This window comes from Onychomys torridus, chromosome 13, assembly GCF_903995425.1.
Source record: "Onychomys torridus chromosome 13, mOncTor1.1, whole genome shotgun sequence".
Taxonomy (NCBI): Eukaryota; Metazoa; Chordata; class Mammalia; order Rodentia; family Cricetidae; genus Onychomys; species Onychomys torridus.
In genome coordinates this window covers 73,194,520-73,338,698 of record NC_050455.1, presented here as the reverse complement: position 1 = coordinate 73,338,698, position 144,179 = coordinate 73,194,520, and the positions used below count along the sequence as shown (strand labels likewise).

At 42.5% G+C, this 144,179-nt stretch overlaps 2 protein-coding genes across 6 annotated transcripts; one reads left to right on the top strand and one right to left on the bottom strand.

Annotated features, from left to right (window-relative positions):
• Positions 1-51,387: 51,387 nt before the first annotated feature.
• On the bottom strand, positions 51,388-108,214 carry Fbxo15 (F-box protein 15). 5 transcript variants are annotated; one of them, XM_036204320.1, is made up of 12 exons: positions 107,577-108,214; positions 100,845-100,955; positions 95,080-95,184; positions 92,476-92,718; positions 91,674-91,883; positions 91,236-91,287; positions 88,817-88,899; positions 88,505-88,631; positions 85,248-85,330; positions 84,198-84,340; positions 57,720-57,844; positions 51,388-52,684 (listed from the first exon to the last, which is right to left on the bottom strand). In XM_036204320.1, the coding sequence occupies exons 1-12, from the start codon at positions 107,900-107,902 to the stop codon at positions 52,415-52,417; spliced, it is 1,878 nt and encodes a 625-aa protein (XP_036060213.1). In that variant the 5' UTR covers positions 107,903-108,214; the 3' UTR covers positions 51,388-52,414. The 5 variants fall into 5 exon arrangements, with proteins under 5 accessions (XP_036060213.1, XP_036060216.1, XP_036060214.1 ...); XM_036204323.1 differs by having other exon boundaries at positions 107,730-108,213; XM_036204321.1 differs by lacking the exons at positions 88,817-88,899; positions 91,236-91,287 and having other exon boundaries at positions 107,577-108,213.
• Positions 107,544-115,040, top strand: Timm21 (translocase of inner mitochondrial membrane 21). Its single transcript, XM_036204326.1, has 6 exons — positions 107,544-108,921; positions 110,853-110,915; positions 111,001-111,098; positions 113,045-113,118; positions 113,201-113,306; positions 114,635-115,040. The coding sequence occupies exons 1-6, from the start codon at positions 108,627-108,629 to the stop codon at positions 114,731-114,733; spliced, it is 735 nt and encodes a 244-aa protein (XP_036060219.1). The 5' UTR covers positions 107,544-108,626; the 3' UTR covers positions 114,734-115,040.
• The last annotated feature ends 29,139 nt before the right edge of the window (positions 115,041-144,179 follow it).

Here is a 144,179-nt window from a genome sequence, read left to right as displayed (position 1 = left end):
GCCTCACCTTGCCAGTTCCTCAGCTGATCCTGTTTCCTCAGACTGGAAGCCTCTGAGTCCTCATTCAGAATGGGTCTCAGCTGAATTGCTGCTCAAAAGCCTGAATGCTTAACCAGCCAAATGCTTAACTAACTTAGTTCCTGGTCCTTACGCCTTATATACCTTTCTGCTTTCTGCCATCACTTCCTGTATTAAAGGCGTGAATCACCATGCCTGGCTGTATCCTTGAACAGATGGATTTCTGCCTCTTGAATGCTAGAATTAAAGACGTGTGCTACCATTGCCTATCCCCATGTTTAATATTATGGCTGTTCTGTCTCTGACCCCAGATAAGTTTATTAGGGTGCACAATATTTCAGGGAATACAATACCACCACATGCCATGCTGGTTTTTACTTACAGGTTCTAAACACAGAGGAAGAGTCCAATAATTTCGTCTCAAAGAAGCTTGAGTTACAAGTCAAAGTACTTCCTTTCTCCTCCTCCCACCCTCCCCACCCCGACGCCCTACCCCCTACTACAAAGGCTGCACTAAGCCTGCTTGGTTTTTTTCTACTGATTACTGCCTTGTTTCCTAGAAAGGGCCCAATGGCTCAGCTGTACATAAAACAATCAAGTACTTCAGAGACACTAGGGAATTTCCATTAAAGATACATTGAGGAAGAGGGGCATAATGACTATAAGACCATCGGCAGTGGGAAACAATACAAGGAAACAATGTCCTCCAGACAAAACAGGGTGACTGCATATACGGACTAGCAAACATCATGACAGTCATGACAGCAAGCTCGAGCCATACCGAATCTCCACATGGAAAGGGGAGGCAGGCATGTGGCTACCAGCAACTGATGGAGCTGCTGGGAGAAGGAAGGTCAGTTTCCTTTAAGAATGTCGCCCTTGGCATTTGCTCAGCTATGTTCATATCAGCATTGTTTGTAATAGCCAGAACCTGGAAACAACCTAGATGCCCTTCAACTGAAGAACGGATAAAGAAAATATGGTACATATACACAATGGAGTACTACTCAGCAGAGAAAAACAATGACATCATGAGGTTTGCAGGGAAATGGATGGATCTAGAAAAAATCATCCTGAGTGAGGTAACCCAGACTCAGAAGGACAAACAGGGTATGTACTCACTCATAGGGGGATACTAGATGTAAAACAAAGATGACTAGACTGCTACACAACTCCAGGGAGGCTACCTAGAAAATGGGACCCTAGGAAAGACCCAGGGATCACCCAATGACAGAGAAATGGATGAGATCTACATGAACAACCTGGACGACAGTGGGAGTAATGAAGGGCAAGATTTGAGGGAAAGAAAGCTTAGGGGAGCAGGGGATCCCAGCTGGATCAAGAACAGAAAGGGAGAACAAGGAATAACAGACCATGATAAATGAAGACCACATGAGAACAGGAATAGGCAGAGTGCTGGAGAGGTCCCCAGAAATCCACAATGATACATCCTCTGTAGACTACTGGCAATGGTCAAGAGAAAACCTGATCTGACCTAGTCTGGTGATCAGATGACTAAACACCCTAACAGTCGTCTTGGAACTCTCATCTAATAACTGATGGAAGTGGATGCAGAGATCCTCAGCCAGGCTCCAGGTGGAGCTCCATGTGTCCAACTGTCGAGAAAGAGGAGGGACTGCAAGAGTGTAAATTGTTGAATCCAAGATTGCAAAAAGCACAGGGACAAATAGCCAATCGAATGGAAGCACATGAATTATGTACCAATGTCTGTGGAGCCCCCAGCTAGATCAGGCCCTTTGGATAAGTGAGACAATTGAATAGCTTGATCTGTTTGGGAGCACCCAGTCTGTGGGACCCAGACCTGTCCTTAGTGCATGAGCTGGCTGTTTGGAACCTTGGGTTTACACAGGGACACATGATCAGCCTGGAAGGAGGGTACAGGTCCTGCCTGTACTGAATCCACCAGGTTTAAATGAATCCCCAGGGGAGTCTTGGCCCTGGAGGAGATGGGAATGGAGGGAAGGGGCTGGGGGGAAGGTGGGGGTGGGAGTGGGAGGGGGAGGACAGGGGAACTCATGGCTGATGTATAAAATTAAAACAAATAATAATAAAGGAAAAAAAAGAAAAGAAAAAAAAAAAAAGAATGTTACCCTTGGTAAACCAGCCATCAAGCGGTGCAAGGCCACGCATTACGAACACAGGGCAGCACAAACTGGATGGAAGAGAGAAAAAATTTTTAAATGCCATAAAGCTGGGAGATAGGAAAGCGTGGGTCTAGGGTGAGTTGGGGGAAGGGCAAATATGATCAAAACACATAATATAAAATTATCAAATAATCAATAAATAAGACAATAATTAATGAAAAGTTTAGTAAAAGCATAGATTTCATGTTGTGTCTTAATTACAATGTAATTTTTTAAGTAGAAATAGATGATCCAGGCATAATTATTGTAAGTAAAAACAGTCATCATGGAGCTCAGCCACAGGAAGACCGGCAACTTGATTTTCGACCACACCGTTCTGGGAGCTGTTGGCACAGCAGAGGCTATGGGCTCAAGATCAAGCTCAGATGTAGCCAGTGCTAGTGGGGCAGATCCAGTACCGGGAGAGTCCTCAGAGGACAGGGAGAGTCCTCAGAGGACAGGGAGAGTCCTCAGAGGACAGGCAGAGTACTCAGAGGACAGGGACAGTACTTGGAGGACAGGGACAGTACTCGGAGGACAGGGACAGTACTCAGAGGACAGGGACAGTACTTGGAGGACAGGGACAGTACTCAGCAGACAGGGGCAGTACTCAGAGGACAGGGAGAGTCCTCAGAGGACAGAGAGAGTACTCAGAGTACGGGGAGAGTACTCTGAGGACAGGGACAGTACTCAGAGGACAGGGACAGTACTCAGAGGACAAGGGACAGTACTCAGAGGACAGGCAGAGTACTCAGAGGACAGGGAGAGTACTTGGAGGACAGGGACAGTACTCAGAGGACAGGGACAGTACTCAGAGGACAGGGACAGTACTCAGAGGACAGGGACAGTACTTGGAGGACAAGGATAGTACTCAGCGGACAGGGACAGTACTCAGCGGACAGGGGCAGTACTCAGAGGACAGGGAGAGTCCTCAGAGGACAGGGAGAGTCCTCAGAGGACAGAGAGAGTACTCAGAGTACGGGGAGAGTACTCAGAGGACAGGGACAGTACTCAGAGGACAGAGACAGTACTCAGAGGACAGAGACAGTACTCAGAGGACAGGGACAGTACTCAGCAGACAGGGGCAGTACTCAGAGGACAGGGAGAGTCCTCAGAGGACAGAGATAGTACTCAGCGTACGGGGAGAGTACTCTGAGAACAGGGACAGTACTCAGAGGACAGGGACAGTACTCAGAGGACAGGGACAGTACTCAGAGGACAGGGACAGTACTTAGAGGACAGGGACAGTGCTTGGAGGACAGGGATAGTACTCGGAAAATACTTGATATTTGTACGGTCTTGAGTCAGAGTATGAGCCCAGCAGGGACAGGAGTTGAGTCCCAGAGCAAACTGGACATGACTCCCTGCTTTGTTTGGCTAGAAGAAACCAAATAATGAAGCTATGATGAGAGAGAGAGAGAGGACAGCTAAGGAACAGTGAGAAGACACTGAGGATCACTGTAAAGAGTAGAGGGTGGGCTGGGTGTCATCAGGACTGATGGCTTGGGCCCCCACCTCTAGAACCATTTGCACCAGGCCCCAACAGCTACCTGAGCCTGCCTGTAAGATTTGCATAAGGACCCCAAGTAAATGCTTGCTCCTCTCCTGATCTCCTGCAGCCTCCACCTCTCCAAACACAACCTGCCACGCGCCAAGACTCTGAAGAGTGAACTCATGCTATGTCCATTCACACTCTTGGCAAAATGACTGAGCAGTCGGCCCTCGCTGTCCTGTGCCTGCAGGGTTGTGCTAATTCTGCTCCTCGATACACACAGTCTCCCCAGTGGACCAATGCTGATTGTGAACTGGAGGTCTGCTGTAACACTTGGACCCATCTCCACCCTCCTTTATTATACGGCCGGAACTTAACTCAGAACGGGTTTGACAACTAATGAACTCAGGAACATTCTTGCCACTGACAGCTGATGTGGCATCCCACAGGCACATGTGTGCATTAACAGTGATCACACATCCAGGATAAGCAGGGTTTTAATGCATCCTGTCAGAGCTACAGGACCAGGGTGGGGCTCCCCAGCACTCTGCTATACCCTGCAAAGCTTGTCTCTGAAGCAGACAAGGGCTCACCCCATGAATCTCTGTTGCTGCTCAGATGAAATCCCACTTCCACTGTTTCCATGACAGGGATTTAACCCAAACTGCAATGATTGAACTTCTTAAGTGCACAAATCAGTTAGTCAGTGATATTTATTGACCACCCACTCTAAAAAGAAACTATCAGGCACAGTGTTTGTCAAGTAGACGGAACCCACCAGATGTGAAGATGTACAGCGATATGCCACACATCACCTCTGTTCTCTGACGAGAACATGTAACATTACAACATAAAGCAGCTAAATAACATATTTATCTTTCTTCCATGAGCAATTAAAAGGAAGCCGAGCATGCTGGAAAATGGAGGCCTTAAAATTGGAGGTAATTTATTCAGACTTCCTACTCTCTAAGGATAATAAAAGGTAGTAAATCCTAACTAAGCAGAGTCGGCAGCAGGGAGCCTTTCAGAATTTATTTTGTTCTAGATTAGCAATGATTAAATCATGCAGTGATTCACTTTCAAATACCATGGTTTTCTGCACTGCAGAAACTATGTTTAAAACATTAGTTTTCTCTTTCAGCTTAAAACAATGCTGTCATTTTTCCCCCACAATAGTTCTTAGATGTTTCTTCCCTTCCACAGCTGAGAAAGAGATTTCTTGTCCAAAACTCAATTTTCACATTCATAAAGTAAATTTATTCTCTGTTTTAGATGAGAATTTATGTGACTTACCACATTAGGGACTTTGCATGAATTAACCAGGGTCTTGTCCAAGAGTCACCTGCATACATAGCTAGAGCTTTCATTATTAAACCTAGCACACACACACACACACACACACACACACACACACACACACACACACACACACACACACAGATGCTTGGTACAGCCTTCCTCCCCTGCCCTCCTCCTCTTATTCTCCTTTTGTCTTTATTTCTCAGAGTTACCATTGTGGTGTCATTCCCCAGTTGATGGTCTAAAAGAGTAGACAAAAAGAACAACCAAGCTTGTGGTCAGCCTAGCTCACTCTGGAAGGACCCCAGCCCTGGGCCAAGGTCTGTGAGGGGATGTGTTCTCAGTCCACCCTAGAGGAGTTCATTCTATGTCTGATGCTACTACTCAAAGATCGTTTTACAGCTAGCAAGATTTCAAATACAGTCTCTTGATTAATGTTAATAGAATTAAATTTGTTTCAATTTGATAAACATGAGGATAAGCAAGTTCAATGCTATAAACTGAAACAATGTCCAAATGTGAAACACAGCCCATTTTGTGCATGTACATTAGACACGAGATGTGTGTCTATATGATGCTATCCACACACATTTGAAATCCTTGGCTCTGGCACACACAGGCCTTGGCTGCCACTCATTTTCTCCTCCGGTCCTGTGAGATCTGGCACACGCCTCGCTCTAAAACTAAATTCAGCTTTTTGCCCCACTAATGTAACTTCCTCTAACTTATGGCAATTAGGAGAGTGATACTCTACTTCCTCGAGACGGTGAGTTCTTCCCAGTCACCAGAGTGAGGCCAAAAGACTGGAGCTACAAGCCTATGGCTAGCTCTCTGTGACGGGAGCCTGACACAGTCTCCGCAGCCTCATTCAAGACAGCCAGGCATCAAGTAGAAGCCTCGCTGCCTTCTGCTTTTTCAAATGCTCTTTTCTGTCCCTTTGCCATGTTTTCTCTGCTTGATAAATTGGGCCTAAACGAGTGGGAATGGAAGATCCATTTCTCTATCATCCCTTTGTCCTCTCCATCATCCTTCATGCTCACAGGAAGGTCATTCATCATTACATTCTTCCTCCTGACCCACACACAGTCTTCTCTGTCACAGCAGTCTCAGGCTTCCTTTTCAGCTCCTCACCTCAGCACTGGGGGAGGGGAGTGGAAGAGCAGAGAACCACAGCCAGGCACACCAACATGTCCTTCCCATCTATTTCTCTTTCTTGTTATGCTGAATCTGCAAAAGGCTAAGGATGAAGGGAGACATATAGGCAGTAAGTGTTTAAATACATCTAGATAGACCCTGTAAATACATACACATACACACACACACACACACACACACACAACAACAACAACAACAACAACAGCAGCAGCAGCAGCAGCAGCAGCAGCAGGCATGAAAGTGTTGCCCTTCTTATCTATGCTAAGGTTATCTGCTCCCATTTGTATCACCTCCTTTTTCTTTAGGGTGGGGTCAGTATGACATTGATAGCCCAGTGCAGACACCTATCGGTGGACACTCAATACTACAGTGCACAGATTCCGCCTTCCAATATGGCGCCATCACTATTTCCTCTGGAATGATTAATTCTTTTCATTCACTAGAACAAGGACAAAGACTGAAGACATAAGACCCTGGTACCCCCTCTGTGACAGGAGGCACCTGGCACAGTCTCTGCAGGAGGACATTGTTTAAATTTTTTCAAGATGATCTTGTGACTTAGAGAATGACTCTAGGGAATGTTTCTTGATAGGACACAGATCTTCATGCAGTAGATGGAACTAGCTCTGAGCCCCTAATCAAGATGTTCCTCTTTCCATCAGCAGAAACCAACAGAACCTGCATAATAGTGAAAGGGTCAGACTGTGACAAGAGAGCACCATTCCATCCCCTTAATTAGTATTCTCATGACATCCTTAGAGAAAAGAATGCAAACGTGTATGTCAGAAGGCCATAGAAATATGCAGAGTGTTTTTAAGCTATGCTTTAATTGGGCTGGCAAGAAAACTCAGTAGCTGAAGAAGCTTGCTACCAGGCCAGACAACCTGAGTTCAGTCTGAAGAACCTGAATGGTAGAAGTAGAATCAACAACCACAAGTTGTCCTTTGGTCTAGTGTATATGTGCAGAAAATAACAATAATAATAATGATAATAATAATTAAAAATGCAAAAACTGTATTTAAATTAATATTCAATAAAGGGTAGTTATTTCTTAATTTAGATTATGGCTTTTATCATTCTCAAAAAATTTTTATGGCCTTTTATTATAAAGTCAATGTTGCCAGTAGTCAGGCACATGACTTGGCACACTCTAATCCAACAATGGCAGCTAAGACTCCAGTCTCTAGGGCAAGTGCCGTGGGTACGTGGTAAGGCTGACTCAGAAGAGTCCTAGTCCTTGGATTTGCTGTACATCATTGGAACTATGTTGCTGCAGACCAGCTCTGTTCAGAAGAATGAGGTAGGAAGATTGTATACCATATGTTAGTCCTACATTATCTTAAACATATCCTATGTGCAAAGCACACAATGAGAAGAGAATGTTATAAGATGAGTAGTGTTCAACCCCAGTGTTTATTAGAAGCTTTTCCAATATCATGCTCCTGATAGTCCTTAGATGTTTCTTTCCATCCAAAATTATCAGTTCAGAGCACATGCCACCATTACAGGCCATCCTGGACTGGGGATTTTATGGAAAATATGTAGTGTGTTAACAGTCCTAGCCTATAATAAGTATAATTTGGGGTCATTTTCATGGAAACTTTTAATAGTACTTCATTATAAAGTCATTATAGCCCTCATCATTTCTGGAAAATGTCATCATTTGGAAACAACCTCCTGTGGTAGGAGAAAAAATTGCCCTTTGAAACCTAAGGGAATTGAAGCATAGATAGGACTTAATTTCCTTCAGGCCAACCTGCAGGTCATTAGTAATGCTTAAACAAGCCACTGCATCCCTTCCCCATCCATCAGATGATGCCCCTTCCCTGGTAAGTATTAACCTACAGTTCTCTCTCAAAAGAAATGGAGCTCTTACCTACTTCATCTAGTCTTCTTGACAACATAAACCTATAGAATCAATGTTTTAGGGGATAAAGAAGCTTTAGAAATTACATCTTAAATATTCCAGAATTAAGCAGTGAAAACAGCATTCTTAATACACTATTTAACTACGGACGTCAAGTCAAAGCTGGTCTTCTGAGTCCCAGGTCAGGGTTCCTTCACACAACAATCTGAATTAACTCAAACTGTGTATTGATCAGCTCAACCTTACGCAATTACAACTTTTTTTTCCTCTTTAAGTTAGTTCATTAAGTTTCCTCTAAGCTCTCAGACCATCTTGAGTGATACAGAAAAGCTAAATTTTAGATATAGCCTGTCATACTCATAAATGTTGCTAGCCCTGGCTCACTGTTGGCTAAAATGAAGTAGAAAAAAAAATGATTCCAACTCTTAAAGAGCTGAATGTACCTCAGTAGTAGAGTATTTCATCTGGCTTCTGTCCTATGGTAGAAACAATATTTACTTCATGGGACTGAAAGACAGTTGTTTCTAAAGCAAAAAGCTGTTTCTAAAGTGCTTACTTTAACTATAGATGTGTTCGTTCAGTTTGTGAAGGATGTACAGGCTAGCATGTGGGAGGGGATTTAAAAAATAAATAAAAAGAAAGAAATATCTGCAGGAGAAAACCTGGTTCCCTGACTCAGTCTGCATAAACAGTACTCAGTATAAGGGGCTGAAGCCTTCCTTTCCAATAAAGATTAATATACAACCAAAGACATTTTTATCTGTGTGAGCAAGAAATCTAAGAAAGTTGGGCTACTGAGAGAATAATGTAAGTAAAATGCCATGTGATATTACAAAGGTCTAAATAATAACCATTGCGCTAGGCGATGCCAATTGTGTATCAAAGCTCTGAGGAAAGCTGTCATCACCAAGAAAAACCAAGTAGTATTTTGTGAACACTGCTGTGTAGTAGTAGCACTCATTGCCTCATAGACCTGGACTCTATGCCATTTTAGCCACCAATTGATGACCTGGCAAGTCCTTCCTTTTCCCAGGAGAAATTCACCTGCCTTGTAAGAAATATAACTGCACCAAGCCACTTGTTGCTGGGAAACCTCAGCTAGTCACATGAAGAGATTTTGTGAGAACCTACAGCTCCAGATCTGGAAGTGAGATCTTAGGACAGATGGTGGCTCAGTCCATCCACCTGCTGAACACTCTCCTAAGAAAAACTCCAGCCAAATCCCACAGGAGTGAGCTGCTTCTTCTATAACTACCAAAAAGGCCAATTTACAAAAATATAAGGAACAATAAATTCGTTTATGAGCTGTGCCGTGCAAGCATGAAGACCTGAGTTTGGATACCCAGAGTCTAGAAAAAGGCAAACATGGTGGTGCATGTCTGTTAGCTCATAGCTGGAGAGAAGAGACAGGACATTACCTAAAACTTACTAGTTAGTGAACCTCACCACAACTGTGAGCTTCAGGATCAGTGACAGCCCCTCTCTCCACTCATGATGATGATGGCGTGGAAAGCAACTGATGAAGATGCCCAATAACAACCTCTGGCTTCCACATATATGGTGCACACAAGCACAAGCACACCTGCATGCACACACGCACGCGTGAGCGCGCACACGCACACACACAAACACACTATGAAAAACAAGTAAAAATAAATACATTGGTTTGCTTCATTGCATTAGATTAGGTTTTAGATTTGTCTTAGTTAGGGTTTCTGTTGCTATGATGAAACACTTTGTCCAAAAACAACAAGTTGGGGAGGAAAGGGTTTATTTGGCTTACACTTTCATGCTATATAGTCAATCACTGAAGGAAGTCAGGACAGGAACTCAAAACAGGGCAGGATCCCAGAAACGGGAGTGGATGCAGAGGTTATGGAGCATGCTGCTTACTGGCTTGCTTCCCCTGGATTGCTCAGCCTGCTTTCTTATAGAACCCAGGACCACCAGCCCAAGGATGGCACCACCCACAATAGGCATGACCCTCCCCCATTAATTACTAATTAAGAAAATGCCCTACAGCTGGATCTTATGGAGGCATTTCCTCTCAACTGACATTCCCTCCTTTCAGACAACTCTAGCTTGTGGGTCAAGTGAACTTAAGACTAGCCAAGACTAGATTCCAGGATGTTTCTGTTTACTTGAGAATGTGCTTAAATGCACTTTAAAAATCATTTTGTACTCTGCTGGGTTGTTTGTTTTTGGTTTTTGGTTTTTGTTGGTTTTTGTTGTTGTTGTTGTTGTTAGAAGCACTCTTCGTTTTCATTAAATTGTTACATTCTCCTGCAATGTGATTTTTAAGTGGTCAGAGGGTATTTTATCTGGAGTCACCATACTTTATACAATGCCCCCCCCCCACTGTATCCATGTTCTCTGTCACCCATGACACCTATCAGGAACACACCTGTACACATACTTAAGGACTTCACTACCTCCACTGGATGAATTCTGAACATGCCATTATCAAGCATTAAATAATTTTGACCAAACCATTCTCAGCAAAAATTGTTCCTATTACCCTCGTATCACCTGCCAATGGGAACTCTATTCTCTACACATAATCAGGCAGGATTTTTTGTTTTTTTTTTAACTCTCTTCCAATTTTCAAGATGAAAAAAATGGTTTCTCATCTTGCTTTAATATTTCTCTCATGAATGAACATTAAACCTTTCCTGGGTTGAGAGATACCCTCCCACCTCTGTGGTCTCAACTGACAAGGTCTTCTAGAATACCACCTGACAGTCTGGGCTACATGGACAGGACTATTACCAAAAACACGTGATGGAAAGTGTATTTTCAATATATGGGCAATAGGGAGGATCTTTATAACAGAGCCTAAAGAGTCACAATCAATTTTTCTGACAGAAGATCTCACAATTCATTGACCTAAAAGCACAGGATAAATGCTGGCATTTCCAGAGTGGCTAAACCTGCCTCTCACAATTGTTACCTGTGTACACAGGAAAGACTAACCCACTTTTTGGGCAAACCACTAGTTATAAAAATAAATTTCAAACTGATAATTGCTGGAGCCATTGTTTTACATTGTAAGCCTTTAGTGACAGCAATATATGCTCAGATTTCTCCTCTGCATTAGTCAATTTTTATCCTTTTAAATTGTATTTATTTTTTGAGTGTGTATTGGGGGATACATGGGCCACAGCACATGTGGGTCCTCAGGTTGCCAGGCTTGAGAACGATCATCTCCACACACTGAGCAACCCAGCCAGTCAGAACCCTTTAAATTAAAACTCCATTAAGATATCTCTTTATTTTAGTCATTTGAAATTTAATAGAGCAGGGCAAATGAAAATTGCTTAAAAGATATTAATACTCAAATTCCCCCTCAATGTTATTATTTAGGAGAATATTACAAATATAAGTTTAGAATTAAGTTGCACTTTACAAATTACTTCTAAGAAGAAAAGCATCTAACTTTGGGCCAAACATCCTCCCATGTTTTTATTTCATTGCTTGAACACTCCCTACATGCACATTAATATTTCCTCTGGATTTGAACCTCTTCTTTCTGCTAGTTTTTATTTGTGTGCTCAGGACTAGATAATGGGCTAAGCCTTTGAAGACCTGTAATAACCACAGCCCAAGCCAAGTGTTATTCACCCCACCCGACACAAGAGAGAATGGAAAGTCAGAGAGGTCAAGGAACATCCCGAGTCATAACGGACTCTCCTCCAGCCTGGGAACCAAAATCACTCACTCCAGCCAGTTCAAGCAGGCAATGCAGGAAGGTCCCAGATCTGTATCTTTTTAGTCCCAAATTTATCCTGTGCTCCAGACCCGTGTATCAGTTGACCTCCCCTTTTCCACCTGCCACCCAGTTTCATGCTCATGGCTAACTGCTTTCACATTGAAACTTAGGCAGTATGCACATGCTGCATGCCAGCCCAGGTCCTGAGATCCAACTCTGAACAAGGACCTTTAAATACAGAGATTGTGTCTCCCAGGAGTGTCCTAAGTTACACCTATGAAGATTCACCAACACATCTGCCCAAACATGAGCTGAACAAGGACAACACTACACATGCCAAAGTGGATGGAGGAAAGCCCACAAGGCCTCAACCCTACTCAAAATACTACAGGCCACTAAGGAATGCTGAGAGTGGGAGAAATAGTCTTCCCCAGGGAAGAGCATGCCAACTAGTAATCCAATATCAAATGGTCAGCCTGAAAACATGTATACAAGTAACACTATATAGACTGAGCAGGCTATATTTATGCATTTAGGAATATATATACATATCATATATGTATGAAATCACAATTAATACAAAAGGAGACTATGAATTTGAAAGGGATCAAGAAGGACTCTCTGGGAAGGTTTGGAGGAAACAAAGGGGAAGGGAAGATAGACATAACTGTATAATAATCTTAAAAATAAAAAGGTATAATTTTGAGACAAGGGAAAAATAGACACAGACTCCATCGTGAGCTTGCATTATACTGGGGAAGAAAGAAAAAAGTCCACAAATGCCATCTTTGCAAAAGGGTAGTATGTAGTGTGGCAAGTGTGAAGTGCTGTGGAGAAGATCACTGGAAGGTCACAACTGGAGTGTGAAGATTGATAGAAAATCAGTACCAGTAGGTAGGGCAGCATGCTCCCAGATGCTAAAGAAGATAAAGTATGACAAGGGAGACCCTGAGCAGAGGAGAAGCAAGAAGGGAAATGTGAAGTGGAGGTTAGAGAGACACAGAAATCAGATTAAACAGTCTGAATCCTTCCTCTAAACATCTCCCAAACTATCTCTTCCCATCTAGAGGGGTTGAAGACACCATGAGAACATGACCCACAGAACCAACTAACCTGGGCTCAGAGGGGTTGACAGATTGAACTGACTATCAGGTAGCCTGTAGAGTCCAACCTAGGCCCTCTGCATATATGTTATGGTTGTATAGCTTGGAACTTCTGAAACTTCTACCTGTTGGAGTGGGAGCTGTCTTTGACTCTTTTGCCTGCTCTTGGGCCCCTTTTCCTCCAATTGGGTTGCCTAGTCCAGCCTAGTACTGTAATTTGTTATGCCATGTTCAGTTGATATCCCTGAGAGATCTGTTATTTTCTGAAGGAAAACAGAGAAGTGTGGATCTGGGAGAGTGAGGAAGTTGCAGAAAGGGAGGAGGTTGGGAGAGGGGGACAGCTGGGCAGAGTGGAGGGAAGGGAGACTGTGGTCAGGATGTAATGTATGAAAAATAAACTCTCGTGTGTGTGTGTGTGTGTGTGTGTGTGTACGTGTGTATGTGTGTGTGTGTGCGTGTGCATGTGTGTGTGTGTACGTGTGTGTGTGTGTGTGTGTACGTGTGTATGTGTGCGTGTGTGTGTGTGTGTGTGTGTGTGTGTGTGTGTGCGCGCGCGTGTGTGTGTGTATGTGTGTGTATGTGTGTGTATGTGTGTGTATGTGTGTGTGCATGTGTGTGTGTGTATGTGTGTGTGTGTATGTGTGTGTGTGTGTGCGCGCGTGTGTGTGTGTGTGTGTGTGTGTGTGTGTGTGTGTGTGTGTGTGTGTGTGTGTGTGTGTGTGTGTGTGTGTGTGTGTGTGTGTGTGTGTGTGTGTGTGTGTGTGTGTGTGTAATACTGGCAATAGTCTGCCAATTGGCTTCTCTTCCTCGTTCTCATTCTTTCTCCTTCTCACCTTGTCCACTGCTGTTGGCCTTTTCTCACACAAATCTGCTCACTTTGCATTCCTGTTAAGAGCTCTCATCTCTAAATTGCTTGCAGACTCTAGATTGGAGGGCCACTGTGCTGCTGCTCCAGGCAGACTAGCTCTTCTGAGCATCCCTCTGGACCTCTGATCCTGAGCCTCAGGGTGTCTTCCCTCAGCAATGATCTTGTGTGAGGTTTCCCTTTCTCTTTTCCACACAGTTTACCACATCGTCTGCGCAGACTTCCCTTCCTCTTCACTCTAAGACTCATGTCTTTCAGGTGAGTCATTTTGGCATTTGTCACTCCAGGTAAGAAAATGCCTAGAAACTCAGTTCTCAGAAAAGTCGGAGGCATTGATATGCCAAAGCCACCTTCTTTAGACCAATGACTCAGAGTTGAGAAGCCCAATGTCTGTGAGACTGAAGATTGGGCAGGATGATATGAACCTTGGCCTCATCTCTCTAGTGAGTAGAGGTGGCTTCATCCTGTGGAGTAAGTGCCTCAGCTTGACTCAGCCTGGCTGGGCAAAGGGCTCTGGAAATAATCACTGGATTAATAACCATGGTGGAAAGACATTATTCATAACAATTAGCTTTTTGGTGAATGAGAAGGTTTTTCCATTCCCTTCTGGGTGTGTATATATGTTGTTAACCAGTCTAAACACTTCTGTGTTGACCTTATATAACCACACACAGTGGGTTCACATCTTGGCAGACAAAGCCAAAACAAGTACAGCCAAGAAATGGGGAAAGAATTGACATATTACCTGCAGTGTGCACATAAAACACAGAAGTTACTTTCCAGTGCTCTCCCTGGACAAAGAAAACACAGATATTTTAGAGAGTTTAGAAACTGTCATGGAAGAAGATACTTTAGGGGCAGACACATTCATTCCTGGGCATGCTCAGTCTAAGAACATAAGGAAAAATAGTAGATACATTTGAGGCATGCTCAGTTTAGTTGTTATTGTTTTGACTGCCAATATGACTGACATAATCAAGAAAAACCCTGAGAGTATCAAGGAAGTATTGTTAAGACCAGGTTAGCCTGTAGGCATGCGTATGAGGGATTGTCTTGAAGATATTAACTGATGTGAGAATACCCAGTCTGGAAGTATGCAGCACTATCGCTGGTTTGGGTCTTAAGTGTGTAAGAGCAGATGAAATGGGCTAGAAGTAAGCATGTGTGTGTTCTCCCTCTGCTCCTGGATCTTGTGATGAGACTAGCTGCTTCAAGCTCCTGCCTTGATTTCTCCACAATGATGGACGATAAAGCCTAGAATTGTAAGCCAAGTAAACCCTTGCCTAAGTTACTTTATGTCAGGGAATTTGTTACAGCAACAGAAATGAAGCTTGACAAGAACCTCATGAAGCACATTTGAAAGGTTAAGATGGTGGACACAAGAACATTCTGAGCATGCCCAGTTAGTGTGATAGAGATGAGCTGGCATGCTTGGCTTTTTCCAACATGTTTTGGCCAAGAAAAGGGAAAAATGATTTGAAGGTGTGTTAATAAAGGACACTGCTCCTCTGAAGGCTGCCTTACTTGTTGGCTGACACACAACCACAGCTGGCCATCTCACAAGGCAATCAGCCCAGCTGAATTTCCCTGAGAAATTCTAGCTTTACCCTGTGCTTTCCTTATGAACTCTTCCAATTCAGGCCCCAACTTTCTTAGAGAATGCAGGTTGCACAAGGCAGGATCAAATAGCACATTGTAAATGCCCCTCATGATGGTCCAGGAGCATGCAGACAGCATCCTTTGGTTCCCACACTCAAGATAAGTGGCTCTCCTTCACATGCTCACATGAGGACACAGTGCTTGACCCCTGCCAGGAGCCTCCACAGTGGCTCCTCTGAAGGAAGCTTTTCTCAGCCCTCACCATCAGCTGGTACTCAAAAGCCAGGACTACCCAGGGGCTTCACCTGCCTGTGACCAGGCTGCTGTGGGACGAGGCTGCTTTGGGCACGGGCCTGGTACAATACACCAATGATTTCTCTTCTGCTTTCTCTAAGTGCTAGAGTCAGGTTAGCCAAAAGGACAGTGCTGTATTTTAAAGTTGCACAGTAATCCTCCGAAGCAAACTCCTATAAAAACTTTCTTTAAAAGATAAAGGGGCAGTTTTCACTCCCATATAATTTAAAACAGATTGGAGAGAAAAACAGGAAGATGCACATTTTCCAAAGGATGAACGTGTCAGAGAAAACACTGAATCTCATGCCTAGACGGCCAACTCAAGTGCAGTTTCTAACTGTTCTAATAACTCATTTTTACTGGAGATCAAATCACCAAAGGAAATGATATCCTCTTAATGTCTTATTAATAACAACTATAGTCTTTAGAAATTGATAATGAAGGCAGAATTCAATTGGGTCACATACAACTTCAACTGTATCATTGGGTGGAAGTGAGCTGCTCACAAAATGTCCATAATTACTGCAATTCAGCTTCTTGTTAAAGTCTGAAATTACATGGCTCACATCCCTTTTGTGACAAAAACATTTTTAAAGGCCAGAAAGTTTTAGACACTCTGGTGAGAATGCTTTTGATTGGAAGTTTCTTGGACGCAGCTGCAGCAGTTTCAAGTGAAGCTGTGCTTGTACGTTTTCCTTCTGCCCAGAACATTTCAGGATCTGTTGTTTTGATTGCAACATTGTCCAGCAGGCCAGACTGATGATTAATTTGTGTTATTAAGATGACTAAATGCTCCTTTCAGATGGTTGTTGAAAATCTATCCAAGGCACAGCCTTGAAAGTGACTTGATTGCAGATCTTGGGTGGTACAGAAGAGCTACGTGGTCCTTCCATTTAAGCAGTATGCACTGATGTCCTGTAAACTAGCAAGGCTCCTTGAGAACCCAGAAGGAGGTGGGAAGTAAAGTCACACCTGCTGTGTTCCCAGGGGTCATATGAACATAATGAATGGGTGGGAAGTCAGTCACTGACCAGACACCGGCATGGCTGTGAGGACACTCCCCTTCTCTACAACAAACACTCCATCCAGCACGGTAAGCTAAGAGGTCAGCTGACCAGCAGTGTGCCAGAGTGGGCATGGGACCCAATGTTCTAGTTAGCTTTCTGTTGTTATGATAAACACTGACCAAAACCAACATAGGAGAGGGAAGGGTTTAATTCCTCTTACAGGTTACAGTCCATCACCGAGGGAAAAGTGAGGACAAGAGTCACAATGGAGGATCACTGACCACTGCTCCCAAGCCCATGTTCAACTACCCTCCTGTACAGTCCAGGCCCAGTACTGCCGAAGAATAGTGCTTCCTGCTGTGGTCTGGGTCCTCCTATGTACAATAGCAATAAATGTCCCACAACACAAGTACTAAGGGCAGTTCTTCAGCTGAGGCTTTCTCCAGTAGACTATGGGAACTTCTTTTCCAGTAACTGTAGCAAATGCTTTATTTTTTAAAAATACAACCCCCAGCTTCTAGCACAGAGTGAGTGCTCTGAAGAGATGACTGCCTTTCAGATTGCCTCTGTGCCTGTTGGGGGGAATAACAAGGCATAACAGCCTGAAAGTCCTGTAAGAAGTTTCTTGCTTGTGAGGTGCTGTTCTTGTATTGCGGATGAACCATGTAGGTGAGGTCTCTAAGCTTCCATTCTAATGGGTGGGGTGAGACTTTAAACAAGTAATCCCATAAACAAATAAGTGGATACTCATGAATGCTGGGTACCGGGAAGTGGGGGGGCCTGCACCATCCTTCCAGTAATAAAGCCTCCTCTTTTGTTGTTTTGTTTTGTTTGCAGTGCTTGGCATGAAACTCAGGTCCTTGAGAACCCCAGGCAAATGCTCTCCCACTGAATTATAACCCCTGGCTATTCTGTGCTTTTCAGGTGTCCTCTGGGCTCCCTTTTAGTTTATCTACCTCAAGATGGGGCTTTAAGAAAACTCAGAATTCATTCAAATTAATTTTCCTAAAATGTAAATTTGATTACATTATTCTCTTACTTAAAAAACTGGGTTGGGTTCCCATTTTTGCATAAAGTGATGCCCAAATAACTTGCTGTTGCTGATGGTCCCACACAAATTGGCCAGACCATCTCCATCTCGTTCTCCAGCACGCCTACCCATTCACTCCCTCCACCACCCGATTCCTTTTCAGATTCCATTCCCTAAATTCGGTTTCCCCCTAAATCAACATTCTGGCTCCACTTGATCTTGGATGATTTAAAAGTCATTGCTGAGGACTGTCCAGATGGCTCAGCAGTTAAGGCCACTGGCTGCTCCTCCAGAGGTCCTGAGTTCAATTCCCAGCACCCACAAGGTGGCTCATAACCATCTGTAATGAGATCTGGCATCCTCTTCTGGCCTGCAGGCATACATGCAGACAGAACATTGTATACATAAATAATGAGTAAATCTTTAAAAGTAAATAAATAAAATAAACGTCATTGCTTTGGGGGTTGCAAAGCTCACCTAAAAAGGAGGATGTTGGCTTCCCTCTGCTTTACTGTAAGTGATGCCTCAGCTCAAAGCCACCTAGCTGGTTGAAACTGTTCTGTAAGGTTTCATTTCACTAGCTTGTCCCTGACAATTGTCTTTCAGTTACCTCCCCCGTCCTCCAAGGAAAAGGTCTTTATCTCTGTCTCTCTTGGTCCTCTGGGAAAGGTAGGCTTTGCCATCTTCTGTTTTCCCAAGAAAAGATAGCTTGGTTACCCTAATAACTAACTACACTAGTAACTACAAATGGGGAAAGGATCCAATAAGACATGAGTCATGTAGCTTTCTCAACAGTACCTTCTTTTTAGATTCACAGGAACCACAATATCCAGTGGCGCACAGAATATAGTAGCCCATGTGTCAGAACAGCAAGCCCCCATATTTACAATTGCCTGTGAGCTGCCTATCTGATATGCCTCCCACAGTTCTGTGTATCAACCTTATACTTGTTCCCTTAGGTCCTTGATGGTGACAGGCTTCTTACTCATTAGTTTTCTAGTTTTTCAAGTAAATGCCTTCCTTTGCTTCAACAATTTATTCTCAAGTAACTGTTCCTTCCTTGGATTTCCAGTTACATAATCTTAATATGTGCCCATCACCATAGGGTCTATCTCCCAAGACTGGGTTGGCATGGGTACTGTGTCTTTGCTCAATATTATCACTCAGTAAACATGAGCTTCTCTTTCCTGGCTGGAAGAACACATTTCTGATAACAAGTCTCCAAAAACTCCTTATGTTATTCTTGTGGCTCTGCCTTAGGTTATTATTTTTCAGAATTAAGCCCCATTGTGATGGTATTGTATTCCCCAAAAGACTGTGCACCCTAATAAACTTATCTGGGGTCAAAGAACAGAACATCCACTAGATACAAAGGCTAGAAAATGGTGGCACCTTTAATCCTAGCATTCCAGAGGCAGAAATCCCTCTGGATCTCTGTGAGTTCAAGACCACATTGGAAACAGCCAGGCATGGTGATACGTGCCTATAATCCTAAGAAGTGAGCCTTTCATTCCAGGGAGTGATGGCAGAAAGCAGAAAGATATATAAGGCATGAAGACCAGAAATAGAAGCATTTGGCTAGTTAAGCTTTTAGTCTTTCGAGAAGCAGTTCACCTGAGATTCATTTGGATAAGGACTCCGAGGCTTCCAGTCTGAGGAAACAAGATAAGCTGAGGAACTGGCAAGGTAAGGTAGCTGTGCCTTGTTCTGCTTCTCTGATCTTCCAGCATTCACCCCAATAACTGGCTTCAGGTTTGATTTTATTAATAAATACCTTTAAGATTCATGCTACACCCCATCTTTCCATCTAGATTTGTATTTAAGAAGAAACACTGGTTTATTCAACTATGTTTTCCCACAGTCCAGTACAAAGATGCTGAATAGATGAGTTAAACAAATGTCTCATCAAGTAAAGAATAAAGAAACCCAAAGGCCTTCATGGTCTGTGTCTACTGCTAATGTCATATTTATCATGTTCTGTGTCTACCACCAATGTCATATTTATCATAACTCTTGAACACATCTATTGGTCCTTGTAGAATCTGATAATAAACCATCATAGAAATGTTTAGAAAGTAAGGGTAAAGCCGGACAGTGGTGGCTCATGCCTTTAATCCCAACACTTGGGAGGCAGAGCCAAGAAGATCTCTGAGTTCAAGGCCAGCCTGATCTACAGAGCAAGATCTAGGACAGGCAGTAAAACTACATAGAGAAACTCTGTCTCAAACCACCAAAGAAGAAGAAGGAGGAGGAGGAGGAGGAGGAGGAGGAGGAGGAGGAAGAGGAGGAGGAGGAGGAGGAGAAAGAAAAGAAAAGAAAAGAAAAGAAAAGAAAAGAAAAGAAAAGAAAAGAAAAGAAAGGAAGGGTAATTACTTCTGATTTTGCTCATTCTTAGTAAAAAACTGTGTGTTGGCTATCTTCAAATGATAAAAGTTGATCAAGTTCTACTTTCCCCCAAATGCAAGGTTGGTTTAACATCCAAAAATCAAATACTTTAATAGATTACATTGATATACTATTCCAAAGAAAAATTACTTTGAGAGATACAAAAACAGCATTTGACAGAATCCCAAATTCATTTGTGATTTTTTGTTTTTGTTTTTGTCTTGTTTTTTTCAATACAGGGTTTTCTCTGTGTAGCTTTGGAGCCTGTCCTAGAGCTCCATCTGTAGCCCAGGCTGGCCTCAAACTCACAGAGATACGTGTGCCTCTGCCTCCCCAATGTTGGGATTAAAGGCACGCGCCAGTGCCGCTCAGCTTCATTCATGATTTTTAAGAAAAAGAAATTATCAAACAGGAAATAGGAAACCAGACATGGTGTGACACATCTGTAATCCCAGCATTTGGAAGGCAGAGGTGGAATGATCAGTAAAAATTTGAGGTAGCCTGGTCTACATAGCAAGTCCCAGGCAAGCCTGGGTTACATGGCAACACTACATCTCAAAACAACAACAGAAGGGAATGCCCTCAACCTGACCAAGGAGGGCTACAAAAATCCATTAACATAATAACAAAACAGCAAATGTTTCGTTCCCTGGTGTGCCGAGACCAGATATGTCTGTTCAGTATTGAAATGAATGGCCCTAGTCAATGCCGTAAGAGAAGCGCAAAACTAAGAGGAGAAGCAGGAGAGGGAGGAAGGGAGAATGGAAAACAAAAGGGACTAGACCCGAGAATGGTCCAGCTTGGAAACAAAGTAATTTGCAGCCTTCTACACGTTGACATCCAGTTATGCCAGCACCATTTGTTGAAGATGCTTTCTTTTTTCCATTGTACAGTTTTGGCTGCTTTGTCAAAAATTATATGTTCATAGGTGTGCAGGTTAATATCAGGGTCTTCAGTTCGATTCCATTGGTCCACATGTCGGTTTTTATGCCAGTACCAAGCTGTTTTTATTACACTAGCTCTATAGTAGAGCTTGAGGTAGGGGATCGTGATGCCTCCAGAGATTGTTTTATTGTACAGGATTCTTTTGGTTATCCTGGGTTTTTTGTTTTTCCATATGAAGTTGAGTATTATTCTTTCCAGATCTGTGAAGAATTGTGTTGGTAATTTGATGGGGATTGTGGTGATTCTGTAGATTGCTTTTGGAAGATCACCATTTCTACTATGTTAATCCTGCCTATCCATGAGCATGGGAGGTCTTTCCATTTTCTGACATCTTCAATTTCTTTTTTCAGAGACTTAAAGTTCTTGTCATATAGGTCCTTCACATTCTTGGTTGGAGTATTTTATACCATTTGTGGCTATTGTAAAGGGTGATATATCTCTGATTTCCTTCTCAGCCTGTTTGTCTATTGTATATAGAAGGGCTACTGATTTTTTTTTTTTGAGTTGATCTTGTATCCTGCTATGTTGCTGAAGGTGTATATTAGCTGTATCAGTTCCTTGGTTGAATTTTTGGGGTCACTTATGTATACTATCATGTCATCTGCAAATAGGGAAAGCTTGACTTCTTCCTTTCCAATTTGTATCCCCTTAATCTCTTTATGTTGTCTTATAGCTCTGGCTAGAACTCCAAGTACTATATTGAATAAGTATGGGGAGAGGGGACAGCCTTGCCTTGTTTCTGATTTTAGTGGTATTGCTTTGAGTTTCTCTCCATTAAATTTGATGTTGGCTGTTGGCTTGCTGTAGATTGCCTTTATTATGTTTAGGCATGTTCCCTGTATTCCTGATCACTCCAAGACCTTTATCATGAAGGGGTGTTGGATTTTGTTAAATGCCTTCTCTGCGTCTAGTGAGATGATCATGTGGTTTTTTTCTCCGAGTTTGTTTATATGGTGTATTACATTGACGGACTCTCGTATGTTGAGCCACCCTTGCATCCCTGGGTTGAAGCCTACTTGATCATAGTGGATAATTGTTTTGATGTGTTCTTGGAGTCTGTTTGCCAGTATTTTATTGAGTATTTTTGCATCAATGTTCATGAGGGAGATCAGTCTGTAGTTCTCTTTCTTTGTTGCATCTTTGTTTGGTTTAGGAATCAGGGTAATTGTAGCCTCATAGAAGGAGTTTGGTAATATTCCTTCTGCTTCCATTGTGTGGAACAATTTAAAGAGTATTGGTATTAAGTCTTCTTTGAAGATTTGGTAGAATTCTGCACTGAAACCATCTGGTCCTGGGCTTTTTTTTGGTTGGGAGACTTTTAATAACTGATTCTATTTCCTTAGGGGTTATTGGACTATTTAAATGGTTTATCTGGTCTTGATTTAACTTAGGTATGTGGTACCTATCCAGAAAATACTAGATGTAAAACAAAGATGACCAGACTGCTACTCACAACCAGGGAGGCTACCTAGGAAACAGGACCCTAAGAAAGACACAAAGATGGCCCAATGACAGAGAAATGGATAAGATCTACATGAACAACCTAGATGTGAGTGGGGGTAATGAAGGGCAAGGTTCAAGGGAAAGAGAGCTTAGGGGAGCAGGAGATCCCAGCTGGATCAAGAACAAAGAGGGAAAACAAGGAATAACAGACCATGATAAATGAAGACCACATGAGAACAGGAAGAAGCAAAGTGCTAGAGAGGTCCCCAGAAATCCACAAACATACCTCCAATGTAGACTACTGGCAATGGTCAAGAGAAAGCCTGAACTGACCTAGTCTGATGATCAGATGGCCAAACACCCTAACTGTCGTGCTGGAACTCTCATCCAATAACTGATGGAAGTGGATGCAGACATCCTCGCCCAGGCCCCAGGTGGAGCTGCAGGAGTCCAGTTGTCGAGAAAGAGGAGGGATTGGAAGAGCGTGAATTGTTGAGACCAAGATTGGAAAAAGCACAGGGACAAATAGCCAAACTAATGGAAACACATGAACTATGAACCAAAAGCTGTGGAGCCCCCAACTGGATCAGGCACTCTGGATAAGTGAGACAATAGAATAGCTTGAACTGTTTGGGAGGCACCCAGGCAGTGGGACCCAGACCTGTCCTTAGTGCATGAGCTGGCTGTTTGGAACCTTGGGCTTACACAGGGACACTTTGCTCAGCTTGGAAGGAGGGGACTGGACCTGCCTGTACTGAATCTACCAGGTTGAGCTGTGGTATTGTGTTCCCAAAAATATTGTGCAGGCTAATAAACTTATCTGGGGTCAGAGAGCAGGAGGCCACAATATTAAACATGAGGATAGGCAGTGGTAACACACGTCTTTAATCCTAGCATTTCAGAGACAGAAATACCTCTGGATCTCTGAGTTCAAGGTCACATTAGAAACTGCCAGGCATGGTGACACTCGCCTTTTATCCCAGAAATCCAGCCTCTAATCCCAGGGAGTGACGGCAGAAAGTAGAAAGGTATATAAGGCGTGAAGACCAGAAACTAGAAGCATTTGGCTGGTTAAGCTTTTAGGCTTTGGAGCAACACAATTCAGCTGAGATTAATTCTGGATAAGGACTCAGAGGCTTCCAGTCTGAGGAAACAAGACCAGCTGAGGAACTGGTGAGGTGAGGAAGCTGTGGCTTGTTTTGCTTCTCTGATCTTCCAGCATTCACCCCAATAACTGGCTGTAGCAGGAATTTAGATGATCTTATTAATGAAATCAAACCTGAGGCCAATTATTGGGGTGAATGCTGGAAGATCAGAGAAGCAAAATAAGCCACAGTTTCCCCTGTCCTCCCGGCTCCTGCCCCCGAACCCACCTTCTCCCAGCCCCCCCCCCCATTCCCATCTCCTCCAGGGCAAAGACTCCCCTGGGGATTCAGCTCAATGTAGCATGAATCTTAAAAGTCTTATTAATAAAATCAAACCCGAGGCCAGTTGTGGTATTCTGTTCCCCCAAAATATTGTGTGTTCCCCAAAATAAACTTATCTGTGGTCAGAGAACAAGATGACCACAATATTAAACATGAGGGTAGGCAATGGTAGCGCACGCCTTTAATCCCAGCACTCGGGAGGCAGAACCAGGTGGATCTCTGTGAGTTCAAGGCCACATGGCTGATATGTAAAATTAAAACACAAATATCCATATGAAAAAAAAAAATAAAATAAATATTAAAAAAAAAAGAACACAAAGTAAAACTATGTTATGGTATCAGGTGTCCTGTGTGAGTAAGTCTATAAAAGTCATGGAACCCATAATCAGCACACAAATTATATGTTTTAGTAATAAACAATTTGAAAATGAAATTTTAAAAAAAAAAACCTCTATTCACAAAGCACCCAAAAATGAAATAAAGTTAGTAAAATAAACAAAATATTATTCTGGAGCTATTAAAACTCCTGAGAGAAGTTAAAATAGCATAAATAAATGAAGGCACTTCATGTTCAAAGATTGAAACACCTAATACTGTCAGGATGGTATTGTCCCCATACTAATAGGTAAAGTAACCCTAAACCATACTGAAATGCCAGAATAAATTGGGAGGGGGGCAAGATCTGCAAACTAGTTCTAAAGTTCTTATAAAAATAGAAAAGAATAGCAAAAAGCAATTTTGACCCAGAATGAAGTCAGAGGACTTACACTTTCTGATTTCAGCGTTCACTATAAAGCTGCATTAATCAAGGAAGTAGCATTGGCACAGGATAGGCATATAAATCAGTGGAATAGAATTAAGGGTCCAGAAATAAACGCTTATGTAACAATCAGCTTAATTTTGACAAAGGTGCCAAGATAATTAATAGAGATGGAAAAGAGTCCTCTTAACAATCGGGGCTGGGGTAATCAGATACAAATATGCAAAACAGTGGCAAGAAAAATCTTAGACCCTCACCACACACCCAACAATCCATAGAGCTAAATGGAAGAGATTAATCCATGAAACTCTAGAAGAAAACACTGGAAAATATCTTCTGACCTTGAGGTGAGCAACAAATTCTTGGCAACCGTACCAAAAGCCTGACCCAAAGAGTAGTGGCAGCTTTTAAAACACAAGGATAAAAGGAGAAAGCTTTGAAGAGATCATTTAATGAAAAGAAACCTACGTGGGGGAACAGCCTAAAGACATGAGGGCAGAGTCAATGATACGGATAAGAAGAATAGAAAGCATCACTCAAACCAAAAACTGTTTACTTATAAAAGAAGAGAAAAATGTCCAGAACAATTAGTGGGTTTTTTTTTCAAAAATCAGAAGCTAAAAATGGGGAAAAAATAGACTAGAAGGGCAAGATAATCTGTGTGTGTGTGTGTGTGTGTGTGTGTGTGTGTGTGTGTGTGTGTATGTGTGTGTGTGTGTGTGTGTGTGTATAGAACACCAGGGTCTGAAAATAGAGATATAACAATAGATATCAAAGAAATTCAGAGAATTATGAGGACGTACTTTAAAAACCTGTACTCTGTGTTGAAACAGAAATATAAAACTAAAGTGGCTTGCTGAGTGTCTGGAAAGACACTTTGTATGAGTGCAGGAGCTGCTCCTCGCCAGCTAACAGCCCCGGCCCTCTTCTGTGTCAATATATCAACTTGCAGGTCCCAAATGTAGAACAAACTTAACCACCAAGGTGTGCATGGAGCAGCCAAGGAGTCTGCACTGTGGAGCAGGAAGATACAGCTATTCATGGAAGAGACTCCAGTGAGGAAGATATCTCAGGGAAGACACTGACTATGAAGACTGTGTGCATGCCTGTCTTGCCAACAGCTGCATATGGCTCATAGTTATCAGTGTGGCTCAGTCATCCTTGCCCTGACTTCCACCTGTCTCCTTACACATGCACACACACACTGAGTTATGCACTCCGTGAAGGTGTTCTTATGGGCATGTGTCTAACATGCTGCTTTGAACCCACAATTCAAATGGGATTGATTGAATTGAAACCTCACATAATGTTCACATCTAACCTTAAACACCTATGCAATCATGTTGAGGGGAGGTCCTAATGTTACTTCAGTACCACAAAGCTTATTTCTATACTTGAGTTCTTAAGTACCAAAAGTGGGGGTGGTTTAAATGGCATAGTACACATATATGTATCATTGATTGCCTCAGAAAACTGACTGGAGACCTTGTGAAGAAATGCACATGTTATATATTCCTGCTACCTGAATTTTCCAGCGTAATTTGATGGAATATTTTAAGTTTCAGTAAATCAAACAGTAAACAGACTTTTCAAAACAGACACACACACACACACACACACACACTTTACTGGATTGGAAAATACAAAAGAAATGGATAGTTTTTTGATATATATCACTTACCAAAGTTAAGCCAAGATGAGATAAGCAATATAAACAGACCTATGACCTCTAATGAAATAGAAGCAGTAATTATAAGTCCCTCCCAAAAAAAGGCCAGGGCTAGATGGTTGTAGTAATGAATTCTACCAGACTTTCAAAAAAGAGTTAATGCCAATACTCCTCAAATTATTCCACAAAATTGAAGCAGAAGGAACATTGCCCAATTCATTTTATGAAGCCATAGTTATCCTGATACCCAAACCACATAAAGATCCAACAAAGAAAGAGAATTTCAGACCAATTTTCCTTATGAACATAGATGCCAAAATTCTCAGTAAAATGCTTGCAAACCCAATATAAGAACATATAAAAAGGATCGTCCACTGGATCAAGTAGACTTCATCCCAAAGATGCAGGGATTGTTCAACATACATAAATCAATAAATATAATTTACCATATAAACAAACTGAAAGACAAAAAATATGATCATCTCAAAAGATGCAAAAAAGGCCTTTGACAAAATCCAACACCCCTTCATAATAAAAATCTTGGTGAGATTAGTGATACAAGGAAGCTACCTTAGCATAACAGAGGCAGTTTACAGCAAGCCAACAACCCACATCAACTCAAATGCACAGAAAAATCAAAGTAATTCCCCTAAAATCAGGAACAAGACAAGGTTGTCAACTCTTTCCAAACCCTTTCAATATAGGGCTTGATGTCTTAGCTAGAGCAAAAAGACAATAGGAGATCAAGGAGATACAAATTAGAAAGAAAGAAGTCAAAGTATCTTTATTTTCAGATGATACCATAGTATACTAAAGTGACCCTAACAAATCCTCTGAGAAACTTCCTATAGCTGCTAAGCATTTCAACAAAGTAGCTGGATACAAAATTAACTCACAAAACATAGTATCCTTTCTATATACAAATGATAAGTGAACTGAGAAAGAAATCAGGGAGATAACAACAGCTTCAAATAATATAAAATATCTTGAGGTAACTAAAACCAGGCAATTAAAAGACATGTATGATGAAAACTTTAAGACATGGAAGAAAAAAACTGAAGAAACTATCAGAAAATAGAAAGATCTCCTATGCTCCTAGATCAGTATGATTAACATAGTCAACATTGCCATCCTAACAAAAGAAGTCTACAGATTCAATGCAATCCCCATCAAAATTCCAACACAATTCTTCACATAACCTGAAAGAATAATTTCCAGCTTCATGTGGAAACACAAAAACACTAGAATATTTAAATCAATCCTGACAAATAAAAGAACTGCTAGAGGTATCACTGTCCCCAACCTGAACTGAACTACAGAACTTATAGTAACAAAAAACAATATGGGATAGGCACAAAACAGACACATCAACTAATGGAATCAAATTGAAAACTCAGACATAAATCCACACACCTACGAACACCTGATTTTATATAAAGAAGCCAGAAATACACACTGGAAGAGAAAGCATCTTCAACAAATGATACATAACACTGGATGGTTGCATGTAGAAGAAATGAAATAGATTCATACCTATCACCCTGCCCAAAACTCTACTGCAAATGGATCAAAGACATCAACATAAAACCAGATACATTGAACCTGATAGAAGAAAAAGTGGAGAATAGCCTTGGACTCGTTGACACAGGAAAAGCTTTTTAACAAAACATCATTAATACAAGCACTAAGATCAAGAATTAATAAATGGTACCTCATGAAACTGACAAGATTCTTCATGGCAAAGGACTCAGATTACATGGCAGCCTACAGAATGAAAGATTTTTACCAACTGCACATCCAATAGAGGACTCATATTCAAAATATATAAAGAACTCAAAAAAACTATATATCAAGAGACAAATAACCCAATTAACAAATGGTACATAGATCTAAACAGAGAATGACTGAGAAACACTTAAAGAAATATTTGCCTGCACCAGGATGGTTGAGTAGTTAATGCATTGGACTTAAGAAATGTTCAACACACTTAGTCATCAGGGAAATGAAAATCAAACCAACATTGAGATTTCATCTTACACCCATTAGAATGGCTAAGATCAATAAAATAAATGATAGCTCATGCTGGTGAGGATATGGAATAAGGAGAACACTCATCCATTGCAGGTGGGAATGCAAATTTGTACAGCCATTATATAAATCAGTGTAATGGTTGCTCAGGAAGATGGGAATCAATCTACCTCAAGATCCAGTATACCACTCTTGTGCAAGTTCCCAAAGGATGCTTCAATCTGTCATAGAGACACTTGCTCAATCATGTTCATTGCTGCCCTACTCATAAAAAAAAAACAGAAATTGGAAACAACCTAGATGTCCGTCAACAGATTAATTGACAAAGGAAATGTGTATATTTATGCAAAATGTTAGCCACCTGTTAAAAATGCACATAAATGAATGGAACTAGAAAAAAAAAAAACATCCTGAGTGAGGTATCCAGATCTTAAAAGATAAATGTGGTACATATTCGCTTATATGTGGATATTAGCTTTTAAGTCAATGATAACCAAGCTACAATCTATAGAACCACAGAAGTTAGATATAAAGTAAATGGCTTGGGGGACAGATGGATCTCCCTAGGTAAGGGACACAAAATAAACAGTTATGGATGGATGGAGTTACAGAGGACCAAAACAAGAGGATCAGCTGAGATGGGGCAGAAGAAGCTATAAGAGATGGAATATGGGAAGAGACAGCTAAAATTAAGAGGCATCTGAGAGGTAGTATGGAAACCTAATAAAACAGGGGCTTCTTAAAAATGTATACATGTATGAAGGTGATCTAAATGAAATTGCCAAACAATGGGAGAGACAAAGTCCAAACTGGATATCTCTTGTCACCAAACGAAGCTTCTAGTACCAAGAATGGTTTACATATACATGGGTTGTTGGCCAAAGGGGTCTCATGGGAACCCCTAAACAACCCAGGCTGTTACTAAGACTATATTTTGCCCTCCACAAATTGACAGCACAGCCCCATTGTGGGAGACAATACTGATAGAACTCATTGCATCGAACATGGACAAGTCAAGCTGGTGCCTACATAGAGCCTTCACCCCTACATTCTAGTGTCTTGAGTACAAGAAGGTACTCTAAAATACTACCAAAGGAGAAGTAAACTATAACTCAGCTACAAACCCTTTAATCTACAATGTTTTACTACCTGCAAGATATGCTGAGACAATGGTGGCACAAAACTTGATGCAGCCAACCAACAAATGATCTGACTTAAGGCCCACCCCATGAGATGGAACTCATACCTGACACTGCTTATGTAACCAAGAACCTGAGACTAGCTAGCCCAGGATCCTATAGTAAAACCAAATAATACCAGTCTTAAAAAAGGAAAAAAATGTAGTGATAAAATTATTCCCAATGTTATTGTGCTATACTCACAGATTAGTACCTTTCTCAGCCATCCTCGGAGAAGCTTCCTCCTGCAGCAGATGGGAACAAATGCAGAGACCCACAGCCAGACATGATGTAGAAAATGAGAGGCCTTGGAACACTCAGCCCTAAATGGGATGTCTCCATCAAATCCCTCCCCTCACGGCTCAGGGAACCCTATGAAAAAGGAGAAAGAAAGATTGTAAGAGCCAGAAGGGATGGAGGAAACCAAGAAAATAAGGCCCTCTGAATCAACAGAATCACTTGGACATATGAACTCAAAGAGACTGAAGCAGCAGGCACTAGGCCTGCAAGGGTCTGTACCATGGAGTCCTGGAGTTGAAAGGAGAAGTAGACACATGTCCCCATCCAACATGGAAGCTATCTCCAATTGATAACTCTCTTGGTGAAAGCAAAATCTCCATTTGCAAGTGGTTTTCACCAGGAAAACAAACTACTCCTAATGGTAGGCTTCATGCCCAGTGGAAAACAAACTAAAGGGTATCCTTGGAGGTTCCTGGTCTTATAATGGCAGGGCTTCTTTCCCTGCATTTTTTAAAACTTTATCTTATATTTTTACATTGCTTAAATTTATTTATTTTCTCCCTTTTTACCTTATATATTCTTCACATACATATTATGGCTTCCACTTTGTGTTTTTATGGGATTTCTGAGTATGTGAATGAGTGGGTCCCTGGTCCCTTATAATTATTTGTTTTGACCTATTCCAATGAGTCAATTCTTGTTTTATCTTATTTTAATTTTATTATTATTTCTAATAAGCCTGTTTGTTTTCTAGAGAGAAAGGTGGTAGATGTGGATGGGAAGGGAGGTGGGAAGGAACTGGGAAGAATAGAGGGAGGAAAAACCATAATCAGAATTATATTACATGAGAAAAAAATCTGTTTTCAATAAAAGGGAAAAAAAGAACACCAGTGTCAATTTTGTGCTAATAAATGTAATAGCTGAGAAAATCGATGGGTCACTATAGAAATATAAAATGCCAGGACCAATCATGATAAAGAGAAGAGGCCAGCATGTGTGCTTGGAGTTTCCTGAAACCTGGCATGGCAGGGACTTAGTGGTTTTGATGACTACTTCAACTTTTGTTTTCTTGCCACTGAAATTTTGTTTTAGTTTATGGATTTTGTGGCAGGTTAATTTGGCCCCAAAATAACCCATTAATTCAATATTATCCCAATCAACATTCCAGAAGGTTTTTGAAGGTTCCTCAGCCTCATATACTCAGAATGAGAAACTCCCACCATGTAGCCAAATACTTAACATTGAAAAATTAAGATCAATCTTACCAAAAGCAATCTACAGATTCAATGCAATCCCCATCAAAATCCCAACACAATTCTTCACAGACTTGGAAAGAACAATACTCAACTTCATATGGAAAAACAAAAGACCCAGGATAGCTAAAAGAATCCTATATGATAAAAATTAAGATCAAACAGAGCTACCTCATCTTCCAGATGCTAAAGCCATCTACAGAGCTGCAGAACCAGGCAACTCCAGTGCAGAGACACAAATGTTCCCAAAAGATAGCAGAAAGAAGTCACAGATCTGTTATTTTACAAGAAAAATACACAATAAAACAGACTTTTAAAAATAAACTATTGATAGGAAAACTCAATATATTCATAGTTGGATTCATATTTTACACCACATGAAAATGAATGACCTAGCACATAAAGAGTGAAACTTGATGGCTAATGGAAGTGAATTATGCACATCCTGTCATGGGGCTGGTGAGAGGGCTCAGTGGGTAGAGAGGCTTGTTGTGCAAAAGCAACCAAATTCAATCTCAAATCCTACCTAAAGGAGGAAAGGAGAGAACCGACTCCAAAGTCCTTCTTTGACCTCCCGATGTATGCCAGGGCTCAGTGAAGACCCACAGTGACCCTAACAATACTCTTCTTTTAAAGATCCTCTTATGGTCTAAATGAGGAGGAGGGAAATTTGAATTTTAAAAACAAAAACCACTGGGAAAGCTGACAGATGAGAGTTAGCAGAACAGTATCCAGAACACAGCAAGAGCTCCTGAAAAAGAGGACATACCAAGGGTATGCAGTGAAAAACAGACTCCAAATGTATAAACGAGTGTACACTTCATCTGTCACAAGTAACCAAAATAAATGCATCACCTAACAACTATCAAAAGTACAAGTGCATGTCATCCATTGATGGGAAAGTCGGAAGGGTAGCCATGGAGTATGGAATGCAGGCCAATGCAAGTCAGTGAGCGGCTTTCTAGCCCTAAAGCTTGTACCAGGCTCATATCTATCTATCTTTAGCAAGCGTCCTTTACCTTGACCTTTATGGTGGACATAGCATTTGCAGACATCTTGCCTACCAGCAAGGCAGCAGCCCCTCCCTGCCCTTAGCCGTCTCCCCAATCTGAGATCTTCTCTCATCACCCTGAGACCACATCCCTGTGCCTGAGTCTCTGCCCCATTTATGTGTTTCTTCCTCGTTCCCAAGCCTGCTGGCCAGTACCCAGGGCTGTGCACTCCTCCAAAGCTCAGGGAGGGTTCGTCAAAACGCCCAAATGAACTGAGAAAACAAAAGCAAACAAATCTTTTCATGATGATTTATTTAAAGTCAGGAGGAATGGAGACTGTCAGGGAGAGTTTTTATGGGAGTCATAGTAGGAATGTTTAGGTTTAAAGAGCAGGCTTCTCTTCTATGTGCTATGCCCAGTCTCCCAAGGGCATGATTCAGCTGGGTGCAAAGAGACAAACAAATAAGGAAACAGAAACATGCCAATTGTTATAGCACATTCTTTCCAGGCCTCTGCACCCACATTCCTAGGTCCACTCCGCCTTTCACATCTCAGCCCTACTATAAATAGTAATACACCAACATGTCCGTTATAAACATAGCACAGTAATAACTGAATTTGCTGGTCATTTGTCATGGGCAGCTGCCACTTTTTTGATACAATAATCTTGTGAGGGATCTACTGTCACTCTACAGATGACATTTTTCAAATGAGAAAAGTGAGACCTGAGAATTACATCCCACATGCAAGATGACTCAATTAATGGGTGGCAGAGCACGGGATGGACAGTAAGTTGGTCCCATGCCAAAAATCAATGCTCTTACCCGTGGTACCAAGCCTGCCCCATGATGAAGGTCAGAAGCAAACAAATGGACACCAGATCTGAAAGATGATCTCAAAAGGAGACAAGGAGTGTTCAACTGTTTAAAGGACTGTGTATCTATCATGATTTTTTTCTTTATTGTATTTTATTTGCATTACTATGCTAAAACCTCAAAATAAACAGTTATTGTTAAAATAACTAATTTTCTAAAAAATGTAGGAAGAAGGTCTATATGTTGTGACACTGAGCTACCTTTCGTGATTCAACAACGTGTATTTTTCTCTCACTCTTGGCACACCCACAGAACTATCTTTCCTACTTTCTATTTTCATCCACTTGTCTCCTGAAAAGAAACAGGAAGTCTTAAAGAAACAGGAAGTCTTAAAGAAACAGGAAGTCTTGCATCAAATTATGATGGGCAGAACACTCTAAGCACAGGCACATAAATAGCAGTTGCAAAGTACGTATATTTTAGGAAATGTCTCTTGAAAACATGCCCCATGTGTCTAGAATGCTAACTACACCGCACAGTGACAGAGGCAGTTAAAGCACTCTACAGGATCAGTCGTCTGTTCTTTACCAGTCCCTTGTAAATCCTGTGCCCATCTTTCTTTCTGTACCCCAAGATGGAAGTGGTTAGTGGGCCATTTCCAATTTACATAACCAGGACAATGTGTAGAAAATGCAGAGCACAAAATAAAAGCACATAGCACTATTGCTGCCTTTCTAATATAGCTGGGGAAATGAAGTAAAAATGCAGGTATGCACTCACACAGTGCTCCACCATGGAAGCACAGACATGTATCTGAACAGAGACTCACAGCCAGCAGCCAGCAAGTCACAAGTCCTCTTAGATCCCTTTGGCACATTGACCTGGCCTCATTTTCATTCTGATATATTAAGTTCCACCCAGAAGACAGGAACACACAGATGGTAGGTGTCACCCATGCTGTGACCAAGACCCTCAGCTTACCATACAATAGTCAGGCAGTACCATCTTCACTCTGTAAGTGAAGAACTGGGGGGTGGGAGGAAGGAAGAGATGAGATCTGTGGGTGGTATGTAAGGTGAGTAGAAAATTTTCTTAATAAAAAATTTTAAGAAAAAAAAGAATTGGGGGTTAGAGTAATCAAATGTCCTGAGTTACATTCTAGCAGATGACCTGGCCATGATTAGAGCTTGAACTTGCCTAGCCTCAAAAGGTCTGTTTTCTGTTTAATCCTGCCATCCCAATGCTTTATAAAGGGCACCGTCTAAGACATTCTGTCTCAGAACAACCTGCTTCAATCTGTCCAATAGACGGATCACACAGAGGTCAAGGGTAAAGGGCAGTTTCCACTGGTGTAAAGCTCTTCAGCTAATGTCGATTTTGTCAGAATTCTACCTGGCCATGACTGCCTCATACCTGTGCCTGGCCAGATCCCAAGGAACTGGCTCTTCTCGTACTCACTATCTTTCAGGGCCCAGAAAACAAAAACAAATGGTGGCAATCCTTCTTCTGTTATCAGTACAAATGCAATAAGCGACTTGGGCTGTAAGGCCAAATCCTTCATTTACAAAATGTTTTTATTGTCTCCAAGGCACTTAGCCATGGGAGACAGCATTTTATTTATTCCTTGCAGGTTCTTTAGGCTTTCTGATTCACCATGATTAGAACTCCAAGGATGAATCAAAAGAATAAAATGCAGACACAGGACAGCAAGACTGCAAACGAAGAGCTGCAGTACCATCCTTCACTATCTAAGACATCTGTTTGCTTTTCAGATATTAAATACCAATTACCTCCTTGACCTGCATAAAGCAGAAGAATGCTAAGGAGTTTGCCAGGCACAGTAAACTAGGCTGTGGTATATTCATAAATAGGGGTGTTAATGAGCAGAGCGATTAAGAACTCGGAGTGCTCATACAGAGAACCCAAGTTCAAATTCCAGCGCCCACATCAGATAACTTGCAAACTTCCTGTAACTCCAGCTACAGAGGATCTGATGCCCTCTTCTGGCTTCTGTGGGCACTGCACTTGCGTGCAAATCTACAGTCTCTTCCTCCCTCTGTCCCTCCCTGCTTCACACACACACATCATTTTTAATATATTTCAAATAAAATATGTTAAAATCATTGACAAGTCATGCTAAACAAACTTGGGTTGTAGTAGCTCACCAAAGATGTATTTCCACAGTTTGGTTTTTTTTGTTTTTGTTTTTGTTTTGTTTTTGTCATTAAGTATACAACATTTTAATAAGTACATACCACAGTTTTTCAGTGCTCCAGAAGGAAGTGGGAAACCCACATGGCTGCTCTGCCCCTACGAATCAGCAGCTGGAATAGAAGGTGCTGGAAACTAGTTGGTCTTTCTAACTCTGCAGCCATACAAAATCATAACTCTCTTCTCTCCATCGCCTGGAACATATCCAGAGGCTCTAAGTCAGTGTCTCAGTCTGGGTTTCTATTGCTGCAACAAAACACAACCAAAGAGCAAGTTGGGGAGGAAAGGGTTTATGCTGCTTACACTTCTGCATTGCTATTCATCACTGAAGGAAGTCAGGACAGGAACTCAAACAGGGCAGGATCCCAGAGGCAGGAACTGATGCAGAGGCGATAGAGGGGTGCTGCTTACTGGTTACCTCCCCTGGCTTGCTCAGTCTGCTTTCTTATAGAACCCAGGGTCGTCAGACCAGGGATGGTACTACCCACCATGGGCTGGGCCCTCCCCTATTGACCACTAATTATGAAAATGCCTCACTGCTGGATCTCATGGAGGCATTCCCTCAACTGAAGCTCTTTCCTCTCTAATAACTCTAGCTTGTGCCAAGTTGACACAAAACCAGCCAGTACAGTCAGCATATGCTACATATATCCCATTTCACCATAACATTTTCATACATGTACACAAGGTAAATATGATTTCTTACCTCATATTACCCACACTTATTCCCATTGGTCTCTGTTCCATTTACTAATGACAAGGACCATTTCTATGTCTTCTTTTATGTTTCATAAATGAGATTAAGTGACATTTGTCTTTTTGATCCCAGGTTATTTCACTTAACACAGTGATTCTAGTTCCATTTATTTTTCTTCAAGTGGCATAGTTTTGGTCTTCTTTCTGACTGGTGAGTACTCCTACCTTTGTGTATACATACTACATTCACCTGATAATGGATAGCATGAGAAATATGAGTCTAAAACTGGATAACCTATTGGTGGGGGAGGCACTTGTCACTGAAGAAGATTACCCCTCTTCTTACAGAGAATTCACCAGAGATGACCACTCAGACACAGTTCATCTAAAAGAGCCACAGAGGATACACAGAATGCAAATTTGAGCACATAGCTTGACTTTAAGAGATGCTGATCCTGGAGGAATTTGAATTTCTATCCAGTAGCTTCTTTACACTTTTTTTTTTCAAGACAGAGTCTCACTCTGTAGCCTTGGCTGTCCTGAAACAGCTCTGTAGACCAGGTTGGCCTCGAACCCAGAGAGCTACCTGCCTCCTCATCCTGAGTGCTGGGATTAAAGGCTTGCACCACTACCCTGAAAAACTAATGTTCTGTGTCACTTAACCTTTTGGTGGAAGAGTGCTTTTCTTCTGTTTTCCACGATGCCTAGGCTGATTTCACATCATGGGTATTATGAGTGGGGCTCTGAATAGTGTGGCAGTGAACACAGACAGGCAGGGGACAGGTGGTGTGCTTACTTAGATCTTTTTGGTGTATTTGCAGGATCGGTAGATCTCAAGCATCTGGTTGTTCTGCTTTTTGCCTCTGAGAACTTCCGTGTTGATTTTCATGGGACTGCACAGCTTAGGTTCCCACTGGCAATGTGCTCCAGCTTTTTTCCCAGCATCCTCACCGGCATTTGAAATGTTTTCCTAATGATAATCCTTTCTGCTAGTAGTGAGGAGCTTTTATTTTCATTTTCCTGACGGCTGAGGATATCGAGCCTTTTCTTATGTATCTATCAGCCTAAGTATCATCTTCTGTGAGGTAGCGGCTCGTTTCACTTGCTCTGGCTTTCTGAAACTTAGCTCCCACTCCTAATAGCTTGCCACCACTCCTTCCTGTGTCTGGAGCTCTGATTGGTTAGCTTCCCTGACATATGCCCCTGAAGGACCTGACCTACACTTCTAACAGCCGTCTTTACTTTCCCATCACGTGGAACTGAGTGTCTGACTCAATCTTACACCAATTAGCTAATGTCATTGAAAGAAACTGCTCTTACCTCCAAGGAATAGAAGACGTGGTTTATTATGGAGCATATATGAGTGGCCGTGGCCTGGGATCACAAATTTAGGTCTCCCTAAATACAATGTTCTAGAATTTTTGAAAGCTGTCTCATGAAATGTTATAGTTTTGCATAACAAAGAAAGTCATAATTACTTCAAATTTGAAATACTTTGGTGAGAATATCAGAGACTGTTTAGGGATCCGAGGATGCTTTTCAGTCAGCCTCAGATACTAGCTGACGACATTCTTAGCTTTGGGGTTGGTAAAAGTTAGTGGTCCACTAAGGTAATACACTTCAAAGGGTTTTTATCTATTCGTCACAGGATGTTAGTGCTGATACCCCTGGGCAAGGAAGGCTGTTCAGGAGGCTAAAGTGAGCCTGAGATAAGGTAAGCAGCCTCTGGACCTGTAACATCCCAACCTCCCCACATCACTGAAGCTCTAACAGTCAGGTTCTCTGCAGACACAGCTGCTTTCCAGGAACTGGTGGTGGTTGTACCTTCCTTACGTGGCTTCCATTACTGTCAGCCAAAGCTCCGGCTGTGGCCTGGGGGGATTCTGTTCCCCCAGACAACAGCTCTGCCGCTGCCACTAAAGGTGTTCTAACTGAATCCCTGTCATTCAAAGGCTGGGGTGGAAATCTGTGAGCTCAGAGAGCTAAGAGTAGCAATGGACTTCCTGTTTTTGCTGGTGTCCTGGGAAGCCACTCCCTTCCACACCACCCCAACTGGAAAACAAAAACAAAAACAAAAACAAAAACACCAGACTAAGCTCCTCCCTGTTACTGCCTGTCAGCCAGTTGCTAACCCTGCCTCTCTGAGCACAGGTTAATTTTATTTAATTAACACAAATGCAAACACATCTTTATATAGTTAACAAACGCAGCATGAACAAATGTAACAAATATTTTCCTGGTTAAACAAACATTTGGTCTTCACACTAACCAGTTCTCTGAGCCTGCACTCCAGAATCAGACGTGAGGCCTTGCTGTGATTCCCAGACACGACACAACGCAAGGATGTTGAGTGCTAATCTACAGAGTCAGACAGAAGTCAAAATGGTTTCCTACCTCTGTGCCACAGCCAGTGTGGGGGACAAGTGGGAACTCTCCCTTTCCTTCCATCTCAGCCTCTACTCTCTGCCACACCGCGTCTGTACATGCTCTATTTTGGAACATGTTCTATCCCTCCAAATCTCCACTCTGTGAATTCCCCTTATGGGCTTTGTTCTTTTCTAAGTACCATCTTTTCACTACTGAAACTACAGTCTATGCTTTGGGAGACTTACCTTCTGTGTGTCCTCAGTCCCAGCCCACTGCCACACAGCCTCTGCTTTCTATATCTACAAACCACACCAACCTTCCACTGTCCTCTCTCCAAACTCTCCTATATATCTATGCATATGAGCCTGTCTGTTTGCTACTGAAATGTAAGTTTCTTCTTGCTGTTATCCACTTAGGAAATTAGCAGTTCTCCAGCTACTTCTGTCCCACCCTCCAGAGACACGCATGATATAGATGGGTATACCATGTCTACCAACTACACCACAGAACAAAAGTATTTTATAAACATTATTGTCTCTCTTTGTGTACATCTACATAAGACTTTCACTAGTCCATACTTACTGTGAGTCTTAGTTTTTTGTAAACTTGATACAAGCTAAGGTCATCTTGGAAGAGGGAACTTAATTGAGAAAATGCCTCCATCAGGCAGGCCCATGGGCAAGAGATTAATGACTGATGTGGAAGATCCTAGCCCACTGTAGTCCTGGGTTGCATAAACAGGTAAACTGAGCAAGCCATGAGGGGCAAGACAGTAAGCAGCACGCCTCTGTGGCTGCTGCTTGGGTTCCGGCCTCCAGGTTCCTGCCTTGGCATCCATCAATGGACAATGACCAGGATATGTAAGCCAAATAAACCCTTTCCTTTCCAAGTTGTTGCATTTGGTCAGAGTGGTTTATCACAGAGATGGAAAACAAAGAAGAATGCTTTCAAATGGAATTGCCAAACTGTACATTTCATACATTTTTAAATTTGTTAGAAAAACGTAAAAATGTTTTGTAAGGTGGATGTACAAATGTGTACTCAGATGGTTGCAACAGCTAATGAGCTCCACATCCCAATCAGCCCTTGGAATCCTCGGGATTTCATATTTTTATCCAATTGGAGAATGCAGAACTGACTTGCCCTGGTTTCATGTGAACTTCCTTGAAGACCGGTGAGTGATGGTTCTCTCCGAGTTTCTGTCCACTCATGCTTCTTTCCCTGTGACTTGTTGTTCATGTATTTTCTCATCTTCCCACATTTCTGGTCTTTGGCTTATAGGTTTGAAGGATTTTGTGCTTTGAAAATATACTCTGAGTAACAAGCATTTATCAACTGCGTGCCTTTTAGATACCTCCCAACATTTGTTTAGGCAGGCACCTTTTTGCATGAAAATGCTCAATTTGGTCTACAGGTTTCCCCATGGCTTGTTTTATTTTCCTGTTTGTTCTGGTTATTTTTCTACCTTGAAAATCCCTATATTTAAATGAGATATTTTCAATATCTTACTCCCATGTTTGTACACTTCCTTATGTGTCCGTCTATGGAAATGTACATTTTTTTTCCTCTCGTGCAAAATAGGAACTACAATTTTAATATTTTACTTATGGATATCCAGAACCATTAATGGAATGAGCCATCATTTCCCATCAATTTGATAATGTCATCCTGTCATAATTGTTTTTGTTATGCATGCTTTTGATTGTAGGCTCTCTAGATTGAAGTGAAAAGCGTGTCTTTGCCCCATGTGCTCACTTGCTTAGTATTCTGAAGACAAAATGTTGCACTGTTTTGGTCACCATTGGATCCTAGGAACATCTAGTATCTGCAACAAAAATTTTGACAACATATTTAGAAAGGTAACTTTTCCCAATGGAGACATGTGGATTAAGTTGTTTTCACCACACCCTAATATTCTATAATAGATTGTAGATATGAAATATATAAGGAAAATAAAATGATTTCATTTTCTTTTAAGCAGGAGTCATTTATCAATATGTGACTTTATATTTGTCATGCCACTTAGTTGCATCCCAGTTTTATTTTAAATGGTGACATGGTCTCAATTTATCATCATCCTGCATTTTAAACTGTACATCACATACAAATGAAAACCGTCATCCTCACAAGTCAGTATGTGACGACCACTTTCTCTTCTCACTTCTCACTTCTCCAAGTATTTATCTCTCCTTCCCCATTTCACTTGGCTGTTGGGAGGTGAATGCAATTGTAATTCTACAAATGATAGACATGATGATTTATCATTTATGAGATTCACAGATGGATAGAAGAGGGCCAGTGTTTGTTAGTGGATTCCTTTCATGTTACACAGATGCTCCCAGCCTCTGGCTGAGGAATTTTGCTAAAGCTTCAGCCACAGAATGAAACTGTTAACAGCTCTGGACATACACAGCTGTAAAAAGTTCTATACAGGGGCACAATTCTAGTTTTCATTTGCCTCTAAAAATAACTTGCCTAATCACATACACAAAGACTTTTCTAATGGATATTCACTGCTTAATTATTTGAGTCAAGTTAGGAAATGATGTGTAATTGCATTCACTTCAACAAACTCAGTCAGCTAGACATTTGTTGACGTTCTGGTATGTAAAAGATGACATCCATTTATTGCCATAACTTCTGTCCCTGGGCAAGCTTCAATGAAGTGTGAAGATTTATCAATTCAATGTGTCCTCTTGGTGGGCTTCATTTAGCATGCCAATATAATCAGCAGGATTATCTTCTTGTAAATGACATCCATAAAGGTCATTCTGGAGTGAACTGCAAAGTTAGGTGCAAGATACAACCTCTCTCTCTCTCTCTCTCTCTCTCTCTCTCTCTCTCTCTCTCTCTCTCACTCACACACACACACACACACACACACACACACACACGCAACTTCAAGCTCAGATGGCTGTAGCAAACATTACCCTCTCTGCAGCCATGATAATCCTAACTTTACGAAATTCAGTGTTTTCAGCTATGTCCTCATCTACATGTCTTCCCCATCTATATATCTGAAGCCTTCCTTCAACACGCTCTAGCTGCTGAGGAGGAAGAGCAACATCACAGCCATCTGCAGCTGCTTACTGGTTTTATACATATATTTATAAAATTACTGATTATATATATAATATTTCCAATCCCCAGACAGACATAAGTAATATCCTTTCACATGCAATACAGCAAGTGAAGAAAAAAGTTAGGAGCCCCTCTTTTATTCATGAAAGGTATCTATTTCCTTCTTAAAAGTTGTCCAGTAACTTTAATTGGGGGTCTAAACTCTTAAGAAACTTCCTTGAGAAGTTTCCATATGGATGGTGGAAATGGGGAACCTGCTACTCAATTTGGATAGACATTTTCGTGGAATGTGCTAGGGTAGATGCTATCCTGGGGCAGATCCCAATTTCTACCTACTGACTACTCAGTAAATGTTTGCTAAATTATCTGGGAACATGAGAAGGAGTCTGAGTGTGAACATCTCTCTTCACAGACAGTTTCAGTTTCTCCTGTACTTCTGTTCCCTGTCCTGTAGTGGCCATCTCAAGGACATCCACCAGCTCCAGCAGAGATTTCTACTCTCCTTACTGAGGGATTTCTCATACTGTACACTGCACCCACGGGACAGTACAAACACAGTGATCTACTGCAGGGAGAGTTCCTAGTGATCTTTATGACTCAGAATGACTCAGAACTCTTATGGACTACTTTCCCAGGACGTTAACCCTGCTGCTGTTCTGAAGGAAGAAAAGGGAGCAGGTGTACGAGAGTACAGCACATCTTCATGCATTCGGAGTACATGATGTGTTTGTCTTCCCAAGGTACCAAAGCCACACTCCCAAAACCTCCATGCAGATGTTCTGCAGCAGCAGCCCTGTCCTGAGCAGTAGTGCTGGTACCAGCAGGCACTTGGACATCATCTCTCATGTATGTCCCAGAGGAGCTACACATGGTGTGGGGTTCCCATCATATTCAGGGGTACCTGATCACCTTTTCAGAGATCATTGTTCATTGTTCAGCACCAAAGTGCAGGATGGACATCACTCTTGGTATCATGAATTGTGGAGGAACCTGTCCCCACTTTTTCCCCAGGGAACTCTTGAGACAGGGATAAGAGATATTAGGTAGAAAGACAGAGGGGAGAGAAACAGAAATACAGGATAGCCTCAGGCGGGCCTGGATCAATATCCTCCAGCCCCTCCTATCTCTTCTAAATGGCCTTTTATAAAAAGGCCAAGGGGTAGGGCAAAAGACCTCCCACAGCACAGCCAAGTGCAGACCCTTCCAATCACCTGGTAACCACACACATGCTCAAGTAATCCTCTAATGCAGCCCTGCTCAGTAAAGCAAGCTCAGATCTTACTAGGAAACCTTTGTGGACCTCCACAGTGAATTATCATTTCTGTACACACCAGCCAAGTACGTGCCATTTCCCCAAATGTGAGGCAGTATAGTTCCTGCCAAGCAGTCAGGGCTCTTCTGTCTCACTAAAGGATCCATGGGCTGCTCAAGTCTGCCCATGTAGAGATCTCATCAACATCTCTGACTGGGCTGTATATGTCTTGAACACAGGGAGGGCTCAGAACATTGTCAATACATATGCATAATGCCATGTGCCAGAGCTTTGTGAGTGAGTGAGTGAGTGAGTGAGTGACACCCTCTTTGGCAGATTTAGCAATATAGCTCTTTCTGCTAGCTGAACTTCTCAGTGGGGTTGGATAAACATCACCAGGTAGATCCAAGGAAGACAAAGGAAGGAAGTCTCTCTGCCTCAAGAGAAGTTATCACTGCCTTCTAGTCTGACATGTAAAGCTGACTTTCAGGGTAATATCATGTATGTAATTAATATGCACTTCCTGAGTATATCTCATGAGCAAAAAGAACCATGCTGTGCTTTGGAAAAAAGCCTTCTGATGGAAATGAATGCTTGGCTGCCTGTCTCATACATCCTTTGGGCCTCACCACTCATCCAGGATGCCAGCATGTACTGCCAATGCTCTCATCTTCAGGTAAATGACTAAATTATTCTACTTGGAATAAGTCAAGAACACAGCCACCTCCTGCCTCCTCTACCTAGGTCCTGTCTGCCAGTCAGTATCTTCACTCAACAAATGATAATACCACACTGTCTCGACTTTGGCTATGCCAGTGGCTAGGGCTCCTGGGAGTATGAAACAGATATAACAGGAATTCAGTGCTCTAGTTCCAAATGTTTGGGGACAGGGAGCGTTCCTTAAGAGGAGTCCTCTCTTTTATCTTGCTTGTTTATGACGTAAATGCTAAATATTCTCTCTCTCTCTCTCTCTCTCTCTCTCTCTCTCTCTCTCTCTCTCTCTCTCTCCTTCCATTCTGGTTCCTAATCTTGGGAGTTGAACAAAATGATAAACCAACTCCCCAGAGATGCATGCCTAAGTAGCCACCCTGCATCAGCCTGCATATGCATCAGGGTGTGTAAACCTCCCCCGAGTTTTCTCAGGAATAGACAAAATTGAACTGCCCACCTGAGTGAGGGGTAGGAGCTGAGGGTGACTTGACCTTCTTGTCTGCAGTTGCAAAGAGTGAGCCAGAACAAGGGACAGTGCGGGCTGTGAGGTAGGTGTGGCCTTTTGCCATCCAACTTTTGCTCTGAAACCCAGGCTACTTTCTGGACCTCCCAGCCCCAAAATGCACTCACTCATGGGGGCCACTTCGAACTGCCCTCAAAGGTTTAAGGAACAATTATTATTACTCCCAAACCAAGGATAGTGGTATCTGGCTCTCATTTTAAGGGTGACAATTTCTACAGCCCCTCCTCCCGCCCCCAACACCTACCCAGTCTGTGCCCCAGGAGAACTCTGGGTGGGTTCAGTGGATGCTCATAAGATCAGGAGCTGGACATGTGGAAAGCCATTATTCCTCCCACAATCCCATTAGGCAAGCACTTCTGTGACCCCTAAGACATGTAGTAATAAACCAGGACATGGAAAAGCTAAGTCACACTCTTAAGGACACAGGGCCAGTGAATGGCAGAGCCCAGCTTACCCTAGACCAACAGCATCAGCATTTAAGCTCAAAGCCAGGCTTTAAGACACAAAACCTAATGGCCTAGCCTTAGCTCAGAAGATGGAACCTTTGGCATCTGTCCAAAAACGTTTTGTCCCATTCTTACAGGCCTGAACAACATGAAGTTTACATATCTGGGATCATGTTAAAGGCAGAAATGTTATGCCTTGAGGCATTTCATGTGTAAGCTCAAACCAATGCTGCTGTGAACTCATTTAGGGAAAAAAAAAAAAAAAAGGCCTGGTGAACTACAAAATTTTAATCTCTGAACATTGTTTCTCCAAAGTTTTCCTTCCTGTGGTTCTGAGCCCAGGTTATGACACTGGGCTGCTGCAGAGAAAATACCATTCTTTTGTACAGAAATTGCCAATGGGCCTTTGTTGCTGGCAACACTGAACAAGTGTTTACGGCAACCATGGAAATGTCCTATTGAAACACTGTTATTAAATGGTGTGGACCATGTGAGACATGGATTCATTAAGGGTGTGAAGTACTGACGACCATCAAAAAAAAAACCAACAAAATAATTTCACAAACATATCAAAAGTATCTAATTGAATAACACCACCACAAGGCTATTAGAGTAGTTGGATCCACAGAAAAGGAAGACTCAGGGCCCTGGAGGGTCCAGCTTGCACCACACACATAGTTTTACCTGTCCACTCACTAACTCTGACACTTTCCTCATCTCTTCCCATCTCTACCCCATAGACCCCATTTCTCTTTGTTTCTATGATTCTCACTTCCTCTTTCTGCCTCTCTCTGTCACATCTCTTTCTCTACCACTGGCATCTCTAACATTGTCTCCCATGCTCTAGAACTCACTCATGCTGGGCACAAACTGCTGAGCTCAGTCACCTAGTCTAGTGAACACTGAAAGAGACGACTTTGCCCATGTTCTTCCAATTGTCCACCCCACCCCTTCCTTCTTCTGCTTTTCTTCCTACTTAGACAAACTCAATTAAAAATAACACCCGGCCGGGCGGTGGTGGTGCACACCTGTAATCCCAGAACTCAGGAGGCAGAGGCAGGCGGATCTCTGTGAGTTCAAGGCCAGCCTGGTCTACAGAGGTAGTCCAGGACAGGCTCCAAAGCTACAGAGAGACCCTGTCTTGGGGGGGGGGGGGGGGGGGACATATCCCGGGACTCCTTTAAGGTATGCACTCACACACTCACCGGCTTACACATACCACCCCTAGGCTGTTGCACAAGAAGCTGTATTTGGTTTCACTCTCAGGGCCTTTGGCTCCTTTAGAGAAGATCAGTTTCCTTCCTGTGGTTCTGAGCGAGCACTGTGACACATGAGCAAGAACTTGTCCTTCAGACATAGGTTATCAGCCGCAACCCTAGGAGAAGGTAAGTGCCTGTGCCCAGAGCTGGTGCTGAATTCAGTGACAAAGGGAACCTGTCCATCTACACAGTTATTTCACCATTTGCCAGGGCAGCCAGGGCAAAGCTAAGTATGTGTTCAAGAAGACAGATTCCACTCCTGATAAAGAGCCCAATGTTGAGTCCTCACAGAAAATAATGAGTGAATTTCACACCCACAGACAGGTGGAGAAATTCTGCCTAGAAAAACATTCTCTCTCTCTCTCTCTCTCTCTCTCTCTCTCTCTCTCTCTCTCTCTCTCTCCCACTGTGTGTGTGTTTGTGTATATTCCGTAAGTTATATTCCTCTAGGGAACCCTGACTCACACCCCCTAATTTATAGAGCCCATAAAAAAAAATAACCACAAAGGCAAATACTCACATATACCCAGGGACTGCATAGGTCACCTGCTCCAATAGTGGAGCTGTTCATGGACTTCTAATGCCACTGTGGAAGGTTTTTTATCTTGACCCTGCATGAAATATGTTTCAGTATCCAGTAACTTCTGCCTACAAAAGAGCTTCGAGAAGCTCCTTTCTGCAGTTGTCTGTGTGCTCCCATGAGCTCTTTGGGAAGAGCAAACACTACTCCTCAAAGGTCAGCATTGCAAGGGTCATGATAGCAGGAGATGGAGCAAGCAGTAAACAGAACCAACCTTTTGTGCAGCCACTTCGGAGCCTGCTCAGACACAAAGTTCTCCTGAATGGCCACCCACCACTTAAGGAGAACCAATAACAGGGGAAATCAGCAATTAAATGGCAGGATGGTGGCCAACAGAGTGTCATCACAGAAAGGCAATGTCTTGTTTCAGGAAAACAGGGAGGTGTGGTTTGTAGATGGATATGCAGATTATCACTGGAGATGCAGAAAGATCTGCTTGTCCCAGAAAGGCAGGAGAGCCAGGGGAACCGAGGACTCCTGGAATCTGTGTTCTATGTGAACACATCTAACAGTTCTTACTGCAGGCCCTACAGTCCAGCCACAGCAGAATTTAGCAGTCGAGTTAATACAGCCATGAACTAAATGCCTGGTTTTAAATATTTTATCACATTATAGTCCACTAATAGAATTACAAGTAAAAGACAATCATAATTATATGACATAACAAATCCAATTGCATTTATTTGGTTATTATTCTGTCTAGCCTGTTACTGAAAAATATGCAATTTTTATTTAGCTTAAAGCACACTACACTTAAGAAGTACTTGGCATTTCAAATAAATAGAAAGGATTCAGTAATTCTTAACCTTGCCATTTCAATCCTGAGAATGTTTAGACTATTTATCAATAAAACATCTTTCCTAGAATCATAACAACATTAAATACCATAAACCAACAAAATTCTTTGACCTGATTCCTAGACCACATGAGTAAATAGCTTGTAATGTAATATACATAATATGTGTGTCATATACAAAATATACATATATGTAATATGTATTACAAACTATTAACATATAAAATGTAAATTTTACAATACAGATTTGGTTAATTCATTTGATCTCTATCCATTTCACCAATTAATATTTTCCACTGAGCATGTTCTTAAGTAACCATTATTTTTCCAGGTCTCATGTTCCTGCATGGTTTTATTTACTCTGTGGCTAAATTTCACTAAGGAGGACCACAGAAAACATCATTGTGGGGGACAGGAGAGGCAAATGACTCTGCTGTCTTCACAGGCTATGGCTTTCCTTGGCTGCGGGGCCCTGAAGGCAATGCACGGAGTTGAACAGCCGCTTTGTGGTGCCTGGGAACCCACCTCAGGTTCCCCTTTGCAAGCTGAGGCGGGTACCAGGTGGAATTAGAAATCATTACACATCTGCAGTGGGGAAATGTGACTGCTGATGCATGGTTTCTGAAAGTTACTGAGAGGCAGATGTTGGTTCTAAGTTGGCCCAGTGTGAAGAGAAATGTTCCAGCAAGAGCCGTTGGAAGAGCTGTTCCCCGTGTGGACATACTAAGCACTCACCCACGGAGCCATCTCCCTAGCCCTCCTACACACAAAAACATGGATGTTCACTTTTCTCAGCAAACCTATCTGCAGCTCTTGGGATCTTCCTGGACAACCAGTAAGCTTCCAGTTCAGTGGAGATCTTATCTGAAAAATAAAGTTAGAAGGCAACAGAAGAGGATATGCAACATCATCCTCTGGCCTCTGCGTGTGCACAGGCACACAGACCTGCACATTCTCATGTACTTCATAAATATACAGTGCACAGAGAGAAAGAGACAGAGACAGAAAGTGAAAGAGACAGAGAGAGGAGGGAGGGAGGGAGGGAGGAGATGGTGGGGGTGCTACCTGAGTGTCCCATCAGAGAAGCTGGTACATAAGAATATTGCCCTGCTGTCTTTTTTCCTCTGAACACTTGAAATGGGATCTGTGCTCAAATCTGTGAGTAGAGAAGTTGTTATACTGACAGACCTCTAGGCCTTATTCATCTTGCATAATTGAAACTTCATACTCTTGGATAGCAAGTTCCCACCTCTGCCTCCATGCAGCTCTAGGTAACCATCATCCTAATGTTTCTGAGTTCTGTCCTTTCTATTTCACAAGTAAAATAATACACTACAGAACTTGTCCATCTATGTCTTATCACTTAGCATAATGTCTTCTAGGTTCATCCATGTATTACATTTCAACGTGTGTGCATGTGAGATCTTAATCCAGGACTAGGAAGGCTAATTTCATATCGTGGCTAAGAATTGTGCTGCAGTGAAAGTGAGTGTGATGTCCCTTCAATATCCCAGTTTCAATTCCTCTGAATAAGTAGTTGAAAATAGGACTGCAGTGATACGTTAGTACTATTTTTCAATAATCTTAGAAATTCCAATGCTGTTTTTCCTTGTGGCTGCATAACTTCACATTCCTACTGACAGAATTCTAACTTCTGCACATTCCCACCAACACTTGTATCTTGTTCTTTTGATGGTATCCACCCCAGAAGTCCAGGGGCTACTTTGCTGTGGTTTTGATTTGCATTTCCTAGCCACCAAGCCCAAAGGATCCCCATCTCGGCTCCTCCTCCAGCTCTGAAGCTATGGGCTTACACCATGACACTCAACAACTTCTACATGGGCTCTAGAGTCTGAGCTCAGGTTTTCATGTTTGGGCAGGAAGCACTTTACCCACTGAGCCATCTTCCCAGCCGCTTTGATCATCTTTTATTCAGGCGATTTGTCCTTTCACTGCAGAGTTGGAGGCTGGCCACACTGCCATCTTCTTACTTTGCTTTACACACTTGGGTCTATAGCAGACCTGGAACATGCCCTTGGGCATGGCATGAAGCAGGTGTTTTAAAGCGATAAATCTATCTGTTTAAGAAGTATTGGGGTAATTTATTGAGGTAAATTGAGGAAATACACTCACGAACACAGAATGGAGTAGACAGCTGAAGTCATCCTCTGATCTGACCTGGAGCGAATCCACCTCACAGGCAAGAGCAGGGAGAAGGGGCATGTGAACCTTCTCCCTAGGCAGAGCAAATACCACTGCAGTGTATCTCCTTCCACATATTGCTACAACTAATTGTTTGGGTGGGAGCTCCGCCTCTGCCCCTGACACCCTGGCAGCAAGTACCCAAAGAGTCTGGAGTGTTCTGGTAGAAGATCCACCTCAACTCCCCTCCCCCATCTCTTTCCCCAAACCTGTCCCCTCAAAGCCCACCAAACACAGCTCCTCCCCCAGAGAGGCTCAAGACCACTCCCACAGGGCATTTAAGCTGCATCCCTGAAAACAGACACATGTTTTTCTGGTCTCTCATTCAGTCTCCTCTCTTGGGGGCTGGAGAATCATCCGGGAATGCTTTACCCGTTAAACCTAGGCTTTTTCTAATTCAGTCTGATTTGGATTGCTGCATAAGCAGAGAGGCTTATCAGGGTGAGAAAAAACTTACCACTAATCCCATGCCACCTATTTAAAAGTAACTCACCTTTGCCGCAATCGCCTGTGTCCTTTCTGAGTTCAGCTATTTGCCTTACCTAAAGGGAAACGTGGAATTCAGAAAGTCCCACCCATCCACTCTCCCCCAAGCTGTTACCTGGTGCTGATTCATAGACTTGGGTATTCTCAGTTCTGTGTTAGTGGACATCAGTTTTATACAACACAATTCTTTTAACAAGTTTATTACTGAATTAGCTTTATGACACTTTTGGTCCTCTGCCACATACCTATGTACTCAGAGTTCCTTGCATGGGCCATGTACATGATAGCTCTTTGGTCCCCAGCACCAGAGCAGACAGGAAGTAGGGTTTAGTGATCAGACCTAGGCTTCAGGGCCAGGGAGATCCCAGCTCTCACCAGATGTGCTCTTCTCCTCTGGTTATTTAACTTTCCAGCTCAGCAACTTGTGGTGAAATATCATTATTATACCGTCTACCCATAAGGTTTGGGAGAGCTTTAAAGCTGTAAGTAATGCTACTCCATGGTGCCTGGCACTCAATAAGCCCTCAATTATTAAAACAGAAAGCTACTATTATTTCACGGTGAATTTTTCACTTCCACCCCAGCCAATCTTGTCAGTGAGAAATCACCTGTTTTATCTTACTTCTGAGAGCACTTTTCATAATTAGATCCATAGAGATGAGTGTATCTCATTTCACTGTGGCAAGCACGTATGTCAGTGAGTAAACACACGCTGGCCTTTGGGGAAATTTGGAGTCCTTTTCATAATCAGCTAGAAACCAGAAGCAGGCAGTGAGCAAAGCCCTGGATGGATGGGCCAAGGACCTGACCTCACCATGCAATGCTCTCTAGATCGACCCCACGGGCATCACTTCAGCATCTGCACATTCCCTGCCCATGCACTCTCCTCTACCCATGACTTCCAGAATGTAAGGGGCACTGTGCTGCCCAGCTGAAGTCTGGACTTGACAATGTTGGCACTCACCAACTGATGACTGACCCAGGGCCTGCTCATCTGCAGCCTGCCTTCAGATGTTTTGCCCCTGACTGGCCTAGTCTTGGGTCTGTGCTTCAGCTATTGTGGACACGTGAGGTCCACTACTCAGGGCTCTGCTGTTACATTCTTCTGGGCAGCTCATTTCCTAGGTACCCTACTGCTTGCCCATCTGACCTCTGGCTTGACCCTTCTAGTATCCTGCTGGGTAGTGCCTGTGGCTTCTGCAGCTCACACCTATCAACAGCAATCTCAGTCATGTCTACCACAGCTAAAAAGTCAAAATGATATTCCTCAAAGTCATGGGAAACCCGAGAAGGCTCTCCAGGCTGAAGACAAATAGTGTTCCCAATACCCAAATGCACTGGTGTCTCCAGACCAGCTTGCTGGAGGAACAATTCCTTTACTGGCGTCAGAGAAATACTTCATATACTTCTCCATTTAAGCACTTTGCTTCTTGAGCATTTGTAATTATTAGGTTTATAAGCAGACTTTATTAAAAATAAGAGACTACTATCAGGTTGCTTATATAAATCTCTTGGCAAAAGGTCGTCAGATCTTTGACCGGATTTTAAGACGGACAATATATTGCATCTGAGCACACTTTAAACACCTTTTATCCCCCACTAGGGATGGATATACTTTTCTGGTGTGTAACTCAAACTTGTTTTCTTTGCCAACTGAATAATTAAGAGTTTGTACCTGTTTCTTTTCTTGAATTGACTCAACTTAATGAGCCCTGCTTTGTGAAGCTGTTATCCGAGATGCCCCACCATAATCAATCCTATTGCTTTGCAAACAAAGGGCTTTCTTCTTGACAATGGAGTATGATTGTGAAATGCTTTTTTTCATGTACATGAAAACTTAATTTCAATACATATAATACTCACATGGTGTCTTGGCACATTTGTTGCTATAATAAAATACCCAAGACTGGGTAATATATAAGAAAAGACTAATTTGTTCAGAGGTTCTAGTCAGCATGGAGAGGGTCCCACACCATATCCTGACATCAAAGAGGGCATCATATGATAAGACAAATCAAGTGTGCCAGAGAGCTCATTGGCTAAATAGAGGCAGAAAAATATTAGCGGAAAAACACATTCTTTTATTATATGCCTATGAATATATTCACATGTAATACAGTCATATGTAAAAACAAATATATCCCAAATACAATGTAGCAAACAAAGCAAAATGCCCAAGGGTTAAGTTGGGTCTGCCTGAACATGCTGATCCCTTCCCAGCCCAGGGAAACCAGGTTTGGGTTTCTCTCTCCCCAGACAGTAACCACAGCAAAGGTTGGATGATCTCTGGACCCTGAGTCCAGGGCTGTGCAAGACAATGTCTCATGAAGGGAGTGGAAGCTGAGGGGATACTCAGGTGTCTCCAATATTCTGTAACGCTCAGCTGACACCCAGGCAGTGCACTGCCCCAGTGCCACGGTGTGGCAACTGACGTAGCTGTGTTTCCTCAGCGTAGCTCTGGTCAGCCACTAATGGCAGAGAGCAAAGCTCTCGTGGGGAAACCATGGTCAAGGCAAGCAGCCAGGGTGAACCCTAGTCACTAAGAGAGAGGACAGGAGGGAGAGACAGGAGGGAGAGCGCGAGTGTTAGCTTTATTGTTAACTGTTCATCTTGGAATAATGAGACATGCTTTTAAGTTGCAGAAGCATGGCAAGGGTTCCCTATTTGCCCTTCACTCAGACCCTCTAGATGCTGCTTCATGGAACTGGGTAGCAGAACCAGGGGTGGTGCGACCATGTCTAGTCTACAGCCCCTCTTCCACTCCCGAGGCTGTCCCCGAGGCACCCCTGGCCTGAGCCCCAGTCTGAGGCCACACTTGCTCTTCCCTGTCATTGTGCACACGCTCACACAAACCACAAGACTTCCAAGTATTCTGTCTGATTTTGTCTCACCTGAGTCTTCACCTGGGGCATGTGCTATTGAAATTTTAATCTTCCAAACACTAACTTTACTCACAAACCATAGTTTCTATGGAAAATAATAAGGCACTAGACAGCCTGCCATGGATGCACTTTAACTTCCAACAAGAACCAGTTGTGGAAAACAAACGGCTCACTAGTAACAAGGCCTTCCACCTCCTGCTAAAACTCAGTATTTTGTCCCAAACCAATGGTTTATTTTTGCTACGCTGAGGTAAAGGGCCAGGCTGACGAGGAAGTACTCTTCTGTCTCTTCGATCCACACCAGCTCTGCGTGCACTCCTCCTTCTGCGTCCATGTAGTCCACATAGTAAGTGTGCCCCAGGAAGTTAGGACCGTCAGAGGGGCAGGCGGCGGATCTCATGCACACTGGAGAACTCACACACCAAAAGGGCTTCCTGTGCTCGTCCAGAAGGGTCACGTCCACTACAGAGCAACTCTGTAATTAAGATTAACAAGTCAGGATCAAATGCTCATTTCCACAGGAACTGTGACTCTGTAAAATCAACTGGAAATGATGCTTGTGGCATCCAACTCCAAAGTCCCCTCATACACACCACGGGACCTACTTTTTATCCAAAACCTAGCTAGTGCTTACCAGACTACCTCAGCAGATGACCTCATCCATGTGTGTGCACAGAGCTGTCAATGTGGGCAAGTTAGTGCTGGAGCCTGTCTAAAGGCAAAGGTCTGCAGAAAATGAGGCCTGTGCCACTGTTTCCAAGAGGATGGCACCCTGCCCTGGACAACAGCTTCTCAGTGCTCCAGCAGACTGTTGCCTTCCACTCTCTTGACCTGTTTCCTTGAGGCGCCGAACTTCCGGCCTCAGGTTTCTTTTCTTCATTGTCCACCATCTTCTGTTTACACCGTGACTGGCACTAGGCTCCCCATCCACCCGTGCCTCCCTCTCCTTCTCTCTTTCAAGTCTCACCATCTCCTCAGTGACCCCGACTGCTAGTGGACCAAGGACAGACTCCTAGGATCCATTCTTCACCTCGGTCATTCATCCCCACGCTCTGACTCCAGACACTGCGCCTCCTGTGAAGGCAGCACTTCCAGAATCAACACCGTAGGCCCTGCTTCCCACTTGTCTCTTCACCTTCCTACTTACTCAGCACCCCTGGCTCCAGCCCACTAGATTACAGATCCACCAGAATTATAAGCCGTCACTACTAGTGCATCCTGAACAGCCCACTAGAATACAGATCCACCAGTGTTTGTCACTGTAAGCTGTCACTACTAGTGCATCCTGAACTACATGCTGTGAGGCACAACTACGTGTTAGAAGGAATCACACACAGCACTATCTTAGTAAATTCTGCATAGGTAACATACATGTAACATATAACACATGTGTGTTTGTGTGTGAGAAAAGGTTTGGGAAGCATCATGGCCCTCTTCCTCAATGCTTTATCTCACCTGGCTCCAGATCGACTAAAACCCAGCTGTGCCTGAGTCAAAGTGTCTCGTGTGTGTGTGTGTGTGTGTGTGTGTGTGTGTGTGTGTGTGTGTGTGTATCTGATTGCCCAGCATAGCAGCAGAGCCACAGATGGAGCTATCTGTAGCCATGGCCACACTCAGAATTCTGTTTTGAGTCTACTGTGCATTACACACCCTTTCTCCTCCCAGAACTGGCATACTGCACCCTCTCCTATGAACCTCTGTGCCCTACTCACAGGGTGCCCCTGCACATCATGTCCTCTTGCCAGAGAGATGTGAGAAGAGCACCTTCCTATCTTACACACAACTATGTCCACATCACCTCCTTACGTACATCTGTGTTCAGTGTGCTTTTAGCAGTGGGTTGGATGGTCCGCCAACAAGGAGGTAGCCTCTGACACAGTGAGAGCTTTTACACCAGCTTCTAACATTCAGATATGTTCAAGTGAGTCTGGGAGGAGGGGAGGGGAACAAACGGACAGACACACCGAGAGAAATAAACCTCCCAGAGTCATGGTGTCCCTTGCTCTCTCTTATCTTTGCAGATAAATCTATCTTCCCTCTGTCCAAAGCCTTACCTCCTGTTCACACTTCAACCCACTCTGACCCACCTCCTCCTAAGGTCTCTAAACACAGTGAACATCTGTTCCATCTCCACCTGGGCAGGCTCAGCACTACTCATCATTCTTGGTTTCAAACACTACCTTCCCAGCACTTCCAGACCACCCACAGCTTCCACCAGGCCCTACCACTAGTGGTCCCCAAGCTTGACTGAAAGCACTGGTTTTAACCACTCTCTCTCTAGATGGAATCAGTCTACATCCACAACTCATAATAATCAAGGTGTCCATGGCTTCCAAAGTGTACCTCCAAGCTGAACCTGTTTCAGATTCAAGAATTAAATATACAAGTTTTTGCTCAACAACTTGGATGACTGAAAGGTCAATCAAGTTTGGTGTAATTTATTCAAACCCATGATCATCCCAGTGAAACTGCACCTAGCTTGGGTACTGGGGTGGCATCACTGGCCATCAGCTGTCTGAAGTTTGGTGCCACCCAACTTCCTCTTGCCCTCACCATCTACCTGCAGCCCACCACTAACACTGCCTGGTCTGGATTAAATGCAAACTGATGCCAAGCTTTACGACAGATTTCTAAGCCCAGGCTCTGTCTGGGGAAAAAAAAAAAAAAAAAAAAAAAAAGATAATTTGTAGTCACATATGCCTTTAAAAACAGAAATAAAAGAAACTCTTTTGCTTGCGAATTGTAGACACAGCCTTCTAATGTATAAAACACCCCTCTGGGTAAACGCTGATCAAGTGTGTCACCTAAATCTGGCTTTGTTAAAAGAACAAAACAATGATTTGTTACGCAGCTTTCTTTGAAGTAACGTGTGAGCTTGACAGAGGTCTCGCATGGTGTGGGCTGCAAGGCTCTGGTGAGAAAGTAGTAGTGGTTTACTACCACTCGGGAGGGCAGGGAGCTAACACTGGCTGGCTTGGTAATGACACAGTGGGGGCATGCCAAGCCAGGCCAGGGGCTCACACATCTCTGTGGCGGATGTTCACTTGCAAGTCACAGACCAGTCTTCCTCTTTATAAGAAGATGGTGGTAGAAACAAGTTACAGATGATTGCAGTGGCTAAATGTCATGTGACCCACACAAGACAGTGTTCTATGGCCAGGCACTGTGCCTCTTGTGCAGTGGTGTGCACAACCAGGTCTGTGTCCAGTTGCCTGAGGTATTCAGTATCATTCACAATGACATACTCCCTAATCTATCTGTCTGTATTCCTATCAGAATCTCTCATTTATGGATTTCTTTTGGCAATCCTTTTTTTATGTCTTCTTTTGGTTTTTCCTTTATGCCTTGTCATCTTATACATTAGAAGGTTGTATCTACAATTCTCAGGCAGAAGCAATTATCTTTTATTTCTATTTTAATAGTCATATGTGTCTAAGAAGTACCTTGTTTTTCAGACAAAGCCTTACTCTACAGCCCAGGCTAGCCTGTACTGGTTGTTATCTTCCTGCCTTAGTTTCGCCAGTGTGTGAGGTAAGGGCATGAACAAGTACATCCAGCTAAAGCCTTTTTGTACTTTATGTTCTTCCTTTAAACAAACAAAACAAAGAAACTAGATCCCCTAAAGCCAATTTCTTAAACTGCATTTTTACTGTTCACTGTGCTTAGGGTGGTCAGATTCCTGCAGGGAAATCCCTGAGCTATACAACACACACATGGAACGCGGTGTCCCTCACTTGGATACTTTCTTTGGGAACTCCAAGGATAAATTAGCCATAACACATAATACTGGCTCTAAACATAAGTGGTATATCCAGATCCACCCAACCTCCAACTCAGGAGACAACAAAGTCTTCCCTGTGAGAAAAGGTATTAGTGGAGAAACTGTCAGGGCCATCCACCCCCGACTTCAAAGGCTCAGATCCCGCCTCTGGAAACACTGCCCTGAGCTTGCTGGAGAGCCAGGTTCTGCAGCCATTAGTGTGGCCTCTATGCTATGGAAGTCCACAGTGTACTTGTTGTTAAAGGACTCCTTAGGATTGAGTCTTCCTTACATGCAGTTCCAGGGAGGCTTTGTTTTCAATCCTAGAGCTAGGATAAAGCTTTGTCTCGGTAGAATTACCATACTTCCCTTTTTAACCCCAGAGAACTAAACACCTGCTTTGATCTTGTTGTGAAGAGAAAACAGAATTAAATAACTTTAAAATTACCCTGACCCTTTAAGCTTGCCATATTTATATTCTGCCTTTCTTGGTCCTCAAGGTCTATTTTTAATGTTAATATTTTATTTTAATGTGCTTTTACGTCATGACCATTTCAGTCTATCACAGAAAAACAAAAGGTCACATCTGTACTAAAATATATGAAACAATAATCTTTTATACATGACACACACACAATTTATGCCAAAGTTTAAGATTTGCTCACAGATAAAGAGGATAAATAACAAATCCCAAATGGTTCAGAAGATGAGGCTCCTCAGGAACCCAGCCCTTGGTCTTGGTCAGTGTCATTACAGTTCTGCCCAGATGTCTACCAATGTGCAAAATGAGCACAGTGCAGAGGCTGTCTGCAGTTACAGCCAACCTGTGACTCCCAGATTCCACTCACACCATTCAGTAAAGAGAACCAGGGTAACCATGGGCACATAGTCACACAAGAGAATGGAACCATGGAGATCTCTAATTTCTCTTCCCTCTCTTCCTGACAACCCCCAACACTAACCCAACTCTCCCCACCATTTGGTTACTTTTATTTAGCTGCTCAAGATCCTGGAAACTGGAACAGGAACTCCTAATTGCACAGCCTTCAAAAGGGTGAAAATGTTTCCAGCAACTGTTACTTGCCTGGCCAACCTTCAGCTCCTTCCTCTCCCCACTGGACAGACAGACTGAGCATGTAAGAGAATAGAGGGCACAGTCAAAGCTATTCAAACACAGCCACAGTCCACCTGCCCATTCTACTCCTACACACCCCATGGACAGCACAGATAGCTGTGGTGGTTTGAAGTAGAATGGCCCCCCATAGGCTCATGTTTGAATGCTTGGTCCCCAGTTAGTAGAACTGGTTGGGAAGGATTAGGAGGTGTGGCCTTGTTGGAGGAAACATGAACTGGGGGTGGGCATTAAGGTTTCAAAAGCCTACACCAGACCTAGTGTCTCTGCCTCTGTCTCTCTCTGCCTGTGGATCAGGATGTAAGCTCTCAGTTACTGCTCCAGTGCCATGCCTGTCTGCTTCCCACCATGATGATCATGGACCAACCCTCTAAAACCATAAACAAGGCCCCAATCAAATGCTTTCGAGTTGCCTTGGTCACAGTGTCTCTTCACAGCAATAGAACAGTATCTAATATAAAACATTACATAAATACTTGATGAAGATCTCATTCTGCTAAAAGAATTCACAAACCTATAGAAACCAGAATACTTTTGAGGGAGGGTTATATATACATAACAACAGACTTTTTATTACACATAAGTTACTTGAAGAAAAAAAATAACTTCTGTTTTTACCTCAATAAAGCCGTCAAAAACATTAGTTCTCCATGCAAGGCCAACTTTTCCAATAAGAGGTAGGTGTTCTCTGTTATTTTTTAAACTTATCACCATGAACTTCACATATCCATTCTCAATGCATCCTGAAATGATTTAAGGTTGGTTTAATTGCTGCATTTCAATGTGAGGCAAAAAAAAAAAAAAAAAAAAAAAGTCTTTAGGCTGGCTGCTCCTAAGGCATACCTTGTACTGTGAAATTGTACTCACTAAGGACATGTGCACACTCTGTCATGAGGCCTGAGTAGTAAACCTAGATCTCAGAGACTGGAAAGCAGATGTGGATTCTAAGGAAACTGCAAAGATGAGTCAGAAGGTGGCTAAGGAAATACACGCACGGTCACTGATGGGAAGACAAAGGCTCAGCCCCACTGGCTGTGTCAGCAGCTCTCCATCACAGAAGACACTCACAAGGAGGACGGTTTACTGGGACTCAGTTTTGAATGTTTCTGTCTATGCAAGCTGACCCCAATGCTTTTGGATGCATGTAAATATACATTATAGAATACATGTAAAGCAAGCTGAGGTCCCACCAGCCCCTTTAAGGGCACACCCCCCATGACCTGAAGGTCCCCCGCCCAAACAGGCACCACTTCTCATAGGGTCCACTACCTCTCAATAATGCCAAGCTGAAAACCATGACTTTTAAAACACATGGGCCCTTAGAAGAAGGGTCATTAGAGATCAAGACCACATTACTTGGTTATGCCATCAGTCATGGAAATGGAAAAGGATAAACACTAACAAGCTTAAGGAAAGAGATTCAAATTATGTCAAAGAAAGAAAATCAAATGGGATCAAGAAATGAGGAAAAACTAAAAAGCAGGTGAACAAGATGAGGGAAAGGAAGAAACCCACTGCAGAAACCTATCTTCGCACATGCTCTTAAGCAAGGAAAGTCCTGCACACATTTACCAAAATGTGAGCCCAATCTCTACACTCTACATCCCTCCTCTATAGCTCACAGCTGCATACAAGCAACTTTGTCACCACCACAAAGGAGTGCATGTGTTCAGCTTCTTGTGACAACCAGGGCCTGCAACACTGCCCTGCTCCCAGGAACGCACACTTCGAGTTATTCAACACACCATGAAATGACATCAAGCACAGCAATACTGCAGTCTTCACTCTGATGACTTCAGAGACAGACATGTGCATAAAGGGGAGGTGTGACTCACTGGGTGAAGCAGAAGGAAAACATGGAAGGTTTGCACTTGAGTTATTTCATGGTGGAGCAGCTCATAGGTGTGGTGGGTATTGTGTTCCCTGAAATATTGTGTGTTCCCCGAAATAAACATATCTGGGGTCAGAGAACAGACAGCCACTAGAACAGAGCCAGAAATGGTGGCTAGAAAATGGGAAGAGTAAACCATAACAGAAGTTGGGCGGTGGTGGTACACACCTTTAATCCCAGCACTTGGGAGGCAGAGCTAGCCAGATCTCTGAGTTCAAGGCCACTTTAGAAACAGCTAAGCATGGTGACCCACGCCTTTAATCCCAGGGAGTGGGGGCAGAAAGAAAAAGGTATATAAGACATGAGGACCAGGAACTAAAAGAGGAAAAAGCATGTAGTTAGTTAAGCTTTGGAGCAACAGAGTTCAGCTGAGATTCATGTGGAGGAGGACTCAGAAGCTTCCAGCCTGAGGAAACAGGATTACCTGAGGAACTAACAAGGTGAGATAGCTGTGGCTTGTTCTGTGTCTCTGATCTTCCAGCAATCACCCCAATAACTGGCCTCAGGTTTGAGTTTTATTAATAAGACTCTTTAAGATTCCTGTTACACATAGGAGACAGTGTAATACCTTGGGACCTCATTTGGTTTTGAGTTATGCACATATGCACAACACTCCGATCGCTAAGCTTGGCAGTCTAGTTGTTTTCCATGAACACACTCTGCCCACATTCCCCTCTCTAAACAATGCTCAGCATGGCTACCCATACTCCCATCTCTAAATAACCCTGTATTTCCCCACATTTAGACAGTTTTTTTTCAAGTGTATTCCCAATGTATCCAAGAATAAAGACTAAAAAGACCAATCCAGCCTGAACTGCTTTTTAGATTCAGGTCCAATAAGACAAATTTATGTCCTTTGGTACCCTTCTAGGGTGAACTCCCTACTAATCATTGTATGGGAAAATGAATACATGCCCTATCAACAAAAACAGAGAACTATCTTCACTACACCCCTTGTCTTAGTTGGGGTTTCTATTGCTGTGAAGACACATTATGACCACAGAATCTCTTAAAAAGGAAAACATTTCATTGGGACTGGCTTGCAGATTCAGAGGTTTAGTTCATTATGATGGCCAGAAACATGGCAGCACACAGGCAGACATGATGCTGGAGGATCCAGGAGTGCTACATTTGGATCATCAGGCAGCAGGAAGAGAGCAACACTAGGTCTGGCTTGAGCTTCTGAAACCTCAAAGCCCACCCTAGTGATTCACTTCCTCCAGCAAGGCCACACCTCCTGATAGTGCCACTCCCTGGTAGCCAAGCATTCAAATCTATGAGCTTATGCGGGCTATTCCTATTCAAACCACCACACCCCTTAATAATCAAACTCTTCCTCCTCTTGGAAACCACTGAAGAAACCTTCAAACTGTACTCCAAGGCCTTGAGCACTCTCTCACACATGGCTCCACTGTCAAGCTTGAAAATGTATCTTTCTATAACCAGCACTGTGGCTTTGCTCCCTTTCCTCCAAATACAGTTATCTTGTTTCCTTTGCAAACTACTGTGAACTCTGGTTTTCAATTCTTTGGGTAAGAAGCACAAACACCTGGTCTAGACTCTGACCACCAGTAACAATGGATGAAATAAAAATGATACTAAGCTGCCTTGGGAACCAAATCCCTACTCCAGAAGTCCTATAGTGTTTTCTGACAAGTATACTCAAAGGTTAACATCAAGGCTTCACCAGGTGCCTCCTGTATGACACGATGCTTCAAGGGAGAGGCATCATCAGGTGTGTCTCACTCTAGAGGAGGCTGCCTCCAGCCCCTATTGCCACAGTAGCAGCTTCTGAAGGGGAAGACCACCAGTTCCCCATGTGAGTGACAAGAATTGTCTGCTCCTCTCCTGTTCTCCCACAGAGTAGATGGATGGCAGGTGACACCAGGCCAATAAGACTCCACACAATCCTACAGCAGATATTTTTTCCATGGACAAGGATCTTGTCCATCAAGGAACCATAGACAAAACTGGCAATTCACTAAAATGTAACACTACTAATTAATACACAAGAACAAACTACTGACATCTGCAACTGTGTGGATAAAGCCTGAGTCCTACACTGAGCAGAAGAATCAGAGTACAGGGAAAGCCCAGAAGCACAGAGACAAACTGTGATACTATTTATGTGATGTACTAAATGTGAAACCAATCTGGGGTGGGGAAAGTGGCCCGTCCATATGAGAGTCTTTGACAGAAAGACAAAGCACATAACAGAAGTCCACTGTTAGCATCTGTGTCAGCCTCGCCCTGCGGTCTTCTGGTCTGTATTAGCCACACTTCCCACACAGCTGTGACTCTGGTGGGCCCCAACAATTTAGTCCTTCAGAACTTCAACATTCATCTGTACAGATTTCAGCACTCTGCAATCTACCCTCACCTTTCCTCTTTCTAGACCTCTACTGCACACTGCCATTCCATTACATGCAATGGTTTCTGCATGCTGAGATCTGTTTTATCAAAAACAATTCTCTGGAAATAAAAGGCCATGTCCTTCTGTGGCCTATTAACAACATACTAATGACACATTTTCAGCTATGATCAGGGTTCATTTCTGTTTCAGAAATAAATGTAACATAGAAAAGTGGAATGTAAAGAATATGGGGAGGATAGGTTGATTGGTAATTGATTTTTCTAATGCACATAAAAGAGGGAAAGGGATAAGGAAGATTAGAACAGACTGAGGCAGGAAATCACCAGAGTTACCTAAAGAGATGAGCCCGATAAAGGGAACCGGACTCAAGATTCCACCTGAGAAGCAAACAGGGGAACACAGAATCACCTAGAAAGAGCAAGAGTGAGCACCTCTCACACCATGAACTCAAAGCTCTTTGCCATGTAGTATTAACCAGTATTGACTAGACCAGATACCACAAAGGGGCAATCAATAACACAATGGTATAATCATTAGGTCCCAGTGGTCAGACAGAGCCAGTTGGTACTGCCTCTTAAGGAGAGAAAACCTTCAGTGTTCCTCATTCCCTGTTATGTTCTGACATAACATCCCAGGCACATGCAAGGTTTTTCTACATTTGTTTCCTTCCTGGCTAAATATTTTTAGACACCTTTGTTACTGTTCAAGTCTCCAGAAGAGAAGAAACTCAAGTATCTCAGGTCAGTTAGAGATTGTGGAGGATGGAGAGACAGGGCAACAGACACTGGCGGCAGGAATGGGCTCTCCTGGTCCTTTCTGTTACCCAGGCCAAACTGACACAGGTGAGGCTCTACTAGAGAGGTAAGAAATGCACAACCTCCACTCTCTCCATCTGGTTGGCATGGTGACAACAGTGTCAGGAAGATCTACTCAAGTCTTGAGCCCTCAGGTGGTCTCTACATAAAAAGATGCATATATAGCAGCAGGGCTGTTCCTGACACTGTGACAATCAACTGTAGGTTAAAGAGAATAAAAGACGGTCTTAGACTCTAAAACTTTACCATTGGCTAATTCGGCAGTCCGGAGCTCGCTCTTTTAAATTACTAGGTTCACAGGTTCCAACAGGCATTTCCCTAAGTCTCAGTTCTATTTCCCATGGCTTTGCACCAATCAGTTCAGTCCACCTGAGTATAACTTACTTTCTAGACAAGTCTTCTCTCAAGGTAGAAGAAAGTACATGGATCCTTCCGGAGGAGGGTTCTCTACGGCCTGCTCTGTTCTTGCTTAGGATACTCTTATATTCCCTACAGCAAGAAGGCGGGGCACTGGGTAAGAGGAGAGACACCTCCCTGTCAAGTAGCCTCTTCATGTGGCTTCACACTGACTCAGGTGAGTTCATGGCACAGCCAACCCCAAGAAGATGCGATGAGACTCTCGGAAGTGAAAAAGAACCTCAGACTCAAGACCCAACAACCAGGCAGGAGAGCTAACTAAGAAGGGAGCTGACCTCAAAGAATCAAAATAGGACAGGAGATGGGCTGTCTAGACATGTCCTGTGCCATGCTGGACATCAAGGGCTGCATCAAGTCAAAGCACCTGGAACTAAGATGGACTCTGAACTCTTCAACACTGTGAAGTGGTTTGTTAGGCTGTGGTAGCTTGTAACTTTTAGAGCTTTGAATACAAATTTAAAATTTTAATTAAAAAAAAAGATATGACACAGAATTTGGTTTTTTTTCTTCTAAAATAATTTTTGACGTGGAAAGCACAGACCAATTTGTAAATAGAAGAGGAGTTGATAGGGAAGCAGATTTGAGATGATGAAAGAGACAAGAGACAAATGGCTAAATAAAGGTCTCGAGCAGGCAGGAGTGGATCTATTTAGAAACTGGAAAGTCCATTTTGGAAAGAAGTGGGACAGCTTTTCCTGTGAACTCGGAAAAAGCAAGACTGAAAAGAACTATGATGAGTGAAGATGTGACGGCCGGGTAGCACAGGAAGCAGGGCAGGAGGGCATGGGAGTACGGGCGGATTCGAGGTGCTGGGTGGTTATGAAAAGCTACAAAGCAAAGGGGCCAGTAAGTAATTGCCTGGAAGACCTCTGAGTAGTAAGAAAGGACAACTGAAGTGTGACCATCCTGGGTGAGAGGCTGACTCCAAGTTAGAGTGGCACAGGAGGCCAAGACTATAGAGGGAGGCACGGACGACGAGGAAAGGGTCTCTGCATGCCACACAGAGTCTAAGATGGGAAGGCTGTCACTGGACTGTGTCCTCAAGAAAAGGAAGCCAGAAAAGACCAAAGAGCCAGAAAGAGAGGAGACCCAGATAACGTATTGGGAGTACAGAAAGAGGGACCACGGACAGTTAAGAGGCTTACAATCCAAGAAGAGGCCCCTAAGCTAGATCAAAGACCTTGGGGTGCGCAAATAAACTCACACCAAGGGAAAATTTGTAGCATGAATCTTAAAAAGTTCTTATTAATAAAATCAAACCTGAGGCCAGGTACTGGGGTGAATGATGGAAGATCAGAGAAGCAGAACAAGCCACAGCTACCTCACCTCGCCAGTTCCTCAGCTGATTCTGTTTTCTCAGACTGGAAGCCTCTCAGTCCTCATCCAGAATGAATCTCAGCTGAACTGCACTCAAAAGCCTAAAACCTTAACCAGCCAAAAGCTTCTAGTTTCTGGTCTTCATGCCTTATATACCTTTCTGCCTCCTTCCATCACTTCCTGGGATTAAAGGCGTGTGTCACCATGCCTGGCTGTTTCCAATGTGGCCTTGAACTCACAGAGATCCAGAGGGATTTCTGCCTCTGGAATGCTAGGATTAAAGGTGTGCGTGCCACCATTTTCTGGCCTCTGTATGTAGTGGCTGTTCTGTTCTTTGACCCCAGATAAATTTATTAGGGTGCACAATATTTTGGGGAACACAATACCACCACAAAAATTAGAAAACCTATCATTTACATTTGTTGCACTTATGTTCCCCAAATTACTTGGTTTATATAAGAGATTCTATTTCCATAATTCCCTTACGAAGTATCTTATTATCTAAAACATCTTACTTAAACACATTTCCTTGACAACACAAATATACTTCAAAGAATTCAAATCACCAGCAAGGGCAAATAAAGAGTTGAGGTTAAATCTGGAGCAGCAGCCAGAGCAGCTGAAACAGGTTTCATCAAGGACAGCTCGTCTTCTGCCTCAACTGTGCAGCATGAGGACTTCATGGAGTGCAGCCTGTGTAGTCCCGAAGGCCTGGACTTCTACTGCCCTGCTGTAGCCATTGGTAATTTTTCACCAGGCCCCACAAACTAAACAACTGTACTCCACAGTTAGGTAAGTTCTGTTATGAGTAGCAGCCACTTGTAATGCTTACTACAGAACAGGAGAAATATAGTACGTACTCCTAATGAAGATGCCATAGTGCAGTGTCTGCTCTAAATTCTCTAAATAATCACCACCCAGAAAGGACAATACTGCTTCCCGTGACTCACGTGTCATGATAAATGCTTACAGAGTACAACCTGACCTAGAAACACAGCAAGCAATTAATATCAGGGACAGAGGCAATGAAAAAGCCACCTATTTTTAGGATCACCGCCACAAAAATAAGATAAAATGATATATGTACAAGCTCTAGAACTTCAAAAGAACTCACTTTCAGCTGCTGTAGACTCTGCTCTTGGCACAAGGAAAAAGAGAATCTGTAACTTGATAACCTCTGAATTCTCTGAAGTTGTCTACAGTGTCTTACAGATTAAGCCCAAATACTCAGCATGGTCAAGACCTGAACAAGAAGCATGGCACAAAAACATGGGGGGGCAGGACCAAAATAACAAGTAGAAAGGGAAACATTACCCCAAGAAGCTTAGTCATGACAGCAACAGGAAGCAAAGCACTCCTGAGGGAAAGTAGGCATCAACATAAACAATGTTCTCTGCTAAGGTGGTGTGATGGATCCTGGTGTCAACTTGACTGCATCTGGAAAGAAGTAAATGCAAGCAGCGGGCACTCCCGTGGAGGGTCAGCTTATCTGAGCAGGCTGACCCACCCCAAAGCAGAGAAAAGGACAAGGGAAAGGAAACTGCTTTTGGCCTGCTGGCCTCACTTCTGCAGACAAGAGAACCACCACTCCAGTGGCTCTCAACCGTGGGAGTCAGACGACCCTTTCACAGAAGTCACCTAAGGTCTGTTGAAAAGCAGATTTTTACATTACCATTCGTAACAGTAGCAAAATTACAATTATGAAGTAGCAACAAAAATAACTTTATGGCGGCTAAAGAGATGGCTCAGAGGTTAAGAGCACTGACTGTTCTTCCAGAGGTCCTGAGTTCAATTCCCAGCAACCACCTGTAATGAGATCTAGTGCCCTCTCCTGGCTTGCAGGAGTACATGCAGGCAGAACACTGTAAACTTAATAAATAAATAAATCTTTAGAAAAATAAGTTTATGGTTAGGAGGTCTCCACAAGATGAGGAACTGTATTATAGGGCCGCAGCATTAGGAAGGTTGAGAACCACTGCTCTATTCTGCTGCCATGTCATTTCTTTAACACATTGGAACCGATTTCTCCAGGGCTCCAATGCAGACTGAGGACCAGCAGCTCCCCAGGAAACTTCCAGGCCTTCTGCTCCAGCAACTGCGGAAACACTGAGCTTCCTGGTCTGAACTATGGATTCTTGGCCTCTGTGGTGTGAAACAGCTAGTGCTGGGGTACCTGGACTGCATCTGTAAACTAATCTAATGAACCCCCTTTGATGTGTTTATACATCTGTTCTATCCACTCTGATCCTTTCCAGAATCCTAACACATTGTAAAGCAAAACCTAAATAAACGAAGAAATGGGCCAAAACTCTAAATAAAAATCAAATATATTTGAGCTGGGAACATACATAATGCTCCATTCAGTAGTGGAGTCCTTGCCTTGTATGACCAAGGCCCTGGATTCAATCTTTTTCCCCCCTTTTTTTAAAATTATATTTGTGTTTTAATTTCACACATCAGCCATGGGTTCCCCTGTCCTCCCCCCCCCCCCCCCCCCCCCCACCTTCCCCCAGCCCCTCTCCTCCATTCCCATCTCCTCCAGGGCCAAGACTCCCCTGGGGATTCATTTAAACCTGGTGGATTCAGTACAGGCAGGTCCAGTCCCCTCTTTCCAGGCTGAGCAAAGTGTCCCTGTGTAAGCCCAAGATTCAAAACAGCCAGCTCATGCACTAAGGACAGGTCCTGGTCCCACAGCCTGGATGCCTCCCAAACAGTTCAAGCTATTCAATTGTCTCACTTATCCAGAGGGCCTGCTCCAGCTGGGGGCTCCACAGCCCCTGGCTCATAATTCATGTGCTTCCATTCGTCTGGCCTTTCGTCCCCGTGCTTTTTCCAATCCTGGGTGCAACAACTCACACTCCTTAATAAAACCTTAATTCCTTCTGGATTAATGCACAAATTCAACAGGACTCTGATAAAATCCCATAAGATATTTGGTTCTCTAGCTAAGTGAATACATGTAAAATAAATATTTATATAAATATAAAAATCATAAATAGGTAACAATAAATCACTAATTTCTTAAACTAGGGTAGAAGACATTCATTTTCATAACAAAATAAATAAGTCTGAACTATCTGCTTCCCTACTGGAGGCAATCACCCTGAGAGAAAAGCATAAGAACTGAAGAGAAGTAATTAACTATAGGAAATAAGGTGAGGGTATGTCTGATTTTAGAAAGTAGGATGTTCTATATAAAACAATTTTAGAAGAAATGTTTTAAAACCACATCTAATTGAAAACTTTTGAGATATCTATATGTACAAAATTAAAAGGCAACAGACAAAATGGAAGAACTATCTGGAAGAAGTAGGCAAAATGGGAGAACTATCTGTAACAAGTATATGCACACAAGTCACAACATTTAAAATAATGGAACTACACATAGAAGTGAATACCACTGGGAAAGAAACATGAAAATAAATCACATAATAGCACCTCCTTCTAGCCCTTGCAACGAATGTCTTCTCAGTGGGCTCTGCTGTCCACATGTGCACAACGGTAAACTGTGGACATGAATAGTAAGAGGTACTGCCTGCCTGCACCATGCTGGCCTTCACCTCCTCTCCTTCATCCTACCCAGGCCTCCAGCACAAGACAGTGTCACCCGCACAGTCCTCTGGAAAAGCCCTTAAAGATACACCTAGAGACGGGCCTCACTGTCCACAGTGATCTGAATACAGTCAGGCCAACAATGAAGATTAATCCTCGGAACAACTGACCAAAGTGTGTGAGATGAGATCAAAGTAGGGCTTCGAGTGGAATTTACAGCACTAAACATACCCACTAGAAAAGCAAGAACTACCTGGAGACAATTTCAGTTTCTATATACTAGAAAGCCACAAAAGAGTGAATTAATTCTAAATAAGCAGCAGAAAAGAAATAATAAAAATTAGAATAAAAAATCAACAAAATCAGTAGAGGAAAATCAAAGAAACCAAAAGGAAGCTCTTAAGAAGTAAAATCAATATATCTAACCAAACTAAGGAAATAAGAGTGAATATAAATTACATAATTATGAGAAATAAAAAAAATGGGACATCAGTCAAAATCTGAAGAAACATGAAAGGGCAATAAAGGAATACTATGAACAAATTTGATCACCTAGGTTTCAATTCCTTGAAAAACATTATCTGTCACGATTTAGATGAGAAGATACTCTGACCAGGCCTATCACTATCTAAGGAACTGAGCCCATAATTAACCATCTTCCAAAAAGGAAAACATAGGAGCAAGTTATTTCACTGGAAAATATGTAAGAAATGATAGCAATTTTCTTAACTCTCTTCTAAAAGTTATAAACAGAGTGAAAACTTCTAATATGTTCTATGAACAAATAAAAACACCTAATACCACCCGTTCAGGACTAAAAGAAAAACCCTGAATAAACTATGACAAGAAAGGAACTTCCTTAACTGATAAAGAATAGGTATTTTAAAAGTTACAGTTAACAACACAGTTATGGGGAAACATTCAAGCTTTCCCACTAAGATCTGAGAAAGGGAAGGATGTCTCTTCTCACACTGCCTGACAGGACTGTGCTGGAAGTCGCGGATAACACAGTGAAATAAGGACAGGAAATATAAAGTGACTGGCTTTCTATCAATACACCTACCAACAAATATCTGAAACAGTGAATTTGTAAAGAAGAAGGAAGGATTTAATCTGACTATAGTTTTGAAGGTTTCAGTTCATCATCAGTCAGCCCTCTGCTTTAGTGCCATGGAAAGGAAGCTCATCCTAACAGCAGCACACAGTACATGCAGCAAGACTACTCACTTCATGACCAGAAGGGACAAGGCTACGACCCTACAACACCCAGGACATACCTACAGTGAATGCAAGACTCCCACTAGGTCCCCTTCCTAAAGTTTACAGCATTTCTCTACAGCAACAGCCAAATCAAGCGCTTAACACATAGGGACTACAAGAAACATTCCTGATTCAAACTGTAGTAAAGGGTACCCTAATTGCAAAGAAAAAAGGACAGTTTGCTCACAGACGGTATGATTATCAATGTAGGAGATGCAAAACACTCCGAACTGACAACCTTCCAGCATGAAAGTAAGCTTCCGGCTCAGTTCCAGCTTGATTTCTCTACTTCTTGCATCCAAGATGTTTTATCTACTTCTGGTGGGCAATTAAGAGGAATCACTTAAGTCTGTTTTTGTGGTTTTTTTTTTTTTTTGGAGGGGGAGAGGGCGGTGAGGCTGGGCCCTACCTAAAATTTGGCAATTTCCTTAAAAAGTAAATATATTCTTAACACATGACCTAGTTATTACGGTTCTTACTGTTAACTCAAATGTGTTGAGTTGAAAATATGTCTATACAGAACCCTGTAAAGACATATTTATAGTAATTTTAATCAAAATTCACCAAATTTAAAAACACTTCAGTAGATGGATGAAAAAGCTAGCACATCTAAACAATACTTATGAAGGATGAGCTGTATCACATTAAGACCCAAGCGACAAGAATCATCACTTGTCTCTGGGGATTCAAAGCGCCATAGCCATTTTGTAAGACAGTAGAGCCATCTCTTATTTTTAATTGATTACTTTTGTTCTTTGACAACTCCATACACGTATAGTGTATTGTTTATTCTCACCACCGTCTTTCCTGTGTCTCCTCTGATCCTGTCTTTTCCTCCTCCTTATAGGGTCCTTTCCCATACCCCCGTCTTTTTGTTTTGTGACCCACTGAGTTTAACCAAGACCAGACATGTCACTAGATTTGGAAATATCCATTAGAGCTTGCTGAGCTCAGCAATGGGCAGACAACTGAAACAATGACTATCTTCATCCAGAATCCATCAGTAGCCAACAGTTCAGCATGGAAGGGTTGGGCCTCATAAGCTCCTCACTAAAGTCCATGACTGTCTGTTGACCAACAGTGTTGTACAGGTCCAGTACAAGCAACCATGGCTGCTCTGAGACATTTATAGTAGCTGTCACATCCCAAAGGTAGTACCTCTCAGTGCTTCTCTTTATCTTCTGGCTCTTACGTTCTTTTTACCCTCTGTTCCACAATGTCAGTCTCAGAGACAAGGTATAAAAGTCCTCTTTAGGATAGTCAACTGTCACTTGCTCTAAGTACCCTGAGCAGGCACAAACCTCTGCACTCACCACTGTTCACTACTAAGAGAAGCTTTTCTGATTAAAGATAACAGTAGTAATTATCTGAGTATAAACACAGATATTTAGAATGTAGTTTAGTGCTGTATCAATTGATCTAAACAAGAGCCTATGATTTCCCTAGGCATGTGTCTTTGACTACAGGGTTTATAGTACCAGGCATGTACTTCCCTCTTTGGAACAGACCACAGATCCAATAAAGAGCTACCCACATAAGTCATGTCATTATTGCCTTGCATGCTGGCGTTACAGCATTGATGCCTTATATGCCCCAGCAGCCTGCACAGAACCTTCCAGCACGGGAGGAAGCTTACAGCTCAGTTCCAGCTTGATTTCTCTACTTCTTACAACCAAGATGTCTGATCTAGTTCTGGAGGCCAATTAAAAGGAATAACTTAAATCTGTTTTTTTTTTTGGGGGGGGGGGCAGGGGCCTACCTAAAATTTGGCAATTTCCTTAAAAAGTAAACATACTCTTAACACATACCTAGTAATTGTTCTCCTTAATGTTTACTCAAATACATAGATTTGAAAATATGTCTATATAAAACCCTGCATGCATATATTTATAGTAATTTTAATCAAAATTCACCAAACTTAAAAATAGACATGATGTCCTTCAGTAGATTGATGAAAAAGCTAGCACATCTAAACAGTACTAATGAAGGATGAGCTATCAAACTATGAAACATAGAGAAAAACCTTACATATTACTAACTAGAAGTCAATCTGAAGTATATGCACTTCATGATTCCATCTGTGTGACATTCTGTGTGAAATCTGTGAAGAAAACAAACTATGGAGACAGTACAAAGATGAGTGATTGCCAGACATTGAGGAAAGTGAGGAGCAAAAGGCAGAACACAGAAGACTTTTAAGGTAATAAAACAACTCTGTATAACACTTAGCAGCAGATACACACCATTAAAATTTGCCCAAACCCATAAAACACATAACAAAAGTGACTCTACTGTAAACTATGGTCTTTAGGCTATAATAACATGTTGCCATGTGGTCATCAGTTGTAACTAATGTTCTTCTCTAGTGAGGCATATTAAAGGGGGAGGCAGAAGTATCAGTATAGGATAGTTCTGTATCACCTTCCTCTCAGTTTTGCTAAGAACCTAAAAGTGCTCTAGAAAGTAAAGCATACTTCCTTAAAAGTCAAAGGCTAGGAGCATCAAGCTTTACTACTAAAATCACTTCTCTGCTTCATTCTAACTACTTCTCTCAATACTGAAAAAAGACTACAATATACCATGCTGAGCAAAACCTTTCTCTTTCTGCTTCTGAAAATTGGTAATAATTAGCTTGATACTAAGATCAAATAAGTATACGTTCCTTTATCCTCTGCATTGCTGATCAGGCCCTTTGGCAAGCTCAATTTACACTTCAAAGACACAACTGGACTATTTCCTCTGTTCACCAGGCTGTACCATAACCCAATCAAAATGTTAATGGATAGCTGTACAGAAAAGAACTAATACAGCATGCTGGAGTCCATCTATTCTTCACAAGGTCTGCTCACAGGGATAGCCTTTGAAAATTCAGGAACACAGAATTCAGGAGAATCTCTCCACCTAGCTGATAAGGCTGCTCACTGTGCCTAATGTCTGCGCTGCATAGTTTTGCATCTCTTTGCTTATAGAAATCTGGAAATAGGATAGACCTAGACAGCAGCCCCCATAAAAACCTGAATCTCTAGTGAGATCTTATCAGCTCTCAACAGTCCTGGAGGAACGACGTGGACCCACATAAGAACAGTGAAAATGTTAGGCATTGGGTAGTTCCCAATGAATTTCACTCAACATACCTTTCCTCTTTGTTAATTTTATCTACTAAAACATCAATATCCTAAGTACTGTGAATTGTCCCAGTAAGCCAATGAGTTTAGAAATAGTCCTGGTGTCAGTCTATCTGCTTTAAAAAAAGAAAGGAAAGAAGGAAGGGAGGGAGGGAGGGAGGGAGGGAGGGAGGGAGGGAGGGAGGGAGGAAGGAAGGAAAGAATGAATTGCACAAAAGGAAACACATAAGGCACTTTTACAAAACTCACCTCTAATATTGACTAACAAATCATTCTGAAGTGTCTCCTGTGCTATTATCCTTCCTTCTCTCTTACCCTCTCATAAATCGAATTCAGACAGCGAAATACAACCTCATTTAATCTTCCCTTGTACTTAATTTTAATGGGAACACACAAAAAACCAGTCATCAATTATGTGATGTTCTAGGAATCATAAATTTTTCTTTGAAAAGAGATTATATAAATCCCTTTAAAAAAAAAAAACGTCAATATAAATATGACTTGTCAAAGTGGCAAGTCTCAAAAGAAGAGTGCTGGGGAATCAGAGTACTCATACAATCTCAAAGGAGAGTACTGGGGAATCACAGTACTCATACAATCTCAAAGGAGAGTACTGGGGAATCACAGTACTCATACAATCTCAAAGAAGAGTGCTGGGAAATCAGAGTACTCATACAATCTCAAAGGAGAGTACTGGGGAATCACAGTACTCATACAATCTCAAAGAAGAGTGCTGGGGAATCACAGTACTCATACAATCTCAAAGAAGAGTGCTGGGGAATCACAGTACTCATACAATCTCAAAGGAGAGTACTGGGGAATCACAGTACTCATACAATCCCAAAGGAGAGTACTGGGGAATCACAGTACTCATACAATCTCAAAGGAGAGTACTGGGGAATCAGAGTACTCATACAATCTCAAAGGAGCATGCTGGGGAATCACAGTACTCATACAATCTCAAAGAAGAGTGCTGGGGAATCACAGTACTCATACAATCTCAAAGAAGAGTGCTGGGGAATCACAGTACTCATACAATCTCAAAGGAGCATGCTGGGGAATCACAGTACTCATACAATCTCAAAGAAGAGTGCTGGGGAATCACAGTACTCATACAATCTCAAAGAAGAGTGCTGGGGAATCACAGTACTCATACAATCTCAAAGGAGCATGCTGGGGAATCACAGTACTCATACAATCTCAAAGAAGAGTGCTGGGCAAATGGCTTAGTGGGTAGTGTTTGCTGTATAAAGAGGAGGACCCTGGTCCAGCTCCCCAGCACCCATCTTTAAAGACACTGCCAACAAACGCATCATGCACCTGCAATGCCACTACTGGGAGATGAGGAAAGGACTCTCAGGGGTTTTCTGGCCAGGAAGTCTAGTCAATCATTGAGTCCCAGGTTCAATGAGACCCTGTCTCAAAAGTAAGGTAGCAATGGAGAAAACACTCAGCACTGACCACTGCCCTCCACAAGCACACACAGAAAGAAGCACACAGACACACTTACATAGCCTCAAAGAAAGAGAACTTTCCAGTTCCTTAGATGAGTATGAGTAAGCTCCATGGAAAGTTGTCAAACAAGACAAAGAAGCAAAAGAAATGACCAATCAAGTCTAGATGACAGGTAGAAAAGCCTAACCGAACAGTGCCGTCTAGAAGCCTGGGCACGAGGTCAGACCTCGCAGAGTAGAACACACATGCATCTAAAGGGGCAGCAGAGAGGGCAGCAAAGCAGGACTGGGTGCTCATGGCTGAAACAGGAATTAAAAGCCCAGCAGCATCTGCAACAATTTAAAGTGGGTGACAATGCAAAGCTAGACATGGACAATCTGCAGGCTGCGTCATGAGAAGTGAGGCCGTACCCAGCCCAGAGCGGTCGTTGATGAGCCGACTTCAGTTATCCCCACCTGCCACAGTGAGTGCAAGAATCTAACCCAGGCATCAGGAGCCACGAAGACTTCAGATTTGTTTTTAGGAGCCAGGATTAAAACACAAAAATCTTCAAAGAAAATCTTCACAAAGTACATGAAATGAGTCACAAAGAGAAAATATTGTGACCAAGAAGTAGCCTGCATCAGACTCTCTAAAATGGCTATACAATAAACTCTTTAAGGATTTGCATTTCCTATATATTCAACTCTAGAGACCCTTTTTGCAAGTTAGGCAAACTGTTCTACACAACTCGTTCTATACCAATACTTTCAAGAAATAATATACTCTACAGGATGAAGACATAAAGATACATCATGTTATACTTGGTTAACATAGGTGATAATTATTCTTCTGTAAGTAAATGTTTGTCAGATGTAACTAAATGGTTTAAAATAACCTGACAGCTTTGAACTGTAAGAGGCGGCAGTAGCATTCTGTCCCTCCACTGGGCTTCTATCTCTCCAGTGATGCCATATTTCTTTAATGATAGGAGTGTAGTAGCTAACGTTTGCCAAGCAGATCCCATCCCACTACTCATTTTCAAAAACAAGTGAGGATCTGTTTGGTGTTATCAGTTCACAATACAAAGGGGTTTAATTCTAAAAAGAAAAAGATAGGGACAATGAGCACAGTGCAGACTCGCAGAGGGAAAAGCAGATGGCAGCAGCAAGGACCACACAAAGACCTCAGATGTCATGGCCACAGTCCATTTCTTAAATTTTGTCCTGGCTCCCTGATTATAATCTTATTGCAGTCTAAAGCCTACGGCATGCATAGAAAAGACTAATAGCTCACCATTAAAAGTTTAAACCCAAGTTTTGCAGCCATCCCCCATTCATTTTTCCAAAAGGACTTCCTTATCTATCTACCTACTTACCTACCTACCACCCACATACGTCCATCTGTGTTGCTGGAAATAGAGCCTGCTGTCTTATACTAGCAAGTGCTATATCACTGAGCTATATCCTAACCCCTCCAAATGTATTTCAGAATCAATTCTGCAAGTTTTACAATTCCCATTGAGATTTTTAAATAAACAATTGTTTCATCAATTTATAGATGAAATTGGTACACACACATGATCGTTACTCAAAGATAGCATGCTAGAAATAGTCCCACGAAATAACCACGCTCAGGCTCTGTTTGTGTACAATAATCTAGATACTGAACACATGCTAGTGTAGACAACCAAGACTAACTGCCCCATTTTCTCCCTTGCCCCCTCCCCCCCAAAAAAAACCATTCAAGTGCCTCTGCTCAGGGCCCTACAGGAATTCCTGGTGTCGCCCTTCCGGTGGGTAGTGTGTATGAGCACCTGGCTCAGCAAACTCTCTGCCTCACTGCTTCTGTGCCTGGTTCACTCTTGACCCTGTGACCCTAGGGTGTTCCACTGAGGCTGTCTCATTAGCGGCAGGCCAGGTTTCTCGTGTCTCACTGAGGATGAATGGAGCATAGAGTGACCTAAATTCTAGGGGCATGATGATAAACCATTTCATCCTTGATAGGGACAAAGTGTCTTTTTTAAAACAGGGATAAAGTTCTGTCATCCTGAACTACAGTGGCACAGCTGAAATTTACTAACTATACCACAGGTACCAATAGAGTTTCTCAGAAACAGTCAAGGACAGCCCATTTGTACTTAAAAGACATCGCAACTCTGATGGCAACAGCTCCCTCTGCTGACTCCCAGTGGAATCACAAAGAGGGAGGAAAGGCACTGAGCATACACAGGAAAGGCACTGAGCATACACAGGAAAGTCCTCTCCCGGGCTCAAGCCCTAGGCCTGGGGAGGGCAGGCGCTCGCACACAGCACCCACAAGCCAGGCAAGGCAGGTGACTGCCTTTCGCGTCCCTCACTGACTGCAGGGGTCTGCTCTGCAGTGAGGTGGGCCTCACCGAGTCAGGCGACCAGCTGTCAGCCACAGATCCCGCGTCACCGACACAGGAGCAGAGGTTCTGTTTCAGTTTCACAGTGGTTCCTAAAGACATGAAACTGCAGATGCAACTACAAAGACTAGTGCTCCCAGTGTGTCAGCTCACTAGTGCTCCCAGTGCGTCAGCTCACTAGTGCTCACAGTGAATCAGGTCACTAGTGCTCACAGCTTGTCAGGTCACGAGCCACTCCAACAGAGTCAGCAGTAGCCAGGCTAATTGTGCATACATAAACACACACGTATATGGACACATATACTGAAGGAATCGAGGATAACACAAATAGGGAAAAGGAATTATAAGTTGGAGATTCTGCATACAGGTACTACTGAAGCTCTCTGTATTTATACAATGTGAAACTATTTCACATTTTTAAAGCAGTAAAAACTTAAAAATGCCATTAGTGTTTTAGAAACAAGTTTGACAGAATGGTTGGTGATCTGTACAAACCATGTCCAGTAGAAACAGAAAACATGCCTGGTGCTTTTCCTGCAGTGAGGAGATGAAACAGACACATAGGAGCTACATTCAGGTCTTTGACAAAGACATTTTACCTGTAGTGAGGCTCCTATAGTCTAGGTATACACAGGACATTCGGGCTACTGATGTATCCGTGGGGCTTCCTCCTCCAAAGAGCAAGATACATGTGAAGTAGTTAGGGGTTTACCTTGTATGTGTGTTGCAGAGAAAAGGAAATGAGAAAGCAAAACCACAGTGGCTGCTCTGGACCTGTGAGGTGCCCTGAGAAGCTGGCTTGATTGGCATGGGGGCCTGTCTGGACTCGGAGAGGCAGGCAGCAAAGTTTTCCTTATGGCATGCTTCTCAGACCCTTGCCATCCTCGTGCCATGGCCCAGCAATGCCACTGAGCTCTGACCACCCTCTGCAGCAGCAAGCCATTCCACTGCCTTCTAAAAGAAGCACAAGAGCTTCCTCCAGAGACGCCGCCCAATGTACCGAGCCTCTGTGGTGAAGACACAGAGAGGTTTCGGGACAGGCCGTGATTCCTCAGCCCTTCAGCAGTGTGGCCCTCAGGAGCAGCAGCACTAGCCGGCCTAATTCTATACTATGTATACAAACACATATACAGAAGGAGATAAGGACAACACGAACAAGAAAAAGGGTTACAAATCACTCTGGAGAATACACATGTGCACAGCTATTGAGCACTCAGTGCTCAGACTGACATTCTAGGGGACAGCCAGGAACACAATGAAAAACATAGCATCAAGGATATCTTCTAAAATAAAATTAACTGGTAAAACTGAATCGCATGACGTAAGAGCTATGGGGAAGGCCTGAGATTCAGAGGCGGCATGTCAAGGAAGTCTTACTGCACAGCTGACGGTGAGCCGAGCCTGAGAGGGACTGTGTAGAGATCTGTGGTGGTGACATTGCAGTTGTGAGGGGCAGGCCATGACCACGGGAAGCACTGACCTGATACAGCCTAGGAAGCTGGTACTGCTGCAGCAGGATGAGCAGAGCAGAGCAGAAGACAGGTGGGGCTGAGACCATAGAGGGGACAGTGGCAGTACTGGGACCAGGCAGGAAAGAGTTTGGACTCCACAGACCATAATAGTGGTCACAAGGTTCAAGTAGAAGGAGACCTCTGGGGAGCAGCTGCAACAGGGACCACCCGACTACATTATCCCCTCACGAGGCACCACTCTCTGTCACTGGTCATCAAAGCCAGCTTCTCACCACAGCAAGACCTGGATAGGCTGGATGCCAGCAGTGGGAGAGGAGGACTGGTCGGGAGAGGCAGGACACCCTGACAGTTGGCACCATGACACAACAGGCTAAGTTCTCTGCCAACACTATCACCACCAAGGGCAGAGACATTTGCCAAGTGTGGATTAGGGTATGGTGGTACAGATCTGGATTACAATAAAGACATTTCTTTTCTGCAGAGCCTCTATGACACAATAAAGGTAAATACTCAAGTACACAGACACCGTCTGAGGCTCAGGAAAAGGCAGACTTTTCCAACTCTGCAAAGAGCAGCTGCTCTGGAGCAGACCCATGACCATGGGTTGGCAGTGCCTGAAAACAGCTGCCCAAGGCAGAGGCTCACAGCAGTTACATGCCCAGATTATCAAAATGGGCTCAAAAACACAAATCACATGATCATGATCATACCAGTAGATACAAAAAGCCCTTGGAAGAAAATCGAGCAGCCTTTCATGATACATCATGAAAAGAAGCTATGAATGGACACAGCATACATCAACATAATAAAGGCTACGTACAACAAACCTGTAACCAATTATCATGGTAAATGAGAAGATTGGTGTCTATTCCAATTCAATATAGACCTCTAAGTTTTAGCTACAGTAATAAGACAAGAGAAGGAAATAAAAGGGATACAAATACAAAACAAGGGGAGAAGAGTTCATGTATCTCCCTTTGCAGATGCCATGATTTTATATTAGACTACCCAAGAACTCTTAGAACTGACACACTTTCAGCAAAGCAGCAGGTAACAAAATCAGAACATGAAAATCAACGGCCTTCCTATACACCAATGACAAGCACAAGGACAAATCAGAGAAGAAATGCCATTCACAACAGCCACCTGTGTTGGCTAGTTTTGTTTTGGGGAGGTGGTGTGAAATATTAGCTGAATGTGTTACATTTATTTATACTGTGGAATATTTGTTTAATGATGCAAAGATGTGTTGCATTCTTTTATGTTGCATTTGTTTAACTTGTGAAGCTGTGTGACTTTGCCTGTTAAAACCTTGATTGGTCTGCTAAAGAGCTGACTGTCCAACAGCTAGGAAGGAGAGGGACAGGCAAGGCTGCCAAGCAGAGAGAATAAACAGAAGAAGGGGGCAAGCAAAGGAGAAGGACGCCAGGGGCCAGTCACCCAGCCAAACACTAACCACAGGATATGAAGGAAAGAAAAGTTATACTATAAGGAAATAAAAAAAAAGGTAGAGCCCAGAGGCAAAAGGTAGATGGGATAATTTAAGTTAAGAAAAGCTGACTAGAGCTGGGCGGTGGTGGCACACGCCTGTAATCCCAGCCCTCGGGAGGCAGAGGGAGGTGGATCTCTGAGTTCAAGGCCAGCCTGGTCTACAGAGCTAGTCCAGGACAGGCTCCAAAACTACAGAGAAACCATGTCTCAAAAAACAAAAAACAAAAAAAAGCTGACTAGAAATAAGCCAAGCTAAGGCCAAGCATCATAAGAAAGAGTAAGTCTCCATGTGTTTTTCTGGGAGCTGAATATCAGGCCCCCAAAGAGTAAAAAGAAAAAACTACAGGGAAGGGACGTGTTTGTTTTGTTTTGTTTGTTCGTTTTGCTAACTAAACATGAAAAGAGGAAAACCTCAACTGAGAAAACATCCTCATCAGACTGGCCTGTACGCAAGCATGTGGGGTCATGTTCTTGATCCATGACTGATAACTGATGTAGAAGGATCTTGGAAGACAGGAATGATAAGAAAGATGGAAGAATGGGAAGCAAAATCTCCATCAGGACCACTGGTACAATATTTTAACTTAAGAATCTGTGACTCTGGTCAGGGACACTGAAGAATCAGCTATGATAAACAAAGGATCAGTATCACTGAAGTGAAACATCTGTTTTAGTAGACAACTGTATCTACTAGCCGAGGCTGAGAAATCAGATGTGATTAAGAAGAGACCAGCATCACTGAAGCAAAATCTTCCAAGAGTACTTCTTCAAGGTCATCACAGAGACACTGTGTGCAGGGTAGCCAAGCCGGCATCTCATGCTAATAGCGAAACTTGGCAATGTTTAAAATCATTCAGGTAGTACTGGTTTGAAGGCATGAAGAGCAGCTGAAGCTTGGCAATATATGGCAGGGTTGGCGCCCCGAAAAGAGGGTGGAAAAGGCAACTGATGAAGACAAAGTCTCAGTTGCAGCAAAGACCCCAGTATAGTGGAAATACCAGCACCATGGGGAGACTGCCAAGGACAGCAGCAGCTGTGGAACAGAACTAACCTGAACTTTTGAGACAAGTTATGTGAGCTATGGGTTTCAGTGCCCAAGAGGTGGAGTTGCTCAAGCCCCTTATAGCCCAGATGATCATATGTGGGTCCCAGACATCAAGCACTAAAGTTTTTACATTATTGATGTTGGTTTTGCTTCGATTTATGATTGTTCCCTAGTTCTTGCCTCTTGGAGTAGCAAACTACATAGCATTTATTGTTGTTGCTGTTGCTGTTGTTGTTGTTGTTGTTGTTGTTATTATTATTATTATTATTATTATTATTATTATTATTTTATAGGAGCCCACAGTTGAAAAACTTTGGACTTTTAAAGAAACATTGGGTTTTTAAAGAAAACTTAGACTTTTAAGACTGGGATTTTTAAGATAGAAAAACAATCTTAAAATACATATGAGAGCAGAAAAGACCATGAGTAGCCTAAGCAACCCTAAACAACAGAATATGTTGGGAGTTACCACTATACATAATTTCAAGTTGTACGACAGAGCCACAGTAATAACAACAGTATAGTACTGGCACAAAAACAGGTACATGAACCAGTGGAATAGAAGAGGGGAACCAGAGTCAAGTCACTGCAACTACAGGGCATGACTTTTAACAATGATGTAAAAATACTCATTAGAGAGGAAAATGGCATCTTCAACAAATGGTGTTGGTCAAAATGGATTTCAACATGTAAAAGAAAGAAACTGGATTCTTAGCTCTAATCCTGAATAAAATTCAGCTCCATGTGGATCAAGGACTCAACTGAAGACCAAATGTTCTGAACCTGCTAGAGGAAAAAGTAGTCAGTAAGCTTTGGCATCTAGACATGGAAGGGTAAGGACTTTCTGATAGGACTCCAGTAGCATAGGAAACACGACCAGCAGTTGATAAATGGGATCTCATAAAACTAAAAAGCTTATGCACAGAAATGGAAACTGTCAATGAACGAAAGAGGCAGCCCAAGAATAGGGCAAAATCCCTGACAGCTACACATGTGACCACAGATTGGGATGTGGAAAACATGGGGAATAAAAAAAAATTAAAATTAAAATACAAAAAACCTTACCATCAAGAGAACAAACACCACATTTTAAAAGCAGCCTATGGAACGACACAAAGGGTCCTCAAAAGAAGAAATATGAACGGCTGGTAAACAGTTTTAAAAGTGATCAACATCTTTAGTTGTGGTAATATTTTTGTTGTACTCTAGTAAAATTTGACTGAGGATCAGAGGACAGAAAAAAGCCACTAGGTTAAACATAGAAGGCAGACAGTGGTGGGACACACCTTTAATCCTAATACTCAGGAGGCAGAAATCCACCTGGATCTCTGTGAGTTCAAAGCCACCCTGGACTACATGAGATTGATCCAGTCTAGGAGAGAAACAGAGCCAGGCAGTGGTGGCACACACCTTTAATCCCAGTACTTGGAAATCACACACCTTCAATCCCAGCATTTGGGAATCACACACCCTCAATCCCAGTAATTGGGAATCACACACCTTCAATCCCAGCACTTGGGAGTCACACACCTTCAATCCCAGTAATTGGGAATCACATACCTTCAATCCCAGCACTTGGGAGTCACACACCTTCAATCCCAGTAATTGGGAATCACACACCTTTAATCCCAGCACTTGGGAGTCACACACCCTCAATCCCAGCACTTGGGAGTCACACACCCTCAATCCCAGCACTTGGGAGTCACACACCTTCAATCCCAGCACCTGGGAGTCACACACCTTCAATCCCAGCCCTAGGAAGGAAATAATATGGCTGGGTGGAGAAAGGTATATAAGGTGTGAAGAGACAAGAACCAAAGCCTTTTCAGTTGGACCCCTTTTGGCTGAGGACTCAGAGGCATTAAGTCAGAGGATGCGTGGAGTTGTGAGGTGAGATGTGGCAGTGGCTTGTTCCTTTGTCTCTCTGATCTTTCAGCATTTACCCCAATATCTGGCTCCGGTTTTTTTTTTTTGTTTTTTTTTTTTGCTTTTGTTTTTTTATTAAAATACCATTCAGCAATTCCAGCAACATTTAGTCACCAGAGAATAAGGATTAAAACTACTTTAAGATTCTATCATAAATGGCCATCATCGGGAAAGAACAACCTTATACAGTGTTGGTGGGAATGTGAACTTCGGAAATCAGTCTGGATATTTCTCAAAAAACTAAAAATAAGAGCTATCATGTGACCCAGCTATACCACTGGGTATATTTATACCCGAGGATCTTACTACCTACTACAGATACTTGGACAACTATTTTCATTGCTGCTCTAGTCACAATAGCTAGGAAACGGAATTAGCCTAGATGGCCATGAACTAACTGATGAAAGAATAATAAAAATGTGGTACATAAACTCAACAGAATTCTACTCAGTTGTAAAGAAAAATATAAAATGTGCAAGTCAATGGAAAGAACTGGAAATAATACTGAGTAAGGTAACTCAGGCCCAGAAAGACAAATGCTACATGTTCTTTCGCATATGTAGTCTCACTCCAACTCTTCAGTTTTGTGTGTTTAACTTGGAGTACCTGTAGATTCTACAGTGCAGATGCTAGGAAACTACAAAGGGAATATAAGGAGGTGGGTGGGGCACAGTAAGGAAGTGCAGATAGTCAAACACAGCTGAAACACAGGAGAGTGGGCATTCAAGGAAGGTTTAAGCACAAAAGGTAGACACGGTTGAGAGAGATAAGTGGGCAGGGGAGGGAAGGAGTAACCAAAATGAAAAGCATATGAAACAGTTAAGCAGACATCTACTATCTTGTAACTCAATTAAAAATATTTTTAAAAGTTAAAAGGGAAACAGTTTATATGGGTAGGTAGTGCTGTTCCTAGAATCAGTGGGTCAATAAACAAAACTCCCATTGCCAGGTACGGGATACTTGTGTGAGATGCTGGTCAGAGGTCCCCCTGATCTCAAAACAGTATGAGCTCCTGTCATTCCTCCTGGGTGCCCCCAGAACTAAATGAAAAGGATCTAGCTACTGCTGAAAATATGACACAGCTTGGTCGAAAGATACAGACAAAACAGGACCTACACTGAGTCTTCGACAGACCGGCCTGTCAACAGTCAGTCACGGATGAGGGCGAGGCTCAGAGGGCCCCTACCCTTCCCTGCTGAACTACAGGCCACCAGTGGACTTTTAGTGAGAGACTATAATCACTTTCATTTGTGTATCAAATGGTGAGTCCACTAAATTCCAAAGGATAGTTCCAAACTCGTGATTAATAGCCCCTATTAAACTCGGTAGATGACAAAACAAAAGGAAAGGACATGAAGGTAGGAAAGAAATTTAGAGGGGTGGACAACGAGGATCAGAGGGTAATGGGGGGAGCAATCACAATACATTATATCCATGCATGAAATAGTGAAAGAACAAATTTAATAAAAAGTAAATGCCAACAAGTACAAGAATCTCCCTGAGCCCAAAAGGCAAGGGTGGCTTGCAGACTAATGCAGGGGATATGAAAGGCACAGATCACCAGCTGATACAGATTCCTGATGGCAATTTTAGCTTCGAAAGGAAGACTAGCTATAGCTAGTTATAGGATATTAAGTAAACAAAAATTCAAAAGTCCAGTATCACACTAAACATGAATAGTTTTAGTCTACCATAAAGGGTATTTCTTAACTGACCAGCAGTAGCTGAAGGGAAAGAACTGGGTTCTTACCTGCTTCTGTGGCTCACAGTAGTAAGAGAACATGCTTTACAGAAAAGCCTGGCCAACAAATCTAAAACTAACACCATAACTTTTAAAAGTCAACATTTTTCTAAAGTCAAACAAAAAAAATCTGATTTGAACAAGGGTTATTAGTGGATGGCAGTTCACCAGGTGGAAGAGAATTAGGGTAATTATGTTTGAAAAAGAATGCCTTCACAGTGAGGAAACACAAAGTACTCTTAACCAAATGATGAAATTCAGCATTACTGATAGGGCAGCCTGACATAGTATGAAGTTCCATTTTCCTCTATAAAATACACTCACCAAAAATATTAAACTTGAACCCAAGCAGATCTACACTTCAAGTTTAAGAATTCATAAACAATCCCAAAAGGGAACAAGCAGGTGGATCAGAAAAGGGTATTCATTCTGAGCTTGAGTTCCCTCCAGCCCTTCCCTTAGTTTTGGAAAGTGTGGCAAATAGCAAACACTGAGATTGTGCAAATATGAGAAAAACTGGCTTCTTTTTAGTCTCACTCTGTAAGGCCATAACAGTCACCCTGTGACATTTTCCAAATTCCTGGGAGAGGGAAGATTTGGAAGTAAGAAAGACAGGAAAGAGGAGGCAAGCCTCCTCTCAGGAGAAAGTGGCGGAGACAGCCAGAGCCAGAGCGACTGTGCTGCTGCAGTATTTCCCAAGTCCTGTCTATGCAAAGAGAACACTGGGGAGCACAGGCACTGGCAGACGATAAAGGACCAGCTAGGACAGGTTCCTAACGTGGATACAGAGCAGTTTCTCTTCTCTACAACCCACCAATTTCAGAAACGAATGTTAGCTTAATTTCACCTTTCCTGGAGAAGAGGTTGCGAAATGTACTACATAGGTAGAAAATCCCACCGCCATGCATGTCAATGTGGAGCTGATAGCCTTGCAGTCCGTACTCGGGGCTGTCATCCACAAAGGGGCTATGAGGAGGCAACACATAGGGGCTGAAAAGCAACATCAAAACAGACAATCTGTCAACATCACAGACTAAATACTTAGTTGGAAAATACTCCTAAAAATTATTATCTATTCAATTCACTACCTCCCACCAATGACACACTATACAGGAACCCTAATAATCCTCATACTGTGAACTCAAAAGAAGTGATCTATGTTGTTCTCTCCAACTTCTACAAAAGTCAGCACCAATATAGAGTTCCACAGGCAGCATTCAGATCACCACGGTGAATGTGACTGAGACCCACCCTACAACAGTAGTTGTACGAAGGCCACTCTGCCCTCTGTGCTCTCGGAGGACAAAGACAGAGGCACCCAGCAGAAGGTTCACCAACACAGACCTAAGGTCAGGGAATCAGGCAAACACTCAAGCTAAAACCAACCAATTATTTCAGTAAGAAAAACCTCACCATGGAAGGCAACATACTCAAAAGCATTCAAGAGCTTTACAGATATTAAAAGAGTGAGTAAGGGAGAGACCTGGGGGAAAGCTGCACGGAGACAGAAAAAAACACTCCCCATCTAACAATAAGCTGAGATATTAGAAGACACCCACAAAAGTGGAACAGAGTCAACCAGAGGGTCAAAGGTCTACATTTTCAAAGTCCCAAACTTCACATTAAGTAAGAGAACTTGAGGGAGAATGGTAGCATGCTATCAAAACAAAGTACACCTGCCTCTATAAGTAATACTCTAGCAGGTATAAAGTCTAAACTAGAATAAATCAAGCAGATACATATTCATAAATAATACAATTATGTTAGCAATAGCTAAGAGGTCAGTCATGTCTGCTGTCTTGTGTCTACTTTCATAGCTCTTGTTAGACTATTAAGACAGACCTGACTTCTATCCTGACCACACATAAATCCAATTCACCCACATACAGATACATACAGAGTGGCTGAGCCTAATGTGCTTCTCTCCACAAGGCGATGAAAATGAAGATTTGCCATGATAAAAGCCAGTCCATCCTCCTTCTGAAAAGTTAATTTAAAAGAACATAGTTTTCAATAGAAGTATTTTAATTTCACAAGTTACTGTGAAAATCAGAGCTTATCATCTTGAAGATACATATATTATTATTGCTAGTAAACTGTTACCGTAAGACTTGTATACAATAATGAGAGCTGGATCGTGATTCACTCAATATGCAGAACATGTAGTCCCAAAAGAATTAATATCCTGCATTTGTGAAACAGCAAAATGCTCTATTCTATACAATGATTTCCATGTTATTTATATGTATACATAAATACATAATATGCATATAACCATATATATGCATACATATATACATATACAAATATGTGTGTGTGTGTGTGTGTGTGTGAGAGAGAGAGAGAGAGAGAGAGAGAGAGAGAGAGAGAGAGAGATGATTTCAGGCTATTTCAAACTCTTTTCAAAGATAAAGACAACACTGAGCTTTACTGGATAATGTTTCTCCTAGTTAGTTTGCTTCAGCTGTCAACTTGATACACCAAAGAATTAGCCAAGACTCCCAGGTGAGAGACTGCTTGGATCTGACTGGCCTGTGGGCCTGTCTGTGGGACATTTTCTTGATTGCTAATTGATGTAGGAGGGCCCAGCATCCAGGCATGAGGCTCTGGACTATCTACGACAGCTGGATGAACAGAGGCCAGAGAGCAAGGAAGCAGCCTTCCTCTATAGTTCCTGCCACCTAGTACCTGACATGCCTTCCTGCCCTGATTTCCCTCAGTGATGGGTTGTGACCTGGTAATATAAGATAAAATAAACCCTTACCTCACCCAAGTTACTTGTTGTTTATCACTACAACAGAAATAAAGCTAGAATGTTTCTTTTGCCAATAATTGTTTTGTTTGGCAAATGCAGTAGAAATGACTAATTTCACTTCTTCACTTGCCCACTGGGTTAAATGGCAGAAAATGTGGTTGTAGAGGAACTGATGTTTACTGCTACAGCTATTCCTGAACAATACACCTGAAAATGCCACTCTCTAACCAGATCAAACAGACCAAAAAGGACCCATAAGTTTAAGTCATAAAATGCACAGTACACCCCTTGCTGCTTCATCCTCAAATCACACACACACACAGAGTCAAAAGGACAGAAACAATGACTGTGACGGTCAGCTGGTAAGAAGGACAAGAGGACGATGTTACAGAAAACTGAACACTTGACTCTGTCCCGTCACTGTACAGAGATACACTGCTACTCTCAACCAATCTGTGAACTGCTCTCATAAAAGAGCCAAGAGCCAAAGCCACAAAACTAAACAAATGTAGAAGCACAGAGGTGCACAACACTACCCTGCAAAACTAAACAAATGTGGATGCACAGAGGTGCACCACACTACCCTGCAAAACTAAACAAATGTGGATGTACAGAGGTGCACCACACTACTCTGCAAAACTAAACAAATGTGGATGCACAGAGGTGCACCACACTACCCTGCAAAACTAAACAAATGTGGATGCACAGAGGTGCACCACACTACCCTGCAAAACTAAACAAATGTGGATGCACAGAGGTGCACCACACTATCCTGAAATCCACCAAGTGACTGTAGAATATAACCCTATGAGAACCCTTCTTTTGAACTGCTGGTCAGGGTAATATAAGTGACTCCCAAAAGAATATAGACTATTTCTGTTGCCTTAGTTGCCTCTCAGAGGTTGAAGGTAAACCCCTATTGCTGAATATCCTGAACACTCAGGATACAGGCTTCAGACTGACTCAGATCAAGCTGGATCTGACCTAAAAGTCCTTTCCTGTGGTCTAGCTTCTGTAGTACCAGAAAATACTATGCAAGCTTCCAAGGGAGAGACACTAATTGTCCTACCCACCTGTAGTGGGTAGCCATTCCAACACTGGCCTGGAAGTTCTAACCCCCACTGAGGCTTCGGTAATGGTCACGCCTACAAGGCGGGGCCAAGAGAGGATGCTGAAGACCCAGGATCCAAATGAGAAGGATCTCTTGATGCCTGGACCCTGGACACTGGAGGTAGACCGAGCAGAGTTCTCCAGAGAACACCGCCGGACTGTGCCATACCTTTCCCAGACCCTGCAATCTACCTATCCCTTCACTTGTAAGTTACCACACAAAATAAACCTCCCTTTTAACTATGTGGAGTGGCCTTAATAATTTCACCAACACCCACCTGCAAACACCCAGAAGGATCAGAACTCAGCCTGGCCTAGTGAAACAGAAACACATAGATCAAAGGAGTAACTTCTTAGATACTTGACACTGAAGGGCAGAGTATGTCCCACGTCACATTCACAAATCAGAAAGATTCTTAGAAACCTCCATGTTGGGCATGTACTAACAGAAAGTTCAGCAAAGAAAGACTTGAAAGGAGAGTGGAACATAGACTTACTGGGAGAAGTGGGGAAGTGCCCTGATATTAAAGAACTAACTGTCAGTAGAAACAGGAAGGCAGAGAGGTGCCGTCATCCAGATCAGCACAGAATGCTTCCAAGTCTACATTCTGTCTCATGTATCAGTGTGCAAACATGGGACTGTGGAGGGGAACAACAGTCTGTGTGTGAACTCCATCTTACATATATAACAGTGTGCAAACATGGGACTGTGGAGGGGAATGACAGTCTGTGTGTAAACTCCATCTTACATATATAACAGTGTGCAAACACGGGACTGTGGAGGGGAACGACAGTCCATGTGTGAACTCCATCTTACATATATAACAGTGTGCAAACACAGGACTGTGGAGGGGAACGACAGTCCGTGTGTAAATTCCATCTTACATATATAACAGTGTGCAAACACAGGACTGTGGAGGGGAACAACAGTCCGTGTGTAAACTCCATCTTACATATATAACGGTGTGTAAACATGGGACTGTGGAGGGGAACGACAGTGTGTAAACTCCATCTTACATATATAACAGTGTGCAAACACGGGACTGTGGAGGGGAATGACAGTCCGTGTGTGAACTCCATCTTACATATATAACAGTGTGCAAACACAGGACTGTGGAGGGGAACAACAGTCCGTGTGTAAACTCCATCTTACATATATAACAGTGTGCAAACACGGGACTGTGGAGGGGAATAACAGTCCGTGTGTGAACTCCATCTTACATATATAACAGTGTGTAAACACGGGACTGTGGAGGGGAACGACAGTCTGTTCATGAACGCCATCTTACCTGCCACAGCCCCACCAGGAGGCCAGGATTTAGACAGAATATCCGGACAAGTCTGTCACAGCCAACCATGGTAGACTTGCTTAAATGACTCAGATCATACTTTGCAATTAAAGACAGCCATCGTGGTCTTGGAATACCATGCCAAGAGAAGAGAGAGAGATGTGAACTTTCCAATATGTCTTGTTGTCAAGTCTCATTAGGGTAACTAAAAATGCTTTTGAAGAGCAATTTATACACACTAACATGCTCAAACCAAGTGACATAATTATGGAGCCTTGTACAACTGAGAGGCAAATACACCAAGTTTCTTACCCTACTACGTTTTTCTTCCCCTCCCTCTCGCTCTTCCTCTGAGAGCAGATGTGCCTTTTTTCCAAAGTTTTTGTAAGGCAGAGCTGAGAAACAGTGAAAACTGAAATATTAGAAAATAAATTTAAGCTGGAATCATGACTGTTTTCATGAGAGAGCCACACAGAACTACTCTCAGTCTTAGTGCTCAAGAGCAAATACTCAGATGTGTAGGAGATGCCTTCACTGTGTTCCACATTAAGAGGGAATACTATCGACAAGTATAATGCATGGCAGACAACAACATATGGCTCAGGAAATTAGAAAAGAGCTGAGATCGCAATGGATAATCAGCAGAGCCAGAGCATTAGGAAAAGGCCCCACCATACTGGGACACTGCATCTGGAATTTACTTCCAGGAACTAGTACTCAAGACAACCAGTGATAAACATGCAGATACTGAGTAAAACAAAGCAGGGTCACCTGTGGCACTGTTTCAAAGCAGAGGAGGGCTGTAGGGCAACAGAACCAATCTGCAGCTCTCATGTGGCAGGATTCTAGCACTGTGTTCCTAAGGGATTTTTATGCTGAGAACAATAACTAGATAGCAGAGCTGGTTGGTGAGATTTGTGACATATTAACTAAAAGTAGACACATGAAGAACATGCCTGGAGGATGAGGAAGGCAGGACCAGTGACTTAAATACAAATTCAAGAAAACTCCAGGGGAAACCTTAGCTCCAGCTGACAGTGTCTTTACAACATCACAGACTGGGTCCCAACATGTGAGACACCTGCTCAGAGGGAAAGCCAGAAAGTCCAAAGACAAAATCCCATGACAGCACAGGAGCTCTAACAGATGCTCAACAGCTGGCAATTGCTGCTGCTATCAAGACAGGACAGAAAGAGGCAGTGAGGTGGAGACAGCAGAAAGCCTCTTCCCTTCATCTTCAATATACCAAAGCTTGGAAACACGCTCAAGTACGGCTATGGGAATATTAAACAGACTCTGGGGACAAACTAAGTCCTCATTCACCTTAGCTTTCAAGCCACGGCCATAGCCACTGAGGCCTCTGAAAACATTATACACTCATTCTCACAAACCTGGAGGGCATAGGACTGCATGGACTGAGAGGGGAACACTAACAAGAATGACAGCTGAGAGTCCATCTAGAAAGGTCTAAGCTGCAGGGAAATTATTGCAATAACACCTCAAGCACTTTTGATATTCCCAGAAAAATTTCATTGAAGAAACAAATACTAGCGTAAGTATAGGTCCCTCCTGGCCACAAAGACACAGGCAAGGATCATCCCTCGTGATGAAAGCACTGGCCTATACAAACTGCAGAGAGGCCCAAGAGGCCCATCAAAACAAATTCTTGAAACACACTTTCAGCTCTGCTTACCACTGCCGATCAAGGTGGCCCATAGAGTTTAAATGAAAATCAGTTATGTTAGATTAACTTCCCCCAGTGAATTCCTGCATTCATTACCATGTAGTAACCAGTATCTGATCTTGATGGCAATTTCTGAGAACATATATACTTTTAAGTGAGTTCTACAATTCAACATAACATGTGAACTTTAAACCCATAGTCTTACAAGTTGTTTTAATTAATATTAACTAACTTGTACCAGTACCTATAAACAATAATCCATGATACACCAAGTAACACATCATCATCCTATCCAAACAGTGAATTTTGTGTATTCCTACCCCAAATATAATTTCAGAATGTATACAACTTACCTACTATATTAGAAAAACTTGGAAGTTCATCATACAAATTTCAGACTTATCCAAATAAAAATATCACTTAAAAAAGTAACTGTGTTGTCAAAACATATCTACTAATATATTGGGGAAAATAATCCATGTTTTTACACTGATAATGCTCTCAGAACACAGCAAGCATGGGCAGCAATGAGAGGCCTGAGTATAACCACTAAGCAGCCAAAGGGCTGGCACACAGAGGAGCCAACAGCAAGCCCATGGCAGGGAGACCATGAAGTAACAGCGTCCCTTCATAGGGACGGAGACACGAGGGACCCATGACAACCGCAGTAAGCAAAGCCGGTGAGAAAAATCAGTGTGGAAAATGCTGCTAAGAGTCAAAGACAGCAACACAGGGAGGAGCAGGACAGACAGCAGCATACAGTTGTGGAGAAGGAGACACTACCACAGTGCAACAGGTTGATAGAAACACTGTTAGCCTGCTTGGGACCTAAGGATCTACGCCTGCCACGGTCCAGCTTTTCCAAGACAATGGTCACTGATGATGTGGGATTTGCTGGGAGAAGCAGATGTGAGTGTTTTAGTGTGTGTGGACTCAGGGAAAAGCATTTAACGGGAGGATGAGTGTTCTGGAGGGAACACTCATCTGACCTAGAGATTTCACAACTCAGTCTCTTGATCTTCACCCTAACAGCCATCAGCATCCTACCAATTTACAGGTGAGAAGATGGAGGCAGAACCAGGTGCACATGGTCACACATCTAGTAAATTCAAGAGAAAAATCACACAAAATAATTGATAATTGTATTCATAAAGTATTTAAACTAAAATCAGCATATAATAATTGAAGAATATGCAAATTTACATCATTTGTTAAAAGTAAGAATATAGAAATGCCACACATCATCTAATAAACTTTTAAAACTGGACTCATTTTTTTACTGTTAAAATATTAAAAAAAATTTATATTTAGACCTAAATGTGACAAGCCCAGTATCTTCTGTTCCATAGCAATGCAGAATGACAGGAACGTCTTTGAGATACAATCAAATTAAAATACACTGGTGGTATTTTTGAATTACAAGGAATGCCAATTAATACCCAGGTCCAGAAGTCCTTGGCAATGTGCTACTGAATTAGTACTTACCCATTTGGGTCAGGGGTTTTATACCGGTCCATAAAAACTGGCGTCACACCACACAAATCCAGGGTGGACAATGTGGCTAGACACGGCCAATTTTTGCCATGCCACACAACAGTGACAGACGTATCATTTAAGGAAAGATCAACATGTTGCATGATGTGTTCCTTTCCACTTTTCTCTCTTAATATAATTGCCCAACCTAGGCCAGATAGTCTAGAGAAAGAAAAGAAAGCTCAAAATGCTTTCACAGAAAGCACTCTAGATCAACACCCACACTTCATATGTCATTTCCATGATACCTACTTCTTTAAAAGACAAAATTCAACATCCTTGGCACACTGCTGACATATTTCCATTTCACCCACAGCACCTTCTGAACCTTTTTCTCCTCCCAACAAATACTCCCTGAGTATTTATGATGTTCCATGACTGGCAGTTCAGACAATGGAAGGGCACCTTCAACACTCTAGCTCTACTCCATATCATGAGGCTGTTTCTGCTGTTTATAAAAACGTGAGCCAGTATCAAAATATTGTACACTTTACAGATACAAAAACACACACAAGAGAAAACTATCAGAGATAGTCCTATCTAATATTAACTGCTCGTCTAGTCTAGGAGTGTAGCTCATGGGATCCATTTCCCTAGCATATGTAAGACCCTAGTTTCCAACCTGAGGCCTGCAACTAAGTAAAACGCCTGCACATCCACGGTATATCTGGAAATGACAACATCCGGTTAGAAATGGCAAGGTTCCATGGGTCTGTCCAGGAGCCACTGGAGTGTCCAAGAGTAGCCTACACACCTGAGGGCCTCTTTGGTTTTCACTGGAAGACCTGTGTAGGAGTTGACAGGTTTGAGAATGTGGGCTAGTGCTGCTTTCACAGATGAGATCTGCTTTGTAATATATTCTTTCTTCCAGTACCCAACTTCTCTATCCTCAACTGACAGTACACTCACAGATGTGGCTGTCTCTTCCACTTTATTAACTTTCCAGTGTGATCTTTTTGATGAAAATGCAGCTGAGTAGATCTTAAGCCAAATAAAACTGGAAGAAAGGGATAAAATAAGCAATTTGGAGACACTGTAAAGTACTCATAACAGCAACATATCACATTAGAGATACACAATAACTTTTAATTTTCAAATAGGCTAATTCCATCAATAATTTACATGTCTTCATGTGTACAGTGGACCACAGTCTGAAATGAAATGTTTTAGACCCACTATACCCAAAAGCACATAAAAAAGAGAAAAGCCTGTTTCCCGAGTCAGGTTTAAATTTAAGAATTCCATGTTATTTGGGATCATCCAAATACTGTCTTTCTGCAAGATAACTAAGTAGGAGTTCAATCATACAAAAATCAGCACTGTACACAAATACAAAATAATAAGTAAATACCATTATACATTTGTGGTGACATTTTATTTGTGTTCTAGCAAATAAAACTCATCTGGGGATCAGAGAACAGAACAGCCACTAGATTAGACATCGAGGCCACACAGTGGTAGCACACACCCTTAATCCTATCACTCGGGAGGCAGAGGTCCATCTGGAGCTCTATGAGCTCAAGGCCACACTGATCTCATGTCTTTGCTTGGGAAGGACACAGGCCTTTAATTCCAGGAAGTAAACGCAGAAAGCAGGAAGATATATAAGGCTTGAGCACCAGGCTTTTAGCAGCAGTTCAAATGAGACCCTCAGGGGTGAGGACTCAGAGGCTTTCAGTCTAATGATTCATGGACACAGGATCAGCTGAGGAGTTGGCGAGGTTGGCTGTGGCTTGTTCTATTCCTCTGATCTCTCAGTTTTCACCCCCAATATCTGGCTCAGGCTTTTTATTAATAAAACCATTTAGCAATTCATGCTACATACATTCATTTTGCTTCCTATCTTTAAGTTTTTAACAATGTGCATGCCCTTATTTCAAAAAGGTAAAATAGTGAAAGTCATTAAAATATAGCAACAGTTAAATTTTCCTGAGCACACATGTCAACTGTTATTTAAGCAATTCACATACATTAACTCATTTAGTCCTCCCAATAAACACATGAGGTAGCTACTGTTTTTATCCCTATTGTACAGATGATACACAGGCTGTATAACTGCAGCCTAGACTGGTACAATCAAATGTGCATATACACATGAATATACACACATTTTTAATGACTCAAAAATTATCTATTCATTCCAGAATTATTGCCAAATGTTATCTACTAGTTGATGTAGATAAAACATAAGAATTACTTGCACCTTTTAAAGTTAGGAGACAAGAACCTCCCTTCCCAATTAAAGCTTGTTCCCTTTGGAGTGTGAAAACAGTGGAGGACAGCCTTAATGAGATGAGAGGATTTACTACAGGTTCCTCACTTAAAGGGCAAACACAAGAACATCAAAGACATATTGGACCAGTCATTTCAGAACTAGATTATTCATTCTGATGACCTGAAGAAACTGTAAAAATATGGATTCCAGACCACCAAATTACAATCTTGCAAAGCACTAAATTATAATCTTCACAAATGCAGAGTTGGAATCCAAAGTTTTATGTTTTCCCAGCTGATTGTGAAACTGTCTTTCATGGACTAGCGCCTGAGAATACACTATAGAGAATGTTCCCTATCTACCATGCTCCAAGAATATAAAATACTGCAGCCTATCTGTCATTCTCCACACCCTTAATCAAACCAACCTGGATTCTTTATCTTGATGTTTTTCCTAACAATCAGCAGGTTCTACATAGAAATCAATATTATCATGGTCTTTGATAAAGATTGAGAGCCCTAAAAAGCCAAGAAGTGGGCACAAAATGCTCAGTAGATATTAGGAGGACTCCAACTCTCTCTACACAGGTGAAATTCTAGGTGCAGGCCAAGCTCACAAAGAAAAATAGAAGCAATGTACTCATAGATGCCTGAGAGCCTAACTGATGGGCCTCTCTGATTCCCACAGTAAGGCCTTCACATGCTGGGTCTCTCTCCTCCCCTCTCTCACTCTTCCATATATCAAATATATTGGCAGATTTGAAAGGAAGAGCTAAGTCAATTTAACAGGGCCCCTCCCACTTTTTCTCTATGATCTGCATGACCACCAGTAGAGAGCACACCATCTGCCCAAGACCAGGTAAAAAGTTCTTTGAATGAATGAGTCTATCACGTTGGGGACCCCTAATCACAGATCAAAATTTTATTCTACAGATGCAATCTTCAGTATATGCAAAGAATATTCCAGATCTTACACTCATAAATGCAAATGTTTGAAAGTACATAACTACATATAACATTAGACACATCACTGTCTAATAAGTAATAAAACTAATTCTCTTAACTTTCAGGAAATGGCTAAAATGCCTACTAATTTTCACGATTTCTATGATCACATACAACAGACAGACAGTATTCTCCTTACTTGTCACTGGCCAAATGATAGAAGCGTCTGCTCACACATCCAATGCACAGCAAGCTCACAGCATCCAAGTAGGAAAATATAGTCAGCAAGATTTCAGAGGGCATTCTGAGAAAGGAGGGGGAAAATTAAAACAAGTTAACCAATACTGAGTCTACAAATTACTCAGAATACAACTGGCTATGCATCTCTAAAGAGAGGGCGACAAACATATTCATCTCTTTAATAAGCAAACTGTTCTCTCACCCTCAATTAATTTCTTGATTGTAATTTTCTGATTATTACCATTCTCATTGCACAGACCAATTTAGAGATTATAAGACACAGAGAACTGACTTTTTCAGTATGTCAACCACATCTGCACATCTGAATCAACAGGCAGTACTTCAATGATTCCATCATGAATGTATATTATTCTCTGCTGCAAAGCAGGAAATGGAGGATGGGAACACACTCTCACCATGAATAATGCTTCTAGAAATGGAAACATGAACTGTGTTCATACCTAACCTACATTTCAGGTTCCCATTCACCAGCCTGCTAAATGTCCTACAGAGGGACACTGACTGCTTCTTTTCTAGTTGAAGAAAACTTCAGGCCTCATAGTGTCTTCTGAAGGGCTTCATGTCTAAATGAATCATGTTATAATGTATTATCAAGATTCCTTCTACTTCCATAGTTGCAGAATTCTACACACACCACAAGAATTGGGCAGCATGAACAAATCAGGAATGGGCCTCCAAGCACCTGTATCAGCATTTGGCTGAGATGGGAGAAAGAAAATGTAGGGATAAAGGACTAAAGAAAACAGTTTGGGGCCAACTTAAAATGGCTTGGTCAGTCTCTACTTGAGATTTTAGTAACTGAAAAAATTTTATTTATTAATAGAATTCAATGATCAAACATTCATAGGGAAATATTAGTCCTAAGACTCTGAAAATACTAAGAAAGAATCATGTGGAACCTTAGAGAAAGCCAACTAGTTCCACACGTACTTGATACATGTCACCATGTGAATGTACCCACTGCTCAAGGCTTCTGCAAGAACAGGCAACCTCACCTCAGTTAAATCCCCCCCCCCCCCCCGCCGCCAAAATCTCTTACATTCAGAATCAGCATGTTAGACACAAAACTGGGGAGGTTTGGGCATTGTGCTGGCTAGTTTTATGTCTGCTTGACACAAGCGGATCATCTGAGAGAAGGGAACCTGAACTGATGCTTCAGTAACACAGGGCTGTCGGCAGGCCTCTAAGGCATTTTCTTAATTGGTGATTGATGGGGGAGGTCCCAGCCCATTCTGATGATGGGCTGAGACCTCAACTGTGGGTGATACCATCCCTGGACCTGTGGTCCTGGACTCTATAAGAAAGCAAGCTGAGCAGCCCAGAGAGCAACCCAGGAAGCACCACGCCCACCCCCATTCTCCCACACCCCATCATCCTGCATCCCCCCATGGCCTCTGCATCAGTTTCTGTCTCGGGTTCCAGCCCAGTCTCAGTTCCTGCCTTGACTTCCCACAATGGACTAAGATTCCAGACATGTACACCAGATCAACCCTCTCCTCAAGTTCCTTTTGGTCATGGTGTTTCACCACAGCAATAGAGAAGTAACTAAAACAGTCCTTTCATATGTTAAATGTTTTATAGAAGTCTGCCCCTATTTTTAAAAATTATTGTAATTCAAACAAATTTAGAGTTGATCATAAAGACATCTCAGAAAGGTATGGAGTAACTAAGAATTTAAGTAAACAAAATCCCATTCAAGTGAGGCATTAATTAAGTTTCACCTTCTTATCTGCCAGAATTGAACATGGGGGAGATATGTATCTTGACATCTACATATAATATAACTTGATCCCATCTACCCATCACTGTTCCAAGTCCTTTGAATAAGTGACTGTAAGTGCTCAACCATCACCGAGAAACATCTATGTAAGCAGCTCCACCCCCTGCCAAGGCTCAGGGAACATACTGGAAGATGGGGAAAGAGTGTAAGAACAGGAGGATGCAGAGGACTTCTGTGAAATGCTGTCGTGTAGACATGGCATGGCCGTTGCTCAAACTCACAGTAGCCCTTGTTACCTACACAAGACCCATATAATACATTCATACTTACTACTTAATGAATTTGTTTCCCAGCTGGAACAACCAGTGTTTACACGCACACTGAGTTACTTTCTATTGGATTCTAATTAATTCACCTAAGTCACTTGAATGGAGATAAGGAATGATGAAGAAAGAAAAGGAGTGAGTGAGTGAGAGACAGGGCAGAACCAAATATGTGACAGGAATCTCCACTTCAAGTGAGAAGTCTGCGCTAAGAAACAAACTCAGCAGATTTGAATGTGTTCATTTTCAATACTATGGTGATAGTAGTGGTATGAATGAGAACTGTACCCCACAGTCTTAGGTATTTGAATACTTAGTCCAATCCAGTTGGTGACAATATTTGGAAAGGCTGACGAGGCGTGATCTTGCTGGAGGAAGTGTGTACCTAGAGGCAGGCTTTGAGGGGCCTTGCCCTCCCTACACCCAGTCCCCTCTCTACTTTGTGCTTTCAAGATGTGAGCTCTCAGCATTCTGCTCCATGGCCTCTAACTCTCTGGAGCCATCAACAAAATAAACTTTTTTCTACGCTGCCATGTGTTCTATCAGAAGGACAGAAAAGTAACTAACCCAGTGACCAAGCTACAAACATGTCTTTGTCCCTACTGTACACAATGAATCCATCCCAATATTCTTGCACACACCATTCCCACCCTTACACCCAACCCATTTCTTCAGAGAACTCTCACTTCCTTCTATCAAACCACTTTTGCACTGGATCCCCACTCATGTCCTCAAAGCCTTCAGGCCCTCTTCATCCGTTCAGGCCTCCATCTTCTCCATTATCACATCAGCCTTTGAACTGTGACCAAAATGTCTCATCTTCATATTTATCTGCTGATCTAACCCCACCTTTCCCCTTCTCTAGCTGCAACACAACCTCTGCAATACAACTGGCTGCAGAGCTTCTAGGAAAGAAAAACAACAAAAGAAAATACACCAACTTGTCTCCACTTACTGCCTCGAAGCCAACGCTATCGGGGACTATGGGGGTCTAACCCCTCGATAGTCCCCTCCCAGGGTCCAGGAAGAATCTACAACCAGCTGATAATCTTTGATTAAAAGAAACTCCTTAGTTCATACACTTTCTTATTCTGTGTTTGTTTTCTGTCTACACAGCTTCTATTCTGCTCTCATGTCTAGCTCCTTTCTTGCCTGATTTCTCTCTATATTTAACTATTGTCCCCTCTAGGTTCTATCTTAATTCCTTCATCTTGTTCTGTCCCTTCTAGGTTCTCATCCATCTAGTTCTTTCCCCTATCAGCTTCTCTCCCATCTCCTTCTCTCTCCTCTGGCTCTTCCTCATCTTGTTCTCCCCCATCTGGCTCCTCCTCATCTCCCATCTCGTTCCTCTAGTACTCTCTTCTAGTCCTTCAATCTAGTTCTCCCCCATCTGTTTGTTCCTCTCAAGTTCTTACCCATCTAGTTCTTCCATTCTCTTTTCTCTTCTCCGTCCAGTGCCCTGGAAGTCATGGTATAAGAAGGGAGGGTCCGAGCTAAATAGTGTAAAGCTATTACTTAATGTCCACCTGACCTAGGCGGTGTCCCCTTGTGGAATTTACCTGTATATGGACTGCTATCACTGTTAGTCCTTGAAAGTTGGGCGCCAACCTGGGCGGTGTCTCCTTGTGGTATTTATGTTAAGTCAGGAGACTTACACGTTGGCTGTTATTGTTAGTCCTCAGAAGTTGGGCGCCCACCTGGGTGGTGGTGCTTCCTCTAGTCCTTGAAAGTGGCTTAGGGAGATATCTGATTCTAGAGAAAGCCTTTCCTGAGGCTGTTCTCCAAAGTCCTGGAATGTGTATGTCCAGAGAGTGATCAGTCCACACTGTTAGCCCTTCTTGGGGAAAAGTCAACTGGGAAAACTATGAAAACACACATGATTTTCATAACAGAATACAGCTGATATATAACAAGCCAAGTAACACCAAAAACTCCTTGGAATTTGGCTTCCTCTGGAGGAATTCCCTGATCCCTCCAGGTAGTGACTTTGCCATAACCAGCTGAGTTCTTATGATATACTCCTGTGGCCCGCAGCAGTACGCCTCCTCTTTTCTGTTTCTTATCATATAGATACAAAATGCAAAACAACACAGCAATAAGTGGTTGGCCCTCTCCTTCTTTAACACTCTTCCAGCCCCTCCCCCTCACAGGTCCTCCCCATCTGTGGTTGCTTCTCAGCGTCCCAGTACCTCTGGGTTTCCCATTAGACAAGTATCTTTGTTCTTGCCCCAGGTCCCCCAGTGATGCAGGGCAGCCAGCACTGGACCTGTGGGGTCTCCGCAAGCTCCCTGGTCACCAGCAGGACTCTCTTCTGTACTCCCCACTTCACCGGAATTCTTCCACATCCCTAGCAGCAGTACCTCCATTCACACATCTGCAGGAGCCAACAGTTTGGGATGCCCATCTAATGTCTGTTGACCCCTCAATGACATCTATTTTATATATGCATGATGTCAATTAGACCTCCAAATGTCCCAACTTGCCTGTCTCACTATCTCCCTCCTCCTGGAACAGAGAAACAAAGAATATAAACAAAATACTTTAGAAGTCCAGCTTCTACCAAGGGCCTGGCAGCCCCAAATCATGGGAGCCTGTGCCTATCCCATCACACTAGCTACCTAGTGCCTCTCCTACAGGAAGCCCACCCACCTCTGTACCCCTAGGTTCCCACTCTGGGACATTCTTCTCCAAGCTCTTTAATCTCAACTTTCACTTTCCATCTTCAAAGTCACCTCCCCGAGGAAGCCTTTCCTACCACCTGATTTTATTATTCTGGGGTATGGAATTCACTCATTTTCTTGACAGCATGCACCCCAATTTATAATTTTTCACTTAAAAAATCCCTCTCAGTAGGCCATCAGCTTGTAGAAAATACATGTGAAGGCTCACCATGTGTCCCTCAGCATCAGATTATTATGTAAAGATCCTATTCCCAGAGTAAAGGGTTTTAAACATAACTGATGTCCTTAATTATCTCTTTTGACTTCTATATGTAAAAAAATATACTAAAATCGGTACATTGAAATGTACATATAAAATATGGTACTATTGGCGGAACTAATTATGATACAGTATTAAACATCCAATTGTGAATTAGTTTTGCAATACACAGGGTCTTCAGGCTTTGCATCCTGGGGTAAAAGGTCTCTCCATGAAAATACCAACATGGCAGGGCTCCAAGGGATGCTAATTACGTCAATGTATCCCATAATGGTATTATAACACACATCTATAGACATCTTAAATATCAGTTCACAATTTTTTTAAAGATTGAATAGATTTTGGTTCCAATGGCCACAGTACAGATCTCACAGTAACAAAGAGTTCCAAATATCTGATCTAAAAAATCCCAGACTCATACAACTTTAGAAGAAACATGGGTCTTTATCTACTGAGAAGTGAATAATTAGGAAGAACAATTTAATAGAAGGAAAATTCAATGTACTTGTCACCTTTAGAAGTTGAGTTTCCTAAAACTAGTCAAATACGGATAATGGTGACAGGCTCATGACTCATGTCAAACTCTGTGTTGTACATTCTTCCTACATAACCCTATTCTTAGAAAGCTCAAAATAGCAACTTGGTATACGCTGCACTATAATTTTCTCTAAAAAACCCCATGCCTAAAGCCCCCCACCCCAGGAGAAGCAGGCTGCATACCTGTCCAGGGATAGAAAACAGATGGAGGAGGACTTCTCGTTGGGCTGGTCACGACTGGTAGACTGCCTCCAGACAGATGAGCCTCTGGCAAGTCTGGCCCCAGGACTCCTTCTGAAAGCACAAGTAAGAACTTCAAGTTATATAATTACCAAATGAGGTGGATTATCTGTCCCCTACAAAATTCTGAAGGATCAATAAACTTCAAAGATTATTCAATGTGAAACTTCATCTCTGGAAGTAAAGACAGAAGGAGAAAAGAATGGAGGGGACAGAGGAAGGGGTTCAAACCAAGTGTGTGCTAGGTAAACAAACCTAAAGTCTGCACTTAGAGTGCAATACTTGTGCTCATTATAGACTGCCGCCCTGTCAAAGAGGCATTCCAAGACGGACGTACGGAAGGGGGACAAAGAGGGATGATAAACATGTTGCTCTAGTTTCACTTTGTTGCTGCAACACAATGTTCTAACCAAAACCAATTTAGAGGAGAGTGGGCTTATTACAGGCTGTGGCTCATCAATGAGAACAGAAACCTAAGGAGGAGTGTGAGAAGCAGAATCCACAGAGCAACACTGCCTGCTGGCTCACCACAGGCTCAGGCTGAGCTAGCTTTCTACGGCCCAGGACCACATACATGTCCAGGGAATGGTGATGCCCATGATAGGCTGGCCCCTCCATCAATTAACAGTCAAGACAATCACTCACAAACATGCCAGGGGCCAATCTGATCTGGGCAATCCCCAACTGAGATTCCCTTCTCAAATGGTTTTAGGCTGTGTCAAGCTAACAAGTAAATTTAACTAAGACATATTGAGTGGCCAGTTTCATTAATATAACAGAAACCTAATGAAGGTAGAATCCATACATTTTTAATAACTTCCTATCTGTAAGCTACATCTGTCAACACAACCTACAACTTTGTTGATCTTTGAAAGAGTTTCAAAAGATAGCATTAACTATCCTTTAAAGGTTTAACTATTCTTTAGTTAAGCACAGAAGTACCTATATCCAAAGGTTTCCCACATTTTAATATCATATATCCAATAAACTATATTTTAATTGGCTGTCTTTTAGTGATGCATAAAATAATGCATCTTATAATTTACAGGTTTTAAGTATTGATGAAATAAACACACTCTTTCAAAGTTCCTAAAGCAAGTTTGTATGAAGGTCAGTCCTGAAAACAAGTGAGGCTCACTAGCAGACTGGAGGAGGGCTGAAGGAACAGGCAGTCACAGTCCACAGATCCCAGTTTTAGGAAGTAGCCGCATGACCTCTCCTAGTGGACTCTATTGCTCTTAGGAACGCCGACAACTACTTCTTTGAGCAATGTACAACACACATCCATCAGCTACTGATACAACTCTACACCCTGCATGCTATTTAGGGGACAATATAGAGTACATACTACCCATTTCTCATTCACCAATGTTTAACCACCCTCAGGATCAACCTGGTTCCCAAAATGTATTTGTAGTAACACCAAAAAAAGGACTTGATTAGAAGCAAAAATAGGCTGTCCTAAGAATTTCAATGGAAAGCTAATTAACTCTCTGGAAGCTGATATACCAAATGGGCCATAAAAGACGCCAATTCTCAACACCAAGCACATCCTACCATTAGAAGCACAAGCAACAAAGGGTCCTTAACCAAAGCCTCAGTTGACTGAGCAGCAATGCAGCCTTTTACCTTTTGCCAAGATAGTACTCCACAATATGTATCTATCTGTAATCGTCAAATCCTCCACAAGTGCCCAGCTGCCCCGCTCAACCAGCACCATTCCTCCTGACTTCTGAGCAGCAGCAGAATGATTTTTCTCCCCTGGTTAGCAACAAGCAGAGTGGCCTGCACATGAGAAGCTCCCCATAAATATTAGCTGTGGTCTGCACCCTGGCAGCCTGGCATGAGAGGGTGGATAAACTCTCCCAGAGCCTGAAGGGTAACCACACACACAGTAGAACTACAGACAGCACATGCTTCTGCACTCAGCCTTGAGCAAATGTAGCCCAGTGTGCATCCTGTCTCATCTGACTCTCCAGTTTGAACCAGGCCAGACAGTGGGTCTCAGTCTGACTCTGGAGAGCAGAAAGGTGGGATAAGAGGCATACATCTGAAAGTCTGAGAATGTCACCCTAGACTCTAATCAGAAAACCCTAACTCTATCATATACTTTTATACTTCTGTTGAAATTCTGTGTTCAAACAAAGATTTCTACAGAAGAAAAGCTTCAAGCCCATTTACTTGGCCCTCACACAAAAATCAGAAGCAAAGAATGATGCCCAAATAATACTAGCTTCCTAGGATTGGTCTAACCATGAATCACAAAATGGAGCGGTCCATCAACAAAATGTATTGGGAAGGGAAGGTACCAGTCAACACAGTAAGTCACTTTTCTTGTGATTATTCTTACAGTCCATATTGACTTACATATACAATCTATGTGGAGGCTTGATCCAAGAAGTCCAAGGTTTCATACATATGCTAAGCACTGAATGAAAACTAAGCACTTTCTCTCACTAACACACACAGTTCTTTTCAATATAAACAAACACTGATATGGCAAGTCAAGTATAAACTTACCTAAAGAGCATTATGATATTGGTAACCACATATTTTTTTCAATCAAGAGATGCTAGATGGCTGCTGAGATGGTTCAGGGCTTATGAGTGGGTGCTGCACTCAGAGAGGACTCGAGTTTGGTTCCTAGCATCTACACCAGGCAGCACCAGGCAGCTCACAACTGCCTGAATTTCAGTTCCAGGAGAACCTAAGGCCCCTGGCATCTACCAGCACCTGCACTTAGGTGCAAGAAACCTCACACAAACACACACACCTTAGGCCTATCTAAAAGAACAAAGAAAAATAATATGGTGCATAAACTTCAACCTAGCAAAAACCAAACATGCTAAGGACTCTTGTCACCATGTTACAGAGAAGCTGACTATCTCGCTGGTGCACGGACAGACAGAGCAGTAAGGGTCTTATGCAGCCAAGTCTAGTAGTGAGATCCTTAAAAAGCATACATGTTTTTTAAAGCCAGAATCCCATTTCTACAAATAAGCCTTAACTCAAGAAAATGTGCCCTGACTGTTCTCTCAATAAATGTCCACCTCAAAGCTATTTGTCCTGGAGAAGAAAAACAGTAGACACAGCTAGGGATAGGAACTGGTAAAGTTGCACTGTATCCATGACGTTAACAACAGCCAACGGAGAAGCAGTGTCTACACAGTCGTTTCATATAAACAGGCCCACGCTGCCTTCCATATCTGCATAGCTTGCTACTCATGACTTTAAGCACTTACTCAAACATGACCTCATCCAGAGGTCCTTGGAAGCCATCTCAAACTCGAATCCAGCTCCTGAGGACAAGCCCTTTAAGCTCTTCCCCTGTGTCACCATGTCACCATCAAACACTGAACTTGACTGTCTTCTCTACTATCACCTAGTGGCTTTCACCCCGTACTCTCTTCAGCACCCACAACATACACAGCCTTCAGGCAGTATTCAACACTTTCCAAATAAATACACCAGTTGAAATACCAGGCCACAGTTTAATAGTAAATCTATTTTTTTAATTTCTCTAAAAGAAAAAGGTATGTGGGTACATACACAACACACACACACACACACACACACGCAAATGTCCGGAAGAAAAGCCAATATATCAAAGCTAAGATATAGTCATAAGAACAATGTCTGGTTGTAGCAATGTATACAGTAGGCAGGCCTCAGTACAATTTCTATGTTCTCTTAATATTTTATGTCTTATAAAGGCTTCTATTTAAATCATTTCATATCTGCCCCCAAAGTTTTTGTGTCAATTTTACACATCAGAAAGAGGACCTCTGTGGCCTCTGCCCACATCTCAGGGCTATGCCTCTGAGAAGCACATTACTACTACTCATTTTTCAAGAACATGGGAACACAGAGAGGCCTGATCCAGGCAGTTCACACCAAGGTTAACTCACTTGCTGAGAAAAGTCTCATGAAATGAAGAGTCATCTCTTTTCTAAGTATGTGTACAAGAACTGTAGATTAACGTTTACTATATCTTCAACATCAAGCTGTTTACCCTCCCTGCACAGTTAAATAACAACTAGGCAGGTAGGTACTTTGTGGCATCAGTTATTTAGAAAAGAAAAAGGTACCAAAGGTTTTTCCCTAACCTGATACCAAACAGATATGCATATCTTTGACTAAAGCATTTACTACAGCTTATTTAACTAGTTTATTCTTCAAATACATCTTGATGGCATATTCTGCACAAGGGAATGCATTTAAAACTTATTGCATCCTACATTTATAAGAAAAGCAAGGATATTTTATTTTTAACACTTTTCTGAAAATGGCATGGTTACAACTAAGTCTCCAACTAGGTAATTTAAAAGATATTATGGTCCCAAGCTAGAAGAGGAGCATCCCCAAGATTCTCCTGACAACCCTTTTGGAGCTTTTCTTACTATTTCAAATACCTGTCAATTTAATTTTGGCATGATTGAAAAGCACATCTCCATTTCTTCCTGAAACTGACTTCACATTGTAAATGGGCCACTTCACTAAACAACCAGTGAGCTGAACACATATCTTCAAACAATTGTATATCAAATCCACTGTTGAGTTTGGAAACATTTTTCAAGTACCACAAAGAAAACATCCAGACAGAAGGACAATGGAGTAGCAATAAATACATCTTGAGTCAACATTTTGCCGATAGCTTAAAATAAGCTCAAGACATTTATAAAAATAACTTTAAATTGTATTTGCTAGTAAGAAATAAATCAAATTAGAGTAGGTATAAATTAGCCAAACCTGATATGCATTCTGCTGTATTTCTATAGAACATAATGTTTATAAATGTTCATATTTTGTGTTAAATGACGAACTAGTGATTCCCAATTGACATGCAATTTCCTCATGTAGCCCTGGCTGTACTGGAACTCGATCTGTAGACCAGGCTGGCCTTGAACTTGGAGATCCGCCTGCCTTCGCCTCGGGAGTGCTGGGATTAAAGGCGTGTAGCACCTTAGCACTGCTAATCACTGCCTTCTTAAAGCATAGCCAACCATTCATCCTTAGCAGCTGACTTTTCTTTACCAGAAGAATCTATGCAAGTCAAAATCACAGGCTGAGAGTTCCATCATGGCAGGTACTTTATTTAAATCGCTCTATCAGAAAGGTCACACAACTGAAAAGAAACAAAAGACTCAGATGAAATTCATTCTGCTCTCCCACACAGAGCACTACCTAAAGAGTAACTTGCCAGGTGATGGTGGCGCACACCTCTAACCCCAGCACTCGGGAGACAGAGCCAAGAGGATCTCTGTGAATTGGAGGCCAGCCTGGTCTACAGAGTAAGATCCAGGACAGGCACCAAAACTACACAGAGAAACCCTGTCTTGAAAAAAACAAAAAACAAACAAACAAAAATAATGCTGGTTGTAGTGGCGCATGCTGGTAGGGTTTACTGAAGGAGTCGGAGGCAGGAAGAAGGCCAGCCTGGGCTAAACATTACCAAAAAAAAGAATAACTTTAGGGATAGAAGAAAATTAAAGTTCAAGTTTCGAGTTTAAAGGCCAGTCTTCCTCTTCTTATTGCAAACAATGTCACCCTTCTGTCACAAGTCTTATGATGTGTCCATGAGAACTCAGTCAACAACTATTATAATGATGCCATCTTTCTTAAACCAGGTAAGAATGGGGACCTAGGAAGGACATAGGGTAGGGCCCTGGAGTTGGGGAGGGAGTAAGATAACCTAAGTAGTTGACATAACCTATTAAGAGGTTATTCTTACACCAAACAAAGATATTTGGATGCTTAAAAAGCATGTACACAACTGTTGCATGTATAAATCAAGTAAGCCTTGGAAATAAAATGAAAATCCTCAAGAATTTAAATTCTTGTCTGGCGTGAGGGCAATGGCCTTTAATCCCAGCACTTGGGAGGCAGAGGCAGGAGGATCTCGTAAGTTCTAGGACTGCCTACTCTATATAGTGAGTTCTCGGACAGGACAGCCAGGGCTACACAGAGACCCTGTCTGAAAAGGAAAAAAAGTAAATTCTCAGCATTATCTGTCCACCTAAGCGATCTAACTGGAGTGCACAAACAGCTCACCAGAAAGCAAGTTTAGTGAGGTACTTATTTGGGTGAATAAAGATTCTTCAGAGAGGTCCTTTTCCTATGCCCTAAAATCGTTTTCTATCACTGTGAGAGAGGAATATCCTTTGGCTTAAAGGCACTCCTTGAAAGAAACAGAAAGTTAACCTTGAGGACGGAACAGTGGTCTTGCAGGTCCTGACACTTAACAGGAACACTGCAAACTAGAACAGAGTTGCATAACAAGACGTGACTATCTAGAAAACAACTTAGCATGGTGGGAGAGGTGTACAAAACATGGAGGAAGGCTAAGGGGTGATTCTCGTGCTAAAATCTCTAAAGTACAAGAAAGGTACTTGAGAGCCTAGAGCCTCATCACGGGGCCTACCGAGGAATGGATGGAATGCTTAGTAACACGTTACCTCCAAAGTACCTCTACTTGTGTCCTACCTAACTTGAGGTACCCCAGGTTTCCAGGATGGAGAGGTTTCCCTCCGTCGTTCTTAATGATCTTTCGCGCGTTTAAAAAAAAAAAAAAAAAGGGGGGAGGAGTCACATGCCTGCGTGGGACCAATGAAAATTTTCCAGAAAGAGCAGTGGGGTGGGATACCGAAAGGAGACCCACCCGCGAGCCCGAGTCACCTGAACCCGGAGCGCCCCGCGGCAGCCGCAGCCACCCCCGCGCTGCCCCAGGTGGCGCCGTCACGGTGAAGGGACCCGCGCAGTGCCTGAAGGCCAAAACATCCCGGCCCCAGCATCCGACCGCGTCCGGTCGCCATGGAGACCCAAAGGTACCTTCCAGCTGCGCGACAGTGCAGAAGAGAAGCGCTGCCCCTCACGCGTGCGCAGAGCCGCGTCCAGGCTCGCGCGGACGTGGGCTGAGTGTCCCGGTGGACACCTCCGCTTTGGCTTCGGCAATGACGTTCTGGACCCTTCCGGGTCCGGCTTCTTTCCCATGCCCCGGTCATTCTGACGCCAGTTCACCGTTCCGAGCTGAGGGCGGGTGGCCTGTGGTGGCCCGGTTCATCTACGTGTGTTAGCTGTTTTTTTGAGCAGAAACGGAAACGCTGAAATTGTCACGTTCTCAGATTTATGGCAAACCCTCGACATGAACTTCTCAGTTGACAGTCCTCTATAAACAGGCTATGAGAACACGCAATTTGCAACTAATTCGTTTTTGCAAGTTCTGTTTAACCAGTGCAGCCATTGAAGAACCGGGACTGCCATTAACATCCCCGCCTCATCCTGCCGTAAGGACACTCAGCGCACGCGCAGAGGCCGGCGCGGAGGCGCCTGGGATTACAGACTGAGCTTGCGGCTTTCTGGATGCTTGGCATTGTGGGACATGTAGTCATCCTGCCTTCCTTTTTCTGTGGTTACACAGTAAAAAGTGAAGTCCTTAAACTGCGATTCCCAGGATGTGTGGGGTTTCCCAGGCTGCTTTGCGAAAGCATGGCGGGCAAGATGTGAATGTCAATAGTAAGGTAAATTTTAAATTTTAAAGGGCATTTTAATTCAAGACGAAAAAAGGACAGCAAGGTATGCGTAACCTCTCTTGGAGATTTTTCATCTTGATATCCACCTAACACACTGTGTAATGTAAATGAGTTGATTTCATGTTTTGTCCGCTTGAGTGTGTGGATTACTAAGCTTTAGAAGTTGCAGTCCCGAAGCTTCATAGTTTCTGTGAACATGATTTGTGTTTTTCTACGAGTTGTGCAGCATATGGAGAAGCTGCCCAGGTCCTGGGGCAGGCAATTGTTGCCACACTCTATGCTCACCAAAGCTTCCTTGAAGACTCAGCCTTTGAGATGGGGGCTGCTAGAGCAGAAGAAAACAGTGCATCCTAGAACTGTTTTGGGATTCACCCAGAAAACCTTCTGGACACAAGGACCGGACTCCCAGAAAGCAAAGGAGGACAGCAGCAAGCAAGTCTCTGTTACCAGAAATCAGAGAGGGGAAACTAGCCTCTCGACGTCTCAGAAAGGTAAATAAATATATAAAAATATTACTTCGGTAAAGACCAGCCCTCCCAGCCAACGTCACAAAATCTGCCAGATACCATTTTATGCCAAGTTCACGTCTAAAGATAGGATAGTAAACTGAAAAACATTAAAAGAATGAACAGAACTGTTAAATATATAGTTTACAACCAAACACTGTCGACCCGCAGTTTTCACAACTTTATAATTGTTTTGAAAATTGATCTCGAATTTGGTGTAGCTATTACATTGCGAATAATAATTGTGTGAATAAATAGGAAGAGATATTATTATCAGCCAGTAGAGAAAGTGTTATGTTGTTCAGTAACAGGCAGCTGCAGAAACTAACTTAACAGGTGTGTGTAATATTCACAGCTTTACAGTAGACATTATGGGAGCTATTGGTTCTTGAATTAGAAAATTCCTGTCAGGACTGAGTGTTCGAAGAAACAGGATCTTGGAGTGCCTAGGCCAATGACCTGATGTGGAAAGCAGAAACACATGTAGTTATGTCTTAGTCTAATTGTTACTATGCTCTCAATTTGGAGCCCCACACAGTGTTTGTTGATATGTAGTTTATGATATATGGATAATGGAATAGAGATTGTCATTGTAGGCCTCAGCCTCTGGGCCTAGTAAAGAGATTGGATTTATGAAGCAATTACTGTTTAGATCAATCCTATAAATTATACAGATTTTGGTAGATGCAATATTTCTATTTTCTTTTTTAAAAATTTTCTTTCTGTGTGTGTGTGTGTGTGTGTGTGTGTGTGTGTACAAGAGTGTAGTAGAACATGGAAGTCAGAAAAGGTTGTCAGATCCTCTGTAGCTGGAGTTACAGGCAATTGTGAGCCACCAGACGTCTGTTCTAGGAACTGAACTCCAGTTCTGCAAGATCAGCAAGTACTCTTAACCACTAAGCCATCTCTCTAGCCCCCTGAACACATTTCAAGTTGCAAACTGTACTAAAACCCAAAAGTACATTATTTTTAAATAAGTGAGCTTATTTATAATATTTTACTGTACATATGAAAAAAGTAGAGGCAAAATACCACCTGTTAATTTTTGATTTTCTGGAAAAATAAATTTTTAAGGATTGAAGTTAGAGAAATCTGGGTTCCTAATGTGACTATACTAACCTATAAGTGTACCAAAGAGGTAAATGTTCTCAGCATCTGTGAGAAAATGCACTGTAATGATGTAGCTTTTCACACATAGCCTGCACTTATGTAAATTATGTGTATAAATACATACTCCCCCATAATAATATCCTGATTGATTACCTTAGTTCCCCAGACTTCTCTTTAATCCATATGTTCATATACTTACTTAGTGCAGAAAAATAAGAACAGCCTCAGTAGGTTTTTTTGATTCAAAGATTGTCCAGGCCACCTACTTTCCAAGTCCAAGTTCAGTTTGAGGACTTGATGCACCAGTCAGTGGGGACCTGTGGGGTGGTACTGGTAAGAGTTGCTACCATTTGTTTGGGTCCCTTTGTTCCCTTGTCTTTGGGTTGACTGAGTTGGCATTCTTGGTCTGGACAGGGTAAACCTGTGTCCATGTTGCTCATCTGTGGCTGTTCTCGATCTGAGAGACTGATAAGGGTTTTCTGCCACTAGGAAGGAAGCAATATCAACACTGTGACCTTCAGTGAAAGAAGTACAGAGATGGTTAGGTCCTGTATACAGTCATACCACACCAGATAGCCTATTCTCTTCTGCTCTTGGAAGCTGAGGCTAGGCCTGGTTAGCACTAAGTGAAGGATTTTTTTATTTTTTTTTTGAAACTCTGAAGCTCAGGGACATTGAGATTAGCTGCTGAGAATGTTCCAGTGGACCTTGACCCCCACGTGCCACCTGCTCGAAACACCCAAAGCCTTCAGGGGCCAGGGTCCTGTAGACACTCTTATAACCTATCAACATTTTTTTCTTTGCAGTGAAAGAAGCTGGAAGAGACTTCACCTACTTGATAGTGGTGCTCTTTGGAGTCAGCATTACAGGTTAGAGAACCCAGCAAGTGCCTGAATACCTTTCCACAGCCTCTTACCCCATGGCTTTGCCTCATTTTTCTCTCTGCTTTTTCAGGTGGCTTGTTATACACGATTTTCAAAGAGCTGTTCTCTTCATCCAGTCCTAATATCATATATGGGAAAGCCTTAGAAAAATGCAGAACACATCCCGAGGTTAGTTCTCTGATGAGATGTTGGGAAGCAGGAATGCATCACTTCTGAAGCAGTGACATCCTACAATGTGGAGCTGCTTGGGTTGCTTTTATGTTATTAGGTCTTTGTTCACTGACTCACTTTGATACTGGTGTAGACGGACTTTTCTTTCTTGCCTGCCAGTTCCCAAATAACCAACACAGAGACTTGATATGGATTATAAATGCTTGGCCAATAGCTCAGGCTTGTTACTAGCTAACTCTTACAATTTAAATTAACCCATTTATATTAATCTATTTTCTGCCACATGGCATTACCTCTCTTTTATCTTGCACCTCCTATGTCCTTACTGTGTCTTGCTGGTGACTCCTCTGACTCTGCCCTTCTTCTTCCCATTGTCCTTAGTCTGGTTTTCCCACCTAACCTTATCCTGTCCAGCTATTGGCCAGTGAGCTTCTTTAGTGAAACAATCACAGGGTAATTTACACAGTGTACAGGATTATTCCACAGCATCCTGGCACTCAAAGATTACTATGTGTGTTTCATTTTACCAGTTTTTCATGGTTGTTAAGTGCCTCTGAGTCAGGGTGGATACTTTAGATGCTGGTCGTCTCTGGCATTTTTCCTTTTGTGTCCTCAACCACAGAGGGAAGTCTGAGAAGTATAGCCAAGAGAGTTGATTTTGGCAGAGACCACGCTTAGGACACCTCACTGTAATCGTTTGGAATTCGGGTAGTTTTGTGTGGTCTTCGGTAGGCGCCTAGCCTGTATTAGGATGCAGTGGTAATCCCAGACTGAGACAAATAGAACCATACAGAATATAGGAAGAGTGGGTGTTGTTGGGGTCATAGCTTCCTAGTTGGTCCTTAACTTCAGCAGGTCAGTTTTGTCGGCACTGGTTAAGTCCCACTTTTGCCGGGCTGTGTGCCCACCTTACAGTAGATCATCCTAATCTGACCCTGCTGGCTTAGCCTTTTAATTCTTTGTCAGTTAGTGCCTCTTTCAACTCTTGGGTCTTTGGTGACTGTTGACAAACAGCCTTCCTTTTCATGGACGCTTGCAGTAATAAGGACACTCAGCAAAGAGACAAAATATGGTATTTTTAGTTTTAGGATTCCAACGTATTTGCTTTGAAAATTCAATGCAAACTGTTTCTACATCAAGTGAATTTTCTCATTAGGAAGAGAAGACTTGCACCTGGTTTATTTAACAGCATCATCGTTACTTGACATTTTTTCCTCACTGTGCTTAGGGCTTTAAATTTTCATTTTTACCTCTCTTTTAATACTAGACACCTAATAATTTCATGTCAAATGCCTGTCCATTTTATCTTCTAATATGAGTGCTAGTAGAGGAATATTTCAATTCTTTGGTTTATTTGTTTCTTGTAAGGAGAGGAGACAGATTCACCTCAGCCTGTATCATTCTCTTTTTTTGCATATTTATGCATGTTTATTTATTTTCTTATTATGAAATTTTTTTATTCATTTTATATACCAATCATAGATTCCCCCGCTTCCATCCTCCTGTCCCTCTTCCCTCCCCCTCCAGTCTCATCCCAGCCCACCCCCAAGTCCCTCCTACAAGAAGGTAAGGCCTCCCATGGGGAGTCAGCAGAGCCTGGTACATTCAGTAGAGGCAGGTCCAAGCCCTACCCCCTGCCTCAACAGCCTGTATCATTCTGAAGCTACAAGTGACACTACAGAGTGAACTGAACCATTTCTGTCCCTGTGCATGAAATATTTACTTAAGTTATTTACAGTATGATTTTTACATAATGCCTTTTATTTCTAGTTTTCTTCTTTGAATCACCATTTTTGTTAAGGCCCTCACCATGCTGATTTTTTTTTTCTAGAAAATCACTTGGAATGTGCAAACAAATAATGTATCACTTGATTGTTAGAAAATATTTATACAGGAGCCATGAAAAGAGTCACACTGAAATAAGCATGGTCTCTGTTCTGCAGGTGATCAGTGTGTTTGGGGAGCCTGTTAAAGGCTACGGGGAAATGTCGAGGCGTGGGCGGAGACAGCATGTCAGGTAATACAGTGTCCTTGGGAGAACTCTAGGATAAATTTTAAATAAAAGGAATTTGGATGTCATCTTCTTATTTTCTTGACAGTTTTATTGAATATGCAAAAAATGGGCTAAAGCGCATCCGTGTGAAATTCTACATTGAGGGCTCTGAACCAGGGAAGCAAGGAACAGTGCATGCTGAAGTGGAAGAGGTATGCCCGCCTTGGGTCATGGGGGTCAGAAGGGATCACTGGGGTCCAGTGATTTTGAGCATAGTGTTGCTTCAGCTCCAGAGAGTTTAACAGCTAGGGAGTCTAGACCCCCAGAACTGCTACCCAGGGTTACTCAGAGAAAGATTTCTCAAGAGCAGAGATAGAAAGACTTCTTATCTGTAATAATTCACACACAACCTGAGGGTAATTCTCTTTTATTCTTCTTCAATATCCTCCAATTCCCTTGTTCTAATTCTATGGTTCTGAATCTTAAGTTCCAATGCTCTCCCGTGCTACGTCTTCTTTTGTCTCTCACTCTTGTACGCCATCATCTCTCACACTTTTCTCACTGCCCAGTCAGCTACATCCCTCACTCAGCACATACAGTCTCACCTCTGCCCAGCAATTGGCACAGCAGCTCTCCACATAGCTCTGCACAGCCCCCTCTCACAGCCAAAGCCCCCCCTCACAGACAAAGCCCCCCCACAGACAAAGCCCCCCTCACAGACAAAGCCCCCCCCACAGACAAAGCCCCCCCAGACAAAGCCCCCCCCACAGACAAAGCCCCCCTCACAGACAAACTCAGGACAATTATATGTTACATTTTCAGGGTCCAACCCATTCTCATAACACATGGTAAGTCACAGTTTCTCTCAAGCTAGGAAGGTCGTGCTGGCCAGGCAGTGAGTAACGCTTGGCCGTGCATGTAGCCCTTTTCCAGAAAGAAAGTGAAATTGAAATTCAGAACTTAACAGTAACAGTTAGTTGGCTGACCCCGGAGTCCTGTAACATAAACTGGGGCTGGGAGGACATGCAGAAAGTCAATTACTGCCAAGGGTTATGTCTACCAAAGGTGCTTCAGCAATAAACACCTGGGGGTCTGTCTTTGTGTATTCTCTGCAGGAGCAGCCAGTCTTCTCTGAATTTGTTCTGAAGTCCAAAATTAGCTGTCCTTGTGACTGAGAATACTGTTACTTCCCTGTGTCAGTTTTGAAAAATATTCTAGTATTATCAGAATTATACAGCTTAATCAGAAATCATCTTCCTAACCATCCACAGCTATACATGTGCCCAGAGATGTAAAACACACTACCAATAAGCTGTGGAAAAAACCCCAGCTGTTCTTTTTAGGGAGGTAAGTGGTGGCACATGAGAAAGTTACAGATAGGAAACAACCGGTTTCCACGGCCAGTGACCCCACAGACTTTGCCTGGTGGGGTTCCTCAACAGTTTTCATCTGGTAGGTCGACCTGTTGAACACTAGTTGTCACCTGCTGTATGCCACGGCCCTTGGCAGGAGAGGGTAACAACTTGTTCATGTTTTTCAGAACCCACAGAGCGGCCGGTTTGAATTTCGGTACATATTTGTGGAAGTGGCTCCTACTAGATCTGTTGTTGTTGAAGACAATCGTTCCCAAGAGAGTTAAGAGAGTCAGGCCAGCCTGCCGCTTCCTGCAGGGAAAAGGGGTTCATGGCACTGTGATCTTCACAACTCGTTCAGAATCGGTTCAGAAAAACAAGAATAAAAAGTGTGTCACACAGTGAGTGTAATGTGAGAGATCATGAGTTTGGACAAACCAAACTGAGTTCTTCTTGTGAAAATCATGAAATGTAGCGAATTTTACAGTATCATGTGGAGTTGTCAATCATGATAGCTCTATGTTCATGATAAATTTTTGTTGCTGAAATTTTATTACCACATAAATAAAAGTTTCAGTATTTTATGCTTTTTAATAGTGTGTGGTTTTCTATAGCCTACAAAATAAAAATAAAACTAACTCAAAGATGTCAAATTTTCACTTACTTTGGAATCTGATTTGAGATAAACGTGAAAATATTTAAGAACAGTAGTAAGGCAGATGATAAATACATTGTGGGAAGGTTACATGAATCCCTGGCCTTGGCAGTCCATCTGTGGACACTGTGCACACAGGGAGAGTGCACAATCCATAAGCAGGGGAATGACTCACTCCACCTTTACTGATGGATGCATGAGCCAGCACAGGTCTTCTTATACCAGACCCCCACTCTGGTTAGCATGACTGAGCAAGAGTTACAGGACTCATCCCAGAACTGTTGATGCGCCATGGATGTTGCAGTCCTTTCAGAATGTAACACTGATACTTAACACTTCCAACTGTGAAGGGAACTGAGTGAATGTATGGGAGGGTCACTTAAGTGTTTCAATGTGTTCAGACAAAACCCTAATTTTACAAATTTGCATATTTTGCAAGAACATTTCATAAGAAAAAATCTCTCATTTGGCTTGTCCAAATATATCAAAGCATACAAAAATAAATAAATAAATAGCTTGTTCTATCTGAAGTATTTTCTGGGTGTGTGTTTAAAGCGGTCTCCCCTTGGAAGTCTTAATCATATAAATAAGTGTGCTGTGTACTGGACAGGTCTAGAAACCTCTTTATCCTCAGGAGGATTTCCTGGCTGCTGTTTCTTCCATCTTTAGAAATGGGTAGTGAGGGGTTCTAGATGTGTTCTTGAGATGGTAGCTTATTCAGGAGAGGAAGTAACCCTGTTTGTCTGTCAAACATAGTTTATCTCCAGTTACTGATTTTTTTTTTTTTTTTTTTTTACTTTAACGACTTTGTTTCAAATATTTTTAAACTTTTTTTTCTTTAAGATAGTTTCTTGCCAGCTAGGGAGCCTGCACAGGACCAACCTAGGCCCTCTACATGTGTGTGACAGTTGTGTGGCTTGGTCTGTGTCAGTCTTCCAGCAGTGGAATCGGGACCTGTTCATGGCACTTTGCTGGCTTTGGGGAACCTGTTCCCCATGCTGGTTGCCTTGCCCAGCCTTGGTGCAGGAGAGGAGCTTGGTGGATGCTCATGGGAGGCCTGCCCCTTTCTGAATGGAGATGGAGAAGTGGCTGGGTGGAGGGAGAAGATGGGATGGGAGGCTGGAGGCAAGGAGAGGGAATGGGAGGAGGGGAGGGAGGGGAAACTGCTCATTATATGTAAAATAAATGAAAAAATTTAATTAATGATAATTTTTTTAAAAGATGGTGTCTTGCTAAATAGACCTGGCTAGCTTAAACTCTTGATCTGCCTGCCTCGTGTCTCAAATACTGCAAGCACTCTTAAGTACAAGCATGATCAATCACTCCAAGTTTAAGTGATTTTTACCAGAAAACTTCCACATTTAAGGAAAATTGTAGAATATTATTTTAAGGTGTATTATATTCCTTTATGCTGTGGAATACTTGTTTAACAAGGCAAAGATGTGTTGCATTCTTTCATGTTGCATTTGTTTAACTTTGTGAAGCTGTGTTATTTTGCCTGTCTAAAATACCTGATTGGTCTAATAAAGAGCTGAACGGCCAATAGCAAGGCAGGAGAAAGGATAGGTGGGGCTAGGAGGCAGAGAGAATAAATAGAAGGAGAAATCTCTGAGGTAAAGGAGAAAGAGAGAACAAGGATCGAGAAAAGAAGGCACCAGCCACCAAGCCACACATGATAGAAAATTACATGTCCACACGGGCTTGCCCGGCGGACCGCCTAACTATTTCCAGTTCAAAATAGCCATCTCCAGGTCAGAAATCTCGCGGGACTGGGACTCTGGCTTTACATGGTTGCGTAAAGTGTGCACACACAGCCATGTAATCTATGCACATGAGTGGAGTACCCACACGAGTTCCTGTACGCATGCGCGGCCCAACCTTTATAAAGCCGGTGCCATCTTGCATGAGCCCCCCCTTATCTCCTCACCCACGTGTATTTCACACAGGCCTGTCACCTCTATCCTCTTTAATAAAAACTCTACTGTGGTCTTGTCATGTTCGGGACATGTTCCTCATGAGATAAGAGCGCCATAATAACTAACAACACAACCAGCCATGGAGTAAGTGAAAGTAAGATAAAAAAGTAAGAAAAGAAAAAAGCCCAGAGGCAGAAAGTAGATGAGATAATTTAAGAAAAGCCAGCTAGAAATAAGCCAAGCTAAGTCCGGGCATTTATAATTAAGAATAAACCTCCATGTATGGTTTATTTGAGAGCTGAGTGGAGGAGCCCCAAAAGAGCAAAGAGTAAAAACCAATAGCAGAATATATTACAGCGAGCTCTTGTGTTCCTGTTATCACAGTGACAAGGCAAGCTCTTAATTAGGCTTCCTCTCCTAACCAGTTTTCCTTGGCCTTCCCAGTAGAACACTCAGTTTCAAGCTGAGAGGTTCTGTTGTCATATTAAACAAAACAAAACAAACAAACAGAAAACAAGCCAAAAAGCAGCCCTGCTCTTCCTGGAGCCTCTTCCGCCTTCCTGGATAAAGAAAGCTGATATCTGCCACATGGAACCTGTGCACTGTAGTCTGGTTTAAAACCATCTGCTTTTTCTGTATACTTCTGAACTTACTTCCTAGTTTATGCCCATGTCCTGTAAGTTCTGGCCTGATCAAGTTGCTTCTATATACAAAAATAAAGCAATTTTTTTTCAAAAACAAAAAAAAAATCTGCTTATGATTCCTATATATAACCACAGGAAAATATAACATGTAATTTTTCACTTATCTTTTTTATATCCTGAATATTACATGTCCTTTTGTGTGTGTTGCTTTTTGTTTGTTTCGTTTTTGTGAGACTAGTTCTTGCTGTGTAACCCAGGCTGGCCTCACAGTGAATTCTGTCTATACCTTACATATCTCATGACCACAAGCATGTGTCACTATGGTGGCTATTCTTGGTCGTCAATTTGACTACATCTGGAATGAACTACAATCCAGAAATGGAGGGCACACTTGTGATCCAGATTTTGAGGCAGAGAGACAACATGACCTTTAATCTGGACCACACCTTCTGCTGGAAGCCTATGTAAGACAATGGAAGAAGAAAGGGTGTGTTCAGTCTTCACCTGATTGCCCTCGCCTTGTCAGCACATCCATTCCTTCACTGGCACTGGAGCCTACTTTTTCGGGATTCCAGCGTCTACAGAGGACCACCTGAGACACCTTGTCTCTTGGAGCCGGGCAACTACCAGATTCTTGGATTTTCCATTCACAGCTAGCCATTGTTGGTCTGCAGCCTACAAGTCATTCCAATAAATTCCATAGATATAGATATATAGAGAGGGAGAGAGGGAGGGTGCGAAAGGGGGAGGGAGAGAAGAAGGGAGGGAAGGAGGGAGAGATTCATATAAGTTCTGTGACTCTAGAGAACCCTGAATAATATAGTCACCATGCCCAGAATAATTTGTTTGTAAGAACAGCTTTTTAAATCCATGTTGATTCCAGCATCTCTGTTTAAAGGCTTATTTCCTTCATTTTTTCTATCAGATAAGCTCAAAAAAAAAAAAAAAAATCTAGAGAACGCATTGATTGCCCATTGTCTCCATCTGCCATTTTTATGAGTTTACAAATAGTATGATCATTTTCATTAAGACTTTTGTCACTTTGTCATGTCCAACCAGGGAAACTCTTCTCAGTTAAGTGTGGAACATGAATCCATGAGATAAAACTGATGATTTAGACATAGAATCCATGCAACTACAAACACCTGATTTTTAACAATGATGCCAAAAATACGATTCAGAGAGAAAGTGTCTTCAGCAAATGGTGCTGTGAATGCTGAGTATCCAAATGCAGAACACTAAGCCTGAATCCTTGTCTCTCACCCTGCACAAAGCTCAATTCCAAATGGATCGGGGACCTTGACTTGAGACCTAACCCCTGATATCTGATAGAGGAGAAGGAAGAGAATGCTTTACCTGAAAGCCTCGAGGACTTTCTGAACAGGACCCCAGCAGCACAGGGAGTGAGCCCAACAATTGACAGACAGGACGTCAGGAAACTGCAAAGTCTCTGTACACAAAGGAAACCAACTGAGTGAAGAATAGAATCGTACCCATCCACACATCTAACAGAAGACTAGTACCTAGAATACACACAAAGACTTCATGATTTGAAAAGACCTGTATTTTACCACACTGGAAGTGATGTAGCTATGCAGCTGAGAAGCTACAACTGAAGTATAGACATAAAAGCCAAAACTTGGGAGACAGAGAGACAAATAAATCTCTAAGTTTGAAGCCAGCTGATCTAAATAGTGAGTTTCAGGACAGTCGGGGCTAAAGAGAGATGCCGTCTCAAAAAAAAAAAAAAAAAAAACTGGGCTGTAGATATCAAATCAGTGCCTCCACGGTTAATCTCCTTGTGGACTGTCTTGAGTGTCATCACGGACCCACTCTGCTTTTCATTGTGTGGTGTGCGATTGTGATTTGTGAAAACAGCCCCAATAGGCTCAGGGAGTGGCACTAGCAAGTGCTGTGGCCTTGCTGGAGTAGTTGTCTCTGTCAGAGGAAGTGTGTCATTGGAGGTGGGCTTTGAGGTTTCAGATGCTCAAGCCAGGCCCAGTGTCTCACTCTCTCTTCCTGCTGCCTGAGGATCCAGATTTAGAACTCTCAGCTACCTCTCCAGCACCATGTCTGCCTGCAAGCCACCATGCTGTAGGCCAGCACCAGCAAAATGCTTTCCATTATAAGAGTTGTCATGGTCATGGTGTCTCTTCACAGCAATAGAAACCCTAACTAAGATAACAATGTACTAAAAGTTTTCTATGAGTAACATAGATAAAAAGTATGGTTCAGCTTGCCTGTAAGATGGAAGATTTGCTGAGGTACTCTGCCTCCTCTTCCACGGACAGCCTATTTCCAAATTGCTCACCCAGTCTGCAGTGAAGGAGTCAGTGCTTCCCTAGTCTGCAGTCCTAATTCGAGTAACTTTGAGAGAGTATAAATGCCCCCTTTCCTCTCTTCCCCCCTTCTCTTTACTCCCTGTCCTCTCCCTTCTTTGTGATATTTGCAATAAACTTTTGTTTAAAGCAGTTAACAGAAAATAAGATACATCATAAGATATTTAACATGTGCTGATGCCAGATATTACTTTGGAATCCGAGAGATTTATCTGTTTCAGTAAAGAATACATACTAAAACCAAGCCTATTTGAAAAGCCCGATTCATCAGATACAAAGCTCTGTCTTCATTCCCTGCAGTTGGTATCAACAGCTGCATCTACCGTGCGTGAGAGGGACGGCACAGTGAATGATACGAAGAACCACAGGGGTTGGACTGATCATAAATCCGTCCCAATGGGACTCACACCCATCACAACCTGTTTCCACTCACAGTAGTAGAATATTTACTTCTTCAGGCACAATTGTCAGCACTGTTCTACATACATATGACATTCACTAAATAAGTGCTGGGGGACGCACATGGCTTTCTCTTCTAGCATAGACACTAAAGGAACATGTATTGATTTCCACATGAACCTTATAGAACCCCCTTGTCTTTGCCACAGAATGATGGAAATCAGCTGTTTTTCCCAGAAACCACTGGCTGCTGTGTGTGATGGACTACCAGTAAATGCTGTTGATTTAATTTAAGAAAAATTCAGATGGGAAACATAAACTTATCAAATCAAATACCACAGTCATGGATGGCAGTTTGTATTTAGCCTAGAGATAATCTAAATGTGCTAATACATAAACATCTGCAATGTCCTTTTAGGTACTTTCAGATCACATAAACCGATCTTAAGATAACCTACTGTTTTTCATATCAATGACAAAGCTGTTCATTCCAGTACTTGTGAAATATGATGGTGTCATTTGTTATCATGGAGTTTTTTCATTTCTAATTTATTCAGTCCTAGACTATCACAATATTTGTTAGGACTTGTGTGTAAGTTTCTTGCTAGTGATGGCATAGGCAGCTGTAGCTCTTTAGCCTGCTTCTTGTGGTAGAACATGAGGAACAAGCAGCTGAGAGAGCAAGTAGACCTCTTGACTTGATTGCCCCCCCCTTTTTTTCTGAAGGGCCCTTGATTTGACTCATTGAGGACATTTCTTCAAGGGGACATGGAACAACTTGCTTTCCTCCTGTGCAAAAGGGAACATGAAGACTTTTAGGATCTAGGCTAGAGAATTGTAATTTGTATATGTAGAGTGCTCAGAAGCACACTTAACTGGGACAAAACATTTCCAAGTACAAATAACTTCACACTGAAGCCAACATCCCAAGGAAATGTTGAAAGCCATTTCTGACTAAGTCTTTGAACCTGTTGTTGGAGTTTTTCTGGTCCTGCCTGGCCCATGGTCAGGACAAATCTTTCTCACCTGCCAGTCCCACAGCTGCTCAGACCCAACCAAGTAAACACACAGAGACTTATATTACTTACAAACTGTATGGCCGTGACAGGCTTCTTGTTATCTTAATAACTATCTTTTATCTACATCTTTTATCTTAATAACCTATTTCTATTAATCTATACTTTTTCATGTGGCTCGTGGCTTAACGGTACCTTACACCTTGCTTGTCATGGCTTTGGCTGGCAATGTCTCTCCACCTCAGCCTTCCACTTCCCAGAATTTTCTTCTCTTCTTGTCCCACCTATACTTCCTGACTGGTACTGGCCAATCAGTGTTTTATTTATTAACCAATCAGAGCAACACATTTGACATACAGAACATCCACGGCAGGAACCCATCAGGCTTCAGTTCTGTAAGTTGTCCTCTGAGCCCTTCTCTCTTTCATCATCCTTTCTGACTTTCTGGAACCCACCTCTCCCTAGCATTCTGCCCCCTCTTGACTGCCTCTCCTCCTTACTCCCCACTAAAACATTGTGATAAAGCCTCATGCATTCACGTCCCTTCTTCTTAAGGTGAATTTAATTTTTAGGGTCTCCCAAGTTAGGAGGGATGCTTATTTTAATCCACTGAACCAGGCATAGAATTAGAAATGTGTCATTTTATGAAGTCAATTGAGGGTATCAGAGGATTCCATTGGTCTTTATAGCATTAACATAGGATGTCATTCTCAAACTATTTCTTTACAGATATTTCTCTTATTTACAATGAACAGGTCAAAGTTCCATTCAACTTTTCTTAAAAGAAGATAGAACTTCCCAGCTGAGCCTTTGGTCTCACCCTCAGATGACCTGAGTGACTTAAAGTCACAATCTTGTCATCATGAGAGGCAATGTATGGAGAAGTGAATTGCCTGCTATGTTCCTTATCTATAAGCTATGACAATAATAGCACCTAGAGCTTTAGTCCTTTTCAGAACTACTAGCTTGTTCTCAAATATTTTGAAGATAAAACTCACAGGAGGAAACTGAGGAACAGGCAGGTCTTGGTAAGGAATGATTTGATCATTGTTCTACAAAGGGAGTTGAAGGACGCCTTAAAGGAAAATGGATGCTCTCTCATAGGAAAACTACTAATTCCTTTCTGTATTGCATATCCCAAACATTCAGTAAGAGAAAGATAAGAGTACGGGTCTCACTGCTCCATGATAACAGAAGGACATGTCCTACTCCTCTGTGATGGGCAGAAACAAAAGTTTGGAGGACTAAGGAGCAAAGCAGAAGAAAATTCCAAGAATGGACAAGTCAAGTTCTGCAAATCCCAAGTAGAAAGAGTTATAACCACTAGGGTAAGACTGGGGAGGAGCTTCCCAGGAGAGGGACGCTGCTCCATCCCTGGACTAGGCAGAAGGACATGGAGAGAACGGGCTGCAGATGGCCTGCAAGCTCCGGGCCTGCCCACCAGCACACTGTCCTACCAAAAGCACAGAGGAGTGCACATCACTGCTCCACAGCCCCCACTGCCATAGTCTGCCCTTGCTGTGACCTCCCACCCAGGTCCTCCTCCATTCATCCATAATCTAGGCCTTCCAATGGCCCTTGTTATATATCCTCCACCTAATGATGGGATCTTATCTTGGCAAACCCACTGTGCATTGAAAATATAAGTCAAAACTCATTAAGTACACACAATCCAATAGCCAGCCTGGCTCATAATGTAGTATGCTACAGAGCATGGGCTGTTCACCCTCCTGATCAGGATAGCCCAGGATCTTGAGAGTGTGGTATACATGGGTTTAGCTCAGGAAGATCTAAATTCAAAATTTGAAGTGTGGCTTGCATGAAACATAGATCACTTTTGGAGCATCGTGTGGCAGCTAGTTTTATGTCAGCTTGACACAAGCTAGTATTATCTGAAAAGTGAGATGCTCAATTGAGAAAATGCCTCTGCAAGACTGGGCCATAGGCAAGCCTGTAGGGCATTTTCTTAATTAGTGGTTGGTGTAGGGAGACAGCTCATTGTGGGTGGTGCCATTCCTGGGCTGGTGGTCCTGGGTTCTATAAGAAAGCAGGGTGAGCAAGACATGTTGAAAAAGCCAGTAAGCAGCACCCTTCCATGGCCTCTGCATCAGCTCCTGCCTCCAGGTTCCTGCCCTGTTTGAATTGCTATCCTGACTGCCTTTGATGATGAGCAGTGATATGCAAGTGTAAGCTGAATAAACCCTGTCTTTCCCATGTTGCTTTGGTCATGGTGTTTCGTCACAACAATAGTAACCCTAGGACACATGGTAAAGCTGGAAAACTTTTAATGGAGCCACCATGAACCTGTATTCTACTCCTTGCTGCAGCCATCTTTGATTCTAGTCTCTGATGGGTGCTTTCCTTTCTCCTTGCACCCCAGCTTTGTGGTTCCAGATGAGCTTCAGTACAACCACCTCTTTTCCTTACCCACAACACTGCTGTGAAGTCTGTCATAGGAGACTCCAGCTTCCTGTGACAACACTTGAACAAAAGTAATGGAGGCTTCGGGCTTTGAAAAGGAGTCCATCTTTGACTGAGGAGGTTGGATTTCCTTTCTCTGTGTGGCGGATAGCCAGTAGCAGATTTTATTGTGGGGGAAAGTGCCTCATGTTGGAGAAGATTATTCTGTCATTCAGGTGAAGTCTCAAGAGGGGACAAAGTAAAGAGTTCTGCTCAGGGATGATGCAGTAGTCCTGGGAGGAGCTAAAGAAATGGGAAGATTTGGGCAGGATTGGGTCTGAGGAATTTTAAGAAATAAAGTTTATGAGGCTTGGAAATTATATTTAGCCAAAGATGGTTCTGTGGTGATATTTTCCAAATTTTGCTTTATGGATTTTTATATTTAGATTCTGATTTTTTAAAAAGAATTTTATGGTTAAATAATCTTTTAAAATGGTGGGCAATATTTTAACTCTTAAGTTATAATGGCTTCTCAATGGCAGGGTCCCTAAGTATCCTTTCACAGCAATTTATGTAACTGTCAGGATCTGTGGGACTTGGAAGGAAAATTATCTCAAATTTATTTGATCATATATCTCCCTTCCCCACAACTCATACCTGGAGTGGGGGGATACATATATATTTTCCTCCCTCAATAAATAATCACTAGCAAGACAGTTTGGGACGTGCTTCCTCAATGTGTGCAACTTGACATCGGAACAGACAAATGGGGCCAGATAACTTTAAAGTTGGTAAGAGAAAAAGAGCAGGGTTAGGGCATCAAACTGTAAGCCTCATTTTGGAAACTGATGCTACCACTACCCAAACTCTCAGCATTCACCAGCAAATTCCATACTCAGAAGTGTTAGCAATAAAGGCACAGACTTGGGACTCTTTATCATAGGATTGTGTTGTGGGGTATTTGTACACTGTATGAAGGTGCATTTACCGTGATTGGTATAATAAAAAGCTGAGTGGCCAATAGCTAGACAGGAGGTATAAGCAGGATTTCTAGGGAGAAAAAGGAAGAAGAAGAGATAATTGAGACATAAGGAGATGCCAGGGAGACCCAGGACAAATTGGACATACAGAATGGGAGAGATATAAAAGTCACATGGTAGAACAAAGTTAATAAAACTTATGGGTTAATTTAAGTTATAAGAGCTAGTGGGAAAAGCCCAAGCTAAGTCCAAACTTTCATAATTAATAAGTCTCTGTGTCATTATTTATGAGCTGTGGCCCAAAGGAAAGTCCGACTACAGGACTGATATTCTAAATACAAAACCTCAGGAACCTGGAGAACAGACAAAAATGTAGGGGGAAAAAAAACGACTTGAAGACACTGTGGCCATGATGGATTTCAAATTTGGTGAGAGGCGGTAATCCAGGGAACAAAGAAAAGCAAAGAAACCCTAATATGATGAGGTCACACTCCAGCTGATGAAAATGAGAAGCGAAGAAATTATAAAATATCCAGAGGAAAGGGATGTTGCTGTACGGGGACAGTGGGGCTATGTGTGGTGAGAGAGAACACGGTGCTGTTCGCTCTGGGCACTGGAGGAGTGCCTGGGAGGACCTGTGCTGTGGATATCGCTCTGTGTAAATAAAATTCTGATTGGCCAGTGGCCAGGCAGGAAGTATAGGCGGGACAAGAGAGAAGAGAATTCTGGGAATAGGAAGGCTGAGGGGAAAGATGTTGCCAGCCACCATCATGACAAGGCAGATGTAAGGTACTGGTAAGCCACAAGCCACTTGGCAATTTATAGACTAATAGAAATGGGTTAATTTAAGATAAAAGAACTAGATAACAAGAAGCCTGCCACAGCCATACAGTTTGTAAACAATATAAGTTTCTGTGTGTTTACTTGGTTGGGTCTGAGCATCTATGGGCCTGGCGGGTAAGAGAGATTTGTCCTGACTCTGGGTCAGGCAGGAAAACTCTAACTACAGATGGCGCCCAACGTGGGGCAAGAGTGTCTACCTAAAACCTGACAAAAAAGATTCTAAAACGGAGCTAAAAACAACTTCCTAGTTGTCTCTCTCAAGTTAGTGTCAGCCTGCTGGTTTGAGCTACTGTGGCGGGTTCCTGGCATGTGCATCTGACCTACAATGTGGCGGGAATGAGGAGTCTACAAGCTGCACTTTACTCTGCTGCATGGTGGCTTTAGCCTTTGCTAGTTAAAAAAAAAAAAAGTTTCTGGGTTATGAGCTGCTTTGATAGAACTGCTTCTGAGAGATGATGGTACACATGGCTCCAGACACAGAGCAGTAAACTCTTCCCAACACTGCCATGTTGGGAAGCTGAGGTGGGCGGTGCCAGCAGCCCACAGTGGCATTTCAGATTTACAAAGATGGATATTACACAGAGAATCTGGTTTGTCCTGTCTTTGGGATTTTTAACTACAGAAAAAGATTTGATGATAAAAACTATTGAGTTAAACACATATATAAATCTTAAAGGTACCTTGACTTCAAAATTTGGATATAAGGATATGTTGCTTTGAAAAAGAGTCTCTGCTTTTGTTTCCACAGAAAGCCAGAGATTGTGGATTTGTTCCAGATTAAGATACATCAGGTTTGATCAGCCAAGACCACCTAAAAGATCTCTGATGACACCATGGCCCAGATGATCCAACATCCAAAATGGTTTCAAGACAACTGGCTCAGAGGTTTACCCTCATGGACTACTCCATAATCCTAAAATTTTCTTTGTGTCCCCATAAGATACAGCGCCCCCCCTCCAGCAGGAAGTAGTAAGAAAAACTACGCCCGTTTCCCAAAATTATCAAGCTGGCTTTGGAGATGGAATTGGCTCACTCCTTCTCTAAACCCAGGCATATTGCTAAAAGAAAAGGTTAAGAGATTCTTGTGTCCGAAATCAGAAGAGGCCTCTGGTGTGGGACAGAGAAAAACCAATATTTTTATTTAAATCAGGTTGATTATAAATGCGAACTCTTTCTAAAGAAGAAAAGGGGATATGATATAGATATAATAGGATGAAAGGGTAGATTAAGGAACTTACTTCTAAAGAGCAACAACTTGTTTAAAATGTTTTACATTGGTATAGATTTTAGTCTATTGATCCAAACTTAAAGTTAATTTTGTTATACTGTATGTATATTTCTACTCTAGTTTAAGGTATTATGTTTGTATAGCTCATTTTAAATTGTAATGGATAATTAAAAATAGATTAATAATTAGTCATCTATGATAATCATACTCATAGCCATGTTAGTTAAGTCTTCTAGGTATACATAGAGATATTTCAGATAGATAGGTAATCTTCAAATACTTCAAAGACCTACAGAATATGGCATTTAAAATACTTTTAAAATTTAGACTTTCTGGACAGTAAGACATGTCTGCTCCTGGCAGCACTGATTTACTTCAGAGAGGAAGATGGACATTGAAGACACTTCATATGGAGTTTATCTTCACCTTGGCAAAAATAGCCATTTGGGCAAGAAACTGTTCTTGCTTGGACTGCTTGATCGACTGGACATGCAGGACCCATAGAAAGGTGACCACTAAACTTTGCTTGACAAAATGGTCCTTTAGGTTCCTGCTTCACAGAGGAAACTGCCAGACATTCTACAGGACACTAAAAACAGTAACCAAGAGACTCTAGCCCTGTGGGCTAAAGACAGTTGCCCCAACTTTACAAAGGAACATTAGGTGACTGTCCAGGCTGCCAGCTGTCTCTGTCCCAAAAGTTGCTTGCATCCTTCTCCCGATTCTCAGGTAATATTATATCCTTCTGAGGTCGTTGAGGTGGTTAAAGACTAGATAGTTATAATTTTCTCAGTTATGATGAAAGATAAATTAGATATAAAACCTTGGACTCACAAATAGAAGATAGATAGGATATCTTCTTTAATATTGTAACTGTAATTCTTGCTTGATAATTGTTTTGTTATATGTAATTTTACTATGTAAAAGTTAAAACCTTCCTTTAAAAAAAAAAAAAAGAAAGAAAAGGGGAAGTGCTGTGGATATTGCTCTGTGTAAATAAAATTCTGATTGGCCAGTGGCCAGACAGGAAGTATAGGCGGGACAAGAGAGAAGAGAATTCTGGGAATAGGAACTACAGACCTGGGGGTGAGCCAGGATAATGCTCCAGCTTCAACCAGAAAATGGTGGCAGGGGAATGGACGGGCGGGACTAAAAGGTGGGTGGTCTGAGCAGAGCCTGGAGACCAGGGGCATTTCTGAGAGTTTTAGAAACTCCCCCTGAGTGACAAGTAGAACCATAAGACAGATCATCAGGTCTGTGGCCTTCCTGTCATTAAGACTGCTTGCCAAGGTCACCTCAACAGGACTCTGGAGGGGAACCCTGGGCATCCATATTCCTCCAGACTTCAAGTTCCTCAGTATGCATCAGGTTTCACAAACCTCTGGACCAGACCATTTACTCAGACAGTCTCCCAACCAGCTTGCCCAGAATCACTTAAAACCTTCTTAAACTGGGCTTCAGGAGGCCTGGGGCTGTATCCATATTTATCCTCAGCAGCTGCCAAAATAACAACAGAGAAGTATTATCCCACACTCTGGAGACCAGGGGCAAGGCCAAAGTGGTCTGTCCATATCTGCAGGGCAATACTCCCTCAGAAGGTCCTTGGGAGGAATCTTCCCTGCCTCACTGGCCCCTCAGCCTCCAAGTCTAGGCTCTTCTTCTGCCCTTGGTGTCCCATCTCTTCCCTTGTAATAACACCTGTCTTTGGATTTAGGGTCTACACATATGAAACATGACAACCCCCCAATCTTAAACCTTTAGTTACATTGCAAAGATGCTTCACACAGTATAGATATGAGAGTGCAGCCATGTGTTTTGGAAAGGGCAACTGTTCCATCCTTGACAATACAGGATAATCTATATTCTACCATGGAATTTTCAAGTGGATGATGGGGGTGGGGCACACGGAGCAAAAGAATGCTTTCACAGACAGTTCAACACCTGTTGTTTCCATATTCTTTCCTGCAGTTTGTTTCTACCCTGCAAACGGGCTGTGCTCTGACTGGGGACCAGTAGACAGCTGGTAAGAGCCATGTCTGAAGTCTGCGGCTAAAGGCTGCACCAAAGAGCCTTCTCTAAAACTGTGCAAGTGCATGCAACTCCCTTCTCAGTGCCACAGCTCAGAGGTCCACTGCCACCTGTGGATCTGCCACACACCTCAGTAATTTAATAAAAACTGACACATGGCACCTGCTGAAGAGACAAATTATTTGACTCTCCTTGGTGAGAGCTAAGAAAGATGTCCTTAATGCAGCTTTCACTAGGCTCCTTGGATGCCCAAAGGGAAGTGGAGAGAAAGATGAAACTCCAGACTCACCTTCCTCCAGCTGAGCAGTTCTGTGCAAGGCCAAAACACCGAGAGTGTTCTCAGTGTTGAAATGGAGAGAGAATGTGTATGAGCTGTTTTTCTGGAAACTGTGAGGGAATGCCTGTCAAAGCAACTTAGAGGAGAAATAATCCATTTTGGCTGATGGTTTAAGGGGACATATGTGCTTCATAGCAGGGAACTCACAGAAGCAGATGGCCCCAATGCAGCAGAAGCATGTGTCCAGGATGCCTCACCTTTGCACAATTTGGAAGGACAGGAAGAGAAGAGAGGAAAAGAGAAAGCACATGTGTTCATGCCTAGGAGAGAGGAAGAGAAGGGGAGGAAGAGAAAGGGAGACGACAAAGGAAACCTGAAGATACACCCCAAAGTGGCCCTCTGCTTCCGGTCAGGTCTCACCTCCTATGAGTTCCACAACCTCTCGACCAACAGCTAGAACAAATATTCATGCAAACACATGAGCCTGTGGGGGGCGTGTTATATCTAAGCCATCAGAATGAGTTCTGATGGAGTATGAACCCCCAGAAAAATCTTCACAAAAGGGTAATCACTTTTTAAAATGTGTAACTAGAAAACTTAGGAAGGTATCACCCAAAGCTTGACACTCATAGTACGGCTCATTTTCTGCCATGAAACTGGGGATGATAAAGCCCTGGAATATTGTGCACTACAGGATGGCATAGCTGAAGAGACACAGCCTGGGTTAGAAGCCAGCAAATCAGCACAAAACAGCCCAGCTGCCTGGCTGCTAAAGTTCAAGTGCACAAGCTTTCCTATTTGAAAATATAATTTGGGCCTCTCTTCACCTCAATGCTTTGACAGGCATCTCGATGAAGTGTTTTTGACACCAGTGCCAGAGGAAAACCCCAGATGTGATTTTTCAGCCCACCTGAAATGGATTTTGGAAATACCCTTTGATTCTTTATGGAAATTACAGCGTGATGAAGAAGCATTCATAGAAACTAACTGTTCATTACAATTCACAGGAGACGAGTCTTCAAATTTAGGCAAACTTTCAGAACAAGAAGGAAGATGGAATTGTTTAATGTGCTTAAAGGATTTAGCTTAATTAGATTCTGTCTTTGGTTGAAATAATTTAGATAGCAAAAAGGAAATAGATCCTTGGCTCTGAAGCATTTTGATGTGCCATCCGAATGCCTTGTTCAGATTATATTGAGCAGAACTGCTTGCAGAGTGTTAAATCTGCTTTGCGTGCCTTTTTAAAGCTGTGCCATAGAGTTAAACTGTGTTTTAAGGTTGTCTTCTGAATTTGCCACTGCACAGGAGAAATGTGTTTGTTTTGCACCAGAGTCTTTTCTCATCCACTGTGCTCTGCAGGTAGGTTTTTTGTTTTTGTTTTTGTTTTTGTTTTCTGTTATGAATATTTCCCTGTTCCTGCTGCCCTTGTTTATCACTAGGATGTTTCTCAAGGCCCATCTATTCTGGCTCTGTGATTATGGACCCATGTGTGAGAACAGGAGTACTTATCCTCTAATGGATAGCATTGGAGGTCAGAGGGCTACTGGACCAAGAGGAAGAGGGTGGTACGACCTATGCTTTTCACCTGTACATAGCAGCATGAGCATCAAGGGATCAATTATGGGGCTGAAGAGATGTCTCAGCAGTTAAGAGCATGCACTGTTTTAGTGGAGAACCCAAGTTTGATTCCCATAACGCACATAGTGTGGCTTCCACAAGCACTCGAGCACACTTGGCATTTACACACACACACACACACACACACACACACATGCACTAAATAATACACTAAATAAAACTAAATCTTGAAAATAAGACTCAGTTATTAAGTAACCTACATTTTTCTTCAGGAAGAGAAGTCTTCTGAGAAACACTTTTTCCCTTTTAAATTATTTACTTTTTTATTCTTCCACAATTTCATACATGTGTATTATGTATTTAGGTCATTTCCCCCCTCATAATCTCCCGGTTCCCTTCCACTCCCACTGGATCCCTTCTTTCTTCTATGAAATCTTGATCGCCTTGAACAGCAAGAGTCTTAGAACACTGCGTTGGTCGAGTTTTTAATCACAAATACAGTATCTGAGACAAGGGAAGATGTGGTTTGGCTCACGGTTTCAGTTCATGGTGTCAGAAAGAGACTTTGTCTACTTCAATATTTCCAGTTCCTCACTCCCCCTTCAAGGGACCCCTCGATAGGTCGGGGTTAGACCCCAACACTGGACCCCAGCAGCGGAGGAGCTACACTGTTAGCTGCCACCCTGATAAACGGTGGTGTTATGAAGTACTATTGTCATTTAAACAGTACACTCAACATTCAAATTCACAGGGGATAGTAGAGAGTGAGCTTAAATGTCAATAGGGTCTGTGAAATGCAATTAAAATAAGACTGGTGATGAGATCATACTAAATTCCATGGCCCTGCATCAATGACAGTGTTTTTAAGAGAGACAATAGAATACAGACAAAGGAAGGCCATGTGGGGATTGGAGAGATTTCTTAGTAGTTAAGACCACTGGCTGCTCTTTCCATAGACCTGGGTTCTGTTCCCACCACGTACATGACAGCTCAAACCATTTCTAACTTCAGCTCCAGGGGATCTGATGCCTTCTTCTAGCCTCCATGGGCACAGACATGCAAATAGTTCACAGTCATGCAGGCAAAACAGCTATACACATAAAAGAAGATAAAAAGTAAATTTTAAAGTGAGGCCATGTAAAGGTAGAGACTGGAGTGTCGCAGCCACAAGCCAACAGACATCTTCATGGGGAACAAAGCCCAGCCAAGGTCTTAGCTTTGAACTTCTGACCTCCAGGACTAAAAGAATAAATTTCCCTAGCTTTAAGATACCTATGGTGGCCCCAAGAAACTAACAATAAAGCCGAAACACAGGTGAATCTCAAACAGGAGTGAACTGGAAGCAGAGGCTTATGCTTCAAGGTGTCAAGAAAAGAATGATAGAGATGAGACATGGCCACAGGCCATTAGAGAGTCACTTTCATGGAGACAAGGGCACTACAATGATGTGTGGTGGGCAGGATGTGAAGCAGCTAACACACAAAGACATTTCTGATAAAGTAGGCAGCTCCAAGAATAAGTTACCAGGGTCAGAACACAGTAATTAGGAGAGTCAAGAACAGGTTTTCAAAAATCTATTCATTGAGAATTTCATATACACATATGATGTATCTTGATCATACCTACCCTCCCAGACATCCTCCAACTTATTCAGCCCTTTCATGTCCCCCTTCCAACTTCATATCCTCTTCTCTTTTTATTTTCTTTATGACTCACTGAGTTCACTTAGAGGCACCCATAAATGCATGGTGTAGTACTGTCCACTGAAGCATTGCCTACCAGAGGCCACAGCCCTGAAGAAAATGGTCTCTCCCTCTGCCAGCATCCATCAATTTTAATAGCTCTCACCTAGGGGTAAGACCTTGTGAGCTGCTGGTGCCTCCTGTAAATATGGAGGTGCTAGGAAGTATTGCTGGTTCTTCCTTGTATCTGTGGCTGTTGGAACATCAGAGAACTGATAATTCCCATTACCACATAAGGAGCCTTGGAATATAGTGTTGGTCTAGTGTGTTCTGTAAATGTATCCCAGCAATTGCATATACTCAAAATGCCCTTGTGGGTTGGTTTGGTATAGCACAAATTGTTAGAAGTTCTTATTAATAAAAACAAACCCGGAGTCAGGTATTGGGGTGAACACTGAAAGATCAGAGAAGCAGAACCAGTCACAGCCAACCTCACCTCAACAATTCCTCTGCTGATCTCATTTCCTGAAACTGGAAGCCTCTGTGTTCTCATCCAAATGGATCTCAGCTGAACTACTGCTTAAAAGCTTAACCAGGCTCTAGTCCCTGGTTTTCACGCCTTATATACCTTTCTGCTTCCCACCATCAATTCTTGGGATTAAGGCGTGTGTCACCATGCCTGGCTGTTTCCAGTGTGGCTTTAAACTCACAGAGATCCAAATGGATCGCTGCCTCCAGAACACTAGGATTAAAGGTGTGAGTGCCACCATTTTCTGGCCTCTATGTCTAGTGGCTGTTCTGTTCTCTGACCCCAGATAAGTTTATTAGGGTGCAAAATATTTTGGGGAACACAATATCACCACAGTTTGGTTTGGTATTGTTGTGATTGTTGGGTTTTTTTGTTTGTTTCATTTGTGGTGCTAGTGATCAAGCCTAGAAGCTTACACATGCTAAGAAAAACACTCAATCTACTAACTACACCTTCAGAGCCCCTGTTTTGAGTGAGATGTAACAAGGTGAAATTTTATGTACTATCACATAATTCTTACTCAAGAAAGTTTGGTTCTGTTATTAAAGTGTCAAATCAACAAAAAGAAGAAAGCTATTATTTTGACCAAACAAGGTAGGTGCTCCCCTAAATTAGAAAGAGGAGGAGAATTGGAGTGGCCCAGAGAAGGGTGACCATGATTGGGATGTCCTCACATGAAGACGTGGCCTGGTAAGGGTGAAAGAGCCTACAAGGATGAGAAGACCATCTCTGAAGGAAGAAAAGGCCTGTGGGGTAGCAAAATCCAAGCAGGATGTTGTGGGTTTTTTTTGTTTTTGTTTTTTGTTGTTTTTTTTTTTCACTCTTTGCTCTTTGGGGACCTACGACTCAGCTCCCAAATAAATACACAGAGACTTATTCTTACCTATGAATGCCCAGCTTTAGCTTGGCTTATTTCTAGCCAGGTTTTCTTAACTTAAATTATCCCATCTACCTTTTGCCTCTGGGCTTTTACCTTTCTCTGTTCTACATACTTTTCTTTCCTTCTTACTCCTGGGTGGCTGGGTTGTCCTCTCCTCCTTCTCTTGCTCCTCCCCTTCTTTTCTCCCTCTATTTTTTCTCTTTGTACACCAGCCCCACCTATCTTTTCTCCTGCCTAGCTATCGGCCATTGAGCCCTTTATTAGACCATCAGGTGTTTTAGGCAGGAAAAGTAACACAGCTTCTCAGAGTTAATCAAATGCAACATAAAAGAATGCAACACATCCTTGCATTATTAAACACAAGTTCCACAACATAAATGAATGTAACATATCTTTAGCTAATATTCTACAGAAGGATGTATTGTCACTGGTTGGGGAGACAAAGAGGGAGAATTTTACTCAGAAGGGACTGCAGGGAGACAGATTGGAATTCAAGTGGTTGAAGAGGGGATATATGAGGGGCTGGGGGATCACTGACTAAACCTGGGGGGAGTGGTAGAATAATTAAGTCTGTGAGAAATAGGAGAATACATTCCTCTTCTTATTAGAGCTGTAAATATGAAATGGTAAAACTTGACCCCCAGATTAATGGGTTAGAATTGGAAATATTAATAAGAACGCATAGCAGTTAACTCATATAAACAGCTATAGAAATATCACTATCAATGTGTATATATCCAGCTTCCCTGGAGAAATGAGTAACTCTTGGACCTGGGTAGACAGGGTTTGAGAAGAGTTGAGAATATCTTATGTCAAAACACAAGAAATTGCTCAAGAAAAACACCCAAACCTTGGACACCTTGCACAAGAACGCGTGACAGGAGGACTGCAAGCCACTGGACTAGCCAAGGCCCCAATTCCATGCCAAAGCATGGAATGAATGAAGAGTCGGGAAGTCCAGTGAAGAAAGGGGCATTTACATAGGCCCTGGGTACTCCCACAGAATCTGGCACTTACTAATTGTGAAGGGGAAAGTCACTTTCAGCAGAGTCAGGCCTGACAGACTACCATCTCCAGCAGCTTCAGAGAAGATCTCAGTAGAGACAAATTGACCATGACAGAACCTAGTGCCACATTTGTGACATGCTTGCCAATGACACATGCTGGCACACAAGCCCCTGACAGAGAAACATTCTATGTAATAACTGGCCTGTGGTCAGAAGTATCAAGGTCCTAGTAAGTCCAAGGAAAATAAGACTGAGAAAGTATTCCAGCAGAAAGAGGTGGTAGAGATGTGACTACCAAATGTAAATTCTGAGTGGGGTTATTTTATTTGGACATATAAGGTAGGAACCACCAAAGAAACTTGAGGGAGTCAGTTTCAGTTCTCCAATTCTGGTGACTGGCGTGTCATCATGTAGGTGCATTTTGTAGTTTGCCGGGTCTGCTATACTAGAATAGCACAGAGTATGTGGCTGACTCATCAGAGGCTTTCAGACAAGAGTCAGATCAAGGTGTTGATAGGATTGATCACTTCGAAGGCTTGTACACAGTCCTCCCGTGACTGTGCTTCTGCATGCACTCGAATGCCTTCTTCACGTGGGGACATCAATCATACTGGATTAAAACCCACAGTAACTGTCTTGTTTTATGTTAACTACCTGTGAAGGCATCGTCTCCACATACCACACCACTTGACTTTGGAGGTGTGAGGGAGTCATGACTCATCTGTTAAAGCCAGGAGCATCCTAATGTGTAGGAGATGCACATTGACAGATGAGATGGTGTCATGGGTTATAAGAGAGCACATTTACAGATGTTACTAGAGAAAGAGCTCGCTCATGGTTCTTGCAACTTTTCCTCTAAGGAGCTGTTACAGAAAGGTGGCATTCAGAGATGTCTACAGTTCTCTTTGCCAGGTAGAGGAGATTGCTACATTAGGTTAATGTTGCAGCTTCCATGTGAAGTCTCTGCTCTGAACTGACTTGGGACCCCATCATCTTTCTCCAAGGTAGATGGTTCACTACACAAAGTGTTATTTGGATGGTCTATAGTAAAATATTGGCATGAATTATTAATATCATGAAAGAAAACGATCCTGGAAAGCATAAAATATTTACAGCCTGCTGTCAGTTCTGCCTCACTGGAGGAAGATTCCCCACTTGCACATGAATGTTCTTTGGCTTTGGGGGACAGATGGTGAAAAGTGATAAAAAAAAAAAAAAACAAGACCAAAGAATTGGAAGGCAGGGACTGAACCTGATGCCCAACCACAGCATCATTCCTATGCAGATCAGCTGTCGCTCTCACACTAAGAAAGCAAACTCATACTGTGGTCTCAGTCTATCAGCTTCCATCCGTCGCTGCTCTTCAGTTCACATAGACCTCCTCCCTTCCTCCACTCACTGCCCAAGAGAAAGCCTCATGGAACACTCATCATGTCATGGGGCCATAGGGCAGGGGTAAGGTGTTACTTCCTGTGAACTTCCTCTCTATGAAGGGACTCCATTTCCATGCCCTACCTTCTTAGGCTAATCTATTTGGAAATGGCCACAGACCACCTGAGGCCTTCCTCTTCCTTCTGTTTCTCCAACCCCAGCTGACTTAATAAGGATGGCTTTTCCATCATAGAATTTATGTCAAGAGGTCCCACCCTTGCTCAAACACCCAAATATGAGACTTCACAGAGCCACTCACCTGACAAGGTCTCATATCAGGGTGAGACAGTTCACTTAGCAGCCAGGAACCCTCTTTTGCATTGAGCCTGTCAGTCCACCATAATTGCTACCTAGCAAGCCCCTAACAATTCCCTTGTTATGGTCAAACACATCCTGGAACTTGAAGCAGTGTGTCATTTTAGTCTGGACTGGTTTAGCTTTGGGAGACAGTAAGTCCAAATGTGTCCTGTGAGTGAACTTTCAGGGGTAAATTCCTATGGACCATCTTATACTTAGGCATGATTGGGCACACACATGATTAAAATCAGACACAACAAGGGAGGTGACATGCAGTGAACAAGGGTTTCCAGAACCCAAGCCTTTCAGTCACAGCAGTAAACCACCCATACCTCGCCCCTAGCAACCGACACCGCCTCCTCCTGGACCCTCCAAGAGCCTTGAAAGGGAACCTGGGGCTCTTCAGCAGATCCCGCTCAAGCTGGTTTCTCCCTTGCAATGTATGCACTCTGTGCTTGTGTGTGTAGTAATGAATGTATACACATTTATGTGTGTTCAAGTGTGTCTAAAGGTCAGAGGTCAATCTGGATGCCTTCCTCTATCACTCTCCACCTTGTTTTTTGAGACAGACTCTTCCTGAACTTGGATCTCACCCACTTGTCAAGACCGGCAGGGCAGCAAGCTCCAGTAGCCTCCTGTCTGCACCTCTTAAGCACTGGTATTACAGGCACAACTACTATGCCCAGATTTTTACCTGAGGGCTGGAGATCCGCACTCAGTTCCTCAAGCTCGCACAGCAAACACTGCCAGTTACGCCGTCTTCCCATGCCCTGCTCTGTTCTCTGTCTTCACTGTCGGATAAAACCCCTGCTGCTTGGCTGTTTGTGTGCACTTCTTCAATTCTTTGAACAAGATACCAAGATCACGGAAACGCCATGTCCACACAGCAACAACAGAGGGCTTGTTCCTTGCTGTTCCTTGTCACAAGCCTACATAATCGAGCCCTAGTGTATTTAGGGGATAATCCAGGGACCATCAGTAAAGATGGGGTCTTGGGATGGAAAAGAAGAAGACCAAGCCTGTCTGCCTCTTGAATGGTCCCTGGAAGAAACTGCAGACCATACCCAATGCTCTTGTTCCTAAGAGGAGGGCATGGGCATGCATCCTCCACTGTCCCTGTCACAGCTCCCAGCAAAGGCTGATGGCCATAAGAAGCAGAGACACTCTATGATCCTTTGCAACATCGAGGCCCCTGTTGGCCTGAGGAGGTCATTTTTTCTGATTAAACTAGAGGAAATATTTCTTAAGGCCATAGTGTTAAATTAATTAAAATTAATTGCAATAAAATTGATTTAAATAAATTACTATTGCAATTACAACTTAAACTAGCTTAAATAATTTAATTTTTAAATTTTCCATGTTATTTCCTCCAAAGCTTTTTCATTTTGAAATATGTCCTCAAAGCTATGATTGTATTTCTCATTCTTTTAATAAGCTCCGTGTTCCTTATCATCACCATTGTGTAAGAAGTCCAGAGTATTTGTTTGAAGTATGAGAATCTTCAAGCAAAGAATTCAAGTTTAGGCTATGGATATTAGGCACAAGACTCTGGCTGGCAGAGCACACTGGAGTAGGAAGGATAGGCACTTCCCAATTTCCCAAGTCATTCAACCTGGACCTCTCTCCCTGCTCTTCCCACCTCCAGCAGCTCCAGAGTCTCCCTGCTCCACAAAGTGTGGTTTGCTTACCCAGTTAGGAGAAAACTAATTTTCCCTTTGCAAGTAGTTGTCAACTAGAGATAGCTTCTGGGTTGGGGGTGAGAGCTTGCAAGGTCTTTTTCAGCTTGCTGCCTTGAAGCAAATGAGCCTTGGTTTTTAGGAGAGCCAGAGGAAGTCCCAGTGTTGGGATGTGAACAGCTGGTGGGCTTGGAAAGGACCATTTGTTTTATCTTCTTTACCATTTTTCTTACTTTTCTTCTCTGAAGAAATGCAAAAGTGTAGATAGTAATTAACAGCTTGGAAGGATTCCACCCTTCATCAGGTATCTCATCTTGGGTTCTCCTAGAAATCGAGACCCTTTCTAAGCTTAATTTATATAACACGAAATGATACAAATAAGCACACACAGGTGTAACATCAATTGAGAGACCTAGCGACACAGAAAGGTGGAACGCCTAAGCCCTGCCTTTTCCCTTCCAGACATGTTTGTGTTGGTGCATGGAGAGGTGACTGGCTTTTCCCGGTACATGAAGAACTCTAGGAGGACCCGGGGGCTGTGACTCACAGTCTACTTCAGGCTCATGAGAACTTAGGTGTGACAGGCAATGGAGGAGATGTGTGCTTTCCTTCACTGGGATAATTAAATGGCTGTAATGTGCACTTTCTGAAGTTTGGGGAGGCCATTTAAAACCCTAGGAATAAAGAGTATGGCTCTGATGATGCTGAGATGGTAGTAGATGGGAGGGTTTTTAGTTGGGTGTAGCTGAAGTTTTCTCAGTCCTGTCTGGCCCATGGTCAGGACAAATCTCTCTCACCCACCAGTCCTGCAGCTGCTCAGACCCAACCAAGTAAGCACACAGAGACTTATATTGCTTACGAACTGTATGGCTGTGGCAGGCTTCTTGTTATCTAATTCTTCTATCTTAAATTAACCCATTTCTGTTAATCTATATGTCACCAAGTGTTCTGTGGCTTTACCTGCTGCCTTTACATGCTGCTCCCTGGATGGCAGGCTGGAGTCTCCTCCCAGCCTCTCCTCTCTGTTTGCCCCACCTGTCCTATACTTCCTGCCTGGCTACTGGCCAATCAGTGTTTTATTTATGAATCAATCATAGCAACATATATTCACAATATACAGGGCATCCCATAGCAGTTGGGTAGATGGTAGGTCATTTGCTTTAATTTACAAAAAATCAATCACAAAGATTGTGATTTTGTTATTAGTGAATTCTGACATTGTAGAAATAAAAAACTTAAGACTGGGTGATCTAACCTTCTCTAAAGTGTTACCACATTGGTTCAAACTTGTAAGAGGTTTAAAGCTTAGTTTAAACTCAGTTTAGCAGAATCTGAAACAGTGCAGACTTCACACAAGCTTCTCAGCTAACCAACCCTCTGAGAGATGAGCCCTCCAAGCTGAAGAAGCGGCTGCCCATGCTAGCACATCTCTGGGTAAATGTGATGTTCCACAGGAAGCACCTGGTGAGGATTTCCTCTCCTAGACTGACATCATGGTGTGTGAACTTTTGCCTGGAGCATTCCTTGTGACTGATAATATCTGGCAATGACATATCATGATAACCTGCAAGACAAAAAAAATCACACATGAATAAGCTACATATATTACAAGGCACTAACTATTATAACCATTTGCTGTTTTGGATTTTTAATTAGGATCATATTCAAGTGCTGTAAAGATTTAGATGCTTCTTGCCTATTTTTATAATATAATACCTCTCTCTTTCTCTCTCTGAGGTAAACTATTTTCTGAATACCAAAAAACAAAGTAAAACAAAAAAAAACCCTTGGGAAACAAAACTGATGAGAAGAAAAATTCTTGGAGATAAATGGGGTGTCAGAGAAAGGGGAGACTTCAGAGTGTGATTTCCATACTGCTGATGCAGAAACAGCTCTCACCCAGAAGGGAGTAAGAGGTGGTTTATTCTAGAGCCAACTAAAAGGGGCCATGACCTGGGATCATAGACTCGGTCGTCTCAAAAACCAGCTTCCAATGTGGTAACAGTTTCTTGACTTTTTTATAGTTACAGAAAAAAAAGTCATAAATCAAGACACCTTTCAAATCTGCTGGTGGGCCATCAGACAGACAGGTTGCAGCAATGCAGGGAAATCTCTGAGGTAAGTTTCCGATGTCACCTGATGGCGTTCTTACTGTGGGGCTGGTGGAAGCCAGTGGTATTTTAAGTTAACACACCCTAAAAGGTTTCACACCGTAGTCACAAGGACATTAGGTGGACAAAGATGAGCAAGCTATTGGGATAGGGTGTAAAATAGCCCAAGATAATTTGATTCCAGATCTGCAACACTCAGGTTCTAACCAATGGAGCAGCCTCCCACGTTCTTTTGTTTTTAATGAGCAGCTTTCTTTTCCCTTGGGAACCTCACCTCATACCAGAATGCAGCAGCCATGACACCCGTGAACCACAAGCACACACTCACCTGTGAACCTCGAGCACATGCTCACCACCATCTACTTCCTTGTCCTCTATTACTGACAAATCCTATGATGTATCAGAAAAGGGGTCAAGAACAACAATTCAGTGAGCAAGCTGCCGTTCCCTGAGGACTCTGAGTTCCCAGTTGGTGTGGACATTTCCATCTAGAAGGCGGGGCTATGGCCTGAGCTGTAGGGCCCTGGATAGAGGATCAAGAGGGATCAGGAAGTTAAAGATGTGAGGAGTCTCAGGCAAACGCAACACACTCTATTTACCCTGGAGCAGACAATAGCCCTTTGTATCAGGGACATTTGTACAAAATCACACGAAAGTGACGTCTTGCTAGAACTGGTTATATAATGAGTTATGTAATACTCACATTTATTGCTAGGTCATGGTTCCCTGAATATAAGATGCTAGCAGTCATCTTAACTGACCTATTCTGGATATCCACACCAGCATCATTCTGTCTAAACCTTCATCTTGTCCTTATGAAGTTGAATCTCTGACTTGAACAAATTACATAGGGTATTTTATATTTTAATTGTTATTATTGAAAAAAAATAGCCTAACAAATATTTTGCCCTGAAGAAAGACATTTTACGCTGACATGGATGTCTTGTTTCAATGCTCCAGAACATGCTCTTGGGGCTGGAAGCCTAGGGTTTGAAATACAATTATTGAGGGACTATGGTACTGAACAGCTATGATTTTAATTTGTGTTATCAGAGGTTTGAAAGTTTATACATTACTGGTAATGTGACTTGTAATGGATCCATAAAAAAATTTCAATATTTTTTTAGCTTCTCATAAGGAGCAAAAGAAACACATATTGACACACAGCGATAGCAAAGGACAGAGTGACAGCTGTTCCTTACATGTGTATCACTTGTTCACACCAAGCAGGGTGTTTATGCCAAATTCACGTGCAATTAAAAAGGCTCAAAAGTAAGGCTGCTTCAAGAGTGCCCATTTTCCTGGCAGCCATGGACTTCCTCCTGCCCTGGGAGATGTAGAAATGGTACATGAAATTCTAGAAAAAGAATTCTCAAATTAAAACTTCAAGACAGGCCAGGAACAAAGCTCATAAGCCGCATAAAGTGCACAGCGCATGGTGGAAGAAAGGCTGTGTTTGGAGGTAGCTCCTTCTGCAGGCACACCCCGCAGAGCTCTGTGTGGTCCTCGGCTCTGCAAAGGCAAGCATATGTGCTTTCTTTCTTAACACCTCTCTTCCCGTGTTTTTCTCCCTCTTTACAGGAAATCGTTCTATGCTGTCCATGGGATTACATCATTCTTGTCACAGTTGTGCAAGAGTCCTTTGAGTAGTTCCACATGTGTCGCTGGCACTGCAGCTTGGGTCTTGCTGTCCCTGATACCTGGGGACAGGGGAAGAGTAGATAGGGAGGCAGTGACACAGATCCCAGGAGGTTGCAAGCAATCTCGTTTATTAAACAAAGGGCTGGGATGCATATGTGGGACTGTTGGCGGACTTTTGCTTCCAGCTGCTGTGGTGTTTTTTGGTTGGCCATGGGTTGCACAACATCATCTTTTGGAGTTTATGGGTCAGGTTTCCTCTGGCCAGAGCGCTCTCTGCACATGTCATTGTTTGCTTAAGGCATGGCCCAATGCTTCAGCGGGATGATCCTAGTCCTTGTTCGAGGTCTTTACTAGCCTTTGGCTGTTCAGACAAAGCTCTGTTGATTGTTTTAGTTTTTTTCCCAGACCCTCTTCTCTTCCCTACCCACCAAGAGATAGTTCTTCCATGGCCTGCCCCTTTAGCACCACTTACCACATCAGCCCTTAATGAAAACTATGAATTCTCAGGAAGAAAGGGGGACAGAGCTGTCTTTTTATTCTGCCATCATATGGCAGAAAACCAGGGGAGTGTAAAGGCTCTGCTCTGCCTTCTGGTTGTAGTTGAAACCCCCTCCCCACCAAGAAATGTTCTAAGGAGAGAGGAAAAGCAATGAGAGAAAATAATAATGCCCCTTGGAATCAGAAAGATTGATTCCTTGGGTGGGTCCGTCTTTGCTCTTTGCTCCTTCCACCAGAACTATCAGACAATGCAATCTAATTTGTGTAAACCCCTACTTTTGTCCACCAGTGAGAGACTCCGTGGTTCTGTGTGGCCTGGACACTATTTCATGTGGAATAAAACGGAGTGAAGGTTGTGATTCCTCCCATAACTGCAGACTAAGGAGGCGTCAAATCACACACACACACACACACACACACACACACACACACACACACACACACACACTCACTCCAGGATGAAAGAGAGGGAGACCTCTCCCAAAGCATCACCAAGACTCACAATACTGGAAGGTCCTTTGACAGCTGGAAGAATAATAGAGATAGGCCATCTGTGAGTAGACTAAAAGCCCCATTGCAGCGATGCACTCACCCTAGGAAAATATTCAGTATCCAATTACAGAGTGGCAAATTTGTTAAAGTTTACAGTAGAGGGACCACAGTGGAACTTAGAAAGTGATGGGTCAAAGACGTAGGTGAAAGGGAAGGACAGTCAGATTGATACTAGTGAAGTCTCAAAATCTCAGAGTGGGATTTGTGGTCCAGGATGGACCACAAAGTCCCATTTGGGAGTGTGTGTGTGTGTGTGTGTGTGTGTGTGTGTGTGTGTGTGTGTACCTGTTTGTGCAAGTGAATTGAGGTCCAAGAACAACCTCAGGAATCATTCCTCTGGAACACTGACCACCTTACATCTGAGACAGATCTCTCATTGGTCTAGGGTTTGCCTATCATGTTAGGCTGGCTGACTTGCTTTTCCAGTGCTAGCATTACAAGCATAAATCACCATGACCAAGGTTTTTACATGTGTTCTGGTTTCTAACTCATGCCTCGGGCATCACTTTACCTACTGAGGCATCTTCCTAGGCCCCATTTTGAGATCTTTAAGATACCCAAATCTACAATCTTCATTCTCACATATCATGAGCACATGGCATGCAATCCTATACATTTTCACCTTTATAAACTTTGAGAAGAGTTATTTGGAATTATTAAAACCAAGGATCTAGGAACTAAAGTGAGACATTGCTGGTGTATACTGAGTCCTTGTTGCAGAATTCTAATCATAAGTCTGTCTTGGCAACTTTCTCACAATACAGTCATAAATTCAAACAATAGAAACCCATGCTTTTACAAAAAATACTTAAATATTAATTCATACTTTTATTTTATGAAGACTATTTTAATCTCTTCATTTCCTCCTTCTTGATAATAAAGGAGTTATTTTTCTTTACACTCATCTGTTTAATCTGTCACTATTTGAAATCTTTGCTGTAATGTAGGGTTGCCATATCCCTACAATAGTGGTAGTATATTTTGTTTTTCTTTTATTCCAATGCTAGAATTGAACCCAGGACCTTGTAAATGCCAAACAATTATTTTAATACTGAGTCACACCTTCATTCAATGCAGTTTTAAACAGTAGAATTCTTGATCTATAATTTTCTAATAATACACCTTT

Bases quoted from the DNA above. Each gene is read 5' to 3' on its own strand.
- Fbxo15 (XM_036204320.1), bottom strand. From the start codon at position 107,902: ATGACCGGGGCATGGGAAAGAAGCCGGACCCGGAAGGGTCCAGAACGT. The intron at 100,956-107,576 runs GTGACTCGGGCT...TTGTGCTTTCAG, and splicing joins GCGGGGCGCTCCGGGTTCAG to AAGGAGTCCTGGGGCCAGAC. The intron at 92,719-95,079 runs GTAAGGAGAATA...CCTTTCTTCCAG, and splicing joins TATCATTTGGCCAGTGACAA to TTTTATTTGGCTTAAGATCT.
- Timm21 (XM_036204326.1), top strand. From the start codon at position 108,627: ATGATTTGTGTTTTTCTACGAGTTGTGCAGCATATGGAGAAGCTGCCC. The intron at 108,922-110,852 runs GTAAATAAATAT...TTTTCTTTGCAG, and splicing joins CCTCTCGACGTCTCAGAAAG to TGAAAGAAGCTGGAAGAGAC. The intron at 113,307-114,634 runs GTATGCCCGCCT...CATGTTTTTCAG, and splicing joins TGCATGCTGAAGTGGAAGAG to AACCCACAGAGCGGCCGGTT.